The 144,179-nt window shown below is 43.6% G+C and overlaps 3 protein-coding genes across 4 annotated transcripts in view; 1 reads left to right on the top strand and 2 right to left on the bottom strand.

The window, feature by feature from the left end:
• Positions 1-18,660, bottom strand: part of LOC120052629 (rho GTPase-activating protein 39-like) — a 160,471-nt gene extending 141,811 nt beyond the window's left edge. Inside the window, exon 1 of the mRNA XM_038999656.1 lies at positions 18,592-18,660. Coding sequence (XP_038855584.1) covers positions 18,592-18,602 — 11 coding nt within the window. The 5' untranslated portion in view covers positions 18,603-18,660. The remainder of the gene's footprint in view (positions 1-18,591) is intronic.
• Positions 18,661-39,432: 20,772 nt separating this feature from the next.
• LOC120052012 (E3 ubiquitin-protein ligase RNF138-like) lies at positions 39,433-43,240 on the bottom strand. Its single transcript, XM_038998888.1, has 5 exons — positions 43,050-43,240; positions 41,867-42,079; positions 40,272-40,380; positions 39,941-40,048; positions 39,433-39,865 (listed from the first exon to the last, which is right to left on the bottom strand). Exons 1-5 carry the CDS (start codon positions 43,151-43,153, stop codon positions 39,785-39,787), a joined length of 615 nt encoding a protein of 204 aa, XP_038854816.1. The 5' UTR covers positions 43,154-43,240; the 3' UTR covers positions 39,433-39,784.
• A 22,488-nt stretch (positions 43,241-65,728) lies between these two features.
• On the top strand, positions 65,729-139,260 carry LOC120052628 (trafficking protein particle complex subunit 8-like). 2 transcript variants are annotated; one of them, XM_038999654.1, is made up of 30 exons: positions 65,729-66,227; positions 76,712-76,924; positions 86,818-86,901; positions 90,095-90,184; positions 90,488-90,662; positions 90,903-91,056; positions 91,303-91,405; positions 91,943-92,208; positions 92,723-92,838; positions 93,351-93,501; positions 94,473-94,573; positions 94,790-94,895; positions 95,532-95,663; positions 96,111-96,335; positions 101,663-101,768; positions 103,544-103,738; positions 105,202-105,377; positions 105,623-105,697; positions 105,862-105,988; positions 106,377-106,534; positions 107,054-107,541; positions 113,160-113,307; positions 113,585-113,681; positions 123,676-123,744; positions 123,861-123,919; positions 124,054-124,257; positions 129,515-129,616; positions 137,322-137,464; positions 137,722-137,811; positions 138,010-139,260. In XM_038999654.1, the coding sequence occupies exons 1-30, from the start codon at positions 66,071-66,073 to the stop codon at positions 138,245-138,247; spliced, it is 4,548 nt and encodes a 1,515-aa protein (XP_038855582.1). In that variant the 5' UTR covers positions 65,729-66,070; the 3' UTR covers positions 138,248-139,260. The 2 variants fall into 2 exon arrangements, with proteins under 2 accessions (XP_038855582.1, XP_038855583.1); XM_038999655.1 differs by lacking the exon at positions 86,818-86,901 and having other exon boundaries at positions 65,730-66,227.
• Positions 139,261-144,179: the final 4,919 nt, after the last annotated feature.

Below are 144,179 nucleotides of genomic sequence, written 5' to 3'. Positions count from 1 at the left end.
ATAATAGAACTACTGGTAGGCCTACTATGCTACTTGCACTCAAACCATGAAAAGGAAAAAACAAAGAGGAAAAGATGCCACAATATAATAACCTGTTCGCATTTTAAACAATGACTTGACTTTCTTTTGATATTACCCTAATAATGTTAAGTAACTTTTGTGAAGGTTTGGTGTGGTATGGCTTAGCTACTGCCGGCCTATGAAGGCAGTGTGCACCGGCACTCCAACTGACTCCAACAGTTGAACTTGGGGTGAGGAAGAATGTTTTAGGCCTACCAGCGTTAAGTATTATATTGTTTGAATAAAGAAGTATCTTTATCAAAAATAATCTGATCAAAAATTAACTAAAAGCCTCCTTCTGTACACCTCTAATTGACAAGTAGTGTTGTCACGATACCAACATTTTATAAACAATACCATACCAGGCCAAGTATCACAATACTGAGTAGTATCGCGATTCCACTGTAGAAAAAAATCAGTGGCCTAGCATCCTGTTCGCCCTGTCCCCCGGAAGAGTTGTTCCCATTTTCTAAACGTTCTCTAAAATCCTGCCACTGAAATACACTTCTACTCAATACAACACATTGAATTTAACTTCACACTGTTCAGTGTATAATAGAATGATGCATAGAATGGCTGATTTTCACACATTTGCAAAGGCCTACCTGTGATTTGGCTGGAGGAATAGGAGGAATTAATATACATGCATAATGATATGCATGTCATTGTGTCAGTAAGGGGAAAACACTGCATAAAACCTTTACTCTTCAGACATACACTCTCCCTCCCTTCCTCACACACTCTGTCTCCCTCACTCTCATAAACACACACTGCTCCCAACTTTTAAAATGTTAGGCACCAAACAGAATTTAAGAAAGAAAGAAATAGATATTTTATATAGTTTAAATTAGGCCTATATGAATCCTGCCATTTCCCCTCTCTGACACTCAGAGCCTGCATGACAGTGAACTTGCAAAGTCTACTCAGACTGATCTGCGCTCTTAGTAACAAAGATTGAACGATATAATGTATCAACATTGCTGGCTTTGTACACTGCTCCAATGTAACAAAAGAACAAATCGAACAAAGGAAGACTCGTCTGGGTCTGCATCCCCACTCGCCATCACTGCATAATTATATATATTTTTTAACTGATGGAGGAATAGATGCGCATGAAGAGTGGATGGAGAGAAGCAGGTGAGTGAGGGCTGGTAGTGGATGCAGCTGGCTGAATACAGCTGCCACACCTGATATGCGCATGAAAGTGAAGTGAATAATATTGGACCTGCGCATACAAGAGACTAGTGGCTGTTGCTTAAATTCAACTGAATTTATAAACCAAACTGACTTTATAAACATTTTATAACAGGTGCAAGCAAGTTCTTCAGATCGGTAGGGATGAAAAATGTTGTAGTATCATATGAAACGGTACTAAGGTATTCTAAAACGTTGGTATCATAAGTATCATGACGTTTTGGTACTGTGATATTACTGTGGTACCGGTATACCATGCAACACTACTGACAAGTATATAGAAATACATGTTGATGTCGGGGACATGGTGCGGGCAAATCTCTATCTTTCTCTCGGTCTCTCTCGAGAGCAAGGCCTAAGCTTGTCTCCCTTAAACCTTTTACTGCAGTGGGCTAAATCAAGGTCACACAGAGTAATTCTTGGTAGTCTTAAACAAATCTACTTTGAAACAAAAATATACACCTCACACATATGGTTGTGGGCTTAAAAAAAAGAAGACACCTGTACCATGTCAGATATAGAGTTGAAATGTATTCAATTTTGAGTTTGCATCCCAATATTACACTTTATATACATCACAAAAGACTGAAATATAACAAAACTGTTTGACATAGATACACTGGATTTTTTGTTGTTTTTTTGTTTGTTTTTAATCGTTATTGATTATGAAATTATGAACAATATTAATAACATTCCACCCATGAGGCCAAAGAGGGCACTTATGGTCATTGACTGCTGGAAAGGGCTACATGGGCTTGAAAATCTATGGCAAGACTTGAAAATGGCTGTCTAGCAATGATCAAAAAGCAACTTGACAGAGCTTGAAGAATTAAAAAAATTATAATGTGAAAATATTGTACAATCCAGGTGTGCAAAGCTCTTAGAGACTTACCCAGAAAGACTCACAGCTGTAAAAGGTGATTCTAACATTATGTAAATTAGACATTTCTGAATTTAATTTTCAATAAATTTGCTAAACATTTCTAAAAACATGTTTTCATTTTATCATTATGGGGTATTGTGTGTAGATGGGTGAGAAATAAATATATTTAATCAATTTGGAAATCAGGCTGTAACACAATGAAATGTGCAATAAGACAAGGGGTATGAATACTTTCTAAAGGAACTATATCTTAAGGTGAATGCACTAACTGTACGTTGCCCTGGATAAGAGTGTCTGCTAAATGACTAAAATGTCAAATGTATATTTACTGTCAAAAATAAACTTCAGCTGTAGAAATACAATAAAAGTTGTTTCCACTATTTTCACTGCAACTCAGTAACCGGTAACTTACTATAATACTTGTACCATAAGCACATCTAAAGAAGTATTTTATAAGTTTAAATGCAATTGCAAGTGAGGCGTGCCAAGTTAATTTGCAGGACAGGCCAAAAAGTACCCAAGTGCGTTGCGATTCACAGTAATAGAAAATAGGGTTGCAAAGGGTCTGAAACTTTCCGGGACATTTTCGAAAATTTTCCATTGGAAGTTAAACCCGGGAATATTGAGAAATTTGCTTAAATTCATCAAAAAAGTTAGCTTATAACAGTGAACCTTTTTTGTGGGATAAACACAAGGCAATTCTTGGTCTTGTGGCATATTTTGGTTAAACTATCCCCAATTCAATGGAATTGCAACCCTCTGCATGCACAGCGCACTCTTCCATCACATGTACAGCTGAGTAGTTAGTTATTGCTACCATGTGGGTTTTAGCTTGCTTGAGCCTGCTAACCGAGGAGTGTTTATTCACCTGTTTCCATATATATTTCATTTAAAAACATTTATCTTACAAAGGAGTTATTTAATCTAACTGCTTAACTATTTATCTGTACATGGAATTGTATTTGGGGTTTTTTACTCATTTTTTTCTAATCTTTACAGGAAAATGCCATGGGCACTATCTGATATGTGGAGACATTTCACTGTAGCTAATGTAGAAGGAAAATCTGTGTACATTTGCAAAATACTGTGCCAAATCATATGTGAAGAATGCAACAAAGATGCAGAATCATCTGGCCAAGTGCATGAAGTTCCCTCAGCGCTCACAACAAGCAACCTCTGACAAAAGTCCCTCTACTTCTATTCGAGGTGAAAATGATGAATCAGACACCTTATCAATAGCAACAGCTCATGGTCCTCCTGGAATCAGAAGTTTTTTTGACTCAATGGAGGAACGTAGTCGGAGAAATGCTGATGAATGTCTTGCTCGAGCTGTGTATGCAACCGGTTCACAACTGATGCTCACAGGCAATGTGTACTGTTAGAGATTTCTGAACGTTCTTTTCCCAGCATACACCCCTTCAACCAGACATGCTTAATCAACTCATTTGCTGGATGCAGAGTTCAACAGAGTTCAAGTGAATGTCAAGCAAATCATAGAGAAAGCAGACTGTATTGCAATCATCTCTGATGGGTGGTCAAATGTTTGTGGGCAAGGAATAATTAACTACATCATCTCCACCCCTCAATAAGTATTCTACAAGAGCACAGAGACAATGGAAAACATGCACACCGTTCTCTACATTGCAGATGAGCTGAAGACAGTTATCAATGACCTTGGACCACAAAAGGTATTTGCACTGGTGACATACAATGCTGCGAACATGAAGGCTGCTTGGTCTAAAGTGGAGGAGTCCTACCCTCACATCACACTCATTGGCTGTGCTGCTCATGCATTGAATCTGCTCCTCAAGGACATCATGGCACTGAAAACAATGGAAACACTCTACAAGAGAGCCAAGGAAATGGTTAGGTATGTGAAGGGTCATCAAGTTATAGCAGCGATCTACCTCACCAAGCAAAGTGAGAAGAATAGGAGCACCACATTGAAGCTGCCCAGCAACACCCGTTGGGGTGGTGTTGTCATCATGTTTGAGTCTCCTGGAGGGGTAGGAGTCTCTCCAAGAAATGGCCATATCACAGTCTGCCGATATGGACAGCCCCATCAAGAGGATCCTCCTGGATGATGTATTTTGGGAGAGAGTGGTAAGCAGCCTGAAACTCCTGAAACCTATAGCAGTAACCATTGCACGGACTGAGGGAGACAATGCCATCCTGTCTGATGTTCAGACTCTGCTTGCAGATGTAAGAATAAATCCGTACTGCCCTTCCCACTTCACTGTTGCTCCAAGCAGAGGAAACTGCAGATCTGAAATACATCAAAAAGCGTGAAGACTTCTGCCTGAAGCCTATACACGCCGCAGTGTACATGTTGGACCCCAAGTATGCTGGCAAGAGCATCCTGTCTGGTGCAAAGATCAACAAGGCCTATGGTGTCATCACTACCGTGTCTCGCCACCTTGGCCTGAATGAGGGCAAGGTTCTTGGCAGTCTGGCGAAGTACACTTCCAAGCAAGGGCTTTGGGATGGAGATGCAATATGGTAGTCGTGCCAACATATCTCATCAGCCACCTGGTGGAAGGGACCTTGTGGATCTGAGGCTCTTTCCCCTGTTGCCTCCATCATCCTCCAAATCCCACCAACATCAGCCGCCTCAGAGCGCAACTGGTCCTTGTTTGGGAACACACAAACCAAAGCACGCAACAGGCTGACCAATACAAGGGTTGAAAAATTGGTGGCCATCCGGACAAATGTTGGGCTTTTTGAGCCTGACAACGAGCCATCCTCAACAAGGTTGGAAAGTGACAGTGAAGATGAGGCCTTAGAGTCTGATGTTCAAGACGTGGACATTGAGGAGGTCCAGGGGGAAGCCTGAGAGGAAGACAACCAAAGCTTTAGTTTCCAGACTATCATTTTACAGATGGATGTTGAAAACGTTTTTGGGAGATGCGATGGATCATTGGGGATCATTCAATATCCCCTTTCTTTTGTTGTTCAGTGAAATCATCCCATGTGAAGAGACAACTCATTTAACTTCTTATGGCTGCAATCCCGTTAACGGTTAACGGGATCGATATGACAACAGCCAGTGAAAGTGCAGGGCGCCAAACAGCCAGTGAAAGTGCAGGGCGTCAAACAACAGAAATCTCATAATAAAAATTCCTCAAACATACATGTATTTTATACCATTTTAAAGGTAATCTTGTTGTTAATCCCACCAAAGTGTCCGATTTCAAATAGGCTTTACAGCAAAAGCACCACAAACGATTATGTTAGGGCACCGCAAAATTACAGAAAAACACAGTCATTTTCCCAGCCAAAGACAGGAGTCACAAACAGCAGAAATAGAGATAAAATTAATCACTAACCTTTGATGATCTTCATCAAAACTCATATTTATATCCAAAAACCTCAGTTTACATTGGCGCCATGTTCAGAAATGCCTCCAAAATATCCGGAGAAATTGCAGAGAGCCACGTCAAATAACATAAATTCTCATCATAAACTTTGATGAAAGATACATGTTTTACATAGAAAGATGTAAAGATACACTTGTTCTTAATGCAACCGCTGTGTCAGATTTCAAAAAGCTTTATGGCAAAAGCACAATATTCAATAATCTGAGAACAGCGTTCAGCCACAAAAGGAAGCCATACAGTTACCCGCCAAATTGTGCAGTCAACAAAACTCATAAAAAGCATTATAAATCTTCACTTACCTTTGCTGATCTTCATCGGAATGCACTCCCAGGACTCCCACTTCCACAAGAAATGTTAATTTTGTTCGGTAATGTCCATCATTTATGTCCAAATAGCTATTTTTGTTAGCGTGTTTGGTAAACAAATCCATAGTCAGAAAGCGCGTTCACTAAAAGCTGACGAAATGTCAAAAAGTTCCGTAACAGTCAGTAGAAACATGTCAAACAATGTATTGAATCAATCTTTAGAATGTTTTTAACATAAATCTTCAGTAACGTTCCAACCGGAGAATTACATTGACTTCAGATGTGCGATGGAACAGAGCTCCCTCTCATGTGAACGCGCATGGTCAGAGCATGGCCAGATTATGGTAAACCTGACTATTTCCTGTCTCCTTCGGCCCCACTACACAGTAGAGGCATCAGACAAGGTTCTACAGACTGTTGACATCTAGTGGAAGCCATAGGAAGTGCAAACTCATCCATATGCAACTGTGTGTTCTGTAGGGGCTGTGTTGAAAATCGACCAACCTCAGAATTCCCACTTCCTGTTTGGATTTCTTCTCAGGTTTTTGCCTGCCATATGAGTTCTGTTATACTCACAGACATCATTCAAACAGTTTTAGAATCTTCAGAGAGTTTTCTATCCAATACAAATAATACTATGCATATATTAGCAACTGGGACTGAGGAGCAGGCAGTTTACTATGGGCACCTCTGTGCACCTTTCATCCAAGCTACTCAATACTGCCCCTGCAGCCATAAGAAGTTAATTAAAGTTTAAATTTGTAACTAAATGTTTTTTTTATTTCTAATGGAAGGATTTAATCATTTGTAATTATGTCTACTTGATGAGGTAAAAGGTTTATGTTTCTGTCTCCATATGATATGGTGAATATATCCAATGCAAAAAAAATCTACATTTAAATGGTATTAATATTAATTTGCATATATTCTTGTTAATTCCCATATATTCTCGTTAATTCCTACGGAAAGTTTCCACCTCTGAATATTCCCCAAAAAGTGCAACCCTAATAGCAAAACACTATTACTGTAGAAATGTACTGTAAAATGACAGCAATGGCTAACAGTGTAGTTTCATGTTATCACATGTTGAACCACATTATCACATGTGAAAAATCACATGATTTCACACGACACCTGACATTTCACATTTGAAAATATGTTTTTGGAACACTTGAAATGTGACATTTCACATGTGACATTTCATACATGAAACATGTTTTTGGAACACTTCACGTGACATTTCACATGTGAAAATATCTATTTTTGTACAATTTAACATGTGAAATCATGTGAAAACGTGTTTTTGGAACACGCATGAGGGTGGTGCGGTCTGCCCAACACATCACCGGGGCCAAACTACCTGCCCTCCAGGACACCTACAGCCCTCGATCAACCACCCGAGCTACGGCTTGTTCACCCCGCTATCGTCCAGAAGGCGAGATCAGTACAGGTGCATCAAAGTTGGGACTGAGAGACTGAAAAACAGCTTCTGTCTCAAGGCCATCAGACTGATAAATAGCCATCACTAGCCGGCTTCCACCTGGTTACGCAACCCTGCACCTTAGAGGCTGCTGCCCTATATACATAGACTTGGAATCACTGGCCACTTTAATAATGGAACACTAGTCACTTTAATACTGTTTAAATAATGTTTACATACTGCTTTTCTCATCTCATATGTATATACTGTATTCTTGTCACAGCCTGGCCATAGAGAGGCTTTTGTTCTCTATTTTGGTTAGGCCAAGGTGTGACTAGGGTTGGCATTCTAGTTTCTTTATTTCTATGTTTGTGTGGTTCCCAATCAGAGGCAGCTGTCTATCGTTGTCTCTGTTTGGGGATCATATAATAGTTGTCCTTTTCCATTGGGTTTTGTGGGTAGTTAGTTTCTGTTTAGTGTCTTCACCTGACAGAACTGTTTCGGTTTTTTCACTTTGTAATTTTGTGTTTTTCACTGTTTTCACTGTGTTTTTTGAGAAATAAAATATCATGAACACTTACCACGCTGCACCTTGGTCTCCTTCTTCAACCCGCGAGAGACGTTACAATTCTATTCTACTGTATTTTAGTCAATGCCACTCCGACATTGCTCAATCTAATATTTATATATTTCTTAATTCCATTATTTTACTTTTAGATTTGTGTGTATTGTTGTGAATTGTTAGATACTACTGCCCTGTTGGAGCTAGGAACACAAGCATTTCGCTACACCCGCAATAACATCTGCTAAATATGTTTATGTGAACAATAAAATTGTATTTTATTTGATGGCTTTGGAAAATTTCACATGAGAAAACATGTGTTTGGAACACTTCACATGTGACATTTCACATGTGAAATCAAGTGAAAACGTGTTTTTGGAACACTTCACGTGACATTTCACTTTTGAAAACGTGTTTTTGGAACACATTACATGTGGCATTTCACATGTGAAAATATGTGTTTTTGAAACTTCACGTGATCACATTTTCACATGTGCAATTGCTTGTGTTATCGGTGTTCAGCTAAAGTATGACCCAACCTGGGATTTCAACTCACAATCTCTGGATTTAAAGTACACTGACTTTTCTGCTGCACCACAAAGTCTGTAGTATTCCCATACACATTCATTACCTCTTTTGCCCTTAGCAAAAGAGTGCCATCTGCGCTGCTATTTTAGTTAAGTTATTCTGACTATTCTCTCATCGTTGATTTTGATTTCAGGGTTTTCTGTATAGTTGTCTAATATTGATGTGGCATATTATTCTATTTCAATGTTACTCCTGAATCTCCTGAAACCGAAAGGTTGCTAGATCAAATCCCCGAGCTGACAAGGTAAAAATCTGTCGTTCTGCCCCTGAACAAGGCAGTTAACCCACTGTTCCTAGGCAATTCATTGAAAATAAGAATTTGTTCTTAACTGACTTGCCTCGTTAAATCAAGGTAAAATAAAAAAAAATGTGTATTTTTTTATAAAGCTGAGATTTACTTTGAAGTCCAAAGTGTAAGAATACAGGTGAAATGGTTTTAATGGTTTTTATGTTTTTTTTATGGTTTTTATGGTTTTTCCATAAGTCTCTCTTCTCTCTCTCTTCTCCCTCAACCCTTCACATAACCCTCTCCTCTCACTCACTCCTCTCACACACTATAATCAGTCACACACACACACTAGACAAGTGCCTGCCAATCAGTCCCAAGTGCTTTTGACATATCCTCAGTGCAGATATCCTCAGTGCTAAAACTAAGGGACCACTCATTCACGCTCCCAATTCCATATCGCTCTGTCTTTTTCTCCATCTTCCCTTCCACTTCTCAGCCCAGCAACACAAACACACTTCTGTAATTCAGCCCCACACACACACACACACACATACACACACACACACACACACACACACACACACACACACACACACACACACACACACACACACACACAGATAGATTAAAGGGTCTCCAAAGACAGCTCTTCAGACAAACACATTTACAAACTAATCCTATTAAACTGAGAAAAGGCTTTCTCTTCTCTTTCTCCCTCCATCCCTCTCTCTCCATCCGCTGACTGTCAATGCCAGTCAATTAGTCAATTAGTTTGAAAGGGCTTTCCCATCCCTCTCTCTATCCCTCTCTCTATCCATCAGTCAATACTCCTCCATCTATCTCTCTTTCTCTATCTCCCTTCATTCGCTAGCTGTCAGTCAATAGCCGATCTCGGCTCCACTCAAATTCTAATTCAAACCCAAACCAGCTTTACTGCCATAATTTCCATTCAAGATACAGCCTGAAGCAGTTAATCATTGAAAAATTACAGGATGTCAGGTTTCATTTGGTCTGAAGTTTTAAGGATAACACACATTGTTTGTGGCCGCTCTATCATTTCTCTGCTCTATCCCTTTTCTCTCCAACCTACTCTAACTCTGTTAATACTTACTTGTTTCATTGTCTCTCTATCACACATCTCCCGCTCATACCCTCCTCTCCTGTCACTTTTTTTCCTCCATCACTCTTTCTTTTTTCTATCCATTGCTCCATCCTCCTCCCAGCCTCCCGGTGTTCAGGACATCGACTCACGGCTGTGTGTGTGTGTAAGGGTTTCCGTTATCCGGAAATAGATGGCTTTTGGCCAATAAAACAAATGAAAAGCCGATAAATAAAACAGTTGATATATGTTTGGTGTTGTCGATGTTTGATGGTGTGAAACTTGGGGAATAGCTCTCAGATTAGCCAGTGCTATCATGTGGAGCAGTGTTCAGCTGTAGGCCTTGTATAGTCAGCTAACTAGTTGGTTGTTTTGTCTTGTGTCCACCGAAGTAATTCATATGGAAACGACTGGAGCTGCTTGCTATATCTAGCTAGCTAACTAGTTAACTAGCTAGCTAAATGTCAGGTTTGTCTGTCAGGCTAGCTAGCTAGAAAAGTTGTGTGACTAAATGTGTGCTGCGCTCATGAAACATCAAGCTGTCAAAACATTAGCCGTACAGACAACCAGCTAGCTAAGTAGCCACGAAATAGAGATTAGAGTCATTTGTGTTTATCTGCTGGACTCAGGTTATGGTTTTTCATGTTTGGTAGTTACAGATATTCATAGGCTGTACATTACCTCGTTTACCTATTATTTGAAAGCTTGCTTAGCTGTTGTGTTATGGTAGAAACCTGCGCAGTAGAGCTCAAATGATATTGAGTTGCAGTGATATTTGTTTACATAGCCATCTAACAAGTTGCTTGTTTTGTCCTGTTTCTAACAGTGCTATTCAGTTGGAAAGTGTCCCAGCTTTGTAACTAATCAGCTAACATTATCTAACTCTGTAGTTGTCTGTTAGGCAAGAAAACGAGAGTTGAGTGGAGGCGGCAACATTGTGCTTTGCTCGCGACTCTGTCACTTGATCGTCTCACTGCCCCCCTCCCCACACTCTACAAAGACAACCAGCTAACTAAGTGTGTGTACCATATATAACCTTTACAGTTATAATCTAACCCTGCTGGTGATATATGAACATATTTATGAAAGTATTTTTGTGTGCTCTATCCTGTATGATTATCCATCAGTCTGACAAACGTATATGCACACAATGAACTGAGAAACAATCTGGCCACTAAGGGCTTTAGAAAATCATTTTTGATTGATTGAATGCAAGTGCTGTATACCTTTAAGGTGATACTGTGTGTGTGTAATGGGCTTTGATTGATTGATTGAAAGTGCTGTATAGCATCATGATTTAGTTTAGTTTATTAGGATTCCCATTAGCTATTGCACATGCAGCCTCTACTCTTCCTGGGCTACCACATGATTATACTGTGTGTGTGATTTTAATTTACCGGACATCCATATTCATTGGGTGCGTAGCGCATTAGAGCGTCCGCCCAGAATGCTCAAAATCACATTTACATTATTGTAATTCATTTGAACAGAAGAGAAATGAGCCTGTATAGTTGTAATAAAATAAAGTAGAACGATGTTCTTATACCAACATGACAGGGCTTATTGATAAGCAAAACAATGCCAGTTGTGTCTTAATTTCTGCTATAAATCATGAATGAATATAATTTGAAAAAATAACAAAGCATGGCTGTCTACAAAAACCAGAGCCGGCCGGTCATGGCTAGAAAGGATCCAGCTTTTGTCACATTAACATCAGATGTATTCTTCTCACTTTGCTTGGTGAGGTAGATTGCATTCCCTTGGCAGCAAGAGCCTCTCGGTGGATGCTGCAGTGTACCCAAGTGGCATCGGGAGCAACTGCTTGCACACGCGTTACCCCTCCACTATGTCTCCCTTTCATGGCTTTTGCGCTATCAGTACAGATACCAACACATCTTGACCATCAAAGTCCATTTGATGTCACAAAGCTGTCCAGTACTTTAAAAATATCCTCTCCTGTTGTCCTGGTTTCCAGTGGTTTGCAGAAGAGGATGTCTTCCTTAATTGCCCCCCCATAAACGTAACGGACATATACCAGGAGCTGGTTGACTCATCCAGCTGTAACACACAGAATTCACTGGCTTGCATGTGAAGCAGTAATTGTTTAAAAACATCTCCTGCCATGTCACTGATGCATCATGGAACAGTGTTGTTTGATGAAGTAATTGTCTGTATAGTTTTTTTGGCCTTTTCCCACAGCATTTTCCCAGCCATATCTGCGGCAGCAGGAAGAATTAAGCCCTCCACAATAGTATGGGGCTTGCCTGTCCTAGCCACTTGGTAGCTCACCATATTAGATGCTTCTAGCCCCTTCTTATTAATGGTATCTGTTGCTTTTATGTCTTACTACTTGAAAGTCGCCTTAATTCTCGCTCAAAAAACTCCTATGGTTTATTTTTCAAATTGGCATGTTTTGTTTCTTAATGTCTGCGCAAGAGTGAAGGTTTCATCGAGTTGTGAGATAGTACTTTTGCACAAATAACACACTGTGGCTGAGGAAACGCACTACTCCCAATATAAGTGAACCTCAAATCAATGACCCAAACTGCTACAGACCTAATCAAAATATATTTTATATTTGAGATTATTCAAAGTAGCCACCTTTTGCCTTGATGACAGCTTTGCACTCTGGGCATTCTCTCAACCAGCTTCATGAGGAATGCTTTTCCAACAGTCTTGAAGTAATGGCCACATACGCTGAGCACTTGTTGGCTGGTTTTCCTTCACTCTGCGGTTCAACTCATCTCAATTGGGTTGAGGTCGGGTGATTGTGGAGCCAGGTCATCTGATGCAGCACTCCTATCACTCTCCTTGGTCAAATTGCCCTTATCCCTCTTCAATAGCTCAAAAACAAAGCCTGGCATGACTATGACAATTATATATTCTGAATCAAAATCCACAATTTAAAAAAAATAATCACCATGAACCCATAGGCTGCACGACATGCCATTTAGAATAGATTCCCTTGCATGATCCACTACGTAGGCTTTCTATTCCAATGCTGCTGCCGAGAGATAAAATATTGTGATAAACCCAATGCCATAATACTGCAGTGGAAAATATCAAGGGACAGCCAATTCAGCTCCTCGCAAATACGTTGAAATTACATAATCTACTCTAGATTTCTACATTCCAATCTGGGCAAACACGCCACCGTGAATCCCATGCATTCACCTCATTAACTGTGACATTAGAACACTCAATTCTGCACGAGTGAGCCGGTAAACTGTAAAGCCATGGAGGTCTCCCTCTCTCTCCCGTCCCCGAGCCTCCCTCCCTCCCTCCCGCCACCGGTGGCTGATATCGAAGCACAAGTCAGAGCCAGTGAGCTTTCACTCTTTGATGAATATGCTTGAATTTGCATAAAGGTCTATGCCTGCCCATCACGATAAAAATGACAGTTGTGATTTACATACGGGTGAATGAGCCCTGCAACAGAAATTGAATAGGTATCAATTTATAATTCTGCCTGGTGGGCTTGCTGAGGGAGAAAATGGATAGGTTTGGCGCTCTGTGTCTCTTTCTGTCATCCAACATAATCTAATCTCCATTCATATAGCGAACCTCACTAAAAACACACACCAAGGCAGGTAGAGTGTGGGTAAGATTTTCTTATTTGAAGTCCCATGTAAACAGGTGTATTTACATTTTTGGAATAGCTCATAGCTGGCTGAGCGAGGGGACAAATAGAAGTGTTCTAGGGTTCTAGACATGGAATGCTCGGTGTCGGGTTCCTTCTGCTCCACATTTTTTAATAGCTCTAGCTGCCTTAGATGAGGTTTAAAAAATATATATTGGATATTCGGTGGATACTCGGTTTTCTCCTGTCAAAAGCTATTGAACCAAGAATGCCATGACTATAAAAAGTTTATTTTCTGAATGAGGGGTGGATGGAGAACAATCCACATCTTTAAAAAAATATTTATATATGTATAACAATATATATATATAAAACAAATTCAATCTACGATAGCTCTCAAACAAAGTCTGCCATGACTATGAAAGTGATGTATTCTGAATCTGGGAAGGATGGTGAAAACGCAACGCCTTTTTTTAATGTTTATTTTTTGGGGTGGGCCTAATTTTTGTAATTTATTTTTTTCTTCTGGTTTCAGTCTTCAATAGCTATTAAACCAAGCATACCATGACTGTGAAAATTATATATTCTGAATAAGGGGAGGATTGAGAAAAATACATGCATTGGTTTGGTAGGACTTATTTAGAACATATTCTGGATTTCAATCTTTAATACCTGTTAAACAAAGTGTGCCATGACTATGAAAATAATATATTCTGAATCGAAATCCAAGCTTTAAAAAAAAAAAAGAATCACGACATGTCATTTAGAATAGATTCCCCTGCATGATCCACTACGTATGATTTCTATTTTGTGGAGGCTGTGCATTTTTCTGGGTAAGTCTCTATTAGCTTTGCACACCTGGATTGAACAAAATTTGCACATGATTCTTTTTTAAGCTCTTCAAGCTCTATCAAGTTGATTGTTAATCATTGCTAGACAGCAATTTTCAAGTCTTGCCATAGATTTTCAAGCCGATTTCAGTCAAAACAGTAACAAGGCCGCTCAGGAACATTCAATATCGTCTTAGTAAGCACGCCCAGGAAATATTTTGCCTTGTTTTTAAGAGATGGATACACTCAACAAGAGAGCCAAGTAAATGGTTAGGTTTGTGAAGGGTCATCAAGTTATAGCAGCAATCTACCTCACCAAGCAAAGTGAGAAGAATAAGAGCACCACATTGAAGCTGCCCAGCAGCACCCATTGGGGTGGTGTTGTCATCATGTTTGACAGTCTCCTGGAGGGGAAGGAGTCTCTCCTATAAATGGCCATATCACAGTCTGCTGAAACAGACAGCCCCATCAAGAGGATCCTCCTGGATGATGTATTTTGGGAGAGAGTGGTAAGCAGCCTGAAACTCCTGAAAATAGCAGTAGCCATTGCACGGACTGAGGGAGACAATGCCATCCTGTCTGATGTTCAGACTCTGCTTGCAGATGTAAGAAAATAAATATGTACTGCCCTTCCCACTTCACTGTTGCTCCAAGCAGAGGAAACTGCAGATCTGAAATACATCAAAAAGCGTGAAGACTTCTGCCTGAAGCCTATACACGCCGCAGTGTACATGTTGGACCCCAAGTATGCTGGCAAGAGCATCCTGTCTGGTGCAAAGATCAACAAGGCCTATGGTGTCATCACTATCGTGTCTCGCCACCTTGGCCTGAATGAGGGCAAGGTTCTTGGCAGTCTGGCGAAGTACACTTCCAAGCAAGGGCTTTGGGATGGAGATGCAATATGGTAGTCGTGCCAACATATCTCATCAGCCACCTGGTGGAAGGGACCTTGTGGATCTGAGGCTCTTTCCCCTGTTGCCTCCATCATCCTCCAAATCCCACCAACATCAGCCGCCTCAGAGCGCAACTGGTCCTTGTTTGGGAACACACAAACCAAAGCACGCAACAGGCTGACCAATACAAGGGTTGAAAAATTGGTGGCCATCCGGACAAATTTTTGGCTTTTTGAGCCTGACAACGAGCCATCCTCAACAAGGTTGGAAAATGACAATGAAGATGAGGCCTCAGAGTCCAATGTTCAAGAGTTGGACATTGAGGAGGTCCAGGGAGAAGACACAGAAGCCTGAGAAGAAGACAACCAAAGCTTTAGTTTCCAGACTATCATTTTACAGATGTTTGTTGAAAACGTTTTTGGGAGATGCGATGGATCACTGGGGATCATTCAATATTCCCTTTCTTTTGTTGTTCAGTGAAATCATCCCCTGTGTCATGCCCTGGCCTTAGTTATCTTTGTTTTCTGTATTATTTTAGTTAGGTCAGGGTGTGACATGGGGGATGTTTGTGTGTATTTGTCTCATATTGGGTGGTTGTATTGTATTAGGGGGTTTTGGTAGAGTTTATGGGGTTGTGTTCAGTGTAGGTGTCTGGGTATGTCTATGGTTGCCTGAGTGGTTCTCAGAGACAGCTGTCTTTCATTGTCTCTGATTGGGAGCCATATTTAAGGCAGCCATAGGCATTAGGCTGTTGTGGGAAATTGTCTATGTCTAAACGTTAGTAGCTTGTGTGTGCACTTTCGTTTTGTAGCTTCACGGTCGTTTGTTGTTTTGTTTAGTTTGTAAGTATTTCGTTTCGTGTTCATCTTCTTCATTAATAAATAGAGGATGTATTTATATCACGCTGCGCCTTGGTCCACTCTTTCACCTCAAGATGATCGTGACACCCTGTGAAGAGTCAACTCATTTAATTAAAGTTAAATTCGTAACTAAATAGTTTTTATTTCTATTTGTAATTATGTCTACTTGATAAGGTAAAAGGTTTATGTTTCTGTCTCCATATGATATGGTAAATATATCCAGTGCAAAAAAACATCTACATTTAAATGGTATTAATATTAATTTGCATATATTCCTGTTAATTTCCATATATTCCCGTTAATTCCCATATATTCCCACGGAAAGTTTCCACCTGAATATTTCCCAAAATGTGCAACCCTAACGACAGTCCATCATTACTTTAAGACATGAAGGTCAGTCAATCCGGAACATTTCAAGAACTTTGAAAGTTTCTTCAAGTGCAGTCGCAAAAACTATCAAGTGTTATGATGAAACTGGCTCTCATGAGGACCGCCACAGGAAAGGAAGACCCCAAATTACCTCTGCTGTAGAGGATAAGTTCATTCGAGTTACCAGCCTCAGAAATTGCAGCCCAAATAAATGCGTCAGAGTTCAAGTAGCAGACACATCTCAAAATCAACTGTTTAGAAGAGACTGTGTGAATCAGGCCATTTAAATGTAACCATGCAAGTCAGTTAAGAACAAATTCTTATTTACAATGACAGCCTATCCCGGCCAAACCTGGGCCAATTGTGCACAACCCTATGGGATTCCAAATCACGGCTGGATGTGATGCAGCCTAGATTCAAACCCAGTCACTGCAGTGACTCCTCTTGCGCTGAGATGCAGTGCCTTAGACCACTGCACCACTCAGGAGCCCATGGTCAAACTGCAGCAAAGAAACCACTACTAAAGAACACAAATAATAAAGAAATACTTGCTTGGTCCAAGAAACATGGGCAATGGACATTAGACCGGTGGAAATCTGTCCTTTGGTCTGATGAGTCCAAATTTGCGATTTTTGGTTTCAACCGCCGTGTCTTTGTGAGACGCAGCGTAGGTGAACAGATGATCTCCGCATGTGTGGTTTCCACCGTGAAGCATGGAGGAGTAGGTGTGATGGTGTGGGGGTGCTTTGCTGGTGACACTGTTTGTGATTTATTTAGAATTCAAGGCACACTTGACCAGCATGGCTATCACAGCAATCTGCAGTGACATGCCATCCCATCTGGTTTGTGCTTAGTATGACTATCATTTGTTTTTCAACAGGACAATGACCCAACACACCTCCAGGCTACGTAAGGGCTATTTGACCAAGGAGAGTAATCGAGTGCTGCATCAGATCACCTGGCCTCCACAATCACGCAACCTCAACCTAATTGAGATGGTTTGGGATGAGGTGGACCACAGAGTGAAGGAAAAGCAGACAACAAGTGCTCAGCATATGTGGGAACTCTGACTGTTGGAAAAGCCTGTTGGAAGACTGTTGGAAAAGCATTCCAGGTGAAGCTGGTTGAGAGAATGCCAAGAGTGTGCAAAGCTGTCTTCAAGGCAAAGGGTGGCTACTTTGAAGAATCTAAAATATATTTTGATTTGTTTAATACTTTTTCGGTTACTACATGATTCCATATGTTATTTCATAGTTGTGATGTCTTCACTATTATTCTACAATGTAGAAAATAGTAAAAAATAAAGAAAACCCCTTGAATGAGTAGGTGCATCCAAACTTGACTGGTACTGTATATATAATTCCACTTTGACATTACGGGGTATTGTGTGTAGGCCAGTGACACAAAATCTCTATTCAACCCATTTTAAATTCAATCTGTAATGCAAAACAAATGTGGAACAGCACTGTAAATTCTGAATCAGGTGAGGATGAAGATAAGTCCTTGTCCTTTTTTTTGTAGAATTTGTATTTTGGGGGAGATTTCAATATTTCTTAAACAACAACGCATAGGATGATCAGGATTCTTCCGATTATATAATTTCCATAGTCATAGCAAGCTTTGTTGAAAATTAAAACAAATTTGGGATTTCAAAGGTGTGGCTTGTTCTCCATCCACCCCTCCTTCAGAATATAAATATGTTCATAGTCATGGCATGCTTGGTTCAATAGCGATTGACAAGATAAAACCGAATAACCACCGAATATCCAATATAAAACACATTTTACCTCGGTGCTGCCTCCATCACGTCTCGGGGTGGCTGACTAGACATCGAAATGCTGAGATTTGGATAGCTAGCCCTGCATAAATACCCATCATATCGGTGTAATAACAAACCCACAAATGCGTAATAACACAATTTTCACTTGCTATGGTTTCAGATAAAGCATATCAAAGTCAAAACAGCCTGTAGGTGCTTGTGTTGCCAGATGAGATTCAAGGCTGAGGGAAAAGACAGGTGCATTCAATCACAGGGATGCAACACCCTCACACAAACAGATGCTGCTCGTGCCGCTGGATCTTGAGTTACAGACACCGAAGGGATTGACAGAAAAAGTCAACGAGTTACCCGGTAAAGATGACAACGGGAGTAACATTAAGTTACCACATAAACGAATAAACTGACCGAGAGGCAAGATAGCTCAAATCATTGCCCGGTAACGTTAGCTAGCGAAGAAAAACGACCAGCAATCGTGGCTAAACTCGCCAACGAAGAAGCATCGCTACGAAATACATTTCCTTGGACACACCAGCGATTTTAGAATATAAATAGTTTGGCTTACCTCTCTGCCATTTTTCCGGTCGCTCCCAATTAATATCCGTTAGTAATAATCCCCACAACGTTACCCATGTTGCCGAAATCGCTGTCGCCGCAGTCAGCGAACTGGTCGCACTCTCCTGGATGGAATATCATGCACGCACTCTCTCCTAGAACGAATTGCTTGCATCTCGGCTTCTTCGTCACTGACCTGACGTCACGTAGTTTCAACATAGGGCGCACGAACTGTATTTCCATGGCAGCACATTAACGCCATGATCCCGATCATAGAAATTCATATTAGAATGCACCAACAACATCTTTGCCATAAAGGTCGAGACCTCTTGGCAGCTGTAGTGCTCAAATAAAACCCTCCCAACAAAATACAAAATTCATTCATTCAACTTTCATCCATAGGCTGACTACTGCAAGTAGCCTAGTGGTTATAGCGTTGGGGCAGTAACCATAAAGGTTGCTAGATCGAATCCCCGAGCTGACAAGGTAAATATCTGTCTTTCTGCCCCTGAACACTGTTCCTAGGCCGTCATTGTAAATAAGAATTTGTTCTTAACTAACTTCCCTAGTTAAATAAAGAAAAATGCCTGACTATTAGGTCGACTCTCCCACTGAAGACGACGTTCACATTTTTGAAAGATAATTTGGAGGTTTCTAGAAAGTTAGACTTCCTATCTGAAATAATATTTCCCCCCTCTGGATGGTTGGAAGTTTGATTGGTGAGGTCCCCGGGGGTACCTCAATTTGATATACTACATGAATTTGTTCTCAGCTCTGAGGGTGTTAGAAACAGAGTGCTCAGCTGTGGGCTGGAGTGCTAACAATATCAATCAATGGGTGCTAATGATGGGCATCTGCTGCTATGTGTCTGAAGCCCGAAGAGTGTGAAAGCAGCGCTCTCTAGTGCTCATGTGGGTTACAGCCAACTCCACAGCCCTGATTGCCAAGTGCAATTTGCTTCTCCCCCCAGTGCTCTTTATGTCTCATATTCAGGGTTGGGGAGAAACTGATTACATGTACTCTGATTACAAAAAAATATAGACAAATGTTACATTACCAGCAAAAATATTCTAATCAGATTACAAATACTTTCAAAAAACTAGATGATTACTTCTTGAATTATTTATAAAATTCAGAAATGATGTTTGCAGAAAAAATACATTATGACACCTTTCTGTTTTCTCAATGACATTCAATTCAGCATTGACCACCAGTCAGAGACCACTATAATGACACACCAAATGCGTTTGATGGATCATTTGTCTTCTTCTAATGCCTCTTAAGGGGAAAGTAATTCAAAAGTAATCCAAATGTTACTGATTACAATTTTGGAAAAGGTAACTAATAACTGTAACAGATTATTTTTAGAAAGTAACCTACCCTGCTCAATATTTGACATGACAAAATATCATATTAAATGGAGTGTCTCGGATTTAGGTACAGAATAATACGAAATACTCTGAGACCAGGTTTCTTGCCTTCACATTGGCCCATTTTGTTGTGAAAATCATTATGATATATAAAAAAAACTGTTTACATAACTGCTCAGTAAATAATCTAGAATATTAACTTGCTGGACAAAACTTCTCTTATCTCCTTTATTAGATGACTTGATTAGTACAAGTAAAGTAAAATCACTAACCAAACGTGAGTCTGACTATGACCCCTGAGTTGATTGAATAAATGATTGATCATCTGACTGATTGATACCTCCACACAGAGATACTGTCTATACAAACAATCACGTTGCGCTTCAGAAGGTCACTGTCGCTGAACTGGGCAATCACATCCATGAAGCTTGGTATTTTAGTAATGATGGAGGTCTCTGAGTTGATGTTGAAGGCTATTTTACTGTAGTGCCTCACAGAGCCGTAGTCATAGGGCACCTTCAGAGCACTAGACACTGACTCGCCTTGGACGCGGAAGTTGTCTTTGCCTAAAAACGGAAATAATACTGTTTAGTCAATTAAATTGATTTAAAAAGTACATTTAGTTTGTGACACACTCAGATTAATACAGACAGTTAGACTATAAGAAAATAATCTTAAACATACAATAAACGAAAACATGGTGGTGATATATCAGTGCCTTAAGAAAATATTCACAGCTTGACTTTTTCCACATTTTGTTCTGTTACAGACTGAATTTAAAAATGATTAAATGTAGGTTTTTTGTCACTGGCTTACACGCAAAATCCCATAATGTCAAAGTAGAATGTTTTTCAAAATGTTTACAAATTAATTACAAATGAAAGCTGAAATGTCTTGAGTCAATAAGTATTCAATCCTTTTGTTATGACAAAGCTAAATAAGTTCAGGAGTAAAAATGTGCTTAAAAAAGTCACATACATTTCATGGACTCACTGTGTGCAATAGTGTTTAACATGATTTTTGAATGACTACCTCATCTCTATACCCCACACACAATAATCTGTATACCCCACACACAATAATCTGTATACCCCACACACAATAATCTGTATACCCCACACACAATAATCTGTAAAGTCCCCCAGTCGAGCAGTGAATTTCAAACACAGATTCAACCAGGGAGATTTTCCAATGCCTCACAGAGGGCCCCTATTGGTAATACAAATAATAAATAAAGGAGACATTGAATAACTCTTAGAGCTGGTGAAGGTATTAATTACACTTTGTATGGTGTATCAGCACACACAGTCACTACAAAGATACAGGCGTCCTTCCTAACTCAGTTGCCGGGGAGAAAAGGAAACCGCTCAGGGATTTCACAATGAGTGTCACGACTTCCGCCGAAGTCAGTCCCTCTCCTTGTTCGGGCGGTGTTCGGCGGTCGACGTCACCGACCTTCTAGCCATCACTGATCCATTTTCCATTGGTTTTGTCTTGTCTTCCTTCACACCTGGTTCCAATCCCATCAATTACATGTTGTGTATTTAACCCTCTGTTTCCCCTCATGTCCTTGTCGGAGATTGTTTTGTTTGTATGTGATGTGCTATTTAGTGTTGGTGTGCGGCGGGTTTTGTACCCACTTTGTTATTTTGGTTGTTTTGGAGTTTGGTCAGCATTTATTAAATAACTCTGTTTATACCAAGCTCGTTCTCCTGCGCCTGACTTCACTGCCACCAACACGCACCCCTTACAATGAGGCCAATGGTGACTTTAAAACATTTACAGATTTTAATGGCTGTGATAGGAGAAAACTGAGGATGGATCAAGAACATTGTAGTTACTCCACAATACTAACCTAAATGACAGAGTGAAAAGGAGGAAGCCTGTACAGAACAAAAATATTCCGAAACATGCATCCTGTTTGCAACAAGGCACTAAAGTAATATTACACATTTCACAAAAGCAATTAACTTTGTCCTGAATACAAAGTGTTATATTTGGGGCAAATCCAATAGAACACATTACTGAGTACCACTTTACATATTTTCAAGCATAGTGGTGGTTGTATCATGTTATGGGTATGCTTGTAATCGTTAAGGACTGGGGAGTTTCCGGATAAAAGAAAAAGCTAAGCACAGGAAAAGTCCTAGAGGAAACCCTGGTTCAGTCTGCTTTCCACCAGACACTGGGAGATTAATTCACTTTTCAGCAAGTCAACAACCTAAAACACAAGGCCAAATCTATACTGGAGTTGCTGACCAAGAAGACAGTAAATGTTCCTGAGTGGCCGATTTACAGTTCTGACTTAAATCTATATGAAAATCACAAGACCTGAAAATGGTTGTCTAGCAATGATCAACAACCAAATTGACAGAGCTTGAGGAATATTGACAAGAATAAATGGCAAATGTTGCACAATCCAGGTGTGGAAAGATCTTAGAGACTTACCCAGAAAGACTCAAAGCTGTAATCACTGCCAAAAGTGTTTCTACAAAGTATTGACTCAGGGGTGTGAATACTTATGTCAATTAGATTTCTCTATTTATTTTCAATACATTTGCAAACATTCCAAAAACATGTTTTCACTTTATCCTTATAGGGTATTGTGTGTAGATAGATGAGAAAAATAATCAATTGAATCCATTTCTAATTCATGCTGTAACAACAAAATGTGAAATAAGTCAAGGGGTATGAATACTTTCTGAAGGCACTGTATATGGTTGATTTACTATTGATTTGTTGATTGATTTCTACCTTCTTCGATGTGGTCCCACATGATGTTGCCATAGTAATCTCGGTCGGCTCTAGACTCCTCGTAACAGAAATCCAGAGCATACATAAACTCATGATCAACCGTTGCGAGACAGTCACAGTTACAACCAATGGACAACCTTCCACACCTGCCGGTTACCTACCGAGGAGAAGGAGAGAGAGAGAAAGAGATAACAAGAACGAGATAAAGAGAGGGATGGAAAATGGGGTGATAAAGTGTTGAAGAATAAACAGAAATCATTTATAATTGTTAGAAAATGTGTTGGCTTCTGACACTGGGGTATGTGTGTGTGTGTGTCTGTGTGTGTGTGTGTCTGTGATCTCACCCGATGCCGTGGTACGTAGTTGATGCATGTCTTCAGTCTGGACTGCTCAAAGGCTTTCAGAATCACCCCCTTAGCATTTACAGTATGTCTGCACACACACACAGGAAGAGAGACAGATAAATAGTACATTTAAAAAATGTTTTGTAACAATGATTTACATTTCTTTAAGTGCACTAATTCTCACCCAGGCTCTCCACCAGGTAGAAGGGTACTGTCTGAGGCCAGCGATACTGCTCTACTAGAATGGTGTTTCTGCTGTCAGTTTAAACAGAGAGAATCAAACACTCTCAATCAGAGAACGGCAGGCAGGCTCAGGGCAGGCAGAATGGTCAAAACCGGGAAACCAGGAACTAGACAAACACCGCCACAAGGGGAAACTGCTGGTAGCCTTGACAAACAAAAATGAACTGGCAACAGACAAACAGAGAACACAGGTATAAATACACTGGGGATAATGGGGCAGATGGGCGACACCTGGAGGGGGTGGAGACAAGCACAAAGACAGGTAAAACAGATCAGGGTGTGACAGACACAACAACCTTCGTGATGACTGGTGACCATATATTATTAGCAGGCTATGTGAAATCCATATCATTCTTCAAGCAAAAGTAAAGATGACCTGTCAAACTCACCTACTCTATCACAATATCACCCTCCAACAAGTCCAACCCTGCCTCTGCAATTGAATACACTACACTCTTAGAAAAAAAGTTTTCCAAAGAGGTTCTTCAGCTGTTCCCATTGGAGAACCCTTTTTGGTTCCAGATAGAACCCTTTTTTGTTCTAGGTAAAACCCTTTTTGTCACGTTCCTGACCTGTTTTCCTTGTTTTTGTATGTGTTTAGTTGGTCAGGGCGTGAGTTGGGGTGGGCATTCTATGTTATGTGTTTCTATGTTTAGGTTATTTGTCTATTGGCCTGATATGGTTCTCAATCAGGGACAGGTGTTTACGTTTCCTCTGATTGAGAACCATATTTAGGTAGGCTGTTCTCACTGTTTGTTTGTGGGTGATTGTTCCTGTGTCTGTGGCACCACACGGGACTGTTTCGTGTTCGTTCGTTTGGTTAGTCTGTTCCTGTTCTTCTTGTTATATTGTAAGTTCTCAAGTTCAGGTCTGTCTACGTCGTTTGTTGTTTTGTAATTTTTCAAAGTGTTTTTTCGTGTTCGTCTTTGCTTTAATAAATCTTCATTATGTCTTCATACAACGCTGCGTTTTGGTCCAATCCCTACTCCTCCTCTTCAGGCGAAGAGGAGGAGAGAAACCGTTACACTTTTAGGTTCCATGTAGAACCCTCTGTGGAAAGAGTACAAGATGGAACACAAAAGGGATCTACCTGGAACCAAAAGAGTTCTACCTGGAACCATAAAGGATTCTTCAAAGGTTTCTTATATGGAGACAGCCAAAGAACCCTGTTAGGTTCTAGATAGCACCTTTTTTTCTAAGAGTGTAGCGTTAGACAATCCGCACACAGAAATACTGTCCATACACACAATCATGTTATAAAGTTTTAACAAACCTTTATTGATGTCAAAGATGTCCCAGTTGTGTCCTTCATCTACATCTGTCTCTGCAGGTGAGAAAATATTTCTAAATCACCTGCAGCACATAATTGCTTGACATTATTACCACAACAATGAGTCATGGTTATGAATAAAAACAATAAGAGGTTTCACTCACCTGTATCCCCTGTGAGCTGGGATGTTGCTGACTACTGCAGGAAATAAACAATCAAGAAAACAGCTGAACAAAAAGAAAAAAATGTATACAGTGCTTTCGGAAAGTATTCAGACCCCTTGACTTTTTCAACCTTTTCTTATGTTACAGCCTTATTCGAAAATTGATTAAATAAAAAATTGTTCTCATCAATCTACACACAATACCACATAATGAAAAAGCGATTTTTAGCAAATGTATTAAACGACAGAAATACCTTATTTACATAACTATTCAGACCCTTTGCTATGAAAATCGAAATTGAGGTCAGGTGCATCCTGTTTCCATTGATCATCCTTGAGATGTTTCTACAACATGATTGGAGTCCACATGTGGTAAATTCAATTGATTGGACATGATTTGGAAAGGCACACACCTTCTCTACATAAGGTTTGACAGTTGGAAGTGCATGTCAGAGCAAAAACCAAGCCATAAGGTTGAAGGAATTGTCCGTAACGCTCCGAGACAGGACTGTCGATGCACAGATCTGGAAGGGTACCAAAAAATGAAGGACACAACTGGGACATCTTTGACATCAATAAAGGTTGTCCCCAAGAACACAGTGACCTTCATCATTCTTAAATGGAAGAAGTTTGGAACCACCAAGACTCTTCCTAGAGCTGGCCACCTGGCCAAAATGGTCTATTGGGGGAGAATAACCTTGGTCAGGGAGGTGACCAAGAACCCGATGGTCACGCTGACAGAGCTCCAGAGGTCCTCTGTGGAGATGGGAGAACCTTCTAGAAGGACGACCATCTCTGCAGCACTCCACCAATCAGGCCTTTATGGTAGAGTGGCCAGACGGAAGCCCCTCCTCAGTAAAAGACACATGACAGCCCACTTGGAGTTTTCCAAAAGGCACCTAAAAGACTCTCAGACCATGAGAAACAAGATTCTCTGGTCTGATGAAATCAAGATTGAATGCCTGAATGCCAAGCGTCACGTCTGGAGGAAACCTGGCACCATCCCTACGGTGAAGCATGGTGGTTGCAGTATCATGCTGTGGGGATATTTTTCAGCAGCAGGGACTGTGAGACTACTCAGAATGGAGGGAAAGATGAACAGAGCAAAGTACAGAGAGATCCTTGATGAAAACCTGCTCCGGAGTGCTCAGGACCTCGGACTGGGGTGAAGGTTCAGTTTCCAACAGAAGAACGACCCTAAGCGCACAACCAAGACAACGCAGGAGTGGCTTCGGGGACAAGTCTCTGAATGTCCTTGAGAGCCCGGACTCTCTGAAGAGACCTAAAATAGCTGTGCAGTGACGCTCCCCATCCAACCTGACAAAGCTTGAGAGGATCAGAGAAGAATGGGGGAAACTCCCCCAAATACAGGTATGCCAAGTTTGTAGTGTTATACCCAAGAGGACTTGAGGCTGTTGATCAAATGGCTACCCGGACTATTTACATTGACGCATTTTATTATTTATTTATTTGTCTTAATTGTTTTGCACTGACTCCCTTGCAATGGCTCTATACACACTCACTATACTCTACCCACACACACACACACACACGCACACACACACACACACACACACACACACACACACACACACACACACACACACACACACACACACACACACACACACACACACACACACACTACATATGATCACACACACACACATGCATATTGACCCCACACACAGGCACGCATGTACACACACATACGAACACACACACATACACATACTACATACGCTCACACACACAAAATACACACATGCATATTGACACTACACACACACACACACACACACATAGACACACTTTACATATGCTGCTGCTACTTTTTATTATATTTCCTGATTGCCTAGTCACTTTTACCCCTACACACATGTTCATACTGTTTTACCTTAATTACCTCAACTACCTCTTACCCCTGCATATTGACTCGGTACCAGTACTCGGCTCAGTGCTGGTACTCCTTGTATACAGCCTCGTTATTGTTTTATTATTTAGCAAAACTCTGCACTGTTAGGAATGGGCTCGTAAGTAAGCATTTCACTGAAAAGTCGACACCTGTTGTGTGACAACAGTGTGACTAATGCAATTTGCATGTGACTAATACAATTTGATTTGATTTGATTTTCATCCATATTGGGTGAACCATTTAGGTTCTGCACTTGCTGTTTGTTTTGTTTGTGTTTCAGATTATTTTGAGACCAATAGAAATGAATGGTATGTAATGTATTGTGTCAGTTTTGCTGTAAATAAGAATAGAATATGTTTCTGAACACTTCTACATTAATGTGGATGCTACAATGATTACAGATAATCCCGAATGCATCGTGAATAATGATGCCCCCCAAAAATGCTAACCTCCCCTGTTATTGTTATGGTGGCTTGGAGGTATGATATTTGTGCGTCTCTAACTTTCTCACTCATCACTCAAATCCAAAGTACAGAGCCAAAATAACAAACAATGTGTCGCTGTCCAAATACTTTTGGAGCTCACTATATATTCTCTAATCCACCCTCTTGCTGTCTCTCTCTTCTTGTGCTCCCTTCCTCACTATCTCCTTCTTTCTCATTCGCTTTTCCTCCCTTTGTCTCTTTCTCTGTACCTCCTCTTTATCCCCCCTCCTCTTCTCTCTCTCTCCCTCCCCCTTATTTCACCCCCTACACCCTCTATCCCTCTCCTTCTCTCTCTTTCTCTCTCTCTCCCTCTCTATCTTTTTCTTTCTCCCTCCTATCTCCCACCTCTCACTCTCTCTCTCCCCCTCTCCCTCCCCTCTCTCCCTCCTCTGTCCAACCTCTGTATGTCTGTTGACTCTCTCACTCTCCCCTCCCTACTTTCTCTCCCCTCCTTCACCATCTACTTTTCATTCTCCCCCTTCCTCACTCTCCCCCTTCTCTATCTCTCTCACCGCCCTTCTTTTTACCTCCATTTGACACAATGGTCTTGCAGAGGGAGAGAGAGAGATGAGAGGAGGGGAGAGAGAGAGAATAGAGGTAACAGAGAGACGCAGAGGGGGAATTAGAGAATAGAAACAGAGCAGGAGAGACAGAGAGAGAGACATGTCTGTCTGTCTGTGAGTCTCATCTTTTCATATTTTCCCATTAACTGGAATGTATTGACATAACCGTCAATTGGTTGACACTCATCTTTTCCCATTGAATGGAAATGTATAGACATAAACATCAACCCTGTGACACATGTTTTCCCATTGAATGCAATGTATTGACATACGTATCAGTTGGATGTCACTCATCTTTTTCCATTGACAGCAATGTATTGACATAAGCGTCAACCCTTTGACACTCATCTTTTGCCATTGAATGCAATGTATTGACATAAGCATCAATTGGTTGACACATCTTTTCTTATTGAATGCAATGTATTGACATAAGCTGCAATAGGTTGACACTCATCTTTTCCCATTGACTGTGATGTATTCAAACCAAATCCAATTGAATTTGTCACATGCTTTGTAAACAACAGGTGTGGACTAACAGTGAAATGCTTACGTACGGGCCCTTCGCAAAAAAAATGCAGAGAGAAAGAGAATAGAGAAATAATAGAAAAGTAAAAACACGTAATAAAAAAGTAATAATAAATACACAATGAGTAACGATAACTTGGCTATATACAATGGGAAGCAGTACTGAGTCGATGTGCAGGGGTATGAGGTCATTTAGGTAGATATGTACATATAGCCAGAAATAAAGTGACAGATAATAAACAGTAGCAGCAGCATATGTGATGAGTCAAAAAAGTTAGTGCAAAAATTATCAATGCAGATAGTCCAGGTAGCTATTTGGTTAACTATTTAACTAACTATTTAGCAGTCTTGTGGCTTGGTGGTAGAAGCTGTTCAGAGTCCTGTTGGTCATACTTGATGCATCGGTACTGCTTGCCGTGCGCTATCAGAGAGAACAGTCTATGACTTGGATGGCTGGAGTCTTTGACAATTTTTAGGGCCTTCCTCTGACATCACCTGCTATAGATCGCCTTGCGGTCTGATGCCAAGCAGTTGCCATTGCAAGCGATGATGCAGTTAGTAAAATACTCGGAATAGCGCAGCTGTATAGCTTTTTGAGGATCTGAGAGCCCATGCCAAATCTTTTCAGCCTCCTGTGGAGGAAGAGGCGTTGTCGTGCCCTCTTCATGACTGTGTTGGTGTGTTTAGACAATGATAGATCCTTAGTGATGTGGACACCAAGGAACTCTCGACCCGCTCAACTTCAGCCCCGTCGATGTGAATGGGGGTGTGATCGGCCTTCCGTTTCCTGTAGTCCACGATCAGCTCCTTTATCTTGCTGATGTTGAGGGAGAGGTTGTTGCCTCTGACCTCCTCCCTATAGGCTGTCTCATCATTGTCAGTGATCAGGCCTACCATGGTGTCGTACACGTCCACGCAGTTGTGGGTGAATAGGGAGTACAGGAGGGGACTAAGCACGCACCCCTGAGGGGCCCTTGTGTTGAGGGTAATTGTGGCGGATGTGTTGGTGCCTACCTTCACCACCTGGGGGCGTCCTGTCAGGAAGTCCAGGATCCAGTTGCAGAGTGTTCAGACCCAGGGTCCTTAGCTTAGTGATGAACTTGGAGGAAACTATGGTGCTGAACGCTAAGCTGTAGTCAATGAACAGCATTGTCACTTGGTGTTCCTTTTGTACAATTGAGAAAGAGCAATGTGGAGTGCAATAGAGATTGCGTGATCTGTGGATCTGTTGTGGCGGTATGCAAATTGGAGTGGGTCCAGGGTGTCTGGGATGATGGTGTTGATGTTAGCCATGACTAGCATATCAAAGCATTTCATAGCTACAGATGTGAGTGCTACGGGGCAATAGTCATTTAGACAGGTTACATTGGTGTTATTGGGCACAAGGACTATGGTGGTCTGCTTGAAACATGTACATATTACAGACTGAGTCAGGGAGAGGTTGAAAATGTCAGTTAAGACACTTACCAGCTGGTACATCTGGCCCTGCGGCCTAGTGAATGTTAACCTGTTTAAAGGTCTTACTCACATCGGCTATTGATAGTGTGATCACACAGTCGTCCAGAACAGCTGGTGCTCTCACTCATGGTTCAGTGTTGCTTGCCACAAAGCGAGCATAGAAGGAATTTAGCTTGTCTGGTAGGCTTGCGTCACTGGGCAGCTTGCGGCTGGGTTACCCTGTGTAATCCATGATAGTTGGCAAGCCCTGCCACATCCGACAAGCGTCAGAGCCGGTGTAGTAGGTTTCGGTTTTAGTCCTATACTGAAGCTTTGCCTGTTTGATGGTTCATAAAGTGTCACATAAGTGTCAGCCTTGTGATGTTCTTTTTTCCCCATTGAACGCAATGTATTGACAAAAGCGTAAACCCCTGTGACACTCATCTTTTCCTATACATTGCATTCAATTGACATACAGTACCAGTCAAAAGTTAGGACACACCTACTCATTCAAGGGTTTTTCTTTTTTTTTTCTTTTCACTATTTTCTATTTTAGATTCTTCAAAGTAACCACCCTTTGCCTTGATGACAGCTTTGCACACTCTTGGCATTCTCTCAACCAGTATCAAGCATTTTACTACACTCGCATTACCATCTGCTAACCATGTGTATGTGACCAATACAATTTTATTTGATTTAATTTGATTGATGAGGTAGTCACCTGGAATGCATTTCAATTAACAGGTGCGCCTCGTTAAAAGGGGATTTGTAGAATTGATTTCCTTCTTAATGCATTTGAGCCAATCAGTTGTGTTGTGACAAGGTAGGGTAGTAAAAAACCAAGTCCATACTATGGCAAGACCAGCTCAAATAAGCAAAGAGAAACGACAGTCCATCATTACTTTAAGACATGAAGGTCAGTCAATGAGGAACATTTCTTAAAGTGCAGATGCAAAAACCGTCATGCGGCATGATGAAACTGTCTCTCATGAGGACTGCAACAGAAAAGGAAGACCCAAAGTTACCTCTGCTGCAGAGGATACATTCATTAGAGTTACCAGCCTCAGAAAATACAGCCCAAATAAATCCTTCACAGGCTTCAAGTAACAGACACATCTCAACATCAACTGTTCAATTGGGTTGAGGAGGAGACTGTGTGAATCAGGCCTTCATGGTCGAATTGCTGCAAAGAAACCACTGCTAAAGGACACCAATAAGAAGAAGAGACTTGCTTGGGCCAAGAAACAAAAGCAATGGAAGTTAGACCAGTGGAAATCTGTCCTTTGGTCTGATTATTCCAAATGTGAGATTTTTGGTTCCAAACGCCGTGTCTTTGTGAGACACAGAGTACGTGGACAGTTGATCTCCACATGTGAAGCATTGAGGAGGAGGTGTGATGGTGTGGGGGTGCTGGTGATTTATTTAGAATTCAAGGCACACTTGACCAGCATGGCTACTACAGCATTCTGCAGCGATACGCCATCCCATCTGGTGTGCGCTTAGTGGGACTATCAGTTGTTTTTCAACAGGACAATGAAGGAAAAGCAGTCAACAAGTGCTCAGCATACGTGGGAACGCCTTCAAGACTGTTAGAAAAGCATTCCAGGTGAAGCAATGCCAAGAGTGTGTAAAGCTTTCATCAAGGCAAAGGGGGGCTACTTTGAAGAATATAAAATCTGCAATATATTTTGATTTGTTTAACACTTTTTCGGTTACTACATGATTCCATATGAGTTATTTCATAGTGTTGATGTGTTCACTATTATTCTACAATGTAGAAAATAGCAAAAATAAAGAAAAATCCTGGAATGAGCAGATGTGTCCAAACTTTTGACTGGTACTGTATGCTTCAATTGGTTTACACATGACACATTTTCTGATTAAATGCAATGTATTGACATACAGTGTCAACCTTGTGACACTCATCTTTTACCATTGAATGCAATTTATTGACATAAGCATCAATTGGTTGACACTCATATTTTCTCATTGACTACAAATGCATTGACATAGGCATCAGCCTTGTGACGTTCTTCTTTTCCCATTGAATGAAATGTATTGACATAAGCATCAACCCCTGTGGCACTCAACTTTTCCTATTGAATACAATGTATTGACATAAGATTCAATTGGTTTAAAAAGATTTTCGGATTGAATGCAATTTATCGACATACAGTGTCAACCCTGTGACATTAATATTTTACCATTGAATGCAATGTATTAATATAAGCATCAATTGGTTGACACTCATCAATTCCCCACTGAATGTGATGTACTGACAAAAGTGTCAAATGGGGCCTGGCCAATTGACATACGCTTCAAGTGGTTGTGTCACGTTCCTGACCTGTTTTCTGTTGTTTGGTATGTGTTTAATTGGTCAGGGCGTGAGTTTTGGGTGGGTAGTCTATGTTATGTGTTTTCTATGTTGGGTTAAGGGGTTGCCTGGTATGGCTCTCAATTAGAGGCAGGTGTTTGGCGTTTCCTCTGATTGAGAGTCATATTAAGGTAGGTTGTTTCACATTGTTTGTTGTGGGTGGTTGTCTTCCGTGTCAGTACATGTTACCACACGGGACTGTTTCGGTTTGTCTGTTCCTGTTCGTGTGTTCTTCGTTTCATGTAAGTTCGTAAGTTTAGGTCTGTTTAGTTCGTTTTGTTATTTTGTTTTCTAAAGTGTTATTTTGTGTTTCGTCGTTTGTCTAATAAATCATTATGAATTCACACCCCGCTGCACTTTGGTCCAATCCTTGCTACTCCTCTTCGGATGAAGAGAAGGAGGAGGCCCGTTACAGAACCACCCACCAAACCCGGATCAAGCAGCGGGTTAACGGACAGCGCACGAAGCAGGATTTCTGGTCTTGGGAGGAAATCATGGAAGGAAAAGGACCATGGGCTAAAGTTGAAGTGAATCGCCGCCCATGGGAACAGCTGGAGGCAGCTCGGAGAGCGGAGGAAACCGGAGAGGGGAACCGGCGTTATGAGGGGACGCGTCTAGCACGGAAGCCTGAAAAGCCCGCAAGTACAACCCAAAAATGTCTTGGGGGGGGGCTAAGAGGTAGTGGGTCTAGGGCAGGTAGGAGACCTGCGCCCACTTCCCAGGCTAACCGTGGAGAGCGGGAGTACGGGCAGACACCGTGTTACGCAGTAGAGCGCACGGTGTCTCCTGTACGTGTGCATAGCCCGGTGCGGGTTATTCCACCTCCCCGCACTGGTAGGGCTAGATTGAGCATTGAGCCAAGTGCCATGAAGCCGGCTCTACATATCTGGCCACCAGTACGTCTCCTTGGGCCGGCTTACATGGCACCAGCCTTACGCATGGTGTCCCCGGTTCGCCTACATAGCCCGGTGCGGGTTATTCCACCTCCCCGCACTGGTCAGGCGACGGGGAGCATACAACCAGGTAAGGTTGGGCAGGTTCAGTGCTCAAGGGAGCCAGTACGCCTACACGGTCCGGTATATCCGGCGCCACCTTCCCGCCCCAGCTCAGTACCACCAGTGCCTACACCACGCACCAGGCTTCCAGTGCGTCTCCAGAGCCCTGTTCCTCCTCCACGCACTCTCCCTGTGGTGCGTGTCTCAAGCTCAGTGCCTCCAGTTTCGGCACCACGCATCAAGCCTCCTGTGCGTCTCCAGAGCCCTGTACGCACTGTTCCTTCTCCCCGCACTCGCCCTGAGGTGCGTGCCCTCAGCCCGGTACCTCCAGTTCCGGTACCACGCACCAGGCCTATAGTGCGCATCGAGAGTCCAGTGTGCCCTGTTCCTGCTCCCCGCACTAGCCTTGAGGTACGTGTCTCCAGTCCGGTACCACCAGTTCCGGCACCACGCACCAGGCCTACTGTGGGCCTCAGCAGGTCAGAGTCGGCTGTCTGCCCAACGCCGCCTGTACTGCTCGTCTGTCCAGCACCGTCTGAGCCATCTGTCTGCCCAGCACCGTATGAGCCATCTGTCTGCCCAGCGCCGTCTGAGCCATCTGTCTGCCCAGTGCCGTCTGAGCCATCCGTCTGTCCAGCGCCGTCTGAGCCATCCGTCTGTCCAGCGCCGTCTGAGCCATCCGTCTGTCCAGCGCCGTCTGAGCCATCCGTCTGCCCAGCGCCTTCTGAGCCATCCGTCTGCCCAGCGCCTTCTGAGCCATCCGTCTGCCACGAGCCATTAGAGCCGCCCGTCTGTCCCGAGCCATTAGAGCCGTCCGTCAGTCAGGAGCCGCTAGAGCCGTCCGTCAGTCAGGAGCTGCCAGAGCCACCAGCCAGTCAGGAGCTGCCAGAGCCGCCAGCCAGTCAGGAGCTGCCAGAGCCGCCAGCCAGTCAGGAGCTGCCAGAGCCGCCAGCCAGTCAGGAGCTGCCAGAGCCGCCAGCCAGTCAGGAGCTGCCAGAGCCGCCAGCCAGTCAGGAGCTGCCAGAACCGCCAGCCAGTCAGGAGCTGCCAGAGCTGCCCTACAGTCATGAGCTGCCCTACAGTCATGAGCTGCCCTACAGTCATGAGCTGCCCTCCAGTCATGAGCTGCCCTCCAGTCATGAGCTGCCCTCCAGTCATGAGCTGCCACTCAGTCATGAGCTGCCACTCAGTCCGGAGCTGCCACCCAGTCCGGAGCGGCCACCCAGTCCGGAGCGGCCACCCAGTCCGGAGCGGCCACCCAGTCCGGAGCGGCCACCCAGTCCGGAGCTGCCACCCAGTCCGGAGCTGCCACCCAGTCCGGAGCGGCCATTAGTACAGAGTTGTCCCTCTGTCCGGAGCTACCTCTCTGTCCGGAGCTACCTCTCTGTCCGGAGCTACCTCTCTGTCCGGAGCTACCTCTCTGTCCGGAGCTACCTCTCTGTCCGGAGCTACCTCTCTGTCCTGAGCTACCTCTCTGTCCTGAGCTGTCTCCTCTATGTAGGAGGGGCCTTAGTGAAGGTTCCTGGACCATGGTCGGGGGCGAGGGTCGCCACTCAAAGGACGCGAAGGAGAGGGACAAAGACAGTGGTGGAGTGGTGTCCTCGTCCACCGCCGGAGCCGCCACCGCGGACAGATGCCCACCCAGACCCTCCCCTTGAGTTGTAGGGGTGCGCCCAGAGTTCGCACCTTGAGGGGGGGGTTCTGTCACGTTCCTGACCTGTTTTCTGTTGTTTGGTATGTGTTTAATTGGTCAGGGCGTGAGTTTTGGGTGGGTAGTCTATGTTATGTGTTTTCTATGTTGGGTTAAGGGGTTGCCTGGTATGGCTCTCAATTAGAGGCAGGTGTTTGGCGTTTCCTCTGATTGAGAGTCATATTAAGGTAGGTTGTTTCACATTGTTTGTTGTGGGTGGTTGTCTTCCGTGTCAGTACATGTTACCACACGGGACTGTTTCGGTTTGTCTGTTCCTGTTCGTGTGTTCTTCGTTTCATGTAAGTTCGTAAGTTTAGGTCTGTTTAGTTCGTTTTGTTATTTTGTTTTCTAAAGTGTTATTTTGTGTTTCGTCGTTTGTCTAATAAATCATTATGAATTCACACCCCGCTGCACTTTGGTCCAATCCTTGCTACTCCTCTTCGGATGAAGAGAAGGAGGAGGCCCGTTACAGGTTGAAACCTAACTTTTGCAAAAATGAAGTTTTTCTATAATATCATGTTGGCAGTCATGGCTCAAAGACTACCTGTAATCACAAACACAATAAAGAGAAGAGAGAGAAGGGGGCAAAGACAGCAGTCCTAAACCACCCCTACTCTGGGTGCAGTGTGTGTGTTTGCTAGGTTTTATACGGAAGCTGAACAAACTGCAACGCTTGCAGGATTGTGAAGATTACATACAATTTATGGTTCAAAGATCACAAGCTAGCCCAAAAGGAGTTGTCAGCACTTTTTATCAAGCTATCTAGCAAGTTCAACTTGTACATTTTCAGTTGAAACTTTACAGGGTGAGGTCAGGGTACTTTTCATTAAATATATATATTGACTTTCAGACAATGTTCATCTACACTGTAAACTCCATTGCATTTTGTATTTACATTTTTCTAGTAAGTTGAGCTCGGTCAATGAAAAGTAATTATTATTTAAAATGTGTATGTGATGCGGACTCAAAACTTAATGAGAAGTCACATCAACTTAGATTTTGTAAAGTTATGATAACAATTTTTTTTTCTTCCGAGCATGCTTTATTGCAGGAAAACATTTTGGGAATTGTTTTTAATATCTGTGTTTTGCATGTACTTTGAGTGATCTTATGCTACACAAAGATAAATAACATACCTTTTTCTAAACTAATCCAATTACTTAGTTAGATTTTTTTTGCACCCATTACTAAAATGGCTGTTCCAGTTTAAATTATTTAGGAAATATCCACACACTGTTCTTCACCCTGGCAGTCATTAAAAATGTATCCAAACTGACTGGATTCCAATAGGAATTACACATCACTTTGTAAGCCACCACAATGTGAAATCCTGGTTGGAAGATTCCTGGAAATCCTTTAATTAACCAGGATATTTTGAAAATCTGTGTATTTTGGGGAAGTTACAGGAGTTTTGCAACCCTACATGCAGGCATAATGTGGCCTGTAAACTATGAGTTTTCGGCCACTCTATTCGGGTACACATAAGCCTCAAAATAAGGCCTTGGGAGATTTGTAATATACTGCCATAAAGAGTAGTAACTTACTTTGTGAAGGCCACGGCCCTGAATATAAATTAATTCAACAATCATGTCACTAACAAATACGGTCATGGGTGGTAACTCTACAATTCACTCGAAAAGGCAAGGCACACTGGGAAATCACTTTGCCTTCAGAAGGTATTCACACCCCTTGACTTTTTCCACATTTTGTTGTGTTTACACTTATTTCCGCGCAAAGGGTTCTGGAAGAGCTGCAGCACTCCTGATGAATTTAAATATATTTTCCAAAGTTATAGAATGACTGCTGTCTGTCCAGAAATAAATGAAATAATTCAGAATAGCCTACTACACGACGAGAAGGACCATAATTTACCCACAGAGGATCAATAGTTTATCATTTTTTTTAAAAATCGTTAGCTGTGGATTGTGTGTAGCACAATAAAAAAGCATAGCCTACAGGCTGGAGTGCGCTGCAAATATGTCAGTGAACAAACAGCATGCAGACAAAACAGGCCTTTCGGGAATATTTTCAAATACAATCATGGGAAAACACAGGCTGGAAAGCGAATGGCTCCTGCTAAAAAGTGAAGACTCTAATCTGTTTGCTGTAGGTTACCAAAAATGTTTGATCAACTTCCAAATATTGTTTAACAAAGTAACAAGGTTTTACAAAGTAGTGAGTGAGCTGCGCATCATTGGGGGAGTCAGTGAAACTGGAAAGCATTTTTAGGACTATAATCTCCTCATATTGTAGCCTAAAATACGTGTCTCCACACACCTAGGCCTAGGCTAATGATGGATTCAAGACAATGTCGTTTTTATTGATATCAGATTCTCAGTTTGTCAGTGTCAAAGTAGCCTGTAATTTGATCATTTGTACAGTATTAAGAAAGATTCTGCCAGTCTCACGTCAAGTAAAATGACATAGAATTGCATGAAATACGTTTATAAAAGGCCACATTTTACCCAGATCCTAGGCTATTACAAATGTTCCCCATGTGTGTAACTTCTGTAAGTCCCTCTACTCGACTGCTCTATGCCACTACACAAATGCAATGCGATATGCACGCAATGCTTTATTATAAAGGATATTTTTTTCCTCATGCGTTCAAGAACCTCAGAGCTCCCCAGGTAACCCCCTCTCGTGCTCACTTTTTGTTCAGCACCTCCCGATTGACAAATTAAGCATTTGCTGTCAGTCAAGGGGAGTTCATCAACGTTAGCTCCCCACCCACTCAGCCTGTCTTTTCTTATTTCCTGGTAGTTAGCCATGAGAGAAAAATTATTTTTTTCTGAAATTTTGAGCATTTCAGTCACTCAAAAGGCTATTTTACATGGGAACCGTTAACCGTTAACAATTCAGAGAGGCATAAGGGAAATTCTAATCTTCTCCTGTCCTAGAGCCCATTTTCCTATCCAATTCCATTGTAAACCAAAATCCTGACTCCTGTGCATGGAAATTCCTAATTTCTGTAATCCATAGTGTGAACGCTGCGTGTAACACATCCGGTATCAGGATAAATAAAAAGCAAGGTCTGCTAACTTTCTTTAATTATGTTTAATTACCGCAAGCAATGAATGGCAAATGCAATTTTCGTATATACGGGTTCACTGTATCACCACGCAGGGTAAAGCAGGGAACTGTGGAATGTACTCAAATAGCAGTTCTTATACTATGACAGTTTTAGTTCCAACTCGTCCAGTTGGCCTATCATAGTAGAGGCTGAGCACGGTTTAAACTCTTGCTCCGCCTTTGGGGGCACCCGGACTTGTCCAAGCCCCTTGGCGCTTTCCTTTGTCCACATCTGGTTGCTGGGTAGATTAGCTCCGTCTTGTGTCTCCCCCTTGATTCTTCACTCAAACAGTTCCTAATATGGTACTGATCAGTCTCCTAACCCTCCCTGGTTGGCCTAGAGTGATGCACCCCTCCCCTCTCCAGACTGACCACAGCTTTTATGGCCTGTGTTGGTCAGTCCTTACACACCTACACACACACGCATCTGTATTGTTTGTGTGTGTGTGTAACAAAACAATATTCATCTTCAAACAATATGCTAACAGGCTATAGTGCATAAACATAAATCCTAACAATAGGTTGCATTATCAAAGCACGTCTCTTGCCTATGCATGTCAAAATACCTATATAACATTTCCCCCGCTTCTCTGCACTGTCTCATACTTGCTGCCCATATGAGAGCTTCGATAGAGAATGTGTGATCAACAAACAGTACGAGAGTAGATATGGATATTTTTTTATACTGAGTTGGTCCCCGTTAAGATAACCTTGATTTTTTAAAAAGGTCACTGTTCATCTCCCCGTTATTCATGAGCTGATCTACTATCTAGCAAATTTGGTCATTTTACTTTTGTTTGACTGCCTTTACAAAGTTGGAATGATTGGACAACTCTATACTCGGAGTGCTTCCTGTGCGCTTTCCGTGTTGAGATAGCCTACTACTGAAATGCGCTGGCAATCAAAGATCGTTACTCTATCATTAGAAAATATCAGTTTAATTTGCTCTGAATTATTGTAATTTTTTCTCCCCAATTGCGATCTTGTCTCATCGCTGCAACTCCCCAACGGGCTCGGGAAAGGTTATGCGTCCTCCGAAACATGACTCGCCAAACTGGCTACTTAACAACCACCGTTTGGGGAAACACCATAGAACTGAGGAACGAAGTCAGCCTGCAGGCGCCCGGCGCGACATAAGGAGACACAATGGTTTTAAACGCTTTAAATGGGCACTTCGATTTTGGCACCAGTTAACTAGCTACCTTAAACCAACCCCCTCTGCGAACATGCCTTCTGCGATGTTGGTTACAAGGCGGGATTTATTTAAATTAGGTAAGAGAATAAAACGTGATTTCACAAAAATCACTTAATAATCCCACCTCCATCCTGCCTCCTGATCCAAGTGTTTGACATGGGGACCAGTAACTTTATGATTACACTTTATCAATGTAGCAGAAACAGTAATTTGTCATACTTTAGTAGTCCTACTTTGATCTGGTTTCATCTAAATATCATCAAATTTCATGAAAAACATTATATTGACTGTTCGGGACCTTTAAGAAAAAAAGATAATAAATTGCTGTCAACTGTATTATTATTGAATATTTAATAGTCCCCCATTAGCTTATGTAAGAGTAGGGAACAAATCGACAGCAGAACCAGCAATACACACATAATTGCAAACAAACACACACACGTGCACGTGCAACCACATCCATGTTTTATTAAATACCTTTATTATAGTCAAGTATATACAAAGACATGAAATGGAAAAGTATATCAAAGCTAGTGTCAATATTATAGTTGATAGATTTTATGATAGATTTATCAAAAAATTTCTACAGTATGTAACATGTAATGAGTGTTTATTTATTGGCAGCTAGACTAGTTGCAGTAAATTAGATTTCATACACGCAAAAGAAAGAAACATTTGATATTACAATTTTCACAAATGTTAATGTGAGCAGCTTTGGCATCAAAATATTTTGCATATTACTTAGTACACGAATCATGATGACATTGTTATTGCTAAATTGCTAGATTATAAATTATATCAGTCAAGATCATCTTGGATTCCGGTTGGCATCCCGGAGAGACTCAAGGATGGCATATTGCACGTTCAACGTATCGGTTTGATGGATATTCTGTGGACCAAATAAATATATTTTTAGTGTGTGTGTGTGTCTGTGTGTGTGCGCACGTGCATGTCTGTAACCTACCGTGTAGTCCTCGGCATAATAGCAGTGTCTTAGGTTCAAATGTCTGATGAAGTTCCTGCTGATTTGGTTTGGGTTACCGTGTGGTAGAGAGACACACACCGGGCATACCTAGATGGCACCAGAGAGCAACAATCACTCAAAGCAACAAAGTTTCAGCTCAAGTGGCCAACAACCCTCTAGGACTAGAGACTAGGGATGAGGACACTCTGGAGGCAGTGACAATTGTTACTAAGTGGAATAGCATGGTTAAACAACACAAAATAAAACAAAATAATATTTAAAACCCAGTGATTGAAAGCAACTGACGACTTATAACAGATTTATCACTGACCACGGGCCTGTTGTTATAGTGATGGTTGTCACTGCAGTGATCCACCAGATCCTGCTCATTCAGACCACTCTCCTGGCAGATCGGACAGACAAACGTCCTCACTGCAGCACTGAGAGAGAAGCGGGGGGAGACAGACAGACAAAGATTAACACAGAGAGAGTGAGCGTTAGAGAAAAAATACAAAGAAATGTAATACTGTAGTTGTATATCTTGAAGACAAGGGTAAATATTCACTCTAAAGTAAACCAGTAGCTTTCTTACTTTGCTAACTGGCCTTGCAGGTTCATGCAAGTCATTGAGAAGTGACACACAATCATGTAAGATTTTTAATGATGAGTCAGCAGCAGAGGCGGCTGGCGGGAGGAGCTCTAGGAGGACATACTCATTGTAATGGCTGGAATGGAATTCATGGAACGGTATCAAACACAAACATATGGAAACCACATGGTTGACTCCATTCCATTGATTCCATTCCAGCCATTACAATGAGCCCATCCTCCTATAGCTCCTCCCACCAGGCTCCTCTGGTCTGCAGTAGTCTACAATGAGAAGCAAATGTATAAGAATCATACTTGAATCACTATAAGACAAGCACACTAATGAAAACACACATACCACTGGTGACTTATCCATCATAAGTGAAGGAGAGGGAAGGTGGATTGTGAAAATTCAACCTTGCAATAATGACTGTGAATCAGCCTGTACAGGGGTAGTTAATGTAGAGGTGGGTCTTTGAGTTGGGGAGGGTGTGTGCTGAGGAAGGGCCAATGGCTGTGGTCCTGGGGCACAGCAAGTCCTGGGGTGGGGTTAGGTGTGGTGATAGGTGCCGGTGCAGGGGCGGCAGCCACAGGGGTAAGAGAGGGGGCAGATGTTGGCGGCCACAGGGGTAAGAGAGGGGGCAGATGTTCGAGCCATAGTCATGCATGCACCATTGGTAGGGGCTGGAGGGGTGATGGTAGGTGTGGTGATTGGTGTTTGTGAAGTAGGAACAGCAAGAGGAGTAACATATGTATGTGTCATAGACATATAGAAATCTTTGTCTGGGGCAGGGGGAGTGATGGAGGAGGAAGGTTTGGGGAAGAATCTTGGGGTGGGAAGGGGAGGGGCTGCAGTGACTCTGTAACTCAGCTTTGATTGACCATGCTCCTTCCTGTTGCCTGAGTAGCTATTTTCAGTAGTCTGATTCGGCAAGAAAAAAAAGCGGAGGTATGCAATCAGTCAACCTTTAGGTCCTTATTGAAACTGTCAGTGCATTCATTGTAACCCTCGGAATATGATGCTTAGATCACAGGAGGTTGGTGGCACCTTCATTGGGGAGGACGGGCTTGTGGTAATGGCTGGAGCAGAATAAGTAGAATGGTGTCAAATGCATCAAACACATGGTTTCCATGCGTTTGATGTATTTGATGCCATTCTACTGGTTTCCATGCGTTTGATGCCATTCCATTGGTTCCGTTCCAGCAATTATTATGAGCCTTCCTCCCCTCAGCAGCCTCCTGTGGTTTAGAAACGTAATGTACTCCCATGGTCTCTACATGGTTTTGCTGTATTTGGCTCTGTGTGTTTGGCTGTGTATAGACCAGTCCCTCACTCACCTCTGGATATCACCTGTCACAGGTCTAGTTGCTGGGGTGGAACGCCCCGTCAAGCCAGAGAGAGGTTGATCCAACCTGATGACCGTGGTCCTCGTCTGGACTGTGACACCAGTGGCACCAGCAGGCATTATGTCATTAACCTGCACCTTAGCTCTGCACACAGGGCAGTGGGGTAACCACTTTAAAGAGCGCGTCAGACATAGTCGGCAGAACCTGCAACACACGCAGGCACACACACACACACACACACACACACACACACACACACACACACACACACACACACACACACACACACACACACACACACACACACACACACACACACACACACACTGCTTCATTCAATTAAATGCATAAGTAACATGCATAACTGTGGTAATGGTCCACTGATAAAGTGGGCACATTCTTCAGTCATGAAGTATACACTTACAGAATCAAACCTGCAAGAACCTATTTCCTAACACTGCAGCTATGTCATAAATCCAGACTACATTGATCATAACATTGAAAGGAAAAGGTTAAAGTACTCTCATCCACATTTAGATATGCTACCTCTCGCAGAAGAGGAATTACCATACAAGTATAATATTTGGGAAAGTCAGGGGATTTTTTTTGTGGTGTGAGGGAAAATTCCCCTCATGTAAAGACACGCTATCACGTGTTATTGTTATTTACCAGCAGTGGACGGGGTGGAGGAAGTAAAGAACCTTTTTATTACTTAGAGTCATTGGTCAAATCATATCGTATAATCTTTGACAAGACATCCATAAACTAAACTGTAACTAAACTGTAGTCTACTTGACAAACAATTTGATGTCAATCTCATCTCAGTAGTTTATCATATCACTCAAGTGATATTGAAAGCACTGTGAATGAGAAACATCAATGTTGAGTTTGTACACATATACTATTGCCTTTGAGCTGTGCTGATGGTCTTTATTGACAGAAATAGAGAATTCATAGAACACTTATTTGAGGGAGTTCAGACACTGAATTAATCATATTAGAGAGAATTACCTATTTGGGATTAGAGACCGTTATAGCCATCAGCTCTGGGAAGTGTACCTACTTTACATTCACTCAATTTAAATAGAAAGACCAGACTACAAGTTAAGTTACAGATTAGGCTGAACGCTGTGGAATAACACTGATAATATGCCAATAAAAATAGGTTACTCACACATGAGAACAGGCAGCAGGGTGATGTGGGTCCATCAGGGTGCTCATACAGATGGGACACTCATCCTCAGATGGGGTCTGTAGGCCTGCTGCAGAGTGGGCCATACTTGGGCTGGGACAGATTCTCTCTCCAGGACAGAGTACACTACAGTCTCCCCTGGGGCAGGTGTGTGTGTGTGTGTGTGTGAGGCAGCTACTCTACCGCCTTGCTAAAAAAATACCTGGCTACCTACCTACCTCAGAGCACAGCCTCTTACCTACAGACCAAGCCCATAGGAGGGAAACTCCAATCACACAGCTGACTGAATTCTTTAGTCCCAGCCCAGGGACTTTCTGGACTGTCTTTACTGAAAGCAAACTCACTTTCCGGGAGATGTTGTGTGTGTGCGTGTGTGTGCGTGTGGGTGTGCGTGTGTGTGTGACAACCAGGTTCTCAGGATAAGGCATGACAATGAAGACTTGAACTGGGTACTCGGTATCCAGGAAGGCACACCACACAGTAGTACAAAAAAATATAACATTGTATTAAAAAAGGGCAATGTGCAGTTGCTACATCCATTTTGTTGACTTATAAATGAATGAAATGTACCCATTGATTCTTCAAGAATATAACTTATAAATGCCTCATGAGCTTAGTTCAACTGTAGTACCCCATCTGAAACCAATATATAAGCTTGTTTTAAATGTAAACAAACACTGTATAGCCTCAAAATTGTTAAAAAATATACTTTTGATATCATGGATGGTCAGTCATTGCATCCATAGCACTGTCTATGAATTTGAGAATGGTTACATTTCTCCCTCAGATGTTTATCAATAACAGTGGTGGGGACCACGTTTTGTTATTGTTTCAACTGCTGATTGGCACTTTAAAAAATGAATATTAAAATAGTACATAAGCTGACAAAACACAAGCATTACCTTGCTTGATGTCTTTATGGGCTCATGAGAGTCTGCATCTCAGTGCTAGTGGCGTCACTACAGACCCTGGTTTGATTCCAGGCTGTATCACAACCGGCCGTGATTGGGAGTCCCATAGGGAGGAGCACAATTGGCCCAGCGTCGTCCGGGTTTGGCCGGGTGTCACGTTCCTGACCTTATTTCCTTTGTTTAGTCTTGTTTAGTTGGTCAGGACGTGAGCTGGGTGGGCATTCTATGTTATGTGTTTCTATGTTTGGTTTAGGGTTCTCAATCAGGGGCAGGTGTTTTACGTTTCCTCTGATTGGGAAACATATTTAGGTAGGCTGTTCTCACTGTTTGTTTGTGGGTGATTGTTCCTGTTCATTGCGTTCTTCGTTGTCTGTATGTTCACATGTTCAGGTCTGTAGCGTCGTTAGTTTCATTTTCTGTTTATTGTTTTGTTCGTGTTGTTAAGTGTTTCCAATAAATATGGAAACATACCACGCTGCGCTTTGGTCCTCCTCTCTTCCACCCAACGACGAGAGTCGTTACACCGGGGTAGGCCGTCATTGTAAATAAGAATTTGTTCTTAACTGACTTGTCTAGTTAAATAAAGGTTAAATAAAAATACAATAAATAAATAAAAAAGTTCAGACAGCCAAACACAAATTGTACTCATAGCAGGATACTTACAGCTAACACATTAACAGAAACTGGATAGAATAGGAGAATAGCGCTGTAACGGATAGCTCACGTTTTAGAGGCTTCTGACCAATTCTGCTGTTTTGTGTGTTTTTTTGTACATAATGTTTCCGCCATTGTTTCCTATGACCGAAAAGAGCTTCTGGACATCAGAACAGTGATCACTAACCTCAAATTGGATTACCATTTCTACTTCAACGAGTCGGCGGCGCAGGACATACTGCTCACCCCGGACCAGGCCCTAATCTCAAGAGACTTGGAAAAGGAAGAGACGGCGTAAGAGAGGCTGACATGTGGGCACCCTGACGAAATTACATTGGCGAATAAATAATCCGCCTTTACCCTCCATTCTATTGGTGAATATGCAATCACTTGAGAACAAACTGGACAGGCGCCGGTCGAGACTATCCTATCAACGGGATCCGAAGAACAGTAATATCCTATGCTTCTCGGAGTCATGGCTGAACAAGGACATGGATCATACACACTGAGTGTACAAAACATTAAGAACAAGCCTTTCCCTGACATATCAGCCCACGGAGAGAAGAATGAGATTGAACTTAAAGTTTTCCCTGTTAGTAACACTATCAACGTTTCTCTTTACTGTGGCAATTGTGATCGAGTCAACACAATATTAGCCACTTTCAATGCAACATACCAAAACAAAACAAACTGCAAGATAGGGTTCTATTGTGCACAACTCAGCTCTTACTCTACACCAGGCCTGGGCAATTATTTTCCACGGAGGGCCACATTAGAATATATTTTTGCCATTGCGGGCCAGAATCATATTACAGTATTATACATAATGTCTATGACTGTGTTGACAGATATCTACTGTAAATCGTGTCCAGATATGCAACTTATTTCACTTTTTTAACATGCACACAAATAAACCACATCCATGTTCTCCCTTTGGTAGGTATTTTCATAATTAAACATGCAATGAACTACATGGAGGGAAAAGTACACTGTGCATTCAGCACCAAGACAGAACTCTTGTTAACGGGTATGCACAAAAACACAAGAAAGAGAGAGAGCTCAACATTACATTTAAACTACTCAATCAGAGTTAGGAATGAAGTCTCTGATGGGCATTGACTAGAGCAGTGAAGTCAGGTATACTTTCTGACGTCGCTATGCGCAGGATTGCTGAGAGGTGAGAGTCAGTAAGAGATGATCTGTGCCTTGACTTGTTATATTTCATCACTGAAAATGTCTGTTCACATACATAAGTTGACCCAAACAGTACAAACATCTTCTGAGCATGACTCCTAATCTTTGGAAAGTTTTGTTCATCGAGAGATGCATAGAACCTCGTCAATGACATTTGTTTTGAATAGTTCTCCAATCACTGCATCAGACTGAAGATCGATAAGATCAAGTTGCAGGTCAGTGGGAGCGTTATCCACATTGAAGGTGAAAGGAGAGGAAAGCAACAGCATGTCATTTTCCAACACTTTGAAATCCTCAAAACGACGAGAAAACTCACCGCTCAAAGCACGCAGCAGCGATGTATACTTCTCCCCGGTCATCTGATAGGGAACAGACTAGTAGTGTCGGAAGGTGGTTGTCACGTTCCTGACCTTGTTTTCCTTTTGTATAGTTGTGTTTAGTGGGTCAGGACGTGAGCTGGGTGGGCAGTCTGTGTTGTTTGTTCTATGTTAAGTGTCAGGTTTAATTGACCTTGTATGGCTCTCAATCAGAGGCAGGTGTTTTACGTTTCCTCTGATTGAGAACCATATTAAGGTAGGTTGTTCACACTGTTTGTTTGTGGGTGATTGTCTTCCGTGTCTGTATGTATGTTCGTACCACACGGGACTGTAGCGTTGGTTTGTAGTCTGTACCTGTTCGTGCGTTCTTCGTGTATTTGTAAGTTCTCATGTTTTAGGTCAGTCTACGTCGTTTTGTTGTTTTGTAATTTTCCAAGTGTTTTTCGTGTTCGTCTTCGTCTTTAAATAAATTCATTATGTATTCACAACCCGCTGCATTTTGGTCTGATCCCTACTCCTCCTCTTCAGACGAAGAGGAGGAGAGAAACCGTTACAGTGGGTGAGATTGTTGGTGAGATTGTTGGCTTCTACAGGAGGACAAATTTTCCCTTGAAGGCTGTACATCTGATGTGCAAAAAGGCCCTTCTCTTGTAGTCTGAAATTCAGTTCATTCATGAGGGCCATGATGTCCATGGTGAAGGCAAAATCAGCCAACCATTCTTTATCTTGCAGTTGAGGGGAATCCACAAACTTTCCTTTCATTTGCAAAAACTCAGCCATCTCCGACTTCAGGTCCCACACCCTTTAATTAAAGAACCTTCCGCAAACTCAGCCATCTCACGTTTGTGTGGTAGGGGAGATCTGCATGACCCGACTCTGTCTCTTCCAACAGTGAGACAAACTGCCTGTGATTTAAAGATTTTGCTCTTATGAAGTTTACCACTTTAGGGACTGTATCCACAACATGGCTCATTTTCAGAACACATTTACAGAGCAACTCCTAATGAATAATGTGATGCAGGAAAATAATTTTCTGATCTGGGTTCAGCTCAGCTACTTGATCTTGTATCCTTTTCAAAAAGCCAACGTTTTTTCCTGTCAAGTTTGGGCACCCATCAGTGGTCACACGGGAAAACTCAGTCCCAGCTTTGCCACACACTTATTAACCTCCAATAAATATTTCCCTGTGGTTGTGCTCTTCATTGACTGCACTGAAGCAAGCTCCTCTGTAATTTCAAAGTCTGGGGTTATGCCTCGTAAGAATAGCAATAACTGTGCTGTGTCACGTGCATCACTGCTCTCATCCAGGGCCAAAGAGAAATAGGTGTTGTTCCATATTCTCTCCGATGTCCTCAACACGCCGTGTCACTGTTTGTTTTGACAGGGAAACATTTTGTGGCAAAGTATTGCTGCAGAGTCAATTAAACATTATTTAATGATTTTGCCCTCAGCGAATGGCTTGCTATGTTTAGCAATTTTGTGGGACCGTATGTAGCTAGCTCTCGCAAGTTCGTTGTTTGCTGAATGCAGTTTTGTGAAAAGTCCTTGCTGCTTTTGCATCTGAGAAAGCAACTATTTCGATGCACCTGTCCTCTGTTCAGAAGACATATTCCTATATTTTTCTGCATGCTTCGTCTGGAAGTGTCCGGACAAGTTGTAGTCTTTCAAGACAGCGATGCTCTCTTTGCACACTAAGCACACAGCTTTCCCTGATACCTCAATAAAGAAATACTTCGATGTCCACTCTTTCTGGAACACCCTACATTCGTTGTCTACTTTGCTTTTCTTTGAAATCTTTGAAAAACTCATTTTTGCGCAATTTCTAGCTAGCTACTATTTGTAACTGTGACGTGCGTGTCACCCTGTCAGTCACTGTCTGTCCTCGTGCAGATGTTATTTATGCCTGCCTTCAAAATAAATGTCCCACAAGCGGTGGGAGTTAAATCATTACACAAAAGCGAGTATTCATTGGGCTTTTAATTTGAATAACAAATACTTTTTTTCAAAACTTTACTGTCACAAAATATTTATGTGATCTGAGCATGATTCCGCGGGCCGTATTGAATCAGGTCGCGGGCCGCGTACGGCCTCCGGTCCGGCCTTTGCCGAGGCCTGCTCTACACAGACCTGTGCGGCATAACCAATCAGAGCTGCAGTAGGCCTATATGCAGTGGTGAAAAAAGTACCCATTTGTCATACTTGAGTAAAATTATAGATACCTTAATAGAAAGTTACTCATGTAAAAGTGAAATTCAGCCAGTAAAATACTACCTGAGTAAAAGTCTCAAAGTATTTGGTTTTAAATATACTTAAGTATCAAAAGTAAATGTAATTGCTAAGTAAAAGTATAAATCATTTAAAATTCCTTATATTAATCAAATAAAATCAAAATGTATGTCACATGCGCCTAATAAAATGCTTACTTACAAACCCTTAACCTAAAATGCAGTTAAGAAAAATAGAGTTAAAAAAATTTTTACTAAATAAATTAAAGTTTAAAAAAGTAACACAATAAAACAACAATAACGAGGCTACAGTATATACAGGGGTATAGGTACTGAGTCAATGTGCTGGGGTACTGGTTAGTTGAGGTGATTTAGGTCATATGTACATGTAGGTAAGGGTAAAGGGGCAAAGCAGACTGCACCATTTTCTTGTTTTTAAAATGTATGGATAGCCAGGGGCACACTCCAACACTCAGACATTATTTACAAAAGATGCATGTGTGTTTAGTGAGTCCGCCAGAGGCAGTAGGGATGACCACGTGTTTTCTTGAATTTGACCATTTTCCTGTCCTGCTAAGCACTTAAAATGTAACGAGTACTTTGACTGTCAGGCAGCAGGTAGCCTAGAGGTTAGAGAGGCGAGTCAGCAGCTGGAGGGTTGCCAGTTTGAATCCCAGGTCCGACGGAAAAAATCTGTTGGGAAGTGAGCTGGCAACCAGAGTGAGTTCACAAAAATTGTCTGAAAGGGACAAAGTGTGAAAACACCCAAAGAGATTAAGGGGGCTTTCACACCAAATTGGTTTGATGTGGTTTTTACAAACTCTGTTCAAGTTACCCCCGGGTTCGTTTGGACTGGTGTGAACACTATCTGCACTCGGAAGCGCACTAAACAACTCACTGGGATTTGCTGAAAAAGGGTGGTCTCAGGCTGATTCCATTTGTACCGTGGTGCGGTTTGCTGCAGGTGAGAATGCAGTCCGGACCAAACCATAACTGTCACAAATTGTCTGAATGAATGGACCAAGGCGCAGCGTACTTAGAGTTCCACATGTTTAATAAATATGAAACTCACCAAAAACAATACAGAAGAAAACGAAATGTGACGTTCTGGGCTGCTCACAGGCAGCTAGACAAAAACAAGATCACACAAACAACAGGTGGGAAAAGGCTGCCTAAATATGATCCCCAATCAGAGACAACGATAGACAGCTGCCTCTGATTGGGAACCATACCAGGCCAACAAAGAAATAGAAAACAGATTGCCCACCCTAGTCACACCCTGACCTAACCAAATAGAGAATTAAAAGGATCTCTAAGGTCAGGGCGTGACAATAACGTGATATCTCTGAAACATTATGTGAGTAGCAGTGCACTTATGAACACATCTGATGCAGATTAGGGGAGACGGGGACTATTCGGGCAGGGATATATCAATGCTGTGTCATTGGGATATACACTGAGTGTACAAAACATTAGGAACACCATCATAATATTGAATTGTGCCCCCTTTTGCTCTCAGAACAACAGCCCCAATTCGTTGGGGCATCCACAGGGATGCTGGCCCATGTTGACTCCAATGCTTCACACAGTTCTGTCCTGTTGGCTGGATGTCCTTTGGGTGGTGGACCATTCTTGATACACACGGGAAACTGTTGAGCGTGAAAAACCCAGCAGCGTTGCAGTTCTTGACCCACTCAAACCGGTACGCCTGGCACCTACTACCATACCCCGTTTAAAGGCACTTAAATTGTTTGTCTTGCCCATTCACCCTCTGAATGGCACACATTCACAATCCATGTCTCAATTGTCTCAAGGTTTAAAAATCCTTCTTTAACCCGTCTCCCCCCTTCATCTATACTGATTAACGTGGATTTAACAAGCGACATCAATAAGGGATTATAGCTTTCACTTGAATTCACCTGGTCAGTCTATGTCATATTCCTAATGTTTTGTTCACTCAGTGTACACACTACAGAATAGAGAGCAACAGTAATAGCGTCTTTTTGTAGACACCAACTCCACCATGGTTTGTTGAACAAAGTCTATGGGAAAATGAACAGAGTTTTTGCAGGGTTTTGGATAAATGCTGAAAATAAAGTCTGTGGTAAACACAGGCTTAGGATATCTTATACATTTTGTTCTCATCTTCATCAGCTTATGTCACTTTTTGTGAATTTTGAATGATTTATGTAAAGCACATAAACGCACATGTTAACTGACTAACATTATATCATAGAACAAAACATATAAGATCTCATAAGCCTGTTGGGAGTTCTTTCCCATTAATTTTGCTCATAGGAATGACTGAAGGAACCAGAGGTAAACCATTTCAGATTTTTAGGACTACAAGTTGTTGAGCTCCATATACCCCATTCACATTTGTCCATGTACTTTTTGGCCAATTAATATTTCCTATTAGATGACAAGATAAAAAACGAGTAGAGTCATTCCTCTTTTATTTTCTTTGAATCTGAAATCAAACAACATAAACGGTTTCGCTTTTTGTTTTTATTGTCTAAAGGAAATATGAAATAATGAAAAACGGAATAATAATTTGATTATTCAAACGTTGCGTTTTTAATGATTGGTTCTGGTTCAACCCGTACGTGTTTAATCGTCGTGGCTTCCTGACAACACATAACATGATAAATGGGTGTTTGTGATGTTTTTGATCTTACATATTATGTAATCGAATAAACAGCTAAATGTTATTTATTGATTTGTTGGTTTCTCGTCCCAATGATTGATGATTGACAGTTACTGTAGTTGGTCATGTGCCCAGTCCAAATTGGCCTAGGTAAGTGAGTAAGCCACTTTTACAACCTTCAGCACTTTAACCTGTAGTCTATATAATTGTCGATAGGCTCAATAACATGCAACTGATCCCCACAAGCTTCAGTGCCTAGGATCTTAGACAACATAACCACTCGATTTTACAGGAAAGCATGATTGTTATTCGATATTCCATTATAGAGGCATTTAATCATGTGCTGGTGGAAATCGCGCGTCATGACCAATGATCTTCACAGCAGTCATGACCCATTGAGAACTGTTTCTAGTTTAGCCTATTTCAGGATCTGGACACTTCTGATAAGCCTATAAACTACATCAATAATTAGGTGTGATCTATGAGCATGGTGTGTCCTTTGAAGCGCTCCAATGCGCTATCGAGCGTTTAAGACTTGACTTCTCCGTTCTCTGCTGGACTGCGTCACCTTCAGTGACAGCCCCGGAGAAAAGTTCTTCACAGTTCGACAACCAAGTTGCCAAGGCTATTAGTCTATGGGTTACAATGTTTCTTAATCAAAATATGTAGGCTGCTACGCCGTTACAATCAGTGCTTGATTTGTAAATTGGCAGGTGCATTGCATTTGCGTAGTGGCAGAGGTGGAAAAAGTACCCAATTGTCATACTTAAGTAAAAGTAAAGATACCTTAACAGAAAATGACTCAAGTAAAAGTGAAAGTCACCCAGTAAAATACAACTTGAGTAAAACTCTAAACGTTTTTGGTTTTAAATGTACTTAATAAGTACCAAAAGTAAAAGTAAACATATGTTCTAATTACTTATATTAGGCAAACCAAATGGTACTGTAAGGCCTGGGTGTCGGAGTGTGGAGTCAAAACGCAGGAAACAGCAGGTGCCAATACAAAATGTTCTTTAATGAACACGGGCAAACTAGGCCACCCTACTAACACACTGGGTGTACTATTTAACCAACCCCAGACACGGGGGAAAGGAACACAGTCCAGAAAACACGTAGCACAAAACCAACACCACTACTTACAAACAAACAATCCCGCACAAAGAAACGTGCGGGCCGGCTGACTAATAAGCCCAACTAATTAACCCTAATACACAACAGGTGAACCCAATAACCACATAGGGAGGGGGAGAAAAGGATCAGTGGCAGCTAATAGGCCGGTGACGACGACCGCCGAATGCCACCCGCACGGGAAGGAGAGCCTGCCTCGGTCGAAGTCGTGACAGTACCCCCCCTCTGACGCGCGGCTCCCGCAGCGCGCCGACACCGGCCTCGAGGTCGACCCGGAGGACGAGGTGCAGGGCGATCCGGATGGAGGCGATGGAAATCCCTCAGCATCGACGGATCCAAAATGTCCCCCACCGGTACCCAGCACCTCTCCTCCGGACCGTACCCCTCCCAGTCCACGAGGTACTGAAGGCCCCTCACCCGGCGTCTCGAGTCCAGAATGGCCCGTATCGTGTACGCCGGGGACCCCCCGATGTCCAGAGGGGGAGGAGGGACCTCCGGCACCTCACCGTGCTGCAGGGGACCAGCTACCACCGGCCTGAGGAGAGACACATGAAACGAGGGGTTAATACGATAATAGGAAGGGAGTTGTAATCGATAACACACCTCGTTTATTCTCCTCAGGACTTTGAAGGGCCCTACACAGTGCGGACCCAGCTTCCGGCAGGACAAGCGGAGGGGCAGGTTTCGGGTCGAGAGCCAGACCCTGTCCCCCGGTACAAACACGGGGGCCTCACTGCGGTGGCGGTCAGCGCTCCTCTTCTGCCGTCCACTGGCTTGTTGGAGAGATTCCTGGACGGCCCTCCATGTCTCCTTGGAACGCTGCACCCATTCCTCCACCACAGGAGCCTCGGTCTGGCTCGGATGCCATGGTGCCAGGACCGGCTGGTACCCCAATACACACTGAAAGGGGGACACGTTAGTAGAGGAGTGGCGTAGTGAGTTCTGGGCCATTTCGGCCCAGGGAATGTATCTCGCCCACTCCCCTGGCCGGTCCTGGCAATACGACCGCAGAAACCTACCCACCTCCTGGTTCACTCTCTCCACCTGCCCATTACTCTCAGGGTGATACCCGGAGGTCAGGCTGACCGAGACCCCCAAACGCTCCATGAACGCCCTCCATACTCGGGACGTGAATTGGGGGCCCCGATCAGAAACGATGTCCTCCGGCACCCCGTAGTGCCGGAAGACGTGGGTGAATAATGCCTCCGCAGTCTGTAGGGCTGTAGGAATACCGGGCAACGGGAGGAGACGACAGGACTTCGAGAACCGATCCACAATCACCAGTACCGTAGTGTTCCCCTGAGACGGGGGAAGATCGGTCAGAAAATCTACGGACAGGTGCGACCAAGGCCGTTGTGGAACGAGGAGGGGTTGTAACTTCCCTCTAGGAAGGTGCCTAGGAGCCTTACTCTGGGCGCATACCGAACAGGAGGAAACATAAACCCTAACGTCTCTCGCCAAGGTAGGCCACCAATACCTCCCCCGAAGACTCCCCACCGTCCTCTTCACCCCAGGGTGACCCGAGGAGGGTAGAACGTGAGCCCACCGAATCAATTTGTCCCGAACACCAAGCGGCACGTACTTCCGCCCCACCGGACACTGAGGAGCGGGTTCCGCCCGTAACGCCCGCTCGATGTCCGAGTCCACTTCCCACACCACTGGTGCTATCAGCCTTGAGGCGGGAAGGATGGGAGTGGGTTCGGTGGGCCGATCGTCCGAGTCGTAAAAACGGGACAGTGCATCCGCCTTTACGTTCTGAGAGCCCGGTCTATATGTTAACGTAAACTGAAATCGGGTAAAGAACATGGCCCACCTTGCTTGACGTGGGTTCAGTCTCCTAGCTGCCCGAATATATTCCAGATTCTGGTGGTCGGTCCAGATGAGAAAAGGGTGCTTAGCCCCCTCAAGCCAGTGTCTCCACACCTTCAGGGCACTGACCACTGCTAACAACTCCCGGTCCCCCACATCATAGTTACGCTCCGCTGAACTGAGCTTCTTCGAGAAGAAAGCACAGGGGTGGAGTTTTGGTGGCGTACCAGAGCGCTCTGATAGCACGGCACCTACCCCAGCCTCGGACGAGTCCACCTCCACTATGAATGCTAGACAGGGATCCGGATGCGCCAACACGGGCGCATCCGTGAACAGCGCCTTCAACCTGTTGAAAGCTCCGTCCGCTTTTGCTGACCACTGCAGCCGCACCGGACCCCCCTTCAGCAGTGAGGTAATGGGAGCTGCTACCTGGCCAAAACCCCGGATAAACCTCCGGTAGTAGTTGGCAAAACCCAAAAACCGCTGCACCTCTTTTACCGTGGTCGGAGTCGGCCAATTACGCACGGCCTTAATGCGGTCACTCCCTACCACCACGCCCGAGGTGGAAATGCGATAACCCAGAAATGAGACGGCTCGTTTGGAGAACACACACTTCTCAGCCTTGACATATAGGTCATGCTCCAGCAGTCTACCAAGCACCTTGCGCACCAGAGACACATGCGCGGCGTGAGTGGCTGAGTAGATCAGAATGTCATCGATATAAACAACCACTCCCTGCCCGTGCAGGTCCCTGAGAATATCGTCTACAAAGGATTGGAAAACGGCTGGAGCATTCTTTAACCCATATGGCATGACGCAGTACTCATAATGGCCCGATGTGGTACTAAATGCGGTTTTCCACTCGTCTCCTTTCCGAATACGCACCAGACTATACGCGCTCCTGAGATCCAATTTTGTGAAGAACTGCGCTCCGTGAAATTATTCCATTGCCGTAGCAATGAGAGGTAGTGGGTAACTAAACCCTACGGTGATGGCATTTAGACCTCTATAATCAATACACGGACGCAAACCTCCCTCCTTTTTCTTCACAAAAAAGAAACTCGAGGAGGCGGGTGAGATGGAGGACCGAATGTACCCCTGTCCCAGAGACTCAGTGACATATGTCTCCATAGCCACCGTCTCCTCTTGGGACAATGGGTACACGTGACTCTTGGGAAGCGCAGCGTCTACCTGGAGATCTATCGCACAATCCCTTCCCGGTCGATGAGGTGGTAATTTAGTCGCTTTCTTTTTACTGAAAGCGATTGCCAAATCGGCATACTCGGGGGGAATGCACACCGGGGAACCCTGGTCTGGACTTTCCACCGACGTGGCACCGATGGAAACTCCCAAACACCTTCCAGAACACTCCTTTGACCACCCCTGGAGAACCCCCTGTCTCCACGAAATTTTAGGATTGTGCCGGGCCAGCCAGGGAATCCCTAGCACCACTGGAAACGCAGGCGAATCAATAATATAAAAGCTGATACGCTCCTTATGATTCCCCTGCGTCACCATGTCCAGGGGGACCGTGGTCACGGGAAAGGGAGAATCTATCGGCACAAGCGGAACCCTTAACCTAAGAGCGAGTCCGCGATCCATAAAGTTCCCAGCTGCGCCTGAATCGACTAGCTCCCTATGCTGGGAAGAGGGAAAAAATTTCAGGGAAAAAATCAAGACAAACATGTGACTAACAGGGGGTTCTGGGTGAGTTTGGTGCTGACTCACCTGGGGTGATCGAGAAGCGTTCCGCCTGCCATCTCGACTCCCAGACGGACCCCCCCAGCACCGATCGGCCGTGTGTCCTCTCCGACCACAGCTGGTGCAGGGAGAGCCTCCTCCTCCGGTATCCCTCGGCCCAGCCCCTCCCAACTCCATCGGAATAGGAGCGGAGGGGCTGGGTGGTGGAACGTACAGGACCCTCTCAGAACGCCCGCGGGCAGCCAGCAGATTGTCCAGACGGATGGACATGTCAATCAGCTCATCCAGAGAAAGAGCGGTGTCCCGACATGCTAGCTCCCTGCGGACGTCCTCCCGGAGACTACACCGGTAGTGATCAATAAGGGCCCTGTCGTTCCACCCAGATCCTGCAGCCAGGGTCCGGAACTCCAGCGCGTAATCCTGGGCGCTCCTCTTCTCCTGCCTAAGGTGGAACAGTCGTTCTCCCGCCGCTCGGCCCTCTGGAGGATGGTCAAATACGGCCCGAAAACGGCGGGTGAACTCTGGGTAATGCTCCTTCGCCAAGTCTGGGCCATTCCAGACTGCGTTGGCCCACTCCAGAGCACGACCCGTGAGGCAGGAGACGAGGACACTCACCCTCTCCGCTCCCGAGGGAGTGGGTCTTACGGCGGCAAGGTACAGTTCCAGTTGGAGTAGGAACCCCTGGCACCCCGCCGCCGATCCATCATAATCCCTCGGGAGTGTCAGACGGAGAGCGCTGGAGCCGAGGAATGGAGAGTCCTGGGCTGGAGGAGCCGAAGGTGGAGAGAGGAAACCACTCCTCTCCCATCGGTCCATTCGCTCCATCATCGAATCCATCGTTGATCCAATACGGTGGAGAACAGTGGTATGCTGGAGCACCCGTTCCTCCATCGATGGGAGAGGGTTGGCCGCTGCTCCTGCTGACTCCATTCGGGTGCGGGATTCTGTAAGGCCTGGGTGTCGGAGTGTGGAGTCAAAACGCAGGAAACAGCAGGTGCCAATACAAAATGTTCTTTAATGAACACGGGCAAACTAGGCCACCCTACTAACACACTGGGTGTACTATTTAACCAACCCCAGACACGGGGGAAAGGAACACAGTCCAGAAAACACGTAGCACAAAACCAACACCACTACTTACAAACAAACAATCCCGCACAAAGAAACGTGCGGGCCGGCTGACTAATAAGCCCAACTAATTAACCCTAATACACAACAGGTGAACCCAATAACCACATAGGGAGGGGGAGAAAAGGATCAGTGGCAGCTAATGGGCCGGTGACGACGACCGCCGAACGCCACCCGCACGGGAAGGAGAGCCTGCCTCGGTCGAAGTCGTGACAGGCACAATATTCTTCTTATTATTTTTTTTTTAAATGTAAGGATAGTCAAGGGCACACTCCAACACTCAGACATAATTTACAAATGAACAGTAGCTGTGTGTGGGTAACATCACTGGGGAATGTGATGAAGGAAAATGATGAAACACAGAGAGACGAAAGATACACTATTTTATGTTTTTTATTGGTCAATGTTTTTGGGAAGCCTGGCTTCCCTTGGCATCCATGAATACACACCACTGCAAATGAAGCATTTGTGTTTAGTGAGTCCGCCAGATCAGAGGCCGTAGGGATGACCAGGGATGTTCTCTAGATAAGTGTGTGAACTGGCCCCTTTTCCTGTAATTTTGGCATGTAACAAGTACTTCGGGTGTCAGGGAAAATGTATGGATAAAAAGTACATTATTTTCTTTATGAATGTAGTGGAGTAAAAGTAAAAGTTGTCAAAAATATAAATAGTAAAGTACAGATACCCCAAAAAATAGTACTTTAAAGTATTTTTTACTTAAGTACTTTACACCACTACGTAGTGGCATAGAGCGCAGTAGAGTAGAGGCACTTACAGAAGTTACACACATGGGGAACATTTTTAGTAGCCCAGTGTCTGGGTAAAATGCGGCCTTTTATAAAATGCATTTCATGCAATTCTATGTAATTTTACATGACTGGAGACTGGCAGAATCCTTTTTAATACCACACATATGACAGGCTACTTTGACACGGACAAGATGAGAATCTGGACAGATTTCCCTCAAGAATTTCCCTGTATTTAGCACCATCCAGCTTTCCTTCAATTCTGACCAGTTTCCCAGTCCCTGCTGATTAAAAACATCCCCACAGCATGATGCTGCCACCACCATGCTTCACTGTGGGGATGGTGTTCTCGAGGTGATGAGAGGTGTTGGGTTTGCGCCAGATATAGCGTTTTCATTGATGACCAAAAAGCTCAATTTTAGTCTCATCTGACCAGAGTACCTTCTTCCATATGTTTGGGGAGTCTCCCACATGCCTTTTGGCGAACACCAAACATGTTTGCCTATTTTTTTTCTTTAAGCAATGGCATTTTCCTGGCCACTCTTCCGTAAAGCCCAGCTCTGTGAAGTGTATGGCTTAAAGTGGTTCTATGGACAGATACTCCAATCTCTGCTGTGGAGCTTTGCAGCTCCTTCAGGGTTATCTTTGGTCTCTTTGTTGCCTCTCTGATTAATGCCCTCCTTGCCTGGTCCGTGAGTTTTGGTGGGCGGCCGTCTATTGGCAGGTTTGTTGTGGTGCCATATTCTTTCCATTTTTTAATAATGGATTTAATGGTGCTGCGTGGGATGTTCAAAGTTTCAGATATTTTTTTATAACCAAATCCTGATCTGTACTTCTCCACAACTTTGTCCCTGACCTGTTTGGAGAGCTCCTTGGTCTTCATAGTGCCACTTGCTTTGTTGTGCCCCTTTCTTAGTGGTGTTGCAGACTCTGGGGCCTTTCAGAACAGATGTATATATACTGAGATCATGTGACAGATCACGTGACACTTAGATTGCACACAGGTGGACTTTATTTAATTAACTAATTATGTGACTTCTGAAGGTAATTGGTTGCACCAGATATTATTTAGGGGCTTGATAGCAAAGGGGGTGAATATATATGCATGTAGAAAATTTTTTAGAATTTTTTGAAACAAGTTATTTTTTACATGAAATCCAAATAAAAATCAATTTAAATTACAGGTTGTAATGCAACAAAATAGAAAAAATGCCAAGGCGGGTGAATACTTTTCCAAGGCACTGTAGGTGTGTGGAGACATATTGTAGTCTACAATATGAGGACATTTTTGTCCTAAAAATGCTTTCCAGTTTCACCGACTCACCCAATGATGCGCAGCTCACTCACTGATGATGGCCGATGCCTTTGTGCCAAAAGCCTTTCTCTCTCTTGTTTTACTTTGTAAAACCTTGTTACTTTGTAAAACAATATTTGGAATTTGATCAAATATTTTTGGTAGCCTACAGCAGACAGATTAGAGCAGGGGTACTCAAGTACAATTTGAGAAGGTCCGGTCACACAAATTTCCAAGGTGGCAATGGTCCGGATGGATAATGTAATTTATCGGCGTAGTAACAAACCCCCACCTCGCAACCCCAAACTGTTCACACCCCTCTTGTTGGCAGAGAAAAAATGTTACAGTTTTAAAGCTAATTTCCCGCAATTCTACACATTCTTCCATGTCTTTATGTGTGTTTATATGATACTGGGAGTTATTTTGTTTTTGGGACCTGCGGTCCATATTAACCCTGTTCTGGGTCCGGATCCAGTCTGCGGTCCGGCAGTTGAGTATGGAGGGATTAGAGTCGTCTCTTTTCAGCAGGATCCATTTGCTTTCCAACCTGTGTTTTCCCACGATTGTATTTGAAATATTAACAAATTAACGGAGGCAACTTGAATTAACTTTGATCGCTTTTATTCAAAAATGTTCCATTAATAAAAGTAACAATTCTTTTTCATGCCAAGAGAGGTCTGGCAAATCAGATCTGGCAAATAAATCACTGGTTATGATGCAGGGGTGCAGAGCAGCTCGCAATATAGCCGCATGAGGGACGTCAGATAATTCACTTACCAGCGATTTCACAAGTTAGTATTTTTGCAGTAGCCTAGCCTTGATTGCCAGGGAAATGTTTCGTAGAAATATAGGCTACTTTGACTGGACAATTAGCCTAGGATATGAAAAAGCTACTATTGAATCGGCCAAAAGCCTATCTATTTAGTGATATTAATAATTGAGGACAAGGTTTATAGAGTATTCCATGGTGTTCAGCTCTAAACCAGTGGTGTTGGTCAATAGGTAATGCGTCCATCTGCCGTGCTTGAGGCTTGACTGAAATACAACATTGATTTAGGGCCTATGCGCACCATAGATGGGTTACATAGGCCTATAGGCTATGTCATTGTTTTATGGGCTAAATAATGTAAAGCTATTGTGTGACAATGTATTTGTGTTGTATATTTCTATAGGCCAGCCCACCTATAGCTACTTTAACAAAATTACATGAAACAAATTCATAGATCCAATGATTTATCGTCTGTAAGCTATAGAACATGGTGCCGCTACATCGTTTGATGCGTATTCGCGGGATTCGTGGGCTTTCCCACTGATAAATGGTAATCCCTTAACTCGGAACAGCCTAAACTCATATATTTAGGCCTATAATAAGCTCCAATGTGTCCGCTGATTATGAAATTTAAGATGCTTATATGAGGAGGCGTTGCCTGAACAAAACGTGTGTGCTATACTGTAGGCTTGCTTATAAACAATTTGTTTATCATCTCAGGCACTGGCCTCTAATTGGCACTGAGCTGTTTTACCTGTATTCGGACAGGTTCAGGATCCCGGACAGCGTTGATAAAGGACGCAGGTGCTGATGAGAGACAACGGGCGAGACTCATAGTCTCTATTATTGAGACAGGCATTGCTATTGTTTCGGAGAGCTTGTTCCCTCTGCAGGTCTCGACAAGGAAGTATTGTCAGCAGACCACATGGCGTTTATACATTGGCTGGTTATCTGTACTAAAAGGCGACGTTTCGAAACAGAGGCGCGCAACTCCGGGGAGGAGATAACCACTGCTCCGAGCCCAGGACGAGATGGAAGGCTATAGGATACAAAGCACTCGAGCTCTGATGTTGAGATATGGTCATTTCCAAACCATTATATATTTTTTTACCTTTATTTAACTTGGCAAGTCAGTTAAGAACAAATTCTTATTTACAATTATTTACAAACCCTAACCCAGACGACACTGGGCCAATTGTGTGCCGCCCTATGGGACTCCCAATCACGGCCGGTTGAAATACAGCCTGGAATCGAACCAGGGTCTGTAGTGACACCTCTAGCACTGAGATGCAGTGCCTTGGACCGCTGCGCCACTCAGGAGCCCACTAATACAGCGTGAGTTATTTAGGCAATGTCATCCTGTTTACATTTATACCCGACTTTTCGCTGTTCCTCCAGCCTCTGCATTGTCGACTAGCCTACTGTTGAGGATGTTGACCTATGAACGTGCGAACAGGCTGCCTCTCCAACACCCAGACACAGCTCTTTACCTCGAATCTCAGAATGCCACTACTACCCGTGACAGCAGCCTTTCAGATAACACACTCTAGCCCTGCTAAAAGGGACGATTTTCCAGTTAGGCCTGCCTCAAACTCTGGCGTGAGTGAACTTAAGTGGCCTTTAAGTCCAGCGGGACAGATGCACAGTGTCAATAGGCCTATGGATGCAATTAGGCCTACAGCTTGACCGACACTACTGGTAGGATATAGAGACGAACACCATGGAATACTGCATAAATACATCCTCAATTATAGGCTATATGCTACCGTAGGTCTATTAATTTGTAGCTTAATCGAATCGTAGGCTATTGTCCAGATAGCCTATATTTCTATGATACATTTTCCCCACAATACTGCAAAAATACCATAAGAAGTCATTTATCCAATCGCTGGAAATTTAGGAAGCGTGGAATTCTAGAAAACAGTTGCTGGTTGTAGCCGCATGAGGGACGTCATCAATCTACACACAATACCCCATAAAAAAAAAAAATATATATTTGCATAAGTATTCAGACCCTTTACTCAACACTTTGTTGAAGCACCTTTGGCAGCGATTACAGCTTCGAGTCGTCTTTGGTATGACGCTATAAGCTTGGCACACCTGTATTTGGGGAGTTTCTGCCATTTTTATCTGCAGATCCTCTCAAGCTCTGTCAGGTTCGATGTCGAGCATTGCTGCACAACTATGTTCAGGTCTCTCCAGAGAGGTTCGATCGGGTTCGAGTCCGGGCTCTGGCTGGGCAACTCAAGGATATTCAGAGACTTGTCCTGAAGCAATTCCTGCATTGTCTTGGCTGTGTGCTTAGGGTCATTGTCCTATTGGAATGTGAACCTTCACCGCAGTCTGAGGTCCTGAGCTCTCTGGATCATATTTTCAATAAGGATCGCTCTGTACTTTGCTCCGTTCATCTTTCCCTCGATCCTGAATAGTCTCCCAGTCCCTGCTGCTGAAAAACATCCCCACAGCATGATGCTGCTACCCCCATGCTTCACTGTAGTGATGGTGCCAGGTTTCATAGAGATGTGACGATTGGCATTCAGCCCAAAGAGTTCAAACTTGGTTTCACCAGACCAGAGAATCTTGTTTCTCATGGTCAGAGTTTTTAGGTGCCTTATGGCAAACACCAAGCGGGTTGTTATATGCCTTTTACTGAGGAGTGACTTCCGTCTGTCCACTCTACCATAAAGGCCTGATTGGTAGAGTGCTGCAGAGATGGGTTGTCCTTTTGGAAGGTTCTCCCATATCCACAGAGGAACTCTGGAGCTCTTTCAGTGTGACCATCGGGTTCTTGGTCACCTCCCTGACCAACGCCCTTCTCCCCCGATTGCTCAGTTTGGCCGGGCAGCCAGCTCTAGGAAGAGTCTTGGGAGTTCTAAACTTCTTCCATTTAAGAATGATGGTTGGCCATTGTGTTCTTGGGGAGCTTCAATGTTGCTGAAATGTTTTGGTACCCTTCCCCAGATATGTGCCTCGACACAATCCTGTCTTGGAGCTCTATGGACAATTCCTTCGACCTCATGGCTTGGTTTTTGCTCTGACATGCACTGTCAACTGTGGGACCTTATATAGACAGGTGTGTGCCTTTCCAAATCATGTCCAATCAACTGAATTTGCCACAGGTGGACTCCAAATCAAGTTGTAGAAACATCTCAAGGATGATCAATGGAAACAAGATGCACCTGAGCTCAATTTTGAGTGTAATAGCAAAGGGTCCGAATACTTATGTAAATAAGGTATCTGTGTTTTATCTTTAATAAATTTGCAAAATTTTCTAAAAACCTGTTTTCACTTTGTAATTATGGGGTATTGTGCGTAGATTGATGAGGGAAAATGTTTATTTAATCAATTTTAGAGTAAGACTGCAAGATTACAAAATGTGGAAAAAGTCAAGTGGTCTGAATACTTCCTAAATGTACTGTAATTTGAAAAATAAACATTGTAAACCATAGCCTAGCATACCTCATTGCCAATTTGGTTTTCGATGTGTGAGGCACTTTTCCCCGGGACTGTCTGAAGGTGACAGTCCAGGAGAGACTGACGGATCAGGGCCTAGTTTCCCAGTTGAGATGTACAGTACCAGTCAAAAGTTTGGACACACCTTCTCATTCAAGGGTTGTTCTTTATTTGTACTATTTTCTACATTGTAGAATAATAGTGAAGACAATCAAAACTACGAAATAACACATATGGAATTATGGAGTAACCAAAAAAGTGTTAAACAAATCAAAATATATATTATATTTGAGATTCTTCAAAGTAGCCACCCTTTACCTTGAAGACAGCTTGAAGGCAAAAACCCTTGAATGAGTAGGTGTGTCCAAACTTTTGACTGGTACTGTAATTTAAAGGGGAAATCGGCAGTTACTACATCCATTTTTGGACTGATAAATGAATGATATGTACTCATTGATTCTTGAAGAATATAACTTATAAATGCATCATGAGCTTAGTTCAACTGTCAAGCCCCATCAGAACCCAAAATGTAAGCTTGTTTTACTCCAACGTTTGTAAACAAGAACAAGCTTGTGTGCGCAGCGCTGACGTCACACACAGAGCCCAACAAAAACCAGTAGGAGATTCAACCAAAAACAAATGAGGAAAAGTGTGATTTAGTGAATATTCATCAGTTTACTAACTCCTGTTACATTCACCCCTCCTGAATATCACCAAAACCACCACACTCAAAAAATATATACTTTAGCCTTTAACAGCACGAATAGTTAATGAGACAAATGACCCTTGACTAGACCAGCTTCTCTAAAGATCTCATCTTCAGTTCAGTTAAAAAAGGAGTTTAAAAGGTTGATTAGGCCTCTAACCCTTCTAGAGCAACGTGCTGCAGCCTACACCACAGGACACTTGGTCTTTCAACTTTACATATACCTATTTTGTCTCATAAAACTAATCAATTCATGTTTGATAGAGAGACCTCAACATATTATATCCCTGTATTACCTTAGAACTTAAGCAACGTGTCCTTAGGCCTGAGCTTTCCCTGACGACAACCCACAGCTCCATCTAAAAGGTCTCTGAACCATGGACTCAATAAGGCAATTCACTGATCTAACCCCCCTTCCTGTTCTTGTTCTAACTGGACCCTGGGCAGCTACTGAGTCCAGTATGGGTAAGGGGGTCTAGACACTGTCATGACCAGTTGTCTGAGCTGTAAACAGGGCAAAAGTCAACATTGTCCAGGTCAATGATGGTGTCTGTCTCAGGTACAGCTGGAGAGGGATCTGTTTCAAGAGATGTGACTGACTCAGGGGCAATACTTGTTCTGTCGAACAGAAGATTCCCTTTCCAGGTCACTGACATCATCCATTTCCGGACTTCCACAGGTAAGATCACTTTCTCTTTCAGATCCATCATCCCGAGGCTCCTTGACAGGTAAGAAGATGCCATCTAGCAGTAGATTCATTCTCGACCACTGTGTACATCACAGGCTTCCACTTGTCTGCCAGTTTCTTCTTACCCCTTTTTCCCTTTGTTTGCCAGTAACACTCAATCTCCTTTGTGGAGCGAGACCCCTTTTACCTTCTTGTTGTATTGTCTTGTCTGGTGTTGCTGTTCTTTGCAAATGTGTTGTGCAATTCCCGCTGCTTCGGTCAAGGTCGAGAGGAGTCTTGGAGTAAGTACTGAATTCTACCACAACAAGATCTTGGAGGACTGCCTTTAACATGACGTCAATTGGAAGCCTGGGGACACGGCCGAACATAGGGCAAAGGGTTGCGTACCCTGTGGTCTTGTGGATGGTTGCATTGTATACGAAAGTCAGTGTTTGGATCTGCTGAGGCCATTCTCGCTTGGTCCTCAGTGGTAATGCTCTGAGCATGTTCCCTAATGTTCTATTGAAGCGTGCAATCCCCACCGGCTAGGTACAAGGTCGTCAAGGTTCTCATTAGCAGCCCCCCCCCCAAAAAAAACCAACAACAACACCGCCCCTCAGGGGCTCTCTCCCTTCCCATGCAGTGTCGAACCCTAATCACACTCGCTGTCTTATGTAAAATATTATTACAAAGGAAGTTGACAAGGAAGTGAGTTTGTGTTTATGCAGGACCTCCCACCCCGACCGACTGTCAACCAATCATGTCAATGCGGAACTATATGTACGCCTCCGCATTGTTACAACATTTCGGAGGCGCACAGCGAGGCTACGCTATTGGGTTACTCCCTCCATATGGAGTCTCCGATCACATTTTCAGATCAAGTATAAATTGGCTTAGTCGTTAAGGTTGTAAAAGTTGTGGAAGTGACAGTCTTAAAAACGCAATATTTGAATAATCAAATCATTATCTAGGTTATCGTTATTTCCTTTAGAAAATAAAAACAAACCCGTTTATGTGTTGTTTGATTTCAGATTCAAATAAAAAAAACGAGGAACGACTTTACTCGTTTTGTATCTTGTCATCTAATATGAAATATTAATTGGGCAAAAAGTACACGGACCTGTAACAAATAATCAAACTTTATTTTTGATTCGAACTTTGGCTCAAACTGTGTGAAAACGACCTTAGACCAACAGCTCGAGGCGTAGCAAGCCACACATCGATTGAGCTGCCACTGTCTGGTCTCCCTACATATGCCGCATTTAAAACAACTGGGTACTCGGGGGAAAAAATACCATGTCAAATCATGACGTCAGTGATCTTCTGGTCGGAGCTCTAGACAGAGGCCCGAGGTCCCGAGTTAGATGACAGTTCAAATCGTTATTTCCCAGTCGGGGCTATTTTTTTTTCCCGAGTTCCCAGTTATTTTGAACGCTCCGAAGTCGGAGATTTCCTAGTTCCCCGTTGTTTTGAACGCGCCAATAACATGACCACCACTGTGCTGCCACAGCAAGCAACTGTAGAATTCAACATGGCTGCCTTTCACGGTCAGTAAGGGAGTTATTTTCAAGTCAGAAGCGGATAGTTAGCGTTTCACTATCTAAATCCAGAGATAAATACATTTTCGTAGCTCGGGCCTCTCAAGCAGACCGCGATGGCTCAGTGCGTACAGTCGGTGCAGGAATTCATCCAGGACTCGTTTGTCCCTATGGTGGCGGTCCTGTGCAGCGAAGATGCGGAGAAAGTGACTCGTAAAAACAACCTGAATTTCTCGGAGCTGCTAAGGCCCTTCTGCCGGTTAACATCCGAAGGTAAGGGCTTTGACACACAACTAAACCTTTTTATGCTCCAGACCGACACATGACACAGAGACATCTTAAACCAAGCTATGTTTGCGGCATTGTCTGTTCACAATTGTTAACTAGTTAGCTTTAGCATGATGCTGTCCTCCTAGCCAACTAAGCTAACGTTAGCCAATTGCATTTACCGCCGTCACTTGGCTGTGTCAAGTCAAGTGACAGGAAGGACTAACCAGCAGTAGCAGACGTGGTGTTGGAACAGGGGCCTTGTCTTGTTTCTTGAATGTGTCACACGATAGGGCCCACTTGACACCCAAGATATCTGCCAGTGTGCGGCTGTAACCGCCTTGGGTGCCTTTGTAACGTTTGTTAGTTAAAATTGCTTTCGTTTCAACGCAGCGGGGAAGAGGCCCACTTCTATTAGGGCCGGGGATGGGAAGGACGACTTGGGAGTTAACTAAGCTTCGCCTGTCATGCTAATTTAGCTAGCTAAATTGCTTAGACACCCTTCCTTGAAGTTGCAGCTATCTGCTTGCTATCTATATTAGCTAGTTAGCCAAATTCAGAGGTGCTTAGCCAGCTATCAGACAGTCATCTCGTGTGACACTGCATCAGACAGTCATCTCGCCACTGACTGAGCAACGCCCAACAACAACATTTGACTTAACGTAGCTAGTAAGCTCGCTAACTGGCTAAGCAAGATGGATTCTGAGACAGAAATAGACATTCAGTTGAACTTGGATTAAGCAGCCACTAGCCAGAGTGTCTTTGGCTAGAGTAGATGACGGTTGTATTCGTAATTCGGTTTAATGCTTGTTTACCACTGGCATTTAAAACGCCAGGTTACTCATGGTCAGACTGACAATCCAATGGCTTGGTTCCTCACTCATTATGTAATCTAGCTAGCTAGCTACCAACCCATATCCATCCCATAGGTACCATATAATATCTTTGCAAAGGGCAAGGCCTACCAATCACATCTAGTGTTTATTTTTGCTATGGCTGAAGTGAAATTGGAAAACTGCCGTGTTTTGCAAACAAGGCTCTAGGTTTTGATTATCAGGCTGTGATAAACTCACAGCCATAAGTGTCATTGCCCTATCATAACCATAGTTGTCTAATAATGAGTCTTCTCATAGACACAAGACACCATTTATATTCGATTAATCAAATGTATAATCTCCCCAAGAGGAGCAGGAAACAAGGAGTGGCAATTACACAAAACTCCAGAGAATAAGCTCTTGGTGTGTGTTTAACTTCCAGCACATTTAATAAAAAATCTGGAGGAATGTGTCCAGATTGTTGACGGGGCTGACTCGGAGGACATCACTGTGAAGAAGTGCCAGAGTGTTTTCCATGGAGCCTCAAAGTGGAGGGGTCATAATACACTTTAAAACCTAGCGGGGATTTTAGAAACACTTAGAATAAGGGCTGTGTTTCGTGTAGACTTACCCTGGCGTGATGTTTTGATAACCATTTAAATCTCTCTTGGGCAAGGTGACTTTCATCAATATATTCAGCTCTATTTAGTGATTTGAAAATGCTAATTAGCATCAACGTAGACATCATGCCAAACTACAAATCCCTGCAAGGTCCTGCGTGTCATCTCTAGCTGACACCTTTGCTAACAGCTATTGTGTCAAACAGTGGCAACTTGTCATTCAGTGCAGGTGGGGCAGAACCCCACTTGTTTTGAGCCCCGCCTTTCTAGCCCCAAAATAATTAATCATATTTTTTGCCATTTAAGGGTCACACATCAGTTTGCAAACAATGTAAAATATATTTTTTTGTACAAAAATTGAGTTCATAAAGCCATATACAAACTTGGTCTCTTTTTTTCTTAAGGCAGCTCCAAAATGCAGGCGTTTCAGCCTAACTCAGTGCTTTCTGTAGTGGTGGGGCAGCCAGTGGAAGATACGGAGCCTAGGGGTTGGTACTTTCTCTAGTTGCGCCGTGATTGGCTCAGTCTTCTGTCACTCATGTGGATACTATGTCACTGCCAAATCTAAGGGTAGCGCTCGAATAGTCAAGCCCCTTGGGTGCTGCCATGGAGTTACATTAGAAGTGCCCTCAAGAAGGCACAAGGTCATTGGCCACAGATAAAATGACGTCAAATCACGTTATATCTATCATACTTTCAAAATCTTAGCTAGCAAGCTAGCAGTCATCATGAATCAATTCGACATTCTACTGGCAAATCTTTTTTTAATCCTTTTCATATGAAGAGAAATTATAAATAAAATGTATCTGTGCTCATCGGCCATTGGACATAAAAATTACACAAGTTGTAAATCGCAAATTCAAAAACGTGCGCCGAATACAACAGGTGTAGTCCTTACAGTGAAATGCTTACTTACAGGCCTTAACCAACGGTGCGATTTTTAAGTAAAAAATAGGTATTAGGTTAACAATAGATAAGTAAAGAAATAAAAACAACAGTAAAAAGTCAGTGAAAAATAACAGTAGCGAGGCAATATACAGGCACTGGTTAGTCAGGCTAGTTGAGGTAGTATGTACATGTAGGTATAGTTAAAGTGACTATGCATATATGATAAACAGAGAGTAGCAGTAGAGTAAAAGAGGGGGTGGTGGGACACAATGCAGATAGTCCGGGTAGCCAACGTGTGGGGGCACCGCTTAGTCGGGCTAATTGAGGTAGTATGTACATGAATGTATGGTTAAAGTGACTATGCATATATGATAAACAGAGAGCAGCAGCTTAAAAGAGGGGTTGGGGGGGGTGGGAAAATGCAAATAATCCGGTAGCCATTTGATTACTTGTTCAGGAGTCTTATAGCTTGGGGGTAAAAGCTGTTGAGAAGCCTTTTGGTCCTAGTCTAGGTGTTCCGGTACCGCTTGTCATGCGGTAGTATAGAGAACAGTCTATAACTGGGGTGGCTGGGGTCTTTGACAATTTTTAGGGCCTTCCTCTGACATCGCCTGGTGTAGAGGTCCTGGATGGCAGGCAGTTTAGCTCCAGTGATGTACTGGGCCGTACGCACTACCCTCTGTAGTGCCTTGCGGTCGGAGGCCGAGCAGTTGCCATACCATGCAGTGATGCAACCAGTTAGGATGCTCTCTATGTTGCAGCTGTAGAACCTTTTGAGGATCTGAGGACCCATGCCAAATCTTTTCAGTCTCCTGAGGGGGAGTAGGCTTTGTCGTTCCGTCTTCTTGACTGTCATGGTGTGATTGGACCATTCTAGTTTGTTGTTGATGTGGACACCAAGGAACTTGGAGCTCTCAACCTGCTCCACTACAGCCCCGTCGATGAGAATGGGGGTGTGCTCAGTCCTCCTTTTCCTGTAGTCCACAATCATCTCCTTTGTCTTGATTATGTTGAGGGATAGGTTGTTATTCTGGCACCACTGTTGTGTCGTCTGCGAACTTAATGATGGTTTAGGAGTTGTGCCTGGCCACACAGTCGTGGGTGAACAGGGAGTACAGGAGGGGACTGAGCACGCACCCCTGAGGGGCTCCAGTGTTGAGGATTAGTGTGGTCGAGGGTGTTGAATGCTGAGCTGTAGTCATTGAATAGCATTCTCACTTAGGTGTTCCTTTTGTCCAGGTGGGAAAGGGCAGCGTGGAGTGCAATAGAGATTGCATCATCTGTGGGTCTGTTTGGGCAGTATGGGTCTAGAGTTTCTGGGATAATGGTGTTGATGTGAGCCATGACCAGCCTTTCAAAGCACTTCATGGCTACAGCCGTGAGTGCTATCACCTCTCATGCATGCCTCAGTGTTGCTTGCCTTGAAGTGAGCATAGAAGTAATTTAGGTCGTCTGGTAGGTTCGTGTCACTGGGCAGCTCGCAGCTGTATTCCCCTTTTGTTGTCTGTAATAGTTTGCCACATAAGACAAGCGTCGGAGCCGGTGTAGTACGATTCACTCTTAGCCCTGTTTTGGTGCTTTGCCTGTTTGATGTTTTGTCGGAGGGCATAGCAGGATTTCTTATAAACCTGTGGGTTCGAGTCCCACACATTGAAAGCTGCAGCTCTACCCTTTAGCTCAGTGTGAATGTTGCCTGTAATCCATGGCTTCTGGTTGGGGTATGTACGTACAGTCACTGTGGGGACATCGTCCTCGATGCACTTATTGATAAAGCCAGTGACTGATGTGGTGTACTTCTCAATGCCATCGGAAGTATCCCAGAACATGTTCCAGTCTGTGGTAGCAAAACAGTTCCGTAGTTTAGCATCTGCTTCATCTGACCACTTTTTTTTATAGACCGAGTCACTGGTGCTTTGTTTGCTTGTAAGCAGGAATCAGGAGGATGGAATTGTGGTCAGATTTACCAAATGGAGGGCGAGGGAGAGCTTTGTATGCGTCTCTGTGTGTGGAGTACAGGTGATCTAGATTTTTTTTCCCCCTCTGGTTGCGCATTTAACATGTTGATTGAAATGAGGTAAAACTGATTTAAGTTTCCCTACATTAAAATCCCTGGCCACTAGGAGCACCACCTCTGGGTGTGCGGTTTCCTGTTTGCTTATTTCCTTATGCAGCTGACTGAGTGCATTCTTAGTGCTAGCATCTGTCTGTGGTGGTAAATAAACAGCCACGAAAAGTATGGATGAAAACTCTCTTGGCAAATAGTGTGGTCTACAATTTATTGTTAGATACTCATCTTCAGGCGAGCGAAATCTAGAGACTTCCTTAGATTTCGTGCAGACCCCCCCCCCCCCCCCCTCATCTTACTGGAATGTGCTGTTCTATCTTACCGGTGCAGCGTATATCCCGCTATCTGAATATCCATGTCATCGTTCAGCCACTATTCCGTGAAACATAAGATGTTACAGTTTCTGATGTCCCGTTGGTAGGATATTCGTGATCGTACCGTGTCTATTTTATTGTCCAGGGATTGCATGTTGGCAAGAAATTGACGTAACGGCAGCTTTGCCACTTGCTGTCTGTGGATCCTTACGAGGCACCCCACTCTGTTCTCTGTACCTGTGTGTCTTTATCTTGGAAATGACGGGCATGTTGGCCTTGTCGGGTGTTCGAAGTAAATCCTGTGGGTCCTGCTTGTTGGAAAAAATAAATAAAATAATAATCTTTGTCTAATTCGAGGTAAGTGAACGTTCTCCTGATATCCAGAAGCTCTTTTTTGCCGTAATATACGGTTTCAGAAACATTGTGTATAAAACAAGTTGCAAAAAACCCACATAATAGCACAATTGGTTAGGTGCCCGTAAAACTGCTGCCATTTCTTCCGGCGCCATTCTACGCCTAAAAATGAGTGGTTTGGAAGGAATCGGTGGCTAACTGCAAGCATTTCAAAGCAATCACTAGCCTTCTATTCATTAGAGTGGATGTGTGGTCCAAGTCTGGATTTAAGGGTCTCTCTTCCAAGATTAAAAGGATCAACATTCAACATTGGCCATGGTGTCAATTCAGCATGACTTCTGCCGTGCTCAAAACAAATGAGAACTGATTTGAGTTCAAGACAACTGGAAACTCGGGGGGACTAATGTTTTGAACCGTCATCCAACTTGGAATTGCAAGTCGGGAACTCGGGGCTCTTTCTAGAGCTCGGACCTGAAGCTTACTGACGTCATCATGATTTGACTTTGTTTTTTTCCCGAGTTCCCAGTTTTCTTGAAAGCACCATAAATTCAGAGAATGCCAGAATCTGATGACAAAGTTTGCCACGAAGGACCGTCGTGCCACATTCCACAACGTGAGTCCAAAAATGTATTGTTTGCTTCTGCATAAAATATGTATAATGAGAGGGAGATATGCATACTGTAGCTAAGAAAGTAATACTAAGTATGTTGTGTAGTAAGCTGTTAGTAGCCCATGTGCCTCACCCTAATAATTTGGTCCCGTTTCCCTTCCTAATTTCACCTACAGTCGTGGCCAAAAGTTGAGAATGACACAAATATAAATTTTCACAAAGTCTGTTGCCTCAGTTTGTATGATGGCAATTGAATATACTCCAGAATGTTATGAGGAGTGGTCAGATTAATTGCAAAGTCGCTCTTTGCCATGCAAATGAACTGAATCCCCAAAAAACATTTCCACTGCATTTCAGCACTGCCACAAAAGGACCAGCTGACATCATGTCAGTGATTCTCTCATTAACACAGGTGTGAGTGTTGATGAGGACAAGGCTGGAGATCACTCCGACATGCTGATTGAGTTCGAATAACAGACTGGAAGCTTCAGATGGAGGGTGGTGCTTGGAATCATTGTTCGTCCTCTGTCAATCATGGTTACCTGCAAGGAAACACGTGCCATCATCATTTCTTTGCACAAAAAGGGCTTCACAGGCAAGGATATTGCTGCCAGTAAGATTGCACCTAAATCAACCATTTATCGGCTCATCAAGAACTTCAAGGAGAGCGGTTCAATTGTTGTGAAGAAGGCTTCAGGATGCCCAAGAAAGTCCAGCAAGCGCCAGGACCGTCTCCTGAAGTTTATTCAGCTGCGGGATCGGGGCACTTCCTAACTAGCTGGATTGAAGCAAGGGTATGAATAGTAGACATGCAAGTGTATCCGTTCACTGTTTACAAGAGGTTTTCAGCTCCCCAGACCTGTCTCATCAGCCTGATGGGGTGCCGTCGGTTTGTCCAGTTTACACCTGTGCTAATCTGTGTGTGTGTATAGCAATGGAATTTAACATCCAACCAATGCATCAAGTGTCGTGCTGTAGGTCCACCACACACCCGCAGGGTTGTGGGGTCCTGTCCAGAAACAACCCCTAGACCTAGACACTTGTTGAGATCTGAGACAATTGGACACGTGTAAGCAAAATTCCACCAAGCCTATTAGAGGGTAAGGTGGCGCGCTCAGTGTCACCACCCATCAATCCCTCTCAGATCTCACAAGTTTCTCGACTCTGGGGAGTAGGGGTTGTTTCTGGACAGGCCATGGGTATTATGGTAGCTCAGTCAGTCTGGCACTGTCAAAAAACATGAATAGTTGTCATACTTGCTTCGTCTGTCCTTGGGAGAATCTCAATTGCATTTCCTTGATTCGTTGCATCCTCTCTCCTCGTCTCCTCCTCAAAACCCATTGAATGAAAAGGTCTGAGTTCCCTCCCCTCTCACCTTCTTATCCAATGGGTTTTGAGAAGGAGAGAGGATGTGAGGAATGAAGGAAATGCAATTGAGATTCTCTCTCCCCATGTTTCCACCATTCATCACCTCCTCCTAGCACATGGGAGAGGGAAGGTTCCTACCCTCAGGCTCCAATGCACTTTCAAGTAGAGGCAAGTTGTGGAGGAAACATGGACAAAGGAAGCAAGAATGTGATGTCTAGTTCTCACACACACGCGCTGCTTGAAGTGTTTACTGATTATTTTGATTTATTTAACTGGGCAAGTCAGTTAAGATCAAATTCTTATTTACAATGATGGCCCACCCCAGCCAAACACGGACGACACTGTGCCAATTTTGCGCCGCACTATTGGACTCCCAATCACGGCCGGATGTGATACAGCCTGGATTCGAACCAGGGACTGTAGTGATGCCTTTTCTACTGAGATGCAGTGTCTTAGGCTGCCGCGCCAAATTATAATTTTATTGGTTATTATTGTCAATGATTTTTTTTGATAGAACCCATTCTATCATATGAACTATAGAAATGAAGTTTTTCTTTTGCATTCTTCTGGGAGGTTTAGCATGGCTGTAAATGATAGAGATGTTGACTATTTGAAGCACAAATAGACCTGGCTACCAGGCATGACAACAGTGACCATGTGACATTTTGAATGATTGTATATGTTTTGTTGTTGCTAGGAGTTATGGCCTCATTGTGCCTATCGAGACTCTTATTCCGGTAACTACACATGTGAAGCTGCAAGAAAATCCTATTTAAATGTATTTCATACCTTTTTGAAATGTTGACCCTGATGTTACACGTTTGCCTATTTATGGATAGAAATACCCATTTCAGATAGAATAAAGGCATTAGAATGAACCAGAGTCTGCCACAAGTAGAGCTCCTTCTGCAATAAACATCACACTGGGTGCAAGCCTCCCTGGACCCCCCTGGGCTGGGGGCACTGGCTGGCTACTCTTTCTATTTGCTGGCTGCTCTGTTCTTGTGGAAAACACTACTACCATAAGTTACATGGCCATTTGCTACTACAACCTCACATGAACAAAGCTTTATTTAGCCAAATATCATGTATGTGAATGCCAATAAGTGTTTTTATTTGTGGGTGGGGGGCATATGTGAGACTCTGTGCATGCTCAGTTGTACGGTTGTCCTCACCCTTGATAATGTTAGTGGTAGTAGTTAGGCATAGGCCCTAGGTCTTGTTTAACACTTTTAATTTGATCTCTGTCATAGGTTAGTTTATGTAAGGGACCCTTATTTATCATATATAGGTCTAAACCTCTTCACTGACATTAACCAAGCTATGCACATCCCCTTCCGTTTTAAAGTAACTGCCCAGTGTTTCTAGATGTCTATGAAATATGATATGTAATTACTTACAATGAGTGAAATTGTTTTCCTTAAAAAAATTGGTAATTATGTAAAAAAGCAGCTTTTGTGTTGGAAAGGGTGTACCCCAACAACAGAATGGTGGGGTGTATACCGGCCATTAACAATGTTCATGCAATTAGACCGCTGATTGGCCAGCTCATCCTTCTCAGGAGTATGACGTCATACTTTGAGGAAATGGCAAGCATTTTGAAATGTCTGTTTTGATATACAAGTTTGAGGTGGGGTATTTTAAGTGTTTTTTTGGGGGGGGGTTGTTTTCTCCAAATTATTCATTGGCCACATACGAGTATAAGACTAGTCAATAATGTTATTTGGGTATGATTTAACAGAATATGAACTTTTTAAAAGTGAGATTTTAACTTGAAAATCTGACTGACTATATACAGTGGCAAGAGAAAGTATGTGAACCTCTTGGAATTACCTGGATTTCTGCGTAAATTGGTTATAAGATTTGATCTGATCTTCATCTAAGTGACAACAACAGACAAACGTAGTGTGCTTAAGCTGACACAGCAATTATTGTATTTGTCTTGTCTATATTGAATACATCATTTAAACATTCAGTGTAGGTTGGAAAAAGTATGTGATCCCCTAGGCCAATGACTTCTCCAAAAGCTAATTGGAGTCAGGAGTCAGCTAACCTGGAATCCAATGAGTGAGACGAGATTGGAGATGTTGTTTAGAGCAGCCTGATGCCTGATGCCTCATTGCCTGATGCCTCGAACAAAAGATATCTCAGAAGACCGAATATTAAGAATTGCTGACTTGCATAAAGTTGGTAAGTGTTACAAAATGATCTCTAAAAGCCTTGATGTTCATCAGTCCACGGTAAGACAAATTGTCTGTAAATGGAGAAAGTTCAGTACTGTTGCTACTTTCCCTAGGCGTGGCCATCCTTCAAAGATGACCACAAGAGCACAGTGCAGAATGCTCAATGAGGTTAAGAAGAATCCTAGATTGCCAGCTAAAGGCACATAAATCTCTGGAACACGCACACATCTTTGTTAACGAGTCTACGATACGTAAAACACTAAACAAGAATGGTGTTCATGGGAGGACACCACGTAAGAAGCCACTGCTGTCCAAAAAGACCATTGCTGCACGTCTGAAGTTTGCAAAAGTGCACCTGGATGTTCCGCAGCGCTACTGGCAAAATATTCTGTGGACAGATGAAACTACAGTTGTGTTGTTTGGAAGGAACACACAACACTGTGTGGAGGAAAAAAAGGCACAGCACACCAACATCAAAACCTCATCCCAACTGTGAAGTATGGTGGAGGGAGTATCATGGTTTGGGGCTGCTTTGCTACCTCAGGGCCTGGACAGCTTGCTATCATTGACAGAAAAATGAATTCCCAAGTTTATCAAGACAGCCTTACATTCTCTTGCAAAATATCTGTCCGCCAATTGAAGCTCAACAGAAGTTGGGTGATGCAACAGGACAACGACCCAAAACACAGAAGTTAATCAACAACAGAATGGCTTCAACAGAAGAAAATACGCCTTCTGGAGTGGCCCAGTCAGATTCCTGACCTCAGCCCGATTTGTAATGCTGTGGCTAGACCTCAAGAGAGCAGTCCACACCAGACATCCTAAGAATATTGCTGAACTGAAACAGTTTTGTGAAGAGTAATGGTCCACAATTCCTCCTGACCATTGTGCAGGTCTGGTCCGCAACTACAGAAAACATTTGGTTGAGGTTATTGCTGCCAAAGGAGGGTCACCCAGTTTTTAAATCCAAGGGTTCACATACTTTTCCCACCCTGCACTGTGAATGTTTACACGGTGGGTTAAATAAAGACATGAAAACGTTTAATTGTTTGTTATTAGTTTAAGCAGACTGTTTGTCTATTGTTGTGACCTAGATGAAGATCAGATCAAATTTATGCAGAAATTCAGGTATTTCCAAAGTGTTCACATACTTTCTCTTGCCACTATGTGTTTCAGCATGTTCGATGTGATCAGTTTTAAACAAGATGTTGTTTTGAGATGCAAGATCACTGATTCTATGTAGTCTATCTCAAACCCACTTTCTGTCTCGTAGGTCACATGAGGGACCCCAACAACCAGGTGCAGGTGGTGAAGAACCTTCGCATCAGCGTCAACAACGTGGTGACACGCCCTTCTGTCCCTGCCTCCGGCGTCCCTGGCCATGCTCACCAACGGCTGCTCAGCGAGGTGGTGTTGACATGCCAACCGGCTGAGGGTGGTGTTGCCAATGTCATTACTGCTGGCGACTATGACCTCAATATTAGTGGTGAGTATATTCACAGCCCTTGACTTTTTCCACATTTTGTTGTTACAAGTTGGGATTTAATAGCCTTTTTTTTGTCAACGATCTACACAAAATACTCGAATGTCAAGGTGGAAGTAAAAGTATAACATTTGTAAAAATAAAATCATTACATAACTATTCAACACCCCTGAGTCAATACATGTTAGAATCACCTTTGGCAATGATAACAACCAAGTCTTTCTGGGTCTCAAAGAGCTTTTCACACCTGGAATGTGCAACATTTGCCTATTTATTTTTTTCTAAATTCATCAAGCTCTGTCAAATTGGTTGTTGATCATCGCTGGACAACCATTTTCAGGTTTTGTCATAGAATTTCAAGTAGATTCAAGTCAACTGTAACTCGGCCACTCAGGAACATTCATGGTCTTCTTGGTCAGCAACTCCAGTGTAGATTTGGCCTTGTGTTTTAGGTTCTTTTCCTGCTGAAAAGTGAATTCATCTCACAGTTTCTGGTGGAAAGCAGACTGAACAAGGTTTTCCTCTAGAATATTTGCCTGTGCCTAGCTCCATTCCGTTCATTTTTTTTATCCTGAAAAACTACCTAGTCCTTAACAATTACAAGCATACCTGTAACATGATGCAGCCACCACTGTGCTTGAAAATATGGAGAGTGGTACTCAGTAATGTGTTTTATTGGATTTGCTCCAAACATAACACTTTGTATTCAGGAGAAAATTGCTTAGCCACATTTTTTTGAATATTTTTATGCTGTACAGGCTTTCTCCGTTTCACTGTCAATTAGGTTAGCGTTGTGGAGTAACTACAATGTTGTTGATCCATCCTCAGTTTTCTCCTTTCACATCCATTAAACTCTGTAAATGTTTTAAAGTCACTATTGGCCTCATGGTGAAATCCCTGAGTGGTTGTTTTCCTTCCTCTCCAGCAACTGAGTTAGGAAGGACGCCTGAGTCTTTGTAGTGACTGGGTATATATATATTTTTTGAATAAATAAAAAAAATAGGGGGTGGATCAGCTTTAATATTGTGGACAGAAGGTTGCTTCTGTCAATGTAATTGTTTTCTTTTCCAAATCCCTGTATGAAATGCTTACTTACAAGCCCTTAACCAGCAGTGCAGTTCAAGAAGAGTTAAGAAAATATTTACCAAGTAGACTAAAATTAAAAAAGTAACACAATAAGAATAACAATGGGGTTAATAATCAGGGGGCACCGGTACCGAGTCAGTGTGTGGGGGTACAGGTTAGTTGAGGTAATTTGTACATGTAGGTGGGGGTGAAGTGACTATACATAGATGATAAACAGCGAGTAGCAGTAGTGTACAAAAGTTGTCCGGTGGTGATTTTATTAATTGTTCAGCAGTCTTATGGCTTAGGGGTAGAAGCTGTTGAGGAGCTTCTTGGTCCTAGACCTAGCGCTCTGGTACCGCTTGCCGTGCGGTAGCAGAGAAAACAGTGTATTACTTGTGTGACTGGAGTCTCTGACAATTTTATGGGCTTTCCTCTGACACCGCCTATTATATAGGTCCTGGATGGCAGGAAGCTTGGCCCCAGTGATGTACTGGGCCGTTCGCACTACCCTCTGTAGTGCCTTACGGTCAGATGCCGAACAGCTGCCATAGCAGGCGGTGATGTAACCGGTCATGATGCTCTCGATGGTGCCGCTGTAGAAACTTTTGCGGATCTGAGGACCCATGCCAAATCTTTTCATTTTCCTGAGGGGGAAAAGGTTTTGTCGTGCCCTCTTCATGACTGTCTTGGTATGTTTGGACCATGATAGTTCGTTGGTGATGTGGACACCAAGGAACTTGAAACTCTCGACCCGCTCCACTACAGCCCCATCGATGAGAATGGGGGCCTGTTCGGCCCGCCTTTTCCTGTAGTCCGCGATCAGCTCCTTAGTCTTGCTCACATTGAGGGAGAGGTTGTTGTCCTGGCACCACACTGCCAGTTGTCTGACCTTCTCCCTATAGGCCGTCTCATCGTTGTCGGTGATAAGGCCTACCACAGTTGTCGTCAGCAAACTTAATGATGATGTTTGAGTTGTGTTTGGCCACTCAGTTGTGGGTGAACAGGGAATACAGGAGGGGACTAAGTACACACCCCTGAGGGGCCCCAGTGTTAAGGATCAGCGTGGCAGATGTTTTGTTGCCTACTCTTACCACCTTGGGGCGACCCGTCAGGAAGTCCAGGATCCAGTTGCAGAGGGAGGTGTTAAGTCCCAGAGTCCTTAGCTTAGTGATGAGCTTTGTGAACAGCATTCTCACATACGTGTTCCTTTTGTCCAGGTGAGAAAGGGCAGTGTGGAGTGCAATAGAGATTGCATCATCTGTGGATCTGTTGGGGTGGTATGCGAATTGGAGTGGGTCTAGGGTGTCCGGGAGGATGCTGTTGATGTGAGCCATGACCAGCCTTTCAAAGCACTTCATGGCTACCGACGTGAGTGCCGCAGGGCGGTAATCATTTAGGGAGGTTACCTTTGCTTCCTTGGGCACGGGAACTATGGTGTTCTGCTTGAAACATGTAGGTTTTACTGACCCGGTCAGGGAGAGGTTGAAAATGTCAGTGAAGACACTTGACAGTTGGTCCGCACATGCTTTGAGTACACGTCCTGGTAATCCGTCTGGCCCAGCGGCTTTGAATGTTGACCTGTTTAAAGGTTTTGTTCACATCGGCTGCCGAGAGGGTTATCACACAGTCATCCAGGACAGCTGGTGCTCTCGTGCATGCTTCATTGTTGCTTGCCTCGAAGCGAGCATAAAAGGCATTTAGCTCGTCTGGTAGGCTAACGTCACTGGGCAGCTCGCGTTTGGGTTTCCCTTTATAGTCCGTAATAGTTTTCAAGTCCTGCCACATCCAACGAGCGTCAGAGCATGTGTAGTAGTAGGATTCAATCTAAATCTTGTATTGACGCTTTGCTTGTTTGATGGTTCGTCTGAGAGCATAGCGGGATTTCTTATAAGTGCCTGGATTAGTCTCCCGCTCCTTGAAAGCAGAAGCTCTAGCCTTTAGCTCGATGCAGATGTTTCCTGCAATCCATGGCTTCTGGTTGGGATATGTACGTACAGTCACTGTGGGGACGACGTCATCGATGCACTTATTGATGAAGCCATGGACTGAGGTGGTGTATTCCTCAATGCCTTTGGATGAATCCCAGAACATATTCCAGTCTGTGCCAGCAAAACAGTTCTGTAGTGTAGCATCTGCCTCATCTGACCACTTCCTTATTGAGTGAGTCACTGGTGCTTCCTGCTTTAGTTTTTGCTTGTAAGCAGGAATCAGGAGGATAGATTAGTGGTCAGATTTGCCAAATGGAGGGCAGTGGAGAGCTTTGTATGCATCTCTGTGTGTGGAGTAAAGGTGGTTTAGGATTTTTTTTTCTCTGGTTGCACATGTGACATGCTGGTAAAATTTTGGTCAAACTGATTTAAGTTTGCCTGCATTAAAGTTAAAAAACGATAACTTTATGTCCTGTTGGTAAGGTAATCTTAATCGTAGGTTATATATTTTGTCATCCAATGGTTGCACGTTAGCAAGAAGAATGGACATCAGTGGGAGTTTACTCGCTCGCCTATGGATCTTCAGAAGGATGCCCGATCTGTGGCTCCTTTTCCTGCGTCTTTTCTTCACACAAAAGGCGGGGATCTGGGCCTGTTCCAGTGAAAGCAGGATATCCTTATATGAAGGCTATTCCACGTGAGAAATTTCCAAGAAACTGAAGATCTTGTACAACGCTGTGTACTACTCCCTTCACAGAACAGCGCAAACTGGCTCTAACCAGAATAGAAAGAGGAGTGGGAGGCACCGGTGCACAACTGAGCAAGAGGACAAGTACATTAGAGAGTTTAGTTTGAGAAACAGATGCCTCACAAGTCCTCAACTGGCAGCTTCATTAAATTGTACCCGCAAAACACCAGGTTCCTAATAATAAGGGTATCCCATAGAAAACAATTGAAAAATCGTATGACCTCAATTCTTTTCCCCCCTGGATGTTTTGTCCTCTGGGTTTCGCCTGCCATATCAGTTCTGTTATACTCACAGACATTATTTTAACAGTTTTAGAAACTTTAGTGTTTTCTGTCTAAATCTACCATTTATATGCATATTCTAGCTTCTGGGCCTGAGTAGCAGGCAGTTTACTTTGGGCACGCTTTTCATCCGGAGGAGAGGTTAATGTTGAGCCCTGGGCTTGTGTTTTCTATGCAAGATATATATTCCTCTCGAGGCGCATTCATGTTATGCGTCCCATAGGGAGGGAAACATGCATTCATGCTCATGCATTTCCTTTTTTCTACTTTTTACCCCTTTTTCTTCACAATTTCTTGGTATCCAGTTGGTAGTTAGTCTTATCGTTGCAATTCCCGTACGGACTCGGGAGAGGCGGCGGTCGAGAGTGGTGCGTCCTCCGAAACACAACCCAACCAAGCAGCACTGCTTCTTGACACAATGCCCTCTTAACCTGGAAGCCAGCCACACCAATGTGTCGGATGAAACACTGTGCACCTGGCGACCATGTCAGCGTGCACTGCGCCCGGCCCGCTACAGGAGTCGCTAGTGTGCGATGGGACAGGAACATCCCTGCCGGCCAAACCCTCCCCTAACCCGGATGACGCTGGGCAAATTGTGGGTCTCCCGGTCGTGGCCGGCTGCGACAGAGCCCGGACTCGAACCCAGAATCTCAAGTGGCACAGCTAGCACTGCGATGCAGCGGGAAGCCCTGGTAAACATGCATTCTGACAAGCAGTCAATGCACAACAATTCTTGCAATCATGGGGCAGTTTTAATGGCCGTTGTTAAAAAAACATCATAAATAAATTTACTGTAAAAAATGTGTATTTAGACTCCGTGTAGGCCATACATTTATTTTGTTTTGCATTATTTAAACTTAGATAGATAATGCATTTCAAACATCTCCATCAGCCGGTAGAGTTTCCCAAAAGATGCACCTTATGCGAGCCATTTCATGTGACGGAGATGAACATCTCCATTAGAAACTTAGAGGGCAAATTTTAATATGCAACAACCAGGATGGTTTGTTAATGTGACTAGGATTGTGCCTTTGGCTTCTGGACAACCATAGACAGTTGATATGAAAACCAGTAGGACAGAAATGCGGTGAGTTTTTTTGTTATTAGCTTAGCTGTTCGCTGCTTCGTGCTGCTCCTCTCTCCCACTGCTCCCTGCAGCCTCCGTCTGTGAGTTGCCTAGCAGCAAGTCTCCGCTCTGGCTTGCTCACTCTAAATAGAGACAGGCATTAGTTGATGTAAGAAAGCTACTTTCTAGCTCTATAAACTCACTGTACGTTATTTTTGACAAAATAATAATTCCGATCCATCAAGACACTTCCTGTTTTATGACTGACACAATTTGTTAAAATCTGACACCAATTTAATTCTGCAAAACAATGCAAATGAACCTATAGACTGATAAGCATGTCCAGTCAAATTTATTTTCAGATGCTAACTGGAGGCAAGCATGGTTTCTGTCTGCCAAATCAGTGTGACAGTCAGGCAACCTCCATAGTGCAGTCAAAGTATAACTGAGAAGTTGGGCTTGGGCAGCCACAAGCCATAGCTGACTCCATTGAGTACACAGTACCACCAAAGCTGTTATCTGTGGTACAACCTCAGTCCCTTCTAAATTCCTATCGTGTCAAATCAGCCTCAAGTCCATTGTGCGTGAGATGGCGCTGTCGATCACGATTAAACGTCATTGAGCAAGCAAATGCTGAGACGAGGGCGCAGAGGAGAGATGAGTGCCGCGAGCACACAGGCCAGTCAAGAGTGAAGAAATGGTCTCGAGAGCAGAGGATGTCCCGCAATCCAACAGGCCAGACGTGAGAGCTTGCAAGTTTGATTTTGGGCAAGCAGAACCTCATTGCTGGAGATCACCTTTGGGTTTCAACAATTGCTTTTTCCCCCCCCCGATTGAAATCCAATCTAGTGGTGGTGGTGGGCAATCTATCCGGTGCGTGTCTAGAAACCTTTGATTGGTCACTTACACTGGAGTGATGGACAAACGAACATGCTTACCCTTGGCCAGTCCAGTGTGTGATTGCATGACATCCAACAGATCGATGTGCTTCAGAGCCGGCTGTTTAGCTTGCAAGCCAGCTTGAACAGTAAGCACAGAACAATTAATTTGAAATGCAAATGAATTACTTAAAAATCATACAATGTGATTTTCTGGATTTTTGTTTTAGATTCTGTCTCTCACAGTTGAAGTGTACCTATGATAAAAATTACAGACCTCTACATGCTTTGTAAGTAGGAAAACCTGCAAAATCGTCAGTGTATCAAATACTTGTTCTCCCCACTGTATATGTAAAAAAATGAATGTAGCAACTACATCCACTACAGATTGACCCTTTTTAAGTCTTTCAAAACTGTGAGTTTCAGCATGTGTCTATTAGACTAATGTTTTTTATTTTTTATCCACATTAATTAGTTTGAGCAATAAGACCTACTTTTATTCCAAAGGCTGGGGTCCTCACTATGCAGCTGTTATGAGCTCATTTTTCACTGGCTGTCCACTGGTTTCAAAAACAATGAATGGTAGGCAGCTTAAACTTCTTGAATTCAACCATTTTTGGGTTCAAATACACATTTAGATTTGTTTACAGCCATCCACAACAACCACAATCCGTAAGTCGCAAATAGCTAAATGAGAGGGCAGAAGTGTGATTCACATCCGTGCGCTATGTAGATATCAATAATATGTAATATCCGTATCGCCGTAGACTACACTTCTGTCATCCTTATCGCCAAGTGTTTATTAAAGTTGGATAGTCTTTGGAGCTTGACAGCAGTTGCACCATTGGAAGATATACCTTGGACTGTAGCCTACAAAAGCCTGTTCCTGCACTTTTCCTGCGCTCGATCAAAAACATTTGGTGTCGCCGCAGTGGTCTCTGACTTGTGGTCAGACTCGCTCAGGTGGAACAAATTTAAACTTATGCCTTTTTTCAATGTTGATTTGAATGTCATTGAGAAAACATGTGTCAGATTTTTTTTCTTCTCACAAATCCTTTCTGAATTGAAGTATAATCATTTTAGTTTTTCAAAAGTATCTAATCTGATTACAATATGTTTGCTGGTAACGGATTACAGTTACCGTTTTTTGTAATCCCTTGCATGTAAATTTCCCCAACCCTGCATGTGGGTACACAAATAATAATGGCATGATGGTAACATTGAAAGGAAGGGCTCGTTAAGAGAGTGTGCAGAAATTGAGAGAAAGGCAGGATTTAATATTTAGGGTATTTATTAAGCCCAAGGGCGCGCACACAAAGCATATGGGGATTTTTTATAATATGGAGACACGAAGGGGAGACCCTTCTACATTAACAGTACATAACCAGTGCCAAATAATAGAATGTAAACTGAAATGAATGATTAACCAGCTAAACTCAGGTTAACATGTAATGATTGTCCACACTACATTCAAAGGAGGACTGAGGAGAAGCACCGCCATGCGTTCTCCAAACATTTAATTGAGGAAACAGATTTGTTTTATAGTAATATAGTCTAATTTCACAGACAATAGTAGTTCCCAAATCAGTGTCAAAATATTTCAATTTGGCATTTTTTTCGTTGTTTTGATTACATGCAGTAATACAGAAGTCAAATTGCATAGGTAGTCTCATCAGCTGTTATCAGCAAGCTAGAGCCATCTGTGGAAAGAGCACAAAGTAGATCAAAGATATACTGAACAAAAATATAAACGCAACACATTTTAAAATTTTTCTGAGCTACAGTTCATATAAGGAAATCAGTCTATTTAAATAAATTAGGCCCCAATTTGGATTTCGCATTATTGGGCAGGGGCGCAGACATGGGTGGGCCTGAGAGGGCATAGGCCCACACTCTTGGGAGACTGGCCCACCCACTGGGGAGCAAGACCCAGCCAATCGGAATTAGTTTTTCCCCACAAAAGCGCTTTGTTAGATCCCGCGGGTGAAGAAGCCAGATGTGAATGTCCTGGGCTGGCCTGGTTACACATGGTCTGCGGTTGTGAGGCCGGTTGGACGTACTGCCAAAATCTCAGAATCTGGGGTTCAGAACTTCACATTTTAGTGGCCTTTTATTGTCCCCTGCACAAGGTGCACCTGTATAATGATCATGCTGTTTAATCTGCTTCTTGATATACCACACCTGTCAGGTGGATGGATTTTCTTGGCCAAGGAGAAATGCTCACTAACAGGGATGTATGCAAATTTGTACACAAAATTAGATGAATAAGCTTTTTGTGCATATGGAACATTAATGGTATATTTATTTCAGCTTATGAAACATGGGACCAACACTTTACATGTTGCATTCATATTTTTGTTCAGTGTGTATATATTTTGACATGTAGTAATTATCTCTGCAAAACAATTATCTCTGTCTGTGCGCTCGTGAGACCCATCCTCTGCTTGCTGGACCACGTTCTGTGCTCTCGACTGGTCTGTGCACTAGTGGCACTCATTGTTTGCTTGCTCAATGATGGACTTTAGAGGCTGATTTGACGCCATAAGTTCCTGAGCCAAGACCGATATGAGAAGAATGAACTCTGGCCACAGGTTTAGTAAAACTAAGACAGAACAGAGGCCTGGAATCATCACCTGGTTAATGAGCTGTGGGAATGTAGTGTTGATGAGGAATATGAAGTCCTGTAGTTCCCCAGACTGTCCTGTAGAGGGCAACAGACACTAGGGAGAGAACATGGGGGAGAGGGATGACCTGGAGTTATTTAGTATTTTTTTGTTTGTTGACAATAACAGCAAATGTATATTTTATTTATTTTTATTGTACCTTTATTTAACTAGGCAGGTCAGTTAAGAACAAATTCTTATTTTCAATGATGGCCTAGGAACAGTGGGTTAACTGCCTTGTTCAGGGGCAGAACGACAGATTTTTACCTTGTGAGCTCGGGGATTCGATCTTGCAACTTTTCGGTTACTAGCCCAATGCTCTAACCACTAGGCTACTTGCCGCCCCAAGTGTAGTGTAGTATGGGGGGTGATTTCCATGTTGATTTATTTTGTTAATTTCCTCATTGCTGACCTTCTTCCCTCATTTTATTTTCTCTTTTACTCACCTGGATGACCCTTGGGTAAGAGCCTTCCTACAATCTCTGCCATCTAACCTATGACTTTACAGGTCACACCTTTTGACAATGGATTATAAATATCCATAAAAGCTTTTATTTACCTTAAATCAGCTCTGTGAAATGCTCTTTGCAGGACATTCTTTCTCACTGTATCTGATATGAATGTAGCCTAGAGAAATAATATATTTTGTGTTAAATTTCGGGAAAGTATAAAACAAAAAAGCAGGTTCATGAAGATTCTGTTTCCATTTTTCAAAGAATGAGCTTTGGGCAATGTTGTTGCAATGTTGTGGTGATGTTACCACAGAGCGTGTCCCTCTTACAGTCCACTTCCTCAAACCTCTCCAATCCCCTCTATTGCTCCCGTACTATTAGTGGACCTTGCTTGGGTCAAACAGCCTCCTCTAACCCTAACCTAAAGTTAAGTCAATCCAACCATGGCCCTCCTATGTCTCCCTTTGACCTATGAATGGAGCATACACATTACATGTTCTGTCGTCAATGTTTTGTTGAATGCTAAACTGAAAGCTAAGCTTGTGATTTGGGCTAACCTTTTCTCCAAGCTATCTATAGGAGCACATTTGTAGGTTAAAGTGAGAGCCATGGTGGTAAGATTGACCCTAGTCTGTCTCCTATAATGCTGCGCTTCCCTGGTTTTATTGGTCATAACTACAATCTACTATGTGAGATAGTGTATATCTATGATGTTGGTACTGTAGATCTATGAGTGGTGAACATCAGTGGGTGCTCCTGTACAGGTAATGGGATGTTGCTAACGCTAGTCCCTGACTCTCTCCCCCTGTCAGATCGCTCTCTTAAAGCTAGCGTCCCCTGGTACAGTGACTGGAGGGACACACTAACGGAACTCAGCACCTCCAAGCACTACACAGGTACCTGTACTCTCACCTCACCTCACCTGGCCCACAGGTGTGTGGGGGGAGGGCCCTCCCTCTTCTCTCCATTTACAGCTATCCCTCCCTCCCTCCGTTCCTCCCTCCCTCCTAACTGTGTAGCAGACTGTCCTTTTCTCCTCTCTAGTCTCTCCGTAGCAGACCCGTGTAGTGAACTCTACCATCTCTCCTTATTCTTTCTGCTCTCTCACAAGGTAGTAGTTTCAGATGTCCATATCAGGGATGTGATTTTTTTTTTTCTTTTCTTCTTACATTTTCTTCCATGTATAAGCAAAAATCCCAAATTTCCTGTTTTTACTACGTTGTCCTGATCACATCCCTGCATATGTTTGTGTACTTTTCCATATAAGTAAGTGTACTCTGTACTGGTTGTCTCAGAAATGGTCTTGTTATGTGGGTTCATGAAGTGACTCAGGGCATTAGAGCTCATTTTGATATAATCTTGGTAATGGAACTATCTTTTCCTGCATCCTACACCAAAAGGAAGAACATTGGACACATAAAATAGTCTCTTCATATGTAAAGTGGGATCATTTAGTCAGTGTTCTTCCGTCTCCCATTTATATATAATTGGCCTAGGCCTATATCTAAATCCCAGGATATTAGATAGGGTGTCTTGTAAGATATCCGCATTCCAGAGTCCTGAGACTTGAGCCAGTGGAAATGGAAACTATGCTTTCTATCTTAGGCTGTTTGAAGTCAGGGTGGGGAATTGTTTATGTCCTGAACACTCTTCCTGTACTCTCACTTCTGTGCTCTATCAGTCAATTACATTTTATTTATACAGGTCTCAAAGTGCCTTACAGTCATACATAGGCCCCCTAATTGGCTATGGCCTATTGCTTTCTGAGCCGCATCTCTGGGCACTCGGACTTCCCCCCGGCATTAACTCTTACTCCAAGTTAAAGGGTTTTCTCTCAAACAGTGAATTAAAGTTGATAACAGGGAATTGGAATTGATTCAAAACAGAAGGCTTTAAACTGAGATGAATCTTGACTGCCGCGTGCGTGCTTCTCAGTTACTGAGATCACTCACTGACCTGACTGAAGTGAGCTCTCTGATGCTCACTCCTGACTCACTCACGCAAGGTTTCCCTTGTATCCTGTGGCTTTATTTAGTAGCAAACAGACCTGGGTTCAAATACTATTTGGAATAATTTCAAGTACTTTGTTGCCTGGAGTGCCCGCTAGGCAGTGTTTGCACTTTTGGGACTTTTCTATTGGTCCTGTTGTGCCAGGCAAGCTCAATCAAGCACAGGTTAAGTATTGGAAATGATTTCAAATAGTACTTGAAGGCAGGTCTGTAAGTAGCATAGAACTCCTGATCTGTTTGGTTTTCTCTCAATCAGTAGGTTACTAACTGGTGGTCCTCGTGATGGAAGACACATAGCATGCCTATTTGTACACAAGCATAGCACAAGTGTTAAAAACACAGACAATTTGTTTGATGAAATCCAATGTTGGTGTATTTGGTCGTTCTGGGTACACTTGTCACCAAATTTGTGGACAGTGACACTAACAAATTGTTTTGACTTGACGTCATCTTTTGTCTTCACATTTTTCAAGGATGAGCACTGGTTGCTTTAGAGATTCTTTTGAATAATTTGCCTGCCATAAAATGTCTGTAAATGTATTACTGCCTAATCATCTGTAAAATGGGTCGCATGTTGATCCTCATAATGCTATTGTGTCTGTGTTGTGATGAATGTGGAAAGAGGGAGTACTAGTCTATCTGAGGTGTCACGAAGGAGCTGTTCAGAGAACTCACACCAGAGATGGCAGAATTACCCGGGTTGTGTTCATTAGGGCACCCCATTTTTAAAGCTCATGAGATCTTCTTATTGGACCAGTTCAGATAGTACCCGAGTCAGTATGCAGACTACGCTTCGCACTCATTCTTTGTTTCCTCACACACACACACACACACACACACACACACAGGTGTTACTTTACGTAGTTGATGTCTACATTTGGCCATGGTAACATTATATACTCCTGCTGATTTTTGTTATTCGGACAATAATTGGTGAATCTCTTGATGACAAATGTAGTCTACAACGAGCAGCGTGATGCTCTCTGCATCTCGAATGGGTTTAGGATAAAAGAAGAATCCGGAAGTGGTACAAACCCTACTCTCATCTGGCTAATCAGTAATTCATCTAATTTCTCTCACAGAGTATAATTTATTGCGGCTCCGCGATCAGACCCTTCAGCTTTGTGTGTGTGTGTGTGTGTGAGGGTTGGGCGACGTCGACCTTTGTCCTATCGTGATTATGTACCCATCAAACATTGCTATACATAGTATTTCTTCCTATTGCCCCCCCCCCCCCCCCCCACACCCCAAACTCAACTTAAGCGACTATTGGGCGAAAGATTATGATGTTTAAAGCCTGGGCAGAGACGAAGTGCATATATTTTTCAAATATTCCTTTCTGGTGGACGAGCTTCAGCATGGAACAGGTGTGTCTGTGTGGCGCGCACATGATGGAGCAGTGACTGTTCCTCAGACAGTCTGTCTTACCATAGTGAGTTAGGTTATACATCATGGGCTGGATAGAAGCAGTGTACCGTATTCAGAACTGGAAAATTACTATTCTATGAGGCAAATAAAGCAAGTAAAGAATATTCTAGATCTCATAAAGCTGTGATTGAGAAAAGCCTATGCTTTAGGCTGTAGATTGTCCGTCTTGTTAAAGCTGCAACTTTAGGACAGCGCCTTAAGCTAGAATATTTGGGAAACAAGCTACTGTTCCTAACTTTAACTTTTATGATAGGCCTAGTAGGAGGATAAGTTATTAGTCATTTTTCAGTCCTGCATGGATCATTTCTTTCTTAATAAGCTTAAACTTGTGCGAGACTCCGTTTCTTTACTCTGCGGCGCCAGTGAAGTTAAAGAAGGCTAAGCCATCGTCTGTCGCGTCCCCATCGACGATGGCTGTCAATCATTGATAGACTATGCTATCGTAATATCGCTCAACCCTAGTGTGTGTGATGGCCTCTCCTGGCTGGTTGACCCTGGTGTGTGTAGACCTCTCTCTGCAGCCCCCCCCCCGGGTGTCGGCTACAGGTGCTCTATGCAGCTCCACTCTCAGGGTGGTGGTGTGGAGGTGAGACCTGGTTAGAGTAATGTTCTCTCTCTCTCTCTCTCTCATCTTGTTGTCCTATCTCTCCAGCCACGACTCCCTGGTTTGAGGCGTACAGAGAGAGCTTCCTCCAGTCCATGCCTGCCTCCGACCATGAGTTCCTCAACCACTACCTTGCCTGTATCCTTCTCACTGCTTCAACGTAGTAGAATGAACACTGATGATGAGAGACAAGTTCTCTCTCTCTCTCTCTCTCTCTCTCTCTCTCTCTCTCTCTCTCTCTCTCTCTCTCTCTCTCTCTCTCTCTCTCTCTCTCTCTCTCTCTCTCTCTCTCTCTCTCTCCTTTTACCTCTCCTCTGTTTTCACCTCTCCTCTGTTTTCACCGTCCTTTCCCCACCCTCCCTCGTTCTCTGTCTGCGTGGTTGCCTCCCCCTTTCCTTCTCGCTCTCTTTGGTTGTGGTTCTTTGACGGCCGTCCCTGCAGGTCTGTTGGTGGTGTCGTCCAGTGAGGCTGTACCAGTGGAGAAGTTCCTCAAGCTGTCTCAGGAGCAGCACAGGATCCAGCACAGCGGCGAGTACACCAACCCCAAGTGGTTCATCCCCAACACACTCAAGTACTACGTCCTACTGCACGACATGAGCCAGGGAGACGAACAGAGGTGAGTAGTAGTGATGCAAACACCGCAGACATGCAAGTGCGCACACAACATCTCAGACAGCCAGGCCTATGACCTCGGCTCTCCTTCTCTTTAATCCACTGACCTCGGCTAACCCTGTGTGCGCGTGCCACCCCCCCCACCCCCCCACCCACACGTCATTAGACCGAAGCAGTAATCAGAAAGGTGTTGACGCCGCTCCTCATCAGCAGTTATGGATTCCCTTAATTCTCTCTCTCTCAGGGCTGACTCTGTGTATGAGGATATGAAGCAGAGGTATGGTGCTCAGGGTTGTTACCTGTTGAAGGTCAACTCTCGTACGGCGGCAGCGGGAGCAGACGAACAGATCCCAGACCCATGGAGCCAGTACCTTCACAAGAGTAGCCTGCAAAGCCAGGTATAGTTGGGGCCCAGACAAAGTGTTCCAAGTATCTAGTTGCTAATGTACAGTAGCATACAACCGACAGTACCATTGTTGGGTTCATTAGGACACATTGTTTTGCGACGGAAAAAGAAGAACGTTAATTATTGGACAAGTTCAGCTTAGCACCTTCCTGTTTTACTCTGTTTCTGAATATTTTCTTCCGTTGCGTGCCTAATTAAACATGACTCATCATTTTGTGTTTGCTCATGGCTGTTCCAGGATCAGTATGAGGATCCAGCCCCTGTAGTGGTGAACAACACGGCTGTAGAGAACAACGTAGGAGGAACATCCGAGGTGGACGGACACGACTCGGAAGAGAAAGGTGAGCGTAGCCACTTCGGCAGTACTCGGGAGCTGAAGATTTCCATGTCGTCGGCCACTCCTCAATCCGACTGCGTCTACGCGTACTCGTGGCTCAGCTGAAAAGAGCTCGGCGCTCAGCAACTCCAAGGTGGTTGGGAGTGCTCATCCACAGAAATGTATTTCAAACGTGTAAAATACACATTTGTATAGTTGAAGCCTCTTTTACACCTCCGTTGTGTATCTGATTCGTTCCTCTCACTCTACTGAAAGATTGATGGCATAAATAAATAAATACACAGCTCTAGTTCAGCTGACTTATTTAATGCAGATATACTCTATGCTCTTTACTAATCTATCTGAAGCCTGCCTGGGTTGACAACGTGGTGTTGATGATTTGTTCAGATTGAGTTTCCCAACATTCTGGACGCACATCCATCATGTGCTTAAATTATTTGACCATGTTTTGTTATTGTTGTTGTTTACCCAGACGGAATCACCAACAGTCTGGCCACACGCCTTCACATTGTTGACAATGACATTGTGTGTCGTTTATCAGACGGAGTCTTGGTCAACAGTCTGGACAGCACCCATCCCCTCCAGCTGGATGCACCCAGTGACACGCCCGGTAGCCTCGACGCTCTCAGGGCCGTCGCCGTGGAAACCAAGCCACCGCCCCTCGCCACGGGAGTGGCAGCGGCCACCAGCCATGGGGCGTGCCTCACGCTGAACGACCACGACCGCATCAGACTGTTCATCCAGGAGTTTACCTTCAGGGGACTACTGCCTCACATAGAGAAGAACATCAGACAGCTCAATGACCAGGTAGAGACACGCATGCACAATGACCATTAGACGGCTCAGTGACCGCGTAAACGCGTGCTCCGGTACGCTCTGTGTTATTCTTATATTGACACGTTTATTGGTAACTGTCAGGCCGTGACTGCTGCCATATCAACCTCCTGTCAATATTGATTCATCAGTCCTTCTGCTGTTGCAAATTGTTTTTTTTGTGCAAAATCGCCAATTCCCTGCATGTTATGCGAGGACTTTCAAATTTAACCAATAACCACATAAAACAGTCAAATCACTTCAATATTACAGGATAAAACTGTCAAGTTACTGCACTACAAAAAATGAAAAATTGGACATAATCATCGCAGATTGCCATGCAAAAATCAAGCATTTTTGCCTGCAAATATCACTCCCAAAAAAAGCTGCGAAATCTTGGAGGGATTGATGGACATGATCAATGATATGACCGTTGGCCTCCTAATGATCTGAACTCATTTCTTCTCTCTCCCTCCACCTCTCCCGCTCTTCATCCCTCCCTCTGTAGCTGGTCTCCAGGAAAGGCTTGAGTCGCTCTCTTTTCTCTGCCACTAAGAAGTGGTTTGGAGGTGGGAAAGTTCCAGAGAAGAGTATCGCTGAACTGAAGAACACTTCTGGCCTCCTGTAAGTACATCCCCTTCCTCCTCAACTTCCTCTTCATCACCATCATATCACCATTAGCGAGGAGATTGTCCAGTTAGCTTTGGTCTTAGCACTTACGATCACACTGCTTACTGACTAGTGTTTGTCAAGGACGGCCGAGTCCTCTCATTAACAGATCAAGCCTTGGATCACACTGTGTGCATACCGTATGTACCAGACAATCACATTTACTGTGTTCAACCATCCATGTTTCTGATCAAAGGTGCAGAAGGACAGGATGGAGAGAGTTAGAACTCATCAGAGATTAGCTCTAGGCTTTCACCCAAAGCAGTGTACAGTTTGCATATTGAATTCTTCTGGATGGAGGTTTGCCATCAGCCTATGGGCCCTGGTCAAAAGTAGTACACTAAATAGAGAACACTAGGCTGCCATTTGGTGAGGCAACTTCAGAATGGTTCTGGATGGCAGTTTGCTAACACCTTCATCTCCTGAGCTGTCTGACCTTTGCTCTTCGTCCTGTGTGATGTCATTAGCTATCCCCCAGAAGCCCCTGAGCTGCAGATCAGGAAGATGGCTGACCTTTGTTTCCTGGTTCAGCTCTATGACCTGGCGTACAGCTGCTACCACACGGCCAAGAAGGATTTCCTCTCTGACCAGGCCATGCTCTATGCCGCTGGGGCACTGGTGAGAACACGCACATACACTGATGGAAAGAGAACACACACGCGTGAACACACACGTGCATACACGTGCTCATACACACACGTCGCATGCGCACACACAAAATACATTGTCTTGAAGGTTTGTGAACTGTCTCGCGGAAAGGACACAGCAGGATGTAAGGTTGAGATGCCAGAAGGTAAAGTAAGTGCTTGGCGGCAGCAGCAGCACATCAGCAGTACTGAGACTGAGCACACGCACATCAATCTACCCTGCACCTCTGAATGACGTCAGCAAAACATGTTTTTGTTGTACTCTTGGAGACCTGAGCAGTACGATATCTACCACAGCAGACTAGAAAGAAAATAAATGTGGAGTTTTTCCTGTAGAATGTTCAGAGGAGTCATGGAACATATAGAACAAAGACTGTAATTTGATGTCTGAGAGAACCGAAGCGTAATTGAAGGCACAGAGACAGAACTAGAGGTGGCGTCACCGGTGCACATCTGAAGAAAGCATCGTGACAACATCGTAATCTTACTTTCCCTAGACAGATATACAACACTGAATGATATTGGAAAATGGCCACACACACACACCGTATTGATCTACCTGCCCTCTGCTGCCCGTCCTAGCATCCTGCGGTTTTAAGCATGCTGCCACGCCTCATGGCTTTCTGGGTCACCGGAATATTAATGGCAGACAGGTGTGTGTGTGTTTAGCCAGAATATTAATGGCAGGCCGATGGTCTGGAACCGTGACCGCCCCTCACGTGTCTGATACCTAGCCACATCACACCCACCATTTATAACACTCAACACTGATGGTTGTATGGATATATGAGAAATATATTTGAAATTATTATCTTTCTCTTCTTTTGTTGCCCCTCTCTCACTCTGCTCTCTTTCTCCTCTCTCTCATTCATCTCTTTCCCCTTATCTCCCCCCTCTCTCTCTGCATCCATCCATCCCTCTCACTCATCTCTCTGTCTGTAGGAGATGGCAGCAGTGTCTGCGTTTCTACAAGTTGGGGCTCCAAGGCCGTATCCAGCACACTACATGGACACGGCAATACAGACCTACAGAGATGTGTCCAAGTACGACATTCTCACACACACACACACACACACACACTTTCATGTGCTGTCACAAAATTGCACATTGACTAACAATGCCCAGTAGGCTAAAATAACCAGCCTCATAGCTGAAAAGCCGCATGCAAGCCACAAAACTACAATAGGCTCTCACCCCTGTGGTTGTGTGTGTGTGTGTGTGTGTAAGAATGTTTTATGAAAGTCTTTCCCCCCATACAGGAACATGGTCCTAGCTGAACGTTGTGCTCTGCTCAGTGCTGAGATACTAAAGAGTCAGGCCAAGTACTCTGATGCTGCTACCCTCCTCATCAAGATGACCAGTGAGGTGAGAAGACTCTACTAGAGCACGACCGATATATCGGGTCACCGATATTATCGGCCAATATTGGCCTTCTAACGCTATATCGTTATTTGCCGATAATTCCACCGATAATCAGTAAATGGGATGGAAAAAGTCTCATGCTTATCTGAACACTTGCGGCCATTCTCATGTCATTATTGTCACAATGTAAGAAGTCAACATGTGAAGCATTTTTCTTAGACAATTGCTCTGTTGGATCGGCAATTTATGACAATTCATTGTGGAGTAATGATTTAATTTCCTCGCTGTTAAACAGTATCGATAAGTGTTTGTCCCCCCAAAGAATCGGTATTGGACCCAAATAAACATTGATCGGGCTCTAGACGCTACTTCCGATTTATCATTGTATCAGGTTCTTTGTTTTTACACTGTCGATTAACCTCTGGCTCTGTGTAATTCTGTAGCGAAGCACTGTTACGTGTAGCCTATATTTATGTGTGAAACCTTTGTAATGTTACTGCCGTCTTGAACAGGTTACTCTTGCAAACAAGATTTTATCTCAGTTAGACTAACCTGTATAATTAAAAGTAAAATTAAAATGTTGTGTGGCATGTCCAAGGTATTAGCTAACCTGTATAACCCTGTCTATCTCCCTCCCAGGACTCTGACCTGCGTTCTGCCCTCCTATTGGAGCAGGCAGCCCACTGTTTCATTAACATGCGGAACCCCATGGTCAGGAAGTTTGCCTTCCACATGATCCTGGCAGGACACCGCTTCAGCAAGGCAGGGCAGGTGAGTGGGACTGAAAGAGGCTAAAGTTAGGCTTTGTTCTGTAGACATGCAACTGAAGAGGGCGAAACAGGGAGGTACCATGTACATGGGTATGTAAATTCCTGTTAGAGGAATTGCGGGTGTGTAAACACCAATCAGGCCTTTTAAAAGCAGAATGTGACCAATGAGGCCTTTTAAAAGCAGAATGTGGTGATCTGAGACGAGGTGAGACAGGAGTGATTCTACTGGTGGATCAGACGGGTGATATGGTTTCTGTCCTTCTGAAGCCCCATTTGAGCGGGAGGCCTGACGTCTTCAAAGTTCTAGAATTGTTAGAGCATTCCATTTCAGAACTCTTGATGGAGCGTGTTGATTGTTTTCTCCCCCTCCTCTCTCTACCTGTCATTATCTCCCCCTCCGCTTTCTTCGGTCTTCCTCTTGCCCTCTGCTGTTTCTCCCTCCCTGTAGAAGCGCCATGCGTTGCGGTGTTACTGCCAGGCCATGCAGGTGTATAAGGGTAAAGGCTGGTCCCTGGCTGAGGACCATATCAACTTCACTATCGGCCGGCAGTCCTTCACCCTGCGCCAACCAGAGAATGCTGTCACAGCCTTCAGACACATCCTCACCAATGACAGCCAGCAGACCTCCACACAGCAGGGAGCCTTCCTCCGGGAATACCTCTACGTCTACAAGGTAACACACTTACAATGTTAATAAAATCCTATCACAACCTTAAAACAACCTTTCCACAGCGTTGGCACATTATTACAACCCCACAGCAGGGAGTCAAGGAAACAAGATCACAACACAACCTATACATAACCTCAATATTACCTTAATACAGCCTACCACAGGAAGGGTCAGGAAGCCTTCCTTAGAGTACCTCTATACCCCTGAACAAGGCCATGGTGTGATAAACTGGAATGACACAGACTGTCCTAGTGTTGCATTGTGTACAGGTACAATATTCATATAAATTCATACACTGTGTACAAAACATTAAGGACACATATTTCCATGACATAGACTGACCAGGTGAATCCAGGTGAAAGCTATGATCTATTATTGATTTCACTTCAATCAATGTAGATGAATGGGAGGAGACAGGTTAAAAAGGATTTTTAAACCTTGTGACAATTGAGACATGGGTTGTGTATGTGTGCCATTCAGAGGGTGAATGGGCAAGACACACAAGATTTACGTGCCTTTGAATTGGGTATGGTAGTAGGTGCCAAGTGTACCGGTTTGTGTAAAGAACTGCAATGCTGCTGGGTTTTTCCCATGTGTATCAAGAATGGTCCACCCAAAGGACATCCAGCCAACTTGACACAACTGTGGGCAGCATTGGAGTCAACATGGGCCAGCATCCCTGTGGAATGCTTTCAACACCTTGTAGAGTCCATGCCCTGACGAATTCAGGCTGTTCTGAGGGCAAAAGGGGCGGGTGCAACTCAATATTAGGAAGGTGTCCTTAATGTTTTGTACACTCTGTGTATATTCAGTTTATTTAACATGGGCTGTCACTCAAAAAAATTACTAAAGTAAGAAATACATACATACAAATACATAAATTATCATATTGGTCACACATGATTTTCAGGTGGCCTATACCTCCAACTCCCCATTCCACCCAGCCCAACATGTCTCTGTCCTGCTCCCCATCCATATCTTTACCCCCCCCCCCCCGACCCTTTACTCAGTACTTTGTTGAAGCACCTTTGGCAGCGATTATAGCCTTGAGTCTTCTTGGGTATGACGCTACAAGCTTGGCACACCTGTATTTGGGTAGTTTCTAACATTATTCTCTGCAGATCCTCTCAAGCCCTGTCAGGTTGGATGGGGAGCGTCGCTGCACAGCTATTTTCAGGTCTCTCCAGAGATGTTCGATCGGGTTCAAGTCTAGGCTCTGGCTGGGCAACTCAAGGATATTTAGAGACTTGTCCCGAAGCCACTCCTGTGTCATCTTGGCTGTGTGCTTAGGATCGTTGTCCTGTTGGAAGGTGAACCTTCACCCCAGTCTGAGGTCCTGAGTGCTCTGGAGAATTTTTATCAAGGATCTCGCTGTACTTTGCTCCGTTCATATTTCCCTTGATCCTGACTAGTCTCCCAGTCCCTGCCGCTGAAAAACATCCCCACAGCATGATACTGCCACCACCATGCTTCACCGTAGGGATTGGGCCAGGTTTCTTCCAGACGTGACACTTGGCATTCAAGAGAATCTTGTTTCTCATGGTCTGAGTCCTTTGGAGCCTTTTGGCAAACTCCAAGTGGGCTGTCATGTGCCTTTTACTGAGTGGCTTCCGTCTGTCCACTCTACCATAAAGGCCTGATTGGTGGAGTGCTGCAGAGATGGTTGTCCTTCTGTAAGGTTCTCCCATATCCACAGAGGAACTCTGGAGCCCTGTCAAGAGTGACCATCGGGTTCTTGGTCACCTCCCTGACCCAGGCCCTTTTCCCCCGATTGCTCAGTTTGGCTGGGCGGTCAGCTCTAGGAAGAGTCTTGGTGGTTCCAAACTTCTTCCATTTAAGAATGATGGAGGCCACTGTGTTTTTGGGGACCTTCAATGCTGCAGAAATGTTTTGGTACCATTCTCCAGATCTGTGCCTCGACACAACTATGTCTCGGAGCTCTACAGACAATTCCTTCGACCTCATGGCTTGGTTTTTGCTCTGACATGCACTGTCAACTGTGGGACCTTATATAGACAGGTGTGTGCCTTTCTAAATAATGTCCAATCAATTGAATTTATCACAGGTGGACTCCAATCAAGTTGTAGAAACATCTCAAGGATGATCAATGGAAACAAGATGCACCTGATCTCAATTTTGAGTCTCCTAGCAAAGGGTCTGAATACTCATGTAAATAAGGTTTTTCTGTTTTTTTTACTACCTGTTTTCCACATTATGTGGAATTGTGTGTAGATAGATGAGGACAAATTTGAATAAGGCTGTAACGTAATAACATTTGGATAAAGTCCAGAGTGCTGTGTGTGTGTGTGTGTGTCTACAGTGTCTGTTGGACTTCATAGATTGTTTATTTGTTGATGTTGGACTTTAGCTGAGATTATTCTTTACAGAGCCAAGTATACAGTAGTTGACTAGCACCATTCATTCTCGCTGTTGACAATTAAAATGTTATAACTTCTAATAGTAACTGTAACCACTGGCGAGTTGTGAAGCGTGAGTTGATTGCCATCTAAGAGCCAACATCTTTTTTGCAACAGTGCTGCCTGCCAGCAGTCAGATTCAAGGAGCTCAAATCAAATGTTATTAGTCACATGCGCCGAATACAACAGTTATTCCTTACAGTAAAATGCTGACATACGAGCCCCTAACCAACAATGCTATCATTAAGAAACATAGCAGACTTCATTTTTACATTCATGCACTTCTAAATTAATTTTGTAACTTTGTCCCAGAAGCATTTAACTGCAGGGAACTCCAACATAATTACAGAGGAATGTGTCTGCCTGATTTTATGGTACACAGTGAACAGTTGGGAGTTGGGGCCAATTTCATTGTTAAAGGTTTCCTTGGTGTTAAATGCAGTCTGTGAACAAACATAAAATGTTTAAGTTGTGATGCCACGGTCACATTTTCCATATTCTGTTCCAGTTAAGGGTTGTTCAAATTCGCTTGGGTGATACCCCGGTATACGTATATTTCGAAATACCGACTATGATTTTCAATACCGTAAGTTGGAGGCAGCTTATGGTATAGAAATGAACATGAAATCCTCTGGTAACAGCTCTGGTGGGCATTCCTGCAGTCAGCATGCCAATTTCGTGCTCCTCAAATCTTGAGACATCTGTGGCATTGTGTTGTCAAAACGGCACATTTTAAAGTGGCCTTTTATTGTCTCCAGCACAAGGTGCACCTGTTGATCACGCTGTTTAATCATCTTTTTGATATGCCACACCTGTCAGGTGGGTGGATTATCTTGGGAAAGTTGAAATGCTCATTAACAGGAATGTTAACACGTTCGGCAACAAACATTTGAGAGAAATAAGCTTTTTGTGCATATGGAACTTTTCTGGGATCTTTTATTTCAGCTCATGAAACATAGGACCAACACTTTACATGTTGCGTTTTTGTATTTTCTGTTCAGTGTATAAGTACCTATGAGTAATCTAAGATGTGCATTTGGTTTGCTAACTTTCAAGCTAAGTGCCTGGATGTCAAGATCAAGGGCTTGGTTACAGAAGAGACATTCAATCCCCTCCTTGATCAAGATCCTTGTTTTTGTTGTTGAAATAATGCCCCTTGTGTGCACATTTTGGTAATACCATATACTGCGGTATGGTTTGGCGGTTTAAAAAATGTGGATCCCGTCCAACCCTACTTAGATCTGTGGATCATACTTTTTTTAATGGCTAGCCCTGAATCTGAACTTTCCAAAAGTTATTTATACGTCGTATGAAATTAGATTTGATAAAGATCAGTTCTTTTGGGAACCAATATAATTTATTGATAACAACTGACCTTCTCACAGCTCTTCTACAGTCCTTTTTTTTTTGCTGTGGTGTTGTTTTGGTATCGAGCATCGTGGTACTAACCCTGGTATCGGTATCAAAGTCAAAATTACGGTATCGTGACCTTACTCTGTCCCCTGGCCCTCGCGACTAGAGTGGGGGCATGTTGACTCAGTCCCGGGTTTGCTCCAGCCAGTGGGAGCCGAATCATTGGCTAGCCTGCTGTCCCTCAGGACTCCATTACCCAGAAAGACATGAGGCAGTTATTTTGATAGATACATGTTCCATCTTAAATAACCTAAAAACCCCCCCACTAATTTCCTTGTATTTTGGTCCTTTTAAAACCTGCAGTATGTAGAATAGTGTGCTATAGCTTGGACAATAAATAAATATGGATAGGACTCTGGATGACAAAAACATGTTGTTTTCTACATTAGGCATGGGTGAACAGAGAATACATTTTCTTGCCGGTACAGGACCTCCTATATGTGCGTGCACCCAAAAAATGTATGGGCGTAATCATAGAATTGGATACAGTATAGAATCCCTATTAATTCAATAGGTTCTCTGTGGGCCTAGTCGTAAAGATTTGTCATTTAACTTTTTGAATGCATTACCTTTTTATTGTGGTATTAACACAACCAGTCATGTTTTCATTGCATTGTCAAACAATCACTTCAAAGTTTTTCTTTACTAGGCTACCTGCACACGTTCAATTCACTTGCAACATATTTCCAGCCTCCAAACAGTGGTGAATGGAAAGAGACATCTCTTACACAAAACACCAAAAACTGTCACAACATTTGGCAATCGTCATTAGGCCAGAATTTATGCATCCACTGCTGTCTGCACGTGTCTCGGTTTTGGCCAAATTTCAATGTTCTCGTCGAATCACATTTTGGAGAGTAGGCTATACAAACTTTTTTTTCTACTCCGTTCGCACATTTTTCATGCATCTGAAATGCAGAAGTGATAAAAAGTGGTGTAATAGCCTAGATTTTACATGACATTTTGCTTTCATTATTGTGATGGGCTCATGTTTTACCGGTACGGCATACCCCCAATATTACCGGATTGTACCGCCTTACTATTCACCCCTAATATTAGGGCTGTTTTCCTAAAGAAATCACATCCACTTCGTATTTTGTTTCCTTGTCGCAATACTGTTGTCGTCAGTGCCCTACTGTACACACTACAGAACTCTGGTACTGTGTGTGTACACTAAGTGTATTGCAATAGTGAAATTGCACGTTTCTTTTGAGTCTGATAGCCGTATTAAGTTGTGTCAATACGAAAATGTGACAATCCTCTCTCTAATCTGGCATTTCTTAATTTGTATACTAGACTAATATTTAGAAGTAATATTAACTTGAATAATAATGAAATGCTACACAATAGTGTAGTTGTGGAGAAAAGCCACGTGTTTCTTTTGAGTCGTCGTTCCCTCCCCCCGTGTACGTTGGCCTGGCCAATTTCTGTAACCTCATTCCAAGACCGTCACAGCCTTGTGTGTTAACAGTGTCTCCTTGCTCTGTACCTGTCCTCCAGAATGTTACGGGGGCATGTGAGGTGGCGCTACCCCAGCTGCCCCTACCCTGCATCAACAGCTCTGCCACCAGGGTCTACTTCGGCCATGAACGCCGCCTGGCAGAGGGTAAGACTGAGACAAACACACACTGCTCACCAATCATACATTTCAAGCTGCAAAAAATAGCAGTGAGACAGAGTGCATTGTGTGTGAACTTAAATGTGCGTTTTGAGACTGTGAAACGAGACGTACGTCTAGTGTTTGCGCACTGCTGCTGAGCGACTATCTTAGTCATTAAAGAGTCAAACTTTGAATGAAGATCAGAGGAGTCAAAGACCATGTCCCAAATGGCACCCTATATAGTGCACAACTTTTGACCAAGTAGGGAATAGGGTGCCGTTTCAGACATTGCCAAAGTGTGGCTGCCTGGGCTGAAGAAAGTTCCTTCCTGCCGTCCACTGATTACAGCTGCTTCATTTAAACAGGCCCTCAAAACAAAACATCATTTAATTTCCTACCATACCTTATGTCCTTAGATATTTAATTTAGGATTACTATGGCCTGAAGACATTTCAAATTTCAAAAACACATTTTCAGCACAAAAGGAGGTATTGTCCTGTGGGGTTTGAGACGTGGCATACCGTTACATACGTGTGTGTGTCATAAGTGGGGAGTGTTGGTGTTGAGTACTGAAGGTCACATAAACATGAAGTTAGATGAGTAATTTATCCCCTGACACTCTGTGACAACAGAGCCAACAAGAGAGTGTGTGACATTTATGGAATGTTTGTAGGAGTGTGTATGTTTGTATCCCTTTTGCACCAACCAACTCATATAGCAATTTTTTTCAGTTGTATTATTGCACTATGTATTATGTGCTACTGCATAGTGCTGGTTTCATCCATAATGACCTGATTGATTGATCAATTAATTGTAGGGATGTGCATCTTTCACTTTCAAGACGATTTGATACACATCTAGATACATGGGCTCCGATATGACACAGGAACGATATGTTTTAGTTTGAAATTATTTGGTGCAATTCTGAGCTGAGCCATAGGGGAAACTGGGCATCTACCACACCACTATCAGTTAGGGGGTGGGGCAATGTTTGCTTTTTGTCCCCTCCCCACTTTTGATCTGAAATCACAATCAGCCATCAATTAGTCATTTTTGCAGATTTAAAGTGTAATTTATCAATATTTATATTTTTTAATTAGCTATGACATATCCGAAGTACTGCTATATATTTATTGGCTTCGACCCGTCTCATAATCCTTTTATTTTTTGACCGTTTGGAAGTTTTGACGGACTCTGAGCTTCTTTTCTGCTGTCCATGTTGTGAAATGATTAACTTTATCCTGTAAATCTAAAAATGACCATATATACTGATAGTTTTGGTAGTTTTGCTTAAAAAATTGCTGATGGTGAACCTGAACAATCAAAATAAAATTGAATGTCAGCCCTGATCAGCGTGTAGCCTACCTATAGCCAGATAAGAGTTTTCTCTGGCGGTAGCATAGGCTACTTTCATTCCGGTAAAACATCATTTTCAACGGCGCAGTTGATAAACATAACCCAGTTAATTTACATTGGTTGTCACTCAACTTATAAAGCAGCTTTGCGCAGGCCATTTTACAGACATATCAGATCAGGAATAGGTCTACCTCATTGGGCAGCATGCGAAGCTGCGCACAGTTTGGCTCCGCTACTGATAATGCCTGTTAGTTTTTTACATGCAAAATGACTTGTAGATCAATGACTGTCAACACAATGACATGCTTAGTTCGACACTGAAGAAGAGGACGCAGTTGGCACAAAATATGAGGTATTTTCGGAACTGATGCATATCGGTGAATCGTTGCATCCCTAATTGATTGTGATATTGATTTATTAATCAGGTGAGAAGCAGGCAGCCACCCACGTGTCCTTGGACCAGGAGTTTGACCGGGACCTAGCTGCCATGTGGCAGGACCTCGAGGAACAGGTGGTTGCCGCCGCAAAACGTGGTGTCGTTCCGGCAACGTTTCAACCCACCCAGTGCTGCCTGAACAGTCAGACGGACAACCTCCGCTTCCCACTTGCTGTTGTGGAGGGTAACTACACTAGCACTCCTGTCTCTCATCCCTCCTCCTTTTAGCACGGCTTTCTTTTCTTATCCCCCTCCCTCATCTCTCTCTCTCTTCTATTCAACTTTAAGTCTGATAGCTTGATAGTTAACCCACTCACACAACCCTTCACCTACAACCACACGCATATTATAAATAGTATTACATTCACTATCCTCACATAGTGCCTTTCGGAAAGTAATCGGACACCTTGACTTTTAACACATTTTTTCCCCTCATCATTCTACATACAATACCCCATAATGACAAAGCAAAAACTGTTTTCTGTCATTTTTTGCAAATGTACACTATCGTTCAAAAGTTTGGTCATTTAGAAATGTTCTTGTTTTTGAAAGAAAAGCACATTTTTATGTCCATTTAAATGAACATCAAATTGATCAGAAATACAGTGTAGACAATCTTGTAAATGACCATCACTCCTGTGTTCCAATGGCACGTTGTGTTAGCTAATCCAAGTTTATAATTTTAAAAGGCTAATTGATCGTTGGAAAACCCTTTTCCAAATATGTTAGCACAGCTGAAAACTGTTGTTCTGATTAAAGGAGCAATAAAACTGACCTTCTTTTGACTAGTTGAGTATCTGGAGCATCAGCATTTGGGTTCGATAACAAAATGGCCAGAAACAAAGACCTTTCTTCAGAAACTCGTCAGTCTATTCTTGTTCTGAGAAATGGAGGCGGCCCCGGTGCACAACTGAGCAAGAAGACAAGTATATTGGAGTGTCTAGTTTGAGAAACAGATGCCTCACAAGTCCTCAACTGGCAGCTTCATTAAATGGTACCCGCAAAACACGAGTCTCAACGTCAGCTGTGAAGAGGTGACTCCAGCACTCCGGTCTCAAACCTGAAAAAATTACTCAAAACCTGAGTTCCCTTTGTCATTATGGGGTATATTGTGTAGATTGACAATTTTAGTAATTTAATACATTTTAGAAGTTGTGTTGTCTCTGTTCTTATCCTGCTCCCTTCCTCTTGTCTCTTCCTTTTGCCGCTACCTCGCTATCCCTTTCGCCGCTACCTCCCTCGCTCGACCCCGCGTCGCTCGTCGCCCCCCTCGTTGCTTGTCGCTCGCCCTACCCGCCCCTCGTTGCTCGCCCTACCCGCCCCTCGTCACTCGCCCTACCCGCCCCTCGTCGCTCGCCCTACCCGCCCCTCGTCGCTCGCCCTACCCGCCCCTTGGCGCTCGCCTGCTCGCCCTACCCGCCCCTCGTCGCTCGCCCTACCCGCCCCTTGGCGCTCGCCTGCTCGCCCTACCCGCCCCTCGGCGCTCGCCCTACCCGCCCCTCGGCGCTCGCCCTACCCGCCCCTCGGCGCTCGCCCTACCCGCCGCTCGTTCTACCCGCTCGCTCTACCCGCCCCTCGCCGCTCCCTCCCCCCGTCGCTCGCTCTACCCCCGTCGCTCGCTCTACCTCTCTCTCTCTCTCCCTCTAGAACCCATCATAGTTGAGGTGGTGTTCCGGAACCCTCTAAAGGTTCCACTGGTTCTCTCTGACCTCTCGCTGCTGTGGAAGTTTACACTCAAAGACTTCAATCGACCGCATCCGCAGGAAGACTCGGTCGGAGATGCTGTGGCCATCAGCAACGAGAAGGAGGCCAGCGTTCCCAGGGTAAGAGTCTGTGTTACCTTTGGTCTTTGAGGCTACAGTGCTGTAAGAGCAGGGTCGTATTCATACGTACACACTGTAGCAAAACACCTTTTTCTTATTGGATAAGTCCCACAGTTTCAGTATGTTTTCTTTCGTTTGGTGCCTGTTGAATATGACCCTACTATTCTTCAATCGGCTCGTCATGTCTGCAAATGTCATCAGCAGGCTCATTTAACCTCTACTTTTTACAATCCCTCTTGCTGCAGACCCCACAGAAAGATGACGTCATTGCCACAGAAGTCATCCCAGAGTTCTACCTGAGCCCTGAGGAGACGAAATTGGTAAGCTGCGTTTTATGATTCTCTAGTTCTCTCTTCTTGCTGTCTTTCCTCTCACCCTAATTTTCTGTGACTTCTCTCTATGTCCGACCCTCAGTCGCTCTTCTTTTTCTTCTTAAAAGTCTTTCAATTTCTTCTGTCTGATTCCTCTCTGTCACCTCCCTCAGGCTCGTCTGAAGCTGCTGCCCCACCAGACAGGTCAGCTCAACATCCTGGGTCTAGTCTATAACCTGGCCTCCACCTCCTCTACTGGAGACACTACTATTAACAGCACCGCAGCCTCACAGAGCGAAGGTAACATACACATGGTCATGTAGTCACACACACAGTGAAACCAGTACTATAATTAAGCAATAAGGCCCAAGGGTGTGTGGTGTGTGTGGTACATTGCCAATATACCATGGCTAAGGGCTGTTCTTAGCACAGCTTACACGGAGTGCCTGGATACAGACTTTAGCTGTGGTATATTGGCCATAATACCACAAACCCCCGAGGTGCCTTATTGCTATTATAAACGGGTTACAAACGTAACTAGACCAGTAAATAGTAATTTTCTGTCATTCACGAGGAATAGGACCTGATATACCACGGCTTTCAACCAATCAGCATTCAGGGCTTGAACCACCTGGTTTATAATCCTGTTTTGGTCCCGCTCACCTGACGGTTGCGGTCCTCTCAACAGGTCCCTCAGCGGCAGAGGGGACTTCAGTTCGTGGTCGACAGGACCTAGAGATCCAGGGACCGCGGTTGAACCAGACCAAAGAGGAGAAGACCTCAGTCAGTCACGGTCCTGACCGACGTCTTGACCCCACCATCACCCCTCCCATGCCCCTGCTAGAGGTATTCACTCAATTCCAAATCAACCCTTAGCCCCTTGATCTCTAGGTCCCTACTCACTGGACACTTCTGTAGATCTGAGAGGATTGGATTGGTGGAAGTAATTCTTAGATTCACAGGAATGGCCAGGGGGTAAATGATTTGATTCAGGGCTCGTCCTTTATCCTCTGCTGTCTGCCCTCCTCTTTCCCTGTATGACTGATGGTTTCATACCAGCGATGTGAATTGGTCTGTGGTAGATTTCATCTACCATTTTTCCCATCTACTTTTTCAATTTCTGCGATGTATTACCATTTAGATTGAACTGGGCAGTATATGAGTAATTATGGGATGGATTCAGACTAGTCTATATTCAAATGACTGGCAGCCAAGTCCCTCCCTATCACTGCTTTATATATCTGCCAATCTCATGAGAAGGGCTGTTACACTGTAACTGGTCACACACTAACTAACCTCTCTCTGTCCCCATTTCTCTATCACTATCCCACCCCTCTTCCTCGCTCTCCCATTTCTCCCCCCCAGGTATTCTTCCTCCAGTTCCCTACTGCCCTGCTATGTGGTGAGATCAGGAAGGCTTACGTGGAGTTCTGTAACATGAGTCGCGTTACCCTGTGTGGCCTGCGGGTGGCGTCCACGCACCCAGACTTCTTTACCTTTGGAAGCTCCTCCTTAGCCACACCTCTCACCCCCCTCAGCCCCACCTCTTTTGAAAACTGCTCTGCCTACAAGACCCTGGCCACACCCCCTGGCGCCACGCCCGGGTCTGTTGCCGCGGTGACACTGGTTTCAGAGGGGGACTTTGGGTCAGGGACAGGGTTGAGGGGAGGAGGAGTGTCCGGTGCGGGTATGGGGGGTAAAGGGATAACGGAGATCCCTCTAGGAGAGGGGACACTAAAGCCTGGAGAATCTACCCAGCTGCCCCTGTGGCTGAGAGGACCGGACCAGGAAGGAGTCCACGAGATCCACTTCCTATTCTACTACGAGAGCGCCGAGAAGGGAGGCAAGATCAGGTAGGATATTCACTACACAAGCCAAGATCAGGTATGGGAGAGTTATTCAAGAACAAAGTATGATACGCACTGCGTATTGAAAAGCCACATTGGACCAGCCATTAAAGCAGGGAAGAGAATCCAAATCAGGTTGGGGAGAGCGAAAGAGCAACCTTTCATAATCCGATAGGGCAGAGTTATTAAAGAGAGAGGCCTCTTACTCATTGCACATTAGGCTTACACCAGCCATCCAGAAATGGGAGAGATCTGCCTGTTAATCAGGTAGAAGAGAGAGCAGGCTATTCTATTCAGGTAGGACCTTGGGGAAGCTGCCTGATGCAAGACATGAATGCAAGAAACTATCTCATTATAATTTTTTTAATAAAAGATGGATTGGAGCTGATAGAATCCTAAAAAAAAATGGTGAAAGCTGCCTACGTTTGAAGTCTTCACACAAAACTACACAAGTTAAGATCAGGTAGAGGAAGAGAAGACTGGTATTCAGTCATTAGTCAATACACATTGCACAAGCCAAATAGTGTAACACGAAGCGCTAAGGGGAGAAAGTAGTTGAAGTTGAATGAAAAAGTTTTAATTTCACATATTTTAGAGCAACTATTCTGTTCGAGTGGACTTGATGGGTGTAGTCAAGCAGTAGAAAACTTACGATGAGTACCGGCCAAACTTAAGCACTGCCTGAAGCGTATTGGGTATCATTTCAATACAGGTGTGTATTTCTAAGTCTCCTAGTTATCCTGAATGTACACCTGCATGTGTCAGTCTTGCTTTAAAATCAGTGTTCACTGCTTGTAGTCAGACCCAAGATGACGTAGCAGTTCTGACGTCTTTGTATTGTTGTGTCCCGTGTATATATATTTTTTCTTTGTATATATTTTTACAATTTTAAACCTCAATTTCAACATTTCAACAACCCACCTCACCCAATGTGGTATGCATCTGCTATTTTCTATACTTTAGAACCAGAACTCCCAACAGAAGCTAGCCAGCTAACTAGCTAGTAGTCAGTTAGCCACTGCTAGCGGTCATCAGCTAACCTTAGCCCAGTCAACTCCTGCCAGTATGCACAGCGAGATTCAACCCAGAGCATACCGGACTGCTTTTTCTCCACCAAATCTCCATGTCTCCGGATTCCTACTGCAAGCTCTGAATCTTTTCACCTGGATCATCGCAGCTAGCTAGCTGCTATCCGAGTGGCTACTCCTGGCTAACGTCTCTGTCCCGAAGCAAGTACCAGTTAGCCTGGAACTAGCCTCGTGCTAGGCCCATCTCCCGGCTAGCTGAAGAGGTCCATCAGGCACTCCTTGGGCTACAATACCTATTTTGCAAATTGTCCTGGAAACCTTTTACTGCCGACATAGAGCCCCGCCGATCCATCACGACTGGTCTACAGAAGTAATCTGCCTGAAGGGGTTTCAACAGGCTCGTCCGTTGCGACGTCCCCTGAAAGGCCCATCCGCTAGCCGCGGCCCACTAGCTGTCTAGAGTATATCGGACTGTTAGCTGAAGAGGTCCATCAGCCAATTTCTTGGGCTACAATACCTATTTTGCCAGCTACAATACCTATTTTACCAATTGGCCTGGACCCTTTTACTGCCTACACGGAGCCCTGCCGATCCATCACGACTGGTCTGCTGACGTAACCATCCGCGGGGGCTACAACTGACTCTTCCGTCGCGACGTCCCCCTAAGGCCCTTCTGCTAGCCCCGGCCAGCTAGCTGTCTGAATCGCCGTGTCTCCAGCTCGCCTAGCTACTCACTGGTCCCTATGATAACTCGGCTATGCATGCCTCGCCCTAATGTCAATATGCCTTGTCCATTGCTGTTTTGGTTAGTGATTGTCTTATTTCACTGTAGAGCCTCCAGCCCTGGTCAATATGCCTTAGCTAGCCCTTTTGTTCCACCTCCCACACATGCAGTTACCTCACCTGCTTTAAATGGTGTCTCTAGAGACAACCTCTCATCGTCACTCAATGCTTAGGTTTACCTCCACTGTATTCACATCCTACCATACCATTGTCTGTACATTATGCGTTGAATCTATTCTTCCACGCCCAGAAACCTGCTCCTTTTACTCTGTTCCGAATGCACTAGATAACCAGTTCTTATAGCCTTTAGCCGTACCCTTATCCTACTCCTCCTCTGTTCTTCTGGTGATGTAGAGGTTTATCCAGGCCCTGCAGCGCCTAGCTCCACTCCCATTCCCCAGGTGCTCTCATTTGTTGACTTCTGTAACCGTAAAAGCATTGGTTTCATGCATGTTAACATTAGAAGCCTCCTCCCTAAGTTTGTTTTATTCACTGCTTTAGCACACTCTGCCAACCCGGATGTCCTAGCCGTGTCTGAATCCTGGCTTAGGAAGGCCACCAAAAATCCTGAAATTTCCATCCCTAACTATAACATTTTCCGGCAAGATAGAACTGCCAAGGGGGCGGAGTTGTAATCTACTGCAGAGAGAGCCTGCAGAGTTCTGTCTAACTATCCAGGTCTGTGCCCAAACAATTTGAGATTCTACTTTTAAAAATCCACCTTTCCAGAAACAAGTCTCTAACCATTGTCACTTGTTATAGACCACCTTCAGCCCCCAGCTGTGCCCTGGACACCATATGTGAATTGATTGCCCCCCCCATCTATCTTCAGAGCTCGTATTGTTAGGTGACCTAAACTGGGACATGCTTAACACCTTGGCTGTCCTACAATCTAAGCTAGATGCCCTCAATCTCACACAAATTATCAATGAACCTGCCAGGTACAACCCCAAATCCGTAAACACGGGCACCCTCATAGATATCATCCTGAACAACCTGCCCTCTAAATACACCTCTGCTGTCTTCAACCAGGATCTCAGCGATCACTGCCTCATTGCCTGCGTCCGTAATGGGTCCGCGATCAAACGACCACCCCTCATCACTCTCAAACACTCCCTAATACACTTCAGCGAGCAGGCCTTTATAAACGACCTGGCCCGGGTATCCTGGAAGGATATTGACCTCATTCCGCCAGTAGAGAATGCCTGGTTATTCTTTAAAAGTGCTTTCTTCACTTTTTTAAAAGTGCTTTCTTCACAAGCATGCAACCATGAACAGATATAACCCTTGGTTCACTCCAGACCTGACTGCCCTTGACCAGCACAAAAACATCCTGTGGTGTACCGCATTAGCATCGAATAGCCTGCGCGATATGCAACTTTTCAGGGAAGTTAGGAACAAATATACACAGGCAGTTAGGAAAGCTAACGCTAGCTTTTTCAAACAGAACTTTGCGTCCTGTAGCACAAACTGTTCTGGGACAGTAAAGTCCATGGAGAATAAGAGCACCTCCTCCCAGCTGCCCACTGCACTGAGGCTAGGAAACACTGTCATCACCGAAAAATCCAGATAGCTGATGTTCTGAAAGAGTTGCAAAATCTGGACCCCTACAAATCAGCTGGTCTAGACAATCTGGACCCTCTCTTTCTAAAATTATCCAACGCAATTGTTGCAACCCCTATTACTAGCCTGTTCAACCTCTCTTTCGTATCGTCTGAGATCCCCAAAGATTGGAAAGCTGCCGCAGTCATCCTCTTCAAAGGGGGAGACACTCTAGACCCAAACTGCTACAGACCTATATCTATCCTACCCTGCCTTTCTAAGGTCTTTGAAAGCCAAGTTAACAAACAGATCAACGACCATTTCCAATCCCACCGTACCTTCTCCGCTATGCATTCTGGTTTCCGAGCTGGTCATGGGTGCACATCAGCCACGCTCAAGGTCCTAAACGATATCATAACCACCACCGATAAAAGACAATACTGTGCAGCCGTTTTTATCGACCTGGCCAAGGCTTTCGACTCTGTCAATCACCACATTCTTATTGGCAGACTCAACAGCCTTGGTTTTTCAAATTACTGCCTCGCCTGGTTCACCAACTGCTTCTCAGAGTTCAGTGTGTGAAATCGGAGGTCCTGTTGTTCGGACCTCTGGCAGTCTCTATGGGGATACCACAGTGTTCAATTCTCGGGCCGACTCTTTTCTCTGTATACATCAATGATTTTGCTCTTGCTGCGGGTGATTCTCTGATCCACCTCTATACTGTCGACACCATTCTGTGTACTTCTGGCCCTTCTTGGACACTGTGTTAGTTAACCTCCAGACGAGCTTCAATGCCATACAAAACTCCTTCTGTGGCCTCCAACTGCTTTTAAATGCAAGTAAAACTAAATGCATGCTCTTCAACTGATCGCTGGCCCCACCTGCCCGCCAGTCCAGCATCACCTACTCTGGACGGTTCTGACTTAGAATATGTGGACAATTACAAATACCTCGGTGTCTGGTTAGCCTGTAAACTCTCCTTCCAGACGCGCATTAAGCATATCCAATCCATAATTAAATCTAGAATCGGCTTCCTATTTCGCTACAAAGCATCCTTCACTCATGCTGCCAAACACACCCTCGTAAAACTGACAATCCTACTGATCCTTGACTTCGGTGATGTAATTTACAAAATAGCCTCCAACACTCTACTCAGACTGCATCCAATTTGCTATCACAGTGCCATCCGTTTTGTCACCAAATCACCATATACTACCCACCACTGCGACCTGTTTGCGCTCGTTGGTTGGCCCTCGCTTCATATTCGTCGCCGAACCCACTGGTTCCAGGTCATCGATAAGTCTTTGCGAGATAAAGCGCGGCCTTATCTCAGCTCACTGGTCACCATAGCAGCACCCACCCGTAGCATGCGCTCCAGCAGGTTTATTTCACTGGTCACCCTCAAAGCCAATTCCTCCTTTGGCCGCCTTTCCTTCCAGTTCTCTGCTGCCAATGACTGGATCGAATTGCAAAAATCACTGAAGCTGGAGACCCATATCTCCCTAACTAACTTTAGGCATCAGCTGTCAGAGCAGCTCACAGATCACTGCACCTGTACATAGCCCACCTGTACTGTACATAGCCCATCTGTAAATAGCCCATCCAACTACCTCATCCCCGTATTGTTTTTTTTGTTGCTCCTTTTTACCCCAGTATCTCTACTTGCACATTCATCTTCTGCACATCTATCACTCCAGTGTTTAATTGCTTTACCTCCCTAATCTTACCTAATTTGCACACACTGTATATAGATTTTTTCTATTGTGTTATTGACTGTACGTTTGTTTATTCCATGTGTAGCTCTGTTTGTGTCGCACTGCTTTGCTTTATCTTGGCCAGGTTGCAGTTGTAAACTTGTTCTCAACTTGTTCAATGAGGTGAAATAAAATAAAACATTTGCTCATTGGAGATCGAATGAGATCAAATTGTGGCACTTTTGAAAAGCCATATCATTCTACTTTAGAAAGTAATACATTTTTCTGTTAAAGGACCTTTCGCATTTTACAGAATGTGCCTGATCATCTGTTTAAATCAAATGGTTTACTTGTAACGTGGTTTCTGTAGTTTCAATTATGGTGAGCCTGCTGCATTACTAAGCACGACGATTATGAGTTGGAAATGCATTACATGAACTCAATCTCTTTCCTCGTCTCTCGTTCCCTCCACCCGTTTCTCTTTTTACCATCCCTCCATCTAACTTCTGCTCTCCTTCTGTCACTCCACTCATGTTCTCTGCTTTCCTCCATCTCAAACCCCTCTCTCTCTCCCTAGTCACAGGGTGTTGCGTCACACAGTATTTATTTGTGCGAGTCGTTCGCTGTCTGTTCGGGCCACAGCTTGTCGTAGTAACACACTGCCTGAGGAGGAGGAGAGGAACGGCAGCATGCTGGTGTTTGTTGACGTGGAGAACATCAACTCGGTGAGCTCCACAAGCATGCTATATACACACACTAACACGTTCCATTGTAATACTCATACACACACATACTATTTCAGTCACACACTCACTCGCAGTTAAGCTGATGTTTGATGGAACATTGTTATTCAAGGTTCCGCTTTTGTGTTCTGTACAAGTATGCTGATGTGAAGATTTGATGTACACATGAAGGTTATGACAGACATTGCTGTTCAATGTGTTGACTTTAAATGCTGGTCGTTATGATACATATTCGCGCTCTCTCTCTCTCTCTCTACAGAGCGAGGCTGGGGTGCGTGAGTTTCACATTGCACAGGTCTCTAGCAGCAGTAAACAGTGGAGACTACACAAGTGTATAAACCCAGCAGAAGACAAAGGTTTGTCCCTCTCTGCTCTCCGTAGCCATCTCAGAAGGGACTACAAATAGTCTTACACTCATTTACTGGATGACTAACATTTCGGTCTCAGCTTTTGATTTGTGCATTTCCATTCAAAGATGCTTGACTTAAGAAGTTTCAGTTTGTGGCATTTCACTCTTTTCTCTTAATTCTTTCGCTCTGTGTCTTTCTGTCATTTAATTTGGAAGGATTTGATTTAGATTTTTGTGTTGCTGAGGAGTCTATCACTAGGTGATATCTTGTCTGTGGAAACTAAGTCATTTCCTAGTTAGCCATGTGGCAGACTGGCTTAGGAATGTTTCACTTCATCCACTGGATTGGTTTGTGTTGTGTTGTACAGCTGTTAAGTTCATTAGATAGATGCCTTTTGGTGGTTTGATCAGTGAGGTTTACTTGTTTGGAGGGGCTACCTTGATTTGACTTTAATTTATCCTTTATTTAACTAAGCAAGTAAGAACAATTTCTTATTTACAATGACGGCCTACCCCGGCCAAACCCGGACGTCACTGGGCCAATTGTGCGTCGCCCTATGGGACTCCCAATCACTGCCGGATGTGATGCAGCCTGGATTCGAACCAGGTACTGCAGTGATGCATGCCTCTTGCACTGAGATGCAGTGTCTTAGACCACTGCGCCACTCGGGAGCCCTTCATTTGGTCTATGCTCCTAAGTCACAGAACATTTTAGAATCACATTTTAGTCATTTAATAGACAGTCTTATCCAGAGCGGCTTACAATTGGTGGCTTTTTATGCTATCCTATAGTTATGCGACCGCCCCCCATTCAGCCACAAGCGTTAGTGAGGTCGGGTACTGTTGGGTGATTAGGCCTAGCTCGCAGTCGGCATTCCAATTCATCCCAAAGGTGTTCGATGGGGTTGAGGTCAGGGCTCTATGCAGGCCAGTTTTTTTTTTTTCAAGTTTTTCCACACCGATCTCGACAAACCATTTCTGTATGGACATCGCTTTGTGCACGGGGGTCTGGGGCTGATTTTCATGTTTCGGGCTAGGCCCCTTAGTTCCAGTGAAGCAAAATCCTGTCATGCTGAAACAGGAAAGGGTCTTCCCCAAACTGTTGCCACAAAGTTGGAAGCACAATCATCTAGAATGTCATTGTATGCTATGGCGTTAAGATTTTGCTTCACTGGAACTAAGGGGCCTAGCCCGAAACATGAAAAACAGCCCCAGACCATTATTCCTCCTCCACTAAACTTTACAGTTGTCACTATGTATTCGGGCAGGTAGCGTTCTCCTGGCATCCGCCAAACCCAGATTCGTCTGTCAGACTGCCAGATGGTGAAGCGTGATTCATCACTCCAGAGAATGCGTTTCTACTGCTCCAGAGTCCAATAGCGGCGAGCTTTACACCACTCCAGCTGACGCTTGGCATTGCGCATGGTGATCTTATGCTTGTGTGAGGCTGCTCGGCCATGCAAACCCATTTCATGAAGCTCCCAACGAACAGTTATTGTGCTGACGTTGCTTCTATAGGCAGTTTGGAACTTGGCAGTACAGTTGAAGTCGGAAGTTTACATACACTTAGGTTGGAGTCATTAAAACTCGTTTTTCAACCACTCCACACATTTCTTGTTAACGAACTATAGATTTGGCAAGTCGGTTAGGACATCTACTTTGCATGACAAGTCATTTTTCCAACAATTGTTTACAGACAGATTATTTCACTTCTAATTCACTATCACAATTCCAGTGGGTCATAGTGACATAATTTGAGTCAATTGGATGTGTACCTGTGGATGTATTTCAAGGCCTAGCTTCAAACTCAGTGCCTCTTTGCTTGACATCATGGGAAAATCAAAAGAAATCAGCCAAGACCTCAGAAAATAATTGTGGACCTCCACATCATTTGAGTCAATTGGAGTCGTACCTGTGGATGTACCTCCTTCCGTCATACCGCTCCGGAAGGAGTCGCGTTCCATCTCAAGAGATGAATGTATTTTGGTGCTAAAAGTGCAAATCAATCCCAGAACAACAGCAAAGGACCTTGTGAAGATGCTGGAGGAAACGGGTACAAAAGTATCTACACTGCTCAAAAAAATAAAGGGAACACTTAAACAACACAATGTAACTCCAAGTCAATCACACTTCTGTGAAATCAAACTGTCCACTTAGGAAGCAACACTGATTGACAATAAATTTCACATGCTGTTGTGCAAATGGAATAGACAAAAGGTGGAAATTATAGGCAATTAGCAAGACACCCCCAATAAAGAAGTGATTCTGCAGGTGGTGACCACAGACCACTTCTCAGTTCCTATGCTTCCTGGCTGATGTTTTGGTCACTTTTGAATGCTGGCGGTGCTTTCACTCTAGTGGTAGCATGAGACGGAGTCTACAACCCACACAAGTGGCTCAGGTAGTGCAGCTCATCCAGGATGGCACATCAATGCGAGCTGTGGCAAGAAGGTTTGCTGTGTCTGTCAGCGTAGTAACCAGAGCATGGAGGCGCTACCAGGAGACAGGCCAGTACATCAGGAGACGTGGAGGAGGCCGTAGGAGGGCAACAACCCAGCAGCAGGACCGCTACCTCCGCCTTTGTGCAAGGAGGTGCACTGCCAGAGCCCTGCAAAATGACCTCCAGCGGGCCACAAATGTGTCTGTTTGGCCGTAATGACCATCGTTATGTTTGGAGGAAGTGGTGATCCTAACTGACCTTAGACAGGGAATTTTTACGAGGATTAAATGTCAGGAATTGTCAAACTGAGTTTAAATATATTTGGCTAAGGTGTATGTAAACTTCAGACTTCAACTGTATGTGTCACTACCGCGCTTCATTACTCGCCGCTCCTGTTCTGTGAGCTTGTTTGGCTTACCACTTCGTGGCTGAGCCATTGTTTCTCCTAGACATTTCCACTTCACAATAACAAAACTTACAGTTGACCAGGGCATCTTTAGCAGGGCAGAAATTTGACCAATTGACTTGTTGGAAAGGTGGCATCCTATGATGGTGCCACGTTGAAAGTCACTGAGCTCTTCAGTAAGGCCATTCTACTGCCGATGTTTGTCTATGGAGTTTGCATGACTGTGTGCTCGATTTTAAACACCTGTCAGCAACAGGTGTGGCTGAAATGGCAGAAACCACAAATTTGAAGGGGTGTCCACATTTTTGTGTCTGTATATGTATATAGTGTACCTTGATTCAGATCCAGCTCATGTTATTCAGCTCTCTGCGAGGCTGGTTAAACTATCCCCGTGGGAACCAGCTTCATGACTGATGACCAGTGGCGTGGTCGGTGGCCAGGACACATAGCCGAGTGCAGAGTGAACTTTTAGCCACTCCCTAGATCAGTGTGTTATATTATAGTTCCAGGAATCACCACACACACCACAGGGGTGGCATGTCTGGAAGTCGGTCACTTTGCTCATTTTTGCTCTGTTATACCGCCACAATTCCATGTCTGATAAGGTGGCAGTGACCAGAACAGAGTGGAAAAGAGACCCCCCCCCCCCCCAGCACAGTAGACTTGCCCCCATAACATTACACATTCACATTTAATCAGAATGGCTATCTGTGGTGGTTATTCTTCCTCAAGTGTGTGTGCAAGTGTGTGTGTCTTGCAGACAGCTGCCCCAGTAGGTGTGCTACGCCACACTGCTGACGAGCTAATTAGCCACAGCAGGATGACTCGATAATGCACACAGCGTCAATATCCGCACTCCTCTGCCAATACTATCTCTTGTCCTTTCCTCCCCCTCTTTCCATTGTTCTCCCTCTTCCTTTCTGTGTTCCTCTGCGATCATACTAGTTCACAGCCTGCGGCTGGCGTAGAAGTGCTAGTTGGCTCCATACAATACATTAAGCTACATCATGTTTTCCTTCTATAATAGTAATTGCTGTTTGTTAATAGGGATGGGAATTGCCAAGGATCTCACATTATGATATTATCACAACACTTAGGTGCCGATATGTAATGAGATTCTCACGTTTCTATATGTATTGCGATTCAATACTGCAATTTGATGTTCCAAACATATTGCTCACTATGTCTGCTGTAGAGAGACTTCTACTTCAGGGGTAGTAGAAGTGATGAAAATGTGTTGGTTCACTAGAAAAAAAGTGGAAAACAAGCTATAGGATGAAGAAAATAATAAAGTATTGACACAGGTACAGCCGACTAGCGCTTGGTAAGGCTACCTACAGTAGCAAATATATATATAACATATTAATGGACAGCTTTTCTATCAATAACAAGGACATAGAAAAGCAACAAAAAAATTCATTTAAATAACATAAAATTGATCAGAAATACAGTGCGCCTTGCATTCTAAATAAGTCAGTGTCACAAGCAAAGCACCCCCTCCATGCTTCACTGTGGGAACCACACATGCGGAGATCATCCGTTCACCTACTCTGCGTCTCACAAAGACACGGCGGTTGGAACCAAAAGTCTCAAATTTAGACTAAACAGACCAAAGGATACATTCTTCCGGTCTAATGTCTATTGCTTGTGTTTCTTCGACCAAGCAAATCTCTACTACTTATTGGTGTCCTTTAGTAGTGGTTTCTTTGCAGCAATTTGACCATGAAGGCCTAATTCACGCAGTCCAGTTGGATGTTGAGATGTGTCTGTTCATTTAACTCTGAAGCATTTTTTTGGGCTGCAATTTCTGAGGTTGGTAACTGTAATGAACTAATCCTCTGCAGCAGAAGTAATCTCTGGGTCTTCCTTTCCTGTGGTGGTCCTCATGATAGCCAGTTTCATCATAGCTCTTGATGGTTTTTGCGACTGCACTTGAAGAAACTTTCAAAGTTCTTGGAAGTTTTCCGGATTGACTGACCTTCATAATATGGGCTTGGTCTTTCACCAAATAGGGCTATCTTCTGTACACGACTCCTACCTTGTCACAACTGATTGGCTCAGACGCATTAAGGAGGAAAGAAATTCCACAAATTAACTTTTATCAAGGCACACCTGTTAATTGAAATCCATTCCAGGTGACTACCTCCATGAAGCAGGTTGTGGAAATGCCAAGAGTGTGCAAAGCTGTCACCAAGGCAAATAGTGGCTACTATGAAGAATCCAAAATTGAAAATATATTTTGATTTAGCACTTATTTTGGTTACTACATGATTCCATATGTGTTATTTCAGTTTCACAGTTTTCACAGTTCCACAGTCTTCACTATTATTCTACAATGTAGAAAATATTAAAAATAAAAACCCTGGAATGAGTAGGTGTGTCCAAAACAGGAAAACCTTCCTAATAGTGAGTTGACAGCCTCAATTTGTCAGGGCATGGACTCTAGGTGTCGAAAGCATTCCAAAGGGATTCTGGCCCATGTTGACAACTGTGGGAAGCATTGGTCAAGTTGACTGGATGTCCTTTGGGTGGTGGACCATTCTTGATACACACCAACTGTTGATCATGAAAAACCCAGCACCGTTGCCGTTCTTGACAGACTCACTGGATTTAATAGGTGACGTCAATAAGGGATTATAGCTTTAACCTGGTCAGTCTGTCATGGAAAGAGCAAGTGTTCCTAATGTTTCATACAGTGTGTTTGTGTGTGTAAACTTCTTTTTTTTAAACAAAATTTGAGTTAAATATTATGTCTAAAAAATAATAACATGATAAGTAACTTGTTTCCCCCCCACCACTATTTGTTAATCACACACACATATCCGTGGGCTTAGAACACAAATCGCGCACACACTATCCACTTAGAACTGAGCTGCAGATGGCCCATAATGGTAATCAGTGAGCTGAAAAGAACATCAATGTGTTAGAACATTAGATGGCTTTTATAGCTTTGTGTGTGCACATGCAGGGAGAGCAGCCAACCTGTTAGCTCTCTGAATCATCACCCACTCTTAGACTTTAATTGGTTAACTTAACAATTGACATTTTAAAATATGCTCTTTGTTAGCAGTAAAGAGAGCTGGCCTTGTCTGATACATAGCTAAATCATTTATTAGCATGCCTTCATACAGTCCAAGGGTGTGTTTTTTATTTTTATTTATTTAACTAGGCAAGTCCGTTAAGAACAAATTATTATTTACAATGACGGCAAGGCAAAAACCCTCCAGCGGGGACGGGGGCTGGGATTAATAATATGACAACTCACATCACGACAAGAGAGACAACACAAGACTACATAAAGAGAGACCTAAGAAGACAACAACACATGACAACACAGCATTGTAGCAACATGGCAGCAGCACAAAGCATAGTACAAACATTAGTGGGCACAGATAACAGCACAAAGGGCAAGAAGTTAGAGACAACAATACATCACGCAAAGCAGCCAAAACTGTCAGTAAGTGTCCATGATTTGAGTCTTTGAATTAAGAAATTGAGATAAAACTGTCCAGTTTGAGTGTTTGTTGCAGGTCATTCCAGTCTCTAGATGCAGCCAACTGAAAAAACGAGCGACCCAGTGATGTGTGCGCTTTGGGGACCTTTAACAGAATGTGACTGGCAGAACGGGTGTTGTATGTGGAGGATGAGGGCTGCAGTAAATATCTTAGATAGGGTGGAGTGAGGCCTAAGAGGGTTTTATAAATGAGCATCAACCAGTGGTTCTTGCGACGGGTATATAGAGATGACCAGTTTACAGAGGAGTATAGAGTGCAGTGATGTGTCCTAGAAGGAGCATTGGTGGCAAATCTGATGGCCGAATGGTAAAGAACATCTAGCCACTTGAGAGCACCCTTACCTGCCGATCTATAAATGATATGTCTGTAATCTAGCATGGGTAGGGTGGTCATCTGAATCATCTGAATCAGGGTTAGTGAAAGAGGAGATTTAACTTTAGCCTGCAGCTTTGATATGTGCTGAGAGAAGGACAGTGTACCGTCTAGCCATACTCCCAAGTACTTATATGAGGTGACTACCTCAAGCTCTCAACCATCAGAGGTAGTAATCACACCTGTGGGGAGAGGGGCATTCTTCTTACCAAACCACATGACCTTTGTTTTGGAGGTGTTCAGAACACGGTTAAGGGTAGACTAAGCTTGTTGGATACTAAAATTCTTTGTCGTAGAGCATTTAACAAAACATCCCGGGGAGGGGCCAGCTGAGCATGACTATCATCTACATATATATGGATGAGAGAGCTTCCTTCTGCCTGAGCTATGTTGATGTAAATTGAGAAGAGCGTGGGGCCTAGGATTGAGCCTTGGGGTACACCCTTGGTGACAGGCAGTGGCTGAGACAGCAGCTGTTCTGACTTCATACACTGCACTCTTTGAGAGCGGTAGTTAGCAAACCAGGCCAAAGACCCCTCGGAGACACCAATACTCCTTAGCCGGCCCACAAGAATGGAATGGTATCAAAAGCGTTTGTCAAGTCAATAAAAATAACAGCACAACATTGCTTAGAATCAAGGGCAATGGTGACATCATTGAGGACTTTTGAGGTTGCAGTGACACATACATAACCTGAGTGGAAACCAGATTGCATACCAGAGAGAATACTATAGACATCAAGAAAGCAAGTCAATTGATTATTGACAAGTTTTCCAACACCTTTGGTAAACAGGGAAAAATAGAAATAGGCCTGTAACAGTTAGGATCAGCTTGATCTCCCCCTTTAAATAAAGGATGAACTGTGGCTGCCTTCCAAGAGATGAGGAAATGTTGGACAGGCAAGGAGGCATGTCTGAGTCAAATAGGAATCCTGACTTAATGACTTGATTTAAAAAGCTCAGCCATGTGCTTCTTGTCAGTAACAACCATATCATCAACGTTAAGGGACATGGGCAGCTGTGAGGACGAGGGTTTATTCTCCAGGTCTTTAATCGTTTTCCAGAACTTCTTGGGGTTAGACCCACAGAGAGAACTGCTCCTTAAAGTAACTAACTTTGGCCTTCCGGATAGTCTAAGTGCACTTATTTGTCATTTGCCTGAACGAGAGCCAGTCAGCCTGAGTGTATGCGTGTGCCGAGCCTTTCGCCAAATGCAATTCTTGAAGTGGAGTAACTGCCAGATCACGGTCGAGCCAGGGGCTGAACCTGTTTTTCATTTTCATTTTCTTAATGGATGCGTGTTTGTTAACAATGTCACTGAAAATATCAAAAAGAAGGTTCACGTGTCTTCGACAGAAGGGATCAAGCTGATTCCATACCTGTTTAGAGGCCAGGTCATAAAGGACGTCTTACTCATTCAAGTTTTTAGCAAGCGTCTATGACCAATCAAGACAGGTCGTTTCACTGATCAGCCATTACGAACACAGGCTGTAAAACAGTGATTACTAAGGTCATTACAGAAAACACCAGACTGATACCTCTCAGGATAATTTGTGAGGATAACATCAAGGAGAGTAGCCTTTTCTGAGTGTTTTGAGTCATACCTTGTGGGATTGGTAATCTGGGGAAGATTTGGGGAGTCCCATTGCTTTAGCACTTGGTCAAGTGGTTTAGGCATGTCCCAGTTTAGATCACCTAGCAGGACAAATTCAGACTTAGTGTAAGGGGCCAGGAGAGTGCTTAGGGCATATAGGGTACAGGCCGGTGCTGATAGAGGACGATAACACCCAGCAACAGTCAACAAAGAGCTATTTGAAGGTTTAATGCTTAAAACCAGCAAATCAAATTGTTTAGGGACAGACTTGGTGGAGACAAACGAGCACTGAAGGTGATCCATGGTAAAGATTGCCACACCTTTGGAAGATCTGTCTTGCCGAAAAAGGTTATAACCAGAAAGGTTAACATCAGTATTCAAAACTTTCTTAATAAGGGACCGTACATTTGCAATATGGAGATCCTCATCGATCATATGGGAAATGCCACTCGCCTCCCTTATGTAGGTAATAAGCTTCTAGTGTTAACGTGCAGAAAACCCGGGCTTTTACAAGAGCAGAAATCAGTGAAGCAGATATCAAAGCACAAGTCAGAATTGTGGCTAGAAACAGTAGATGGGTCAGGGTTGTGTACATGCACATTTCCAGATATCATCAATAGTAATACAATCAAGGCATGGCAGAGGACAGGGAGAGCTCTGCGGTGTTGATTTATGACATTTGAATGTGCATTAGATGGCAACAAGATCATATTATACAGCAATTTCATCAGTTAACATAAATACAAAGCTGGCGAGAAGTGGTTAGAATAGGATGGGAGGCCAAAAGTCTGTATAACCAATAGAGAGTCAGAGTCCTGAGTGTGGGAACAAACATAGTCTGTCCCATGGTTGGGTAAAGAAAGTTCGTAGCCAGCAAAGCATGCAGGAGGCAAATAGCAAAATGCACAAGAAAACAAATATAACGATTTGGGGCTAGCCATTGTAAGTTCAGAGTTACCTGCCCCAACAGTGCCTGTGTGCTGGAGGTGAGCAAAAGCTCGGGAGAGAGGGGGGAGTGTGGTAGGGGCAACAACCAGGGCAGACTTTGAACAGATCACCAGGTGGAATCCAAGCAGCAGTGTAGCAGGCAACTGGAGTAGGTGCCACACCCACTTGGGAAAAGCTTTAATTTCTGGAGGCAGATTTCTTGTATTAAAAAAAAATGCCAGCAGATGGTCTCTGAACAGCAGGAGGGGGCTTCCATGCCCTTGGATTTGGGTGGGGTAGCCTGCCATTTGTTGGGCTCATGCTTCGACACCTCTCACTTCATACCTCAGGGCTAATTGAAGTTGTATCTGGTCTGTCTCAGTTCCAGGTTGGATGGTGTCCTTGGTATTATTAATCCTTCCAGGTAATTTTGTCCAAAATTAGGTTGTAGGTTTGGAGTTTTAATCTGGAGGGAAGGTTTTGCTGTGTGGGGTAGCATCCTGTATATGTCCCTCCCGAAAAAAATCCAAGTTTAAAACATGTTGGAAAATGTGAGAGCTCACATGCAGCTGTGTCTATCTCGCGCTCTCCCCCTCACTGTGTATATGTAGTGTGTGTCATGATCATGATCCTTTGATAGTTGTTCTTAGAGGCTTTCTGAGTTACTGTAAGAATGCTGTTCAAGAGTGTTTGTTAGAGTTCAAAGAGGGAGGTCTTTCCTTTCATCCTCCTCTTGTTGTCATTCCAGACTGCAAACTCACCAGCAGAGAGAGAGGAAAGCTGTGCTTCAGAGCAACACGATGCAAACCCCTGCAAGGTAACATGATACGCATCACACACACACACACACACACACACACACTACCAGCAATATCGGTCAATATGGAGAATCTCTTTTCTCTCTCATGCCTGTTTTTAACTTCTGTTTTTCAGTTCCCTTGAAGGCAGCAGAGAAATACACATTTGCAGACCTGAGCCTTGGGAATGAACTGGTATGTGGAGGAAACACATTGTTGTTATCTGTGACTGTCAATGCTGTCATGTTATTGCTGTGAATGCATTATAAAAGAGGGGAAAAAACGATCAGCCTTTCCCTTCCTCTCAACGTCTGGTGTCTCCTCCTCAGATCATCACCTCCACCACTCCATGTGCAGATTTCTTCTTCCGGAGGTGTCAGCCCTTGGAGTCACTGAGACCTCCCGTTGCCATGGAGATACAGGGGAGACATTCCAGGAGTCAGGGGGTGGGGCATGGGGGCGGGGCCAAGGATACAGCGGGCGTGGTCAGGAAGTGTAACGAGGTGGACCTCGACATCATCATCCTCTGGAAGGTAAAACCACAGAATTAAAGGGACTCTTACCATTACTAACCTCAGCAAAAAAAGAAACTTCCCTTTTTCAGGACCCTGTCTTTCAAAGATAATTAGAAAAATCCAAATAACTTCACAGATCTTCATTGTAAAGGGTTTAAACACTGTTTCCCATGCTTGTTCCATGAACCATAAACAATTAATGAACATGCACCTGTGGAATGTTAAGACACCAACAGCTTACAGACGGCAGGCAATTAAGGTCACAGTTATGAAAACGTAGGACACTAAAGAGGCCTTTGGACTGACTCTGAAAAACACCAAAAGAAAGATGCCCAGGGTCCCTGCTCATCTGCGTGAACGTGCCTTAGGCATGCTGCAAGGAGGCATGAGGACTGCAGATGTGGCCAGGGCAATAGATTGCAATGTCCGCACTGTGAGATGCCTAAGTCAGCGCTACAGGGAGACAGGACGGACAGCTGATCGTCCTCGCAATGGCAGACCACGTGTAACAAAACCTGCACAGGATCGGTACATCCGAACATCACACCTGCAGGACAGGTACAGGATGGCAACAACTGCCCGAGTTACACCAGGAATGCACAATCCCTCCGTCAGTGCTCAGACTGTCCGCAATAGGCTGAGAGAGGCTGGACTGAGTGCTTGTAGGCCTGTTGTAAGGCAGGTCCTCACCAGACATCATCAGCAACAATGTCGCTTATGGGCACAAACCCACCGTCGCTGGACCAGACAGGACTGGCAAAAAGTACTCTTCACTGACGAGTCGCGGTTTTGTCTCACCAGGGGTGATGGTCGGATTCGCGTTTATTGAAGGGATGAGCGTTACACTGAGGCCTGTACTCTGGAGCGGGATCGATTTGGAGGTGGAGGGTCCATCATGGTCTGGGGCGGTGTGTCACAGCATCATCGGACTGAGCGTGTTGTCATTGCAGGCAATCTCAAAGCTGTGCGTTACAGGGAAGACATCCTCCTCCCTCATGTGGTACCCTTCCTGCAGGCTCATCCTGACATGACCCTCCAGCATGACAATGCCACCAGCCATACTGCTCGTTCTGTGCATAATTTCCTCCAAGACAGGAATTTCAGTGTGGCCAGCGAATGGCCAGCGAAGAGCCCGGATCTCAATCCCATTGAGCACGTCTGGGACCTGTTGGATCGGAGGGTGAGGGCTAGGGCCATTCCCCCAGAAATGTCTGGGGACTTGTAGGTGCCTTGGTGGAAGAATGGGGCAACCTCTCACAGCAAGAACTGGCAAATCTGGTGCAGTCCATGAGGAGGAGATGCACTGCAGTACTTAGTAGCTGCTGCCATTGACTGTTACTTTTTCTTTTGACCCCCCCCCCCCCCTGTTCAGGGATACATTATTCAATTTCTGTTCGTCACATGTCTGTGGAACTTGTTCAGTTTGTCTGTTGTTGAATCTTATGTTCATACAAATATTTACACGTTAAGTTTGCTGAAAATAAATGCAGTTGACAGTGGGAGGACGTTTCTTTTTTTGCTGAGTTTACTTAGTAGTAGTACGACTATTACTAGTATTAATACGACTACAGAATTTAAATAGACCTCAAATGCGATTAATACTAATATTGTACTAGCCATTAGTAGCCATATATAGGGCTGTGGTATTACACTGCACAAAACATTAGCAACACCTGCTCTTTCCATGACAGACTGACCAGGTGAATGATCCCTTATTGATGTCACTTGTCAAATCCACTTCAATCAGTGTAGATGGGGAGGAGACAGGCTCAATAGGGCTTGCTTGACATTAACCTTTGTCTGTGTGCCCGGGACAAATTAAAAACATTGTTAGACAAGAAGAATATAGATTTAAATTGTCCCAATGGACAAGTAAAAAAAAAATTCACACAAAAATCATAATATCAAACAATTAGACACTGAGCCATTTCTGATGAATGTATTGTAGGGATGCATTGGCAGGCACGAGCTGTCTTTCAATCATACCGTTTTTGAGATCAAAGCGAGCCACGTGTGCACATTTGTTCATAAACACTACATGACCAAAAGTATGTGGACACCTGCTCGTCGAACTTCTCGTTCCAAAATCATGGGCATTAATATGGATTTCGTCCTCCCTTTGCTGCTTTAACAGCCCAGTCTTCTGGGAAGGCTTTCCACAAGATGTTGGAACATTGCTGCGGGGACTTGTTCCCATTCAACCACGTCGGGCACTGATGTGGGCCATTAGGCCTGGCTCGCAGTTTGCGTTCCAGTTCATCCCAAAGGTGTTTGATGGAGTTGAGGTCAGGGTTATGTGCAGGCCAGTCAAGTTCTTCCACACCGATCTCGGCTAACCATTTCTTTATGGACCTCACTTTGTGCACAGGGGAATTGTCATGCAGAAACAGGAAAGGGCCTTCTACAAACTGTTGCCACAAAGTTGGAAGCACAGAATTGTCTAGAATGTCATTGTATGCTATAGCGTTAAGATTGTTCCTTCACTGAAACTAAGGGGTCTAGCCCGAACCAGATGAGGTGTGATTCATCACTTCTGAGAACGCATTTTCACTGCTCCAGTGTCCAATGGAGGCGAGTTTTAGACCACTCCAGCCGATGCTTGGCATTTCACATGGTGATCTTAGTCTTGTGTGCGGCTGCTCAGACATGAAATCCCATTTCATGAAGCTCCCGACGAACAGTTATTGTGCTGAGGTTGCTTCCAGAGGCAGTTTGTAACTCGGTAGTGAGGGTCACAACCGCGCTTCATCACTCGCCGCTCCTGTTCTGTGAGCTTGTTTGGCCTACGACTTTGTGGCTGAGCCGTTGTTTCTCCTAGACCTTTCCACTTCACAATAACAGCACTTACAGTTGACCAGGGAAGCTCTAGCAGGGCAGAAATTTGACGAACTGACTTGTTGGAAAGGTGGCGTCGTATGACGGTGCCACTTTGAAAGTCACTGAGTTCTTAAGTAAGACCATTCTACTGCCAATGTTTGTCTATGGAGATTGCATGGCTGTGTGCAACAGGTGTGGCTGAAATAGCTGAATCCACTCATTTAAAAGGGGCGTCCATATGTTTTTGTATTTAGACTCGCTACAGGCTGCCCGGCAAGAACAAGGCAGACGTGTCCATATACAGAGTTTAATTGGCTCATGGTCAGCACCACACATTAGAACACACAGGCTAGAAGTGAGCTTCATGTTACAATTAGGAATGGACTTGTGGTTCTGAAAGGTAAGAACCAGTATATGTTGTTAAGCTATGCAGTAGGAATATCTACTCAGGAAAGAATCGCATAGCATTAGGGATGCCCCGATATGAAAGTTTTGGCCGATACCGATATCCGGTATTTTCCTTGCCCAAAAAAATTTACGATTCCGATACCGGCCTTTTTAAGCATTCTGGTACTGTTAAATAGTTAACACACACGGTAAAGAGGCTCAGAGAGAATGCCACCGAGTACTTTTAAGTTTTAACCCCACGGTTTATGTCGGCAGTTTTGTTGAGCAGGCGTTTCAATGCCTTGACCGAGGGTATCACGTCTGCTGCAGACGCAGTTGATTATCTTATGTCTCGAGTCAGTTGTTCGAATGGCGCTAGGAGTGTGTTCATGTTTCCAAGTTTTAATGGCATGTTCTCCATTGAAATGGCAGCAGCAGTATGAGAACCAGCACATTCTTGAGCATGCAATACGGCTTTCCTCAGTACGAAATCCTCGTCGACCCACTGTGCTGTCAGACTTAGCATGCTCATGGGGCTGACATCGCTGGTCCAAATGTCAGTCGTGAAGCTAAAAGCCAACATCATCCACGACAGAGAACGGTTGATTGTCAAGGGCAATGAATTCAATTATCTTGGCGTTAATGGGTTTCGCTTTCGAGTTGTCTCGCTGAAATGTTCTTACTCTTTCAAATGACTGCTCAACTTGAACTTGTTTAGTTGTTTGAAGTTAATTGTATTTTTTGTGGCATCATTGTCATCTACTTACGTTATATACGTATGCACATCAGCTTTGACATTGGTTTTGTACATCGCCTTTAAACTAGACATCGGGCCGATGTTGGCATTTTTAGTTAATATTGTCCAATTCCGATATGCTCACCGATATATTGTGCATCTATACAGGGATATACTGGTAACCTAGTGGTTAGGGGGCGGCAGGTAGCCTAGTGGTTAGAGCGTTGGACTAGTAACCGAAAGGTTGCAAGATGGAATCCCCAAGCTGACAAGGTAAAAATCTGTCGTTCTGCCCCTGAACAAGACAGTTAACCCACTGTTCCTAGGCCGTCATTGAAAATACAAATTCGTTCTTATCTGACTTGCCTAGTTAAATAAAGGTACAATTTAAAAAAAACAGTCACATAACAGCATACATTAACAGCAGTATATGTATAAACATCTCACAGGAGAGAGAACTTACTTAGACATGATTTATGGCCCTTGCTCTCAGGACTGGTGGTGCTCTTATCTGATCTTTTTCTGGTGCCATAAGTCAAATCTCACTGCGCATGCAGAGCCGAGGACAGACTGAAACTTCTAGAATCTCGCATCATGACTTAAAGATGCACTACTATGCAGAAGTCACTCCGCCATTTCCTGGTTGCTACAATTCTAATAGTTTGCTTAATTCCAGTTTGTGTCAAAACAAGCAGGTATAGTATCATTGTACCATCCAAACCGCTGTGAAATATATTTTTCATAACCAAAAACATTTTATTTTCAGCTTTTTGAAACTGGTGTACAAAACAGAAGGTAAAACGCAAAAACTGAACTTAAGAACGGGAAGCATAAAAATAGCACGCATAGAACTTATCTACCGCTTTTTTAGACTTGCTTTGAATGAGAATGACAGATCTATAACTCTTTCTATGTGAAATTGGTCGGGTTGCCCAAAAAGTTACATATTGCAGCTTTAACAGTAGCGCAAACTGTGAAAGCGCAGAGGTAAAGTGCGCATTACAGGCTATAGGGAATAACCATCTCTATACAAGAACGTCTGTTGCACAACACTCATGCATTCAATTCAACACAGGCCCTTATAAACGACATGCACATTGAGTGTCTGAAATGTACATACGCTCCAGCGGTACTATACAGCTACAGTCACATGCGCAGACCTAGCCTTTTTTATGTGTTCCATTGTTTAATTATGCATTAGTAAAATGCACTCTTAAGTTTTTATTGAGGTATTTGCTGCTGTTTTGCTTTTGGCATCAGGCCAATGATGTTGCTAATGTTTGTTGTTGTAGAAAGGCCTATGATAGTTGACAATATTTATTTGTTTGTTTACAGGCATTTGTTGTTGAGGACAACAAGCAGGTGATCCTAGAGGGACAGCTTCATGTGGCCCTACAGACCATCGACAAAGAGGCCTGCTCTTTGACACAGAAAGAGGTACACAAATGTATTGAGAAACAATTGTAAACATTCAAATCACCATTTTGTTCTGTGTAGTGTACACACAAGCTGAATAACTATACACACTCCTAGACTCCTTTGCATTGCGACTCAAGCACAAACAAAACAAAGCGATCCTACTTCTTGGAGAATGCACTCTCTCTCTCATTCACTACCTAAAAGCCCCTATATCTCCCTGCCAAGGTCCAACAGGGCGCTGAGTGTTTACTTGGCCACCTCCCAAACACCCTGTAAGCTGTGGGGCCAGGGTGACACTGGAAAGCTTGGTATGTCGGACTCAAGCCCGGTAGAGGTTTTTACAGGGTTAGTGTCTACTCTGACCTATGCTCCTCATGGGTGTATAGGCCAACATGAGTAAGGAAGGGTCTACTCTACACAGATGAGTGCTTAAGAGGCAGGCCCATGCTTTGCTATCTCAAAGCTGAGTGGAAGATTTTTTTAAATGTATTTTTATTTAACAAACTTTATTGATCCCCAGAGGTAAAATTCAATTGGTCACCACTCACCAGCATAGGAGACATACAGTAAGGGAGGCAATATACTGTACACAGATACATCAACACATATACAATGCATTCGGAAAGTTCAGCCCCCTTGACATTTTCCACATTTTGTTCCGTTACAGCCTTAATCTAAAATGGATTCAATTGTTTTTTCCCCCTCATTAGTCTACACAAAATACACCATAAAGACAAAGCAAGAACAGGTTTTTAGAAATGTTTGCAAAAACAGAAATATTACATTTACAAAAGTATTCAGAACCTTTACTCAGGACTTTGTTGAAGCACCTTTAGTAGTGATTTACAGCCTCAAGTCTTCTTGGGTATGACTCTACAAGCTTGGCACGCCTGCATTTTTGGAGTTTGTTCCATTATTCTCTGCAGATCCTCTCAAGCAATGTCAGGTTCGAAGGGGAGCGTCGCTGCACATCTATTATCAGGTCTCTCCAGAGATGTTCGATCGGATTCAAGTCCGGCCTCTGGCTGGGCCACTCAAGGACATTCAGAGACTTGTCCCGAAGCCACTCGTGCGTTGTCTTGGCTGTGTGCTTAGGGTCGTTGTCCTGTTGGAAGGTGAACCTTCGCCCCAGTCTGAGGACCTGAGCGCTCTGGAGCAGGTTTTCCTCATGGATCTCTCTGTACTTTGCTCTGTTCGTCTTTCCCTCAATCCTGACTAGTCTCTCAGTCCCTGCTGCTTAAAAACATCCCCACAGCATGATGATGCCACTACCATGCTTCACGGTAGGGATGGTGCATGGTTTCCTCCGGACGTGATGCTTGGAATTCAGGGCAAAGAGTTCAATCTTGGTTTCATCAGACGAGAGAATATTGTTTCTCATGGTCTGAGAGTCATTTAGGTGCCTTATGCCAAACTCCAAGTGGGCTGTCATTTGCCGTTTACCTAGGAGTGGCTTCCATCTGGCCGTTCTAGCATAAAGGCCTGATTGCTGGAGTGCTGCAGAGATGGTTGTCCTTCTGGAAGGTTCTCCCATCTCCATAGAGGAGCTCTGTCAGCGTGACCATCGGATTCTTGGTCACCTCCCTGATCAAGGCCCTTCTCCCCCGATTTCTCAGTTTGGCCGGACGGCCAGCTCTAGGAAGAGTCTTGGTGGTTCCAAACTTCTTCCATTTAAGAATGGAGGCCAGTGTTCTTGGATCTTCAATGCTGCAGAAATGTTTTGGTACTCTTCCCCAGATCTGTGCCTCGACACAACCTTGTCTCAGAGCTCTACAGACAATTCCTTCAACCTCCATAGCTTGGTTTTTGCTCTGACATTCACTGTCAACTGTGGGACCTTATATAGACATGTGTGTGCCTTTCCAAATCATGTCCAATCAATTGAATGTACCACAGGTGGACTCCAATCAAGTTGTAGAAACATCTCAAGGATGATCAATGGAAACAGGATGCACCGGAGCTCAGTTTCGAATCTCATAGCAGTATCTGAATACTTATGTAAATAAGGTATTTCCTTTTTATTTTTTTTGTAATACATTTGCAAACATTTCTCAACCTGTTTTCACTTTGTCATTATGGGGTATTGTGTGTCAATTGATGAGAACAATTAATACAATACATTTTAGAATAAGGCTGTAACATAACAAAATGTGAAAAAATTCAAGGGTTCTGAGTACTTTCCGAATGCACTGTACCTGAGCATGGATGGCTAGTCAAAGTACAATATATGACGTCTATAGAAACGTACTCAATTCAAATAGATTTTTATTGACGTCATATCATTCTGATGTATACCTTTTTAAATCTATATTGTCCTTGCTGTATGTATCCTATGTTGGTGACGGTATTTAGTCTCTATGGATCAATAAAGTTGATCCACTTCAATTAAAATATGTTTCTATGAAATGCGTCACTCCTGTATACCAAGCAGTATGTTATGTTTCATACCACCATTGTACTCAGCTGGAATGATAAAGTTTTAGGATAGTTGAATGTTTTATTAGTGACGCTCTCGGTGCTGACAGTGAACCAACCAAAGCTTGTGCTCTTCAAAACGTTTCTCTCTCCAGCAGTAGTCAAGGATGAGCTTAGAGCTTAGCAATGTCAAGTGTATCCAACTAACTGCCACATGTTCATGAACATACTCACTTACCTTCTCACACACACATCTTGCACTTTGCCAGGGTGTTCAAGGAGTGTGTGTGTGTGCGCGTATGTTGATGATGTCATGCTGTCTAACAGTGTATACGGAGGGGGGAATGCCCTTCAGGAGTGATTGGTGCAGAGATGAACAGTGGCTCCCTCCATCTCTGCTTAAATGAGTAAGGAAGGTCAGATGACTTGTATAGTAGGTGGAGAGAGGGATGGCTGATGGTTTGCTTTACTGAGAGTGAGAGCTGTCTCCAGAGACTGGCCAGTGGAGGGCATTGAGGGACATAGAAGGTTCTTAGTCTGTATGTAGTCTAAGACTTCTAAGTACCTCAGCTCCATACTCTACTGATGTGCCGTTATAGGCCTACTATACAGATGGATGTTTATATACAGTACCAGTAAAAGTTTGGACACACCTACTCATTCAAGGGTTTTTCTTTATTTTTTAGACATAAAAACTATGAAATAACACACATGGAATCGTGTAGTTTCCAAAAAAGTGTTAAACAAGTCAAAGTATATTTTCTATTTGAGATTCTTCAAAGAAGCCACCCTTTGCCTCGGTGACAGCTTTGCACACTCTTGGCATTCTCTCAACCAGCTTCATGAGGTCATCACCTGGAATCCATTTCAATTAACTGGTGTGCCTTGTTAATTTGTGGAATTTCTTTCCTTAATGCATTTGAAAAAATCAGTGGTGTTGTGACATGTTAGGGGTGGTATACAGAAGATGGCACTATTTGGTAAAAGACCAAGTCCATATTATGGCAAGAACAGCTCAAATAAGTAAAGAGAAACAAAAGTCCATTACTTTAAGACATGAAGGTCAGTCAATCCGGGAAATTTCAAGAACTTTGAAAGTTTCTTCAAGTGCAGTCACAAAAACCATCAAGCACTATGATGAAACTGGCTCTCATGAGGACCGCCACAGGAAAGGAAGACCCAGAGATTACCTGCTGCAGAGGATAAGTTCATTACAGTTACCAGCCTCAGAAATTGTAGCCCAAATAAATGCTTCAGAGTTCAAGTAACAGACAAATCTCAACATCCAACTGTTCAGAGGAGACTGTGTGAATCAGGCCTTCATGGTTGAATTACTGCAATACTAATGGACACCAATAAGAGAGACTTGCTTGGGCCAAGACGCACGAGCAATGGACATTAGGTCTGAGTGAGTCCAAATTTGAGATTTTTGGTTCCAACCGCCGTGTCTGTGAGACGCAGAGTAGGTGAATGGAGGATCTCCGCATGTGTGGTTCCCACCGTGAAGCATGGAGGTGGTGTGGGGGTGCTTTGCTGGTGACACTGTCAATGATTTATTTTGAATTTGTTTTGATGTCTTCACTATTATTCTACAATGTAGAAAATAGTAAAAATAAACAAAAATTAGTAGGTGTGTCCAAATTTTTGACTGGTACTGTAGGTGATATTTGGCTCCGGATCCAGATTTTGCTGATTGAAATGTTTTCAACTTTGACACACTCTCTCACACACACACACACACACACACACACACACACACACACACTCACACACACACACACACACACACACACACACACACACACTTTAACACACGTCACAGGCCCAAAGTCACATTCAGCAAAGATTAAAGATGGTGTCTTTTTCTTCTTCTTTTTTTGGTCTTCGTGAAGACATATCAGAGGGTGACGAACCAAGCCATTAAGTGTTTGTGTCTGTCTGTGTGTGTGTGTGAGAAAGTGACACCTTATCACACTTTACAAAATATGTCAGTGAAGTTTTTTTCTCTTCACTTTTACCATACACGATCACATGCACATCACAGCGGTACACTACCCTCCCACACACAGTAGTGGGATTTAATGACAGAGTGGGTTTAATGTTTATGAGTATTTCTGTGATTTGATGTGGCTCTGCAAATTCACGGGATGTTTTGGAGGCAAAGCCAAATGTAAACTGAGGTTTTTGGATATAAATATGAACTTAATCGAACAAAACATACATGTATTGTGTAACATGTTGTCCCGGGAGTGTCATCTGATGAAGAATATCAAAGGTTAGTGATTAATTTTATAAATATTTCTGCTTTTTGTGACTCCTCTCTTTGGTTGGAAAATCGCTGTATGCTTTCTGTGACTAGTTGCTGACCTAACATAATGATATGTTCTGCTTTCGCCGAAAAGCTTTTTTGAAATCGGACACTGTGGTTGGATTAACGAGAATTTGATCTTTAAAATGGTGTCTAATACTTGTATGTTTGAGAAAATTGAATTATGAGATTTCTGTTGATTTGAATTTGGTGCCCTGCAATTTCATTGGCTGTTGGCGAGCGGAACCCCAGTCCTAGACAGGTTTTAAGTGTACATCTGTAAGGAACAGACTAAAACTGTACCCACTGCCCGATGCAAGCAGTCTCCATCTCTCTTCTGCCTACCCCTGTGGAAGTGGTGTGTGATTTGGTTTTAGCATGAGATCCTCACTCCTGTCTAAAAATAACTTTCCCCTTTCTACCTCTTCCACCCGCTCACCCGGCCTGACCACATCGACATTGCCAGACTTTCTAAAAAAAAATATTATTGTTTTTAAACTCCCCCCTCACACACACACCTTCCTCCAAGACAAGCCGTTGCATAGCAAGTGTCCACGGCGCGCTCATTCATAACGCTGGACAGAACTTCTCTCATCCCTTATTCCTGTAGCTTTTTATAGCTCTGCACGTGAGTCGCCAAGACACCCTTTTTCCCTCCGTCTCTCTCGCACCCTCGCTTTCTCATAAAGACCCTCATTTCCTAACTGGAATTGCCTTTAGCAAAAGTTTGCTAAGAATTACTTAGTGATTGTTTCTACCTACCCTGGCTTGAATATCAGAATGCCATGTAGGTGAATTGCATTTATAGGGCTCATAAATGTATAGAAATAGAACATGTTCATGTTTCCAGTGCATGACTAGCTATATGGATGTCTTGACGTCCTGTGTTGTTTTGATCAACACCCTCCCAGCCTCTGTTAATCTCTGCCTCTAACCCGACACTCACACACACACAAGCTGAAAACTGTTCCTATTATCAAAACGTGGAATTACAGTTCTATGAATGTCTCCAGGAAGGCATTTTGTCAGAGGCCATTAATAATATTTTTTAAAAGCAAATGTTCTGCGCAGAGCAGACTGCACAATGGTGAACAAATTATACCACAACAAATAGTCTGTATAGTTACATGTACAGGTAACTGCCAAAATAAAGGCAACACTTGAGTAAATGAGGGATAGAAAGTGTATTGAAAACAGGTGTTCCACACAGTTGTGGTTCCTGAGTTAATTAAGCAATTAACATCCCATAATGCTTAGGGTCATGTGTAAAAAAAAAAAAAATATCCAGTTGCCCATTATTTTTGCTACCGTGGCTAGAAGAGATCTCAGTGACTTTGAAAGAGGGGTCTCAAAGGAGCATAGGGGGTTTAAAGGGGGTGGGGTGTGTGTGTGTCACCAGATCTCAACCCAATTGAACAATTATGGAAGATTCTGGGAGCGGTGCCTGAGACAGTATTTTCCATCACCAACCACACCAATTGATAGAATTTATTGTGGAAGAATGGTGTCACGTCCCTCCAATAGAGTTCCAGACCTGTAGAATCTATGTCAAGGTGCACTGAAGCTGTTCTGGTGACAGTTACCTTTATATACAAGCAGTATGTGTTTGACATAATGGTCTCTGACTTAGTGGTAAGAAAGTTTGTGAACCCTTTAGGGTTTTCTGTATTTCTGCAAACATTTGACCTAAAATGTTTTCCGATCTTCATCTCTTCTACTAATAATAGATCAAGTGAACCCGATTTTAAACAAATAACAAACAATTCTACTTTTTCATTTCGTTATTGATCAAATTGATCCCAAATTCTATTTATTTGTTGGAAAAAGTATGTGAACCTCTAGATTAATCTGCTCAATAAAGTGTATTAAAGTAGTCAAAAGTTTAGTGTTTTGCCCCATATTCCCAGCACACAATGACTACATCAAGCTTGTGACTCTACAAACTTGTTTGATGCAGGACCTTTGGCAGCGATTACAGCCTCGAGTCTTCTTGGGTATGATGATACAAGCTTGGCACACATGTATTTGAGCAGTTTCTCCCATTCTTCTCTGCAGAGCCTCTAAAGCTCTGTCAAGTTGGATGGGGAGTGTCGCTGCACAGCTATTTTCAGGTCTCTCCAGAGATGTTAAATCGGATTCAAGTCCAGGCTCTGGCTGGGCCACTCAAGTATATTCAGAGACCTGTCCCGAAGCCACTCCTGTGTTGTCTTGCCTGTGTGCTTAGGGTTGTTGTCCTATTGGAAGGTGAACCTTCGCCCCAGTCTGAGGTCCTGAGCACTCTGGAGCAGGTTTTCAATAAGGATCGATTTCCCTCGATCCTGACTAGTCTCCCAGTCCCTGCCGCTGAAAAACATCCCCACCGCATGATGTTGCCACCACCATGCTTCACGGTAGAAATGGTGCCAGGTTTCCTCCGGACGTAATGCTTGGCATTCAGGTCAAAGAGTTCAATCTTGGTTTCATCAGACGAGAGAATCTTGTTTCTCATGGTGAGAATTTTTTAGGTTCCTTTTGGCAACTCCAAGCTGGCTGTTGTGCCTTTTACTTAGTGGCTTCCGTGTGGCCACTAGCATAAAGGCCTGATTGGTGGAGTGCTGCAGAGATGGTTGTCCTTCTGTAAGGTTTTTCAATCTCCGAAAAGGAACTCTGGAGTTCTGTCAGTGTCCACAGGATGAGTGTCCACAGGAAACAGGATGCACCGGAGATAATTTGAGTCTCATAGCAAAGGGTCTGAATACTTATGTAAATGTATTTCTGTTTTTAACACATTTGCTAACATTTCTAACCTGTTTTCGCTTTGTCATTATGGGGTATTGTGTGTAGATTGAGGAAAATATTTAAATACATTTTAGAATAAGGCTGTAACGTAACAAAATGTGGAAAAAATAAAGGGGTCTGAATACTTTCCAAATGCACTATGCATCGGCAGTGTGTTTGAGGTAATGGTGTTGACGTTTGCTCTTCCTGCATCCTGATTTGTGTTCCTCTGTCCTGTTGTAGGATGCTCAGGAGATGGTGCTGCTGAAGTTTAAACCGGAGCTGCCGCCTCCAATGACACGGCCCTCCATGGAACAACTCTCCCACCTCATCAAGACCAACCTGCAGTACCCAGAGAGCTACAGCCACCCCTTCAATCAGAAGAGGTAGCACACACGCGTAACATGACCAGCTAGCCAAACAATATAATTACCAAACCAAAAAATAGCATCTTGAGAGTAATTTAAAACAGCCAGCAACATGTGCTCACAGTCTTCAGCTATGTAATGGTACAAGCATTGACTGCAGCGGTGCTCCGTGTTATGCGACTGAAAAGTTCTATGCGGTGAAGAAAGGGAGACATGATTAATGGTGTAAAAAAATATATATTTATGTCTCTTTTGGCTCTTTCCCCCCCCTGTAGTCTGTGTATGGTTCCAGTCACTTTGACTCTGTCTAACTGCTCCCTGGCTCAAGTTGATGTCATCATTGACCTACGCCACAAAACTACCAGGTAAACATAACACAAACTCACTCTGTACTGTTAAATCTGCCATCTGTTCCTCATGTCCCTGACCAAATGTTTACCTGATAAACTGCATTCTATTTATCCTCCTGGTTTGAGTGAGCTTTCGATTTTCTTCTCCTCTCCCTCTGCCGTCATCCCTCTTTCTCTCTAACTTTTCTCCCATCCCTCTACTCCCTCCATCAGCCCCGAGTCTCTTGAGGTGCACGGTTCGTTTACATGGCTGGGCCAGACGCAATTCAAGCTGCAGTTGGGGGCACAAGAAGTGATGCGAGTGCAGCTGCGAGCTTGCTTCCTGCATGCGGGCGTCTATAATCTGGGAACGCCACGGGTCTTTGCCAAACTGGCGGACCAGGGAGCCATGTGTGAGACCAGCCAGCAGACGGCCACGCCAGCACTCATCATCATCATCAACAGCACCTGAACATTGTCCCGCCCCATCATCAATAGCCAATTAACCATCTGTCAATCATCACTACCAAGGCTCCAGAGTCCCCCATTGGTTGGCAACTACAGTGTTGAGAGACGCACCCAGCAAGAAATATCTTCAACATCCCATCTTTCCACCCAGTTTCAAATCACCCACTCCACTCCCCGCCCTAAAAAGTTGACACATTTTTCCAATTATGTAAAAACAAAATAGAATGTTCAAATTAAATTGTGCATCAGTTCAGCTTGTAACCACTGATGGTCCGACTGTTAACTATTTTATGTCCCAGCAACAAAGCAAAACATCATGGACTTACATGTGGAAGAAGGAACTATTTTCTCTCTCTCTGCGTATGAGTCTATCATCTCAGTGGAGGTGCTTTGGATTTGACCTTTTTTTATTTTATGAAATCAACCCGTGAAAGGGAAGGACACAGAACAGACAAAGACAATGACCTGTCTCCTATGGTAACGGTGGCATCTGTCTGCCGCCAGAGATTTTTATTTTATTTTTACTGTTGAAAAACGAATCACAGGGTGTTGAGTTATCACAGTAGTGATTGCATTGTTTACTTCCTGGATTAACCTGGATGAGGAAGTAGGAAGAGCTACCCCACATGGACCAGACTGTCGGCACATCACAAACCCTTTAGAATATGAACCAGAGGTTGACCACTATACTATGATAAACGAATCCTTTGACTGACAGGCCCTGATGCTGCCTGCCCACCTGTCTGTTGTTGGTCTGTAGTCCATCTGGATTTACTGTGCTGTCAGTCCCCACGAGCACACATGTAATTTTCTACAAAACAAACTAATGAATCAATCAAATCAATATGTTCCCTATACTTCTCCCTCATTGGCCCTCCTCCACCTTGTGATCAAGCTGTTATTTAAATGTATGTATTTACTCAACTGCTTTTCAGATGAAAATGATGTATTATATTTATAACAAATTTACTGTAAATAGAAATAAAACGTAACCAATGATATGGGCTGTGAGATACAGTAACTGTCTCCTCTGTATGGTGAAATGTGTGGACGACGTGGTGATTTGTAATACTTTTCAGGGCAAGTTTTATTTTGCATTCCAAATGGCACCCTGTTCCATATATATTACACTACTTTTGACCAGATCTCAATGTGTACTATAAAGGGAATAGCGTGCCATTTGGGAAAAAGACTTAATGACTGTCTCTTTGATGCAGTGAATATAGTTCGACCCTCAATTAGCCTATCTCTGTAGATCTGCTCCGTCTCTTAATGCCAACTATGTTTTAAGTGCATTAGGAGCGATGTCTTTGTCAAGCTGTCCTCTGTCGCTATATCTCCCTGATGCACACACTTACACTGATGTGCGTCTATCTCAGTATCAGTTTCTCAGTCAAATGGATTCTCTAATTGCCGAATACTAATTATTTCTGGAAAGATTGCGTCTAACAGATGCAATTTGAACATTTGTAAAATATTAGAAATGATATTGTAAAATGGTGTTTAAAGGTATGCCTTGCCAGGAGCTTTCACATTCAAGGATGCACAGAGAAACTGAACCTAATAGATCTGCTGACACATGCATATCTGGGCAAAGCTTAAAACATGAGATATTTAATTCAGAACTTTTAGTGTGAAGTTGCCATTCTTTAATAAAGCATTAATAATCTTGTTGGTACCTAATAAATTAACAGAAGTTAAGTTGTAAAGTCCCCTCTGGTTCTCTACATTCTTGGGGAAAGAAGGGTTTCTACAGGCTTATCCTTGTAGTAGAATAACCCTTTACAGTGTTCTTCCTAGAACCATAAAGGCAATTCGTAATCCAATTCCAACCTTGTCTTGAGGCCACAGGTATGTGATGCCGCAGTCAGACGCGCTTCCAAAGCAACCACAAAACAGGGAATCCAAAGCTCAGATCGTGTAAAAATAGATATTTCTTTTCCAAAGGTAATTTCATAGGCTATATTCCATCGATGAGCGAAGTGCCCAGGAAAGGCTCCATAATCCTTTTAAATACCTGTGATGAACATAATAGAAAACCAAAAAAGATGACTTCATCAACCATACTCCATAATTCATGAAGCAATATTTATTCTTATATTCTATATTTTTCTAAATGGAGCCAAATAATAAATATAGCATGAATAAAGTGTGAATTTGGCTCCAACAAACTCTTTCACCTGCAAGGAAAATGAAAGTGAGTCAGTCAGGTCTATCATTACCATCTTAACCCCATCTGTCCTGGACTAAACTTCTGTGGCCTTTGTCACAGGATCAGGGTGAAGTCCACACAGACAAATGATACAGTTATGGCTAATGGCTGTCTGTCTGTAGGAGTTGGCGAGAGCGCACAAACAGATCTGGGACCAGGCTAAGTAATGGTTCCTAACCCCCTCATTCTCCCTGCCAACTCTCACTTCCTACCTTTCTATAGTGACCAGATAGAGTAGCAACACCCCTGGCTCCTACTCTCTCTCTCTGCCTCCCACCCCCTCTCAGGTGATTCTCATTCAAACAGGGAGGCCAGAGCTTCACCCTTCAGTTTCAGAGCTCAACTGGCTGTAATTGATTTGGAGCAGAGCTCTCTCTCCCTCTCACATGTTAACTAATACAGCGAACCCGTATATACGAAAATTGCATTTACCATTTATCGCTTGAGTTTAATTAAAATACTTAAAATATATTCGGTGACTCTGAATCACATTTTGTCCTGATACCAGATTTGAACTGAAGCAAATCTCTTTCACTAATCACCTGTTTAGTCTAATCCAATGACAACTAAAATATGCCAACAAGTACTTAGTCCAAGGTATGCTAAATATGTGGCTGTGTGTGTGTACATGTGCATGTTTCCTAAATGTCTATTAATCTGTCATACGTTACAGCTTTTATATGTTGTTGTCCTAGGCTACCTCGCTAAAATGCTTTCTCGCTATCCTAACGTCAAGGGCAACAGTGCAACAGGCCAGCTAGTTACTACATATCGCTAGCTACATGTTGAACTTCCATCCTCACAGGCCAGGGGCACAATGTATGAATATATGGTTGGATCAGAATCAATGTTATAATCATTGGCCAGTATGTAGAATTAAGTAAAACCACAAGTCAAAATCCCTATCTCCATCAAATGGTAATTTAGGAAAGGGACAAGTTTAGCTAGCTAGCCACCGGGGGACAACGACACAACGAGATGATGCAACAATTCAAGTTTCTTCTGTCAGTTTAGTTTGGCTTCTGATGTGATATGATTGGTACCATCCAAACTGGTTTCCCTTGACTGTATTTTGGTGCGCTAGGACCATTAACAGCTGAGCCAGATATACTTTTGAGGAGATTGGAAACTCCATTAATATCGCTCACTGTGTACGTTGCCGTACATTGGCAATGGGCCTTGCGGTGCATTCAGAGTAAACTCAGACAAGATCTCTCCTTCAAAGAGTCAATTGGGTGCTTGCACAAAAACCCAACATGAACACAAATTACGTGAACAAGAAGCTCAACATTACAAGTCTGTTCCAAGCATAAAAGATGATTAACTTGTCATCTGTAATATCGGATAGCTCTGAAATCGTGACATTATGTACTGTCAAGGAAAATTGGAAGGTTTCTCGACTCATATCCTGACTTTTAGAAGGGATTGCGTGATGATTAGCATAGCAGCCACGTAACGCAGCATGACAACGTGAACGCGCTCTGGCGACAGTCTGCTGGGCAGCGCGTATACTTTTCCCCCCATTCATTTTCCGCTGGGATTCTTATCCTTTTCAAATGTCTCTGGCTGAGCTCGCTAGCTTGCCTTGCATTCAATGCTATGGGTGGCAACAATGTCATACAATTTTTGACCAGACAGCATCAGAAAGCTGGAATGCACATACAGTACTGAGACAGAGAGGTGCTCACTCGGATGCTGACTCCGGTGAGATTGCAAATTGCAAATCATTTATGAAACACAGAGACAATGTTTTTTATTTTGTATCTTATTTTCTTGGTAACCCGCTTGTTGTATACTTGAACAATGCGCTCAGCAATGCATATGCATCAGTGTGATAAGATCTGCCCCTTGGCGCTCTGTTGGTAAAAGATGGCCAGAGGGGGGAATTGGCCTACAGTATTCGCTGGAGGAACTAACAAGGACGGACATGCTATTATGCACATTCAAAGTAGCCTGCCACAGTGAAAGTTGAGCAAAATAAAATCGACATATCCCGTCTGTGTGTCTCGCTAGTGGCCACTTTTTAACCTCCTGCCCTACTCCACATGTACCATACCGTAGTGGATCCACTCAATCATTATGAATACATGTAAAACTAACCACCTCCACAGGCTAAACTGTAGAGAGCTAGCTGGTGGACTAGAATTAGTGATTCCCAACCTTTTTCGGGGTCCTAGTTAGGAACCACTGGACTAGATTCATGTAAAACTGGACAGTCTCTTTCCTTTGGGGGTTCAAGCAGCAGCAGAACATGCCTGGGGTGGTAGAGAATGGGGGGGCTATAGGGGAAGTGCATGCTGTAGTGTTCACTACTATACCCCCAGGGCACTCAGAATAACTGGAATTGGGAACACAGCTATTGCTCCATGATGAATCAACAATCCGGTCCAATCCGGACCTCAGAAATCTCCCTGCTACCGTATGAGGAGGAGATACAGGATTTCATTCCCTGCATCAACCACTATTTGAGGAGCATGCTCTCGCTGCCTGATAGGTGCTATTCCACCCAAACTCTGTATGCCAAGGGCTCTCCAACCTTGTTCCTGCAGCTACCCAGTGCTTAATTTGAGAAACCAAGTGAAATCTGTTTGGGAACATCGATAGTAACATGTTTTTTTTTCAACTAAACATATTTCACTAAACTGTTGACAGCCTGTCTGCGTATGTAACGGATGTGAAATGGCTAGCTAAATAGTAAAAAAACAAATATTTTCCAAGGCTGAAGCGTGACAAGAAATAACTACACTGAAAGACCTGCACCGTAGCGTTGTTTTTAGCTGCTTCTATGCGTGCAGAACGAATTCTCTACTTCCTGTTTGCGTACAGTCTAAGTATCAGAAAGCTCCACTAGGGGGCAAATAACACCATGGAACACAATGAAAATCCATCTTAACCATTGTTACCTTCTAACAGGATGGCAGCACACTCCCCGCCTGGTATAATGAAATTGTGCCACTATGAAATAAAACATATCAAGAAACAAATAATGTCCTTTCTATTTTTATCTTTTGTCTCTAGGATGCTTCAGAAAGAAGAACAACAATCTCTGAGATTGGTCTCAGAAACACCTTAGCAGCTCCTTGCTTGACAATTTTTAGTTCTACTTTCCTAACCTTTTTGTCAGTACTGGGAAAGGTTTTGACCACAAGCCCGACTGGCCAGTCATTTCTGTGTGCCTGACTGTCTTTCAATAAGACAACGTCTCCCACTTTTACATTTGGCTTTTCTGCTGTCCATTTTCTGTGTCTCTGCAGCGTTGTCAGGTACTCCTGTCTCCACCTTTTCCAAAAGGTGTCAGCAAGACACTGGACTTGCTTCCACTGTTTTCCATGAAGGTCGTTCATGCTGAAGTATCCAGAAGGGGCTGAGGTAGCGCTGGTCTTTTGTGTCAGTAACATTGAGTGTACTTTGTTTAGGGAACTCTTTTCCTTTTTCAAGGCATTTGAATTCCTCTCTGAAGGCTTCATGTTGCACACAGTGAATGATTGCTGTTTTGGCTTGTGACAACTCACTTGTACCGCATGGTTTATTACAGTCATGCCAGATCACTGGTTGCTGCGGAAAAGGAGGAGGTTGAAAGGGGGGTGAGTGTAACGGATGTGAAATGGCTAGCTAGTTAGCGGGTACGCGCTAGTAGCGTTTCAATCAGTTACGTTACTTGCTCTGAAACCTATTAGTAGTGTTGCCCCTTGCTCTGCAAGGGCCGCGGCTTTTGTGGAGCGAT

Source organism: Salvelinus namaycush, chromosome 8 (genome assembly GCF_016432855.1).
Source record: "Salvelinus namaycush isolate Seneca chromosome 8, SaNama_1.0, whole genome shotgun sequence".
Classification (NCBI taxonomy): domain Eukaryota; kingdom Metazoa; phylum Chordata; class Actinopteri; order Salmoniformes; family Salmonidae; genus Salvelinus; species Salvelinus namaycush.
This window is presented reverse-complemented; position numbering and strand designations above follow the sequence as displayed.

Excerpts from the sequence above, each read along its gene's own strand:
- LOC120052012 (XM_038998888.1), bottom strand. The coding sequence starts at position 43,153 with ATGGCCCACTCTGCAGCAGGCCTACAGACCCCATCTGAGGATGAGTGT. Across the intron at positions 42,080-43,049 it reads CCTGCTGCCTGTTCTCATGT|GTTCTGCCGACTATGTCTGA; the intron begins GTGAGTAACCTA and ends CGTGTGTTGCAG. Across the intron at positions 39,866-39,940 it reads ATTATGCCGAGGACTACACG|AATATCCATCAAACCGATAC; the intron begins GTAGGTTACAGA and ends TTTGGTCCACAG.
- LOC120052628 (XM_038999654.1), top strand. The coding sequence starts at position 66,071 with ATGGCTCAGTGCGTACAGTCGGTGCAGGAATTCATCCAGGACTCGTTT. Across the intron at positions 105,378-105,622 it reads AGGAGGCCAGCGTTCCCAGG|ACCCCACAGAAAGATGACGT; the intron begins GTAAGAGTCTGT and ends CTCTTGCTGCAG. Across the intron at positions 129,617-137,321 it reads GCTCTTTGACACAGAAAGAG|GATGCTCAGGAGATGGTGCT; the intron begins GTACACAAATGT and ends GTCCTGTTGTAG.